This window comes from Vulpes vulpes, chromosome 9 (genome assembly GCF_048418805.1).
Source record: "Vulpes vulpes isolate BD-2025 chromosome 9, VulVul3, whole genome shotgun sequence".
Lineage (NCBI taxonomy): Eukaryota > Metazoa > Chordata > Mammalia > Carnivora > Canidae > Vulpes > Vulpes vulpes.
Window position 1 is genome coordinate 55,262,763 of NC_132788.1, and position 142,764 is coordinate 55,405,526.

Sequence of the window (142,764 nt, forward strand, 5' to 3'; positions counted from 1 at the left end):
TATCATCGCCCAGTGCAAGACAAATGCTGAACACGATTTTCACATTTCACCCTTTCTTGTAAAAGCGAAAATCCTCTTTGGGTTTTTTTTCAGTTAGCAAAAACAGATACTAATATCTAGTAGGTCTTTCAAAAAAGTGAAGTGGCACGACGGACACTTTCTAAAGTGGGGAACACCTGTGTTTGGGGTCCACAGCTGGTATTTTTGGTTCCCTTTGATTGTGACAAGTGGCACTGGTTTTCCATTTACTGTGATAACAATTTCCTCTGAAATAAATGTATTTATATAAAAATTATTTAAAGGCAAATATAAACCAAATATAATAATAAACCATTATTCAGATAGTGCAATGAATATGTAGAAATCACAGGAGGAAAACACAAATCAAGTTCTGGGGACTCGTGGGCTTCAGGAAGCTCTCTCCAAAGGGCCCAGGCAAAAGGACTTGAACAAATAGGAAGAGAGATGTGCATTTTGGATGAGGACGACAGGGCATTTTAATTGCATTTAAAACTGCAATCTTTGCCCGGAGGCCTGGACAGTAGGCTGCTAGAAACCACCTGGGGACGCTGTAACAGTGCAGAGTCCACGGCAGAAAGTCTAGGAAGAGGCCCGAGAGTATGCATATTCCTGTGCACCCTGCCTCCCTCCCCACCCAACCCTCTCCCCTCTGCCTGTCCCCACCCCTACCCAGACTCTCCTGTAGGTAGTACACGGTCCCTGCTTTGAGAAACACTCAGAGATTGGTCCCTGCGGCCACTCCCACTCCGGCCACAGGGCTGGAATCATCCGCGTATGGGCCTACCTGTCCCCACCAGATCAGGAGTTCCTTGAGGATGGAGCAGGCCTGGCCACCTCACACCCCTGGGGCCTGTTTCCGCTGGGATCCCCCTACAGGCCTGTGCCCTCTGCTGCTTTTGCTTTGCAGGCTCTTCCCCTACTGAGTCACAGCCATGGTATGACTACGACTACATGCTGAGCTGTGGGAGCCCTCCCCGAAAATCATGGAATCTGGGGATGGTCTTAAGCACCTTTTCTGACACAGGAGTGATGAGAGATGCTGGCAGCCTCCCCCGCCCAGGGAGAAACCATAACCTTGAACTGGTAGTTGGGAGGAACTGGGGCTCTGGCTGCCCCACCTGGAGCAGAGCTTCTGTCCTCAAAGCCAAGAGGATGGGGGAGGGGACAGGTCATGGTTCAAATGCAATGGACTCACTGTTCTTACCATGTCTCAGTAAGTTTTCTTTTTTTTTTTTTAAGACTTTATTTATTTATTCATGAGAGACACACACAGAGAGAGAGAGACACAGAGGAAGAAGTAGGCTCCATGCAGGAGCCTGATGCAGGACCTGATCCCGGGACTCCAGGATCACACCTTGGGCCGAAGGCAGGTGCTAAACCGCTGAGCCACCCAGTAAGTTTTCCTGAATAAACTTTCTCCCTTTGCCGTGTGCCCTTAGGACAATTTCCAGAGACTTTAAATGATCTCTTATATAATTTGCACCAGTTTTGCTTGTTTAGCGGGTCTCTGGCACTCCTGCAGCTTCCATTCCAGAAATGGAACTCCGAGCATTTTTTAAATAATTTAAAGTTTTTGAAATGGGGCTCATATATATAAAAATGCGGAGAATAGTGTAACAAATGCTTATCTTTGACAAGGTGAACAATTGGCCACATTAGCTTCATTCCTAGGCTTCCCCAAATCCATTTTTCTCTCTCCCTTCCCTTAGGTAGGCATTCCCCTAAAGTTGCGATGAATCCTTCTCTTCCATATTTTTATACATTTACTGCATCTATATTATAAATATCATATAATCCGTGTGTGTGTATATAACCATCAACAACACTGAGTATCATTTTGAGTTTTAAACTTCATACACATCTTATTAGACCTTACACACCTATCTGCAACCTGATTATTTTTACTCAGCATTGCATTTTTGAGATTTATCCACGTCAACCCATGTAGACCCACATAGGTCTAACTTAATCTATTTTAACCACTATAAAGTACTCCAGTCATACCAAATGTAGTCATCCATTTGGCTGCCAATGGTTTTTTAATTTATTTCCTATTTTCTGCCAGTACTGGCAAAACTACCTACTTGGTCATCCTCAAGCAGGCCTCCTGGTACACAGGTGCAGGTGTTTCTCCAGGACAAATACCCAGGTGGGGACCACTGACTTGTAGGGTCTCTGCATCTCAGGCTGCTCTATGTGTTTCCACATTGAGTCTAGAGTCACTATATCAAACTAGGACATGTAATGAGCTCCTTCCCGGTGGTTGGTGCCTTCTGAGGGTCCACACTAGTAGATACTTTCACCTGTGATTTCTTTAAATTCCTGGAAGCAAAACCAAGATCCCAAAACCGATCAATCATCCAAAACTATGAAGGGACCCAGACACTACAAGGGAGTGGCAGCAATTACTTCCACTATAGGTTTAGGACCAGACCTGAAGCCCTCTTACATAATCTTCCAACAATGGTCTGAATAGCATTTTCCACATTTTGTTGTAGACGAATCTGAGGACCAGGAGTTGCTGTTGGCTCCAGCGAGACCACTGTGAACAGAGCCCAGCCAATAACTGGACACATACCCCGTGAGTTATTTAAGTGGCACCCTGGGAAGAAGGAAAGAGAATGTGAATCCAAAGCGGGCCAAGTTCACCTGTCAAGTAATATCCCATTTGAATACAGCTGATCAAAAATAGTTACTTAGCCCTTCTACCAATAGTTCTACTCCTAGGAGTATAAGTTTTTTAAGGAAAATAGTGTCTCTACCAAGAAATGTGTACAAAAACTATTCATGTCACTCTTCATAATAGTCAAAAGCTGAAACTACCAAAATGCCCGCAAATGGTAAAAATGGATAAATATAATGTAATATGTTCACACAACAAAGTACTGTACAGTAAAAAGAATTAAGAAACTAGAGGTACCTGGCTGTCTCAGTTGGTAGAGCACATGACTCTTGATCTCAGATCTGTGAGTTCAAGCCCCATGTTGAGCATAGAGATTACTTAAAAAATAAAATATGATTAAGAAAAGAAAAAATAATTTAAAAAATTTTTTAAGATTTTATTTCTTTACTTGTGAGAGACACAGAGAGGCAGAGACATAGGCAAAAGGAGATGCAGGCTCCCTATGCAGGGAGCCCAATGCGGGACTGGATCCCGGGACCCCGGGATCATGCCCTGAGCCAAAGGCAGACCCTCAACCACTGAGCCACCCAGGTGTCCCACTAATAAAATCTTTTAAAAAATAATTAATAAACTATAACTACATGCAATAACATGTTTGAATCTCACAAACATGCTGAGTGAAAGAAGCCAGACATAAATGAGTATATACAGTATAATTCTGTTTCTGTAAAGTGTGACAATAGGTAAGGTCTCTATCTAGAACAGAGATTGCCAAACTACAGCCCAAAGACCAAACCCTGCCCAAGACTCTGTTATAAATAAAGTTTTATTGCCACCCAGCAAGTCCATTCATTTACTATTGTCCGTGGCTGCTTTCATGCTACAAGGACAGTGTTCAGTAGCTACAAGAGAGACCCTCTGGCTTGAAAAGCTTAAGATATTTACTATTTGTGCCTTGCAAATGTTTTCCAAGAGGCAGGGTAGTAGTTATCCTTAAGGAGGCGGTAGGGACTAGAATGGGTTTCAGGGGACCTTTAGGGTACTAATTTACCCTTTCTCTTGAGCTGTGTGCTTCTCACATGGTCATGTTCACTTTGTAAAACTTCATTTCACTCTGAGCCCATGATTTATACACTTTTCTGTATATCTTTTACCAAAAGGTCACCCAAAAAATTCTTTCTGCTCTCTCAGAACACTCCTCTGAAATAAGAATCCAAGAATAAAAAGGTAAAAACCTCATAGGCTAAAGAGAAAATGAAAGAGATGGTCACAGGCAAAAGATGTGAATGGAACTTAAGAATTTGGAAAATAGACAAGCACGGAGTGATTTCGTTTTCCTGTGTCTGCCCACTGCTTGCAAGGGTGGGGCATGCAGAGGGGGAAGCGTGAGAGCTGGGGTGCCAAGTCCTTCAGAAGGCAGGGCTGCCCTGGGAGAGGCTGAAGACAAGAAAGATTGGGCCCATTCGAGCTCCTGTGACTGAAATGTCTTCCATCTGGGGTCGTCTTTGTGTGAGTTTGACTCTTCTATAGGAATTTGGGTTGAAATCAAAGTCTGTATAGGTATGCCTCCTCTGGCTTTCTCAACTAGGTGACTGACCTTCTTTGGCAGGAGAAAAGAGGTTGCCTTGGGGTAGGGTTGCCCTAATTAGCAAATAAAAAAATAAGATAAACAACTAAATTTGAATTTCTGATAAACGCCTAATAATTTTTTTAGTATAAGTGTGTCCCAAATGTTGTATAGGACATTTACCCTAAAACATTCATCATTGCTTATCAGAAATTCAAATTGAACTAGAAATCCAGTGCTTTATCTGTAGGCCACCCAACATGTGGAGAAATGAACCAGGGGACCCTGGATGGGGCACTGATGACCAGCTGAAGTCAGGGGATTTTAAGAGAGCCTGAAGCCTCCAGCCTCTTCCCCCACTCAGCTTCCAGACCCCCAGCTGCCAGGCCTATACCCTACCCACCCCACTTCCACTAAAATATTTGGGAGGAAAAGAAGTAGACATGCATGAAGAATCAGCCATCAGAATGGCTTTAGACTTCTCAACAGCAGTGGTGACAGCTTTAAAATTTTGAAGAACAGGGGCATTTGGGTGGCTCAGTCGGTTAAATATCTGCCTTTGCTCAGGTCATGATCCTGGTCCTGGGATTGATCCCTGCCTCCAGCTCCTGCTCAGTGGGGAGCCTTTTTCTCCCTCTCCTCCCCCTGCTTGTGTTCCCTCTCTCTGTCTCTCAGATAAATAAATAAAATCTTTTTAAAAAATAAAATAAAACTTTGGAAAACAGTTATTTCTAACCTAGATTTCTATGTAGCAACCAAGCTCCCACACAAGAGTGAAAGTAAAACAAAGACATTTCAGTCACACAAGGGCCCACGTGGCATGCCTTAGGATGTGTAAGAGGAAGTGCTTCCCCTAAACCAGAAAGTTCATCCGGAAAGAGGAAGGTTTGGTGTCCAGGAAATGAGACCCAACACCGAGGGGGCATGAGGGATATCCTTATGAGGAGTAGTCCCAGGGCAACAGGCCTGCAGGTCAGGAGAGTAGCAGTCCAAATAGGAACCTAAGGAGCAAGAGGGAATCTAAGCAAAGACACTTATAGATCACCTGATTTCTTCCACTATGTTGAGAGGTGTCATAGAGTTTTTCCAAGAACATGAGGATAAGTGAAAGACTGTCACTTACAAAGTCAAATAAATGAAAAACAAAATAGTTAACTATAAGAGGAAAAACAGGGGATCCCTGGGTGGCTCAGCAGTTTGGCGTCTGCCTTCCGCTCAGGGCGTGATCCTGGAGTCCCGGGATCAAGTCCCACTTCGGGCTCCCTACATGGAGCCTGCTTCTCCCTCTGCCTGTGTCTCTGCCTCTCTCTCTGTGTCTTTCATGAATAAATAAATAAAATCTTATAAAAAAAATTTAAATGTAAGAGGAAAAACATGTGAGAAAGGAAATGGAATTATAATATGCTATTTTGCTATGAGCGATACATACATAGTCGTGATGACATTAGCACTGAATTCACCAAAATGGTGACATGACTACATTGGGAGCATGGTGGGCTTGGTGGGGGATGTGGAAGAAAGCAAACCTAATTTCCAATGGGAGCAAGTCAGTAGAAAGTGTTGAAAGTTGGGGTGCCTGGGTGGCTCAATCAGTTAAGTGTCTAACTCTTGATTTCAGGTGAGGTCATGATCTCAGGGTTATAAGATCAAGCCCCAAGTTGAGCTCTGCACTGGGCATAGAGTATGCTTAAGATTCTCTCCTTCTCCCTCTTCCCCTCCCCCACTCGTGCACTCTCTTTCTCTCCCTCTCTCTCTCTTTCTCAAAAAATAAAAAAAATAAAGTTAAAAATTTTTAAAAGAAAGTGTCTGAAGTTAAAACTCAAGAAGTAGTAGTATAAGCCTGTTCTGTAGAGATAAACATGGGAAGAAAAAAGTAAATGGGTTGAGAATAGTTGCCTTTGCAAAGTGGGGATTCAAGAGGAGTTAGGGCATGGAGGTTTTGCACCTCATTATAAGGTACGTAGTCTTTTCCAATGTGTATCTATAATACTTGCATAAAAATAAACTCAGTTAAAAATAAAGTCAGTGACCTAACACATAATCACAAACTAACTCAAGACAGATCATAGACCTAAATGTATACATTAAAACTATACAAGTTCTAGAACAAAATGTAGGACCCCAAATCTTTGGGACCTTTCATTAGAGATTTCTTAGATGTTACGGCAAAAGCACAATCCATAAAAGAAAAAATTGACAACAACCAAAATGAAGAATTTATGTTCTTCAAATAACATAAATAAATAAAGAAAGAATGAAAAGTCGAGGAGAAAATAATTGCATTATCATATATATGATAAAGGAGCTTTATAGATGTGGGGCTGGTGCTTGCGTAGTTGTACTGAACTGTGAGGCACCATATGTGGCATATGTCCTATGTCCTATGTCCTAAGATATAAGGAGCCTGAGTCTGTGAAACCACAGACCATGTCAGGGGCCCTGGAAAGACTACTTCCAGACTTCTCAAAAATGAAAGAAATTAACTTTATCGTGGCTAAGCTGCCATTATTTGGGGTTTCCTATAATAGCAAGCCAAACCTAACCATAACTGAACATAGATACCATCCAGGACCATTGAGCAGCAGACAGAAGAGCTTTAGAAGCCTGTGGAAGGTGGGCTGGATGGGCCATCTGGGAGGGAGAAGGGGCAATTAGAGAGGCAGACCACAATATGCCCAGACAAGGGCAGGATGGGGGAGAGAGACACAGAAACATTGAGAGGCTGGTGTAGGAGTGGAGGGGATGACAACGGAGAGGGATGGGTTCAAGTTTCCAAACCCAGGAATTATGAAAGTGATGACTGGGTTAAGCACAGTAGGAAACTGGAAAAGGAAATTTATGACAAGCAAGATAATGACCTTGGTTTCCCTTTCTTGCTCACGTCCTAATTTTCTGAGTTCTTAGACCCACGCTAATTTCCATGGGGCTTGTGTTAATAAAGAGGTGCTTTTAACAAAATTCCGGAGGCAGGGGGATAATTTGGGGGACCAAAGAGGGGAGCTATTAATTATGCATTTCCTTAGAAAGTTCCCATTGTGCCAAGTACTTTGCACACTTCCACTCACTGAGTTCTTACAGCCCTGTGGTAAGGAAGGTCCTGTTCCATTTTTCCTACTTCGTAGTTGGGGAGATCATGATTCCCAGCTTGAGCTGCTTGCCTGCAGAGCCAGAGATCATCAGAGACCTCTCCATTAGATTGTCTCTCTGGGCCTCATCTTTAAGGGGACAGCCATGGTGGCAACAAGAACTGTGACCTCTGATCCAGCAGGCCTGGGTCCCAGCTGCACTGTTAACTACCAAAATGGCTAGCTCTTCCTCTGATCCTATCAGCTGGGTACCCCGGGATTCCAGGAAGCAGACACAGAAGCAGAGTTGGGAGTGTGCTATCGAGGGGTAACTCTTGGGCTGGGGCGGGGAGCGCACCCAGACCTGGCAGAGGAGCCCCGAGTCAGGCAGAAATGGAAGGCCCTCAAAACTCAGCATCCCCGGTGAGTGACCGGAGCCCCCCTCACCCCCAAACCACAACTTGGCTCAGAAGCTGAGGCAGCCTCTGCAGGAGCTCAGGCTGGAGGCCATCACCCAGCCGCAGCTGGGCGGGCAGTGGCCTGAGCACACGTCTCTGCCATCTGTGCTCCTGGGCACAGTCCGGACCAGCTGGGAGTCCCCGCCCTTCTGCTACTGTGAGGAGGCCCAGACCTACTGACTCCCCAGTGCCAATGGGAGGCTGGAGGCTTAAAAGCTATTCGAGTAGCCAGAAGGTGGACACACCCCAGGTGTCCATTGACAGGTGAGGGGATAAACAAAATGGTTTATACACACAACGGAATAGGGTTCACCCTTGGGAGGGGAGGAAATTCTGACGCAGGTCACAGCAGGGATGAACCTCGAGGACATGATGCTCAGGGATAGGAGTCAGTCACCAGAGGACCAACACCTCATGATCCCACTCACAGGAGGTCCTGGAGCGGTCACATTCCTGGAGATGGAAAGAGGGAGGGTGGGCTGGGGTGAGCAGGGAGGGGAGTTAGGGTTCCACGGGGACAGGGTTTCAGTTCGGGAAGGTGAGAAAGCCCTGGAGATGGGTGGTGGTGACGGTCGCACGGCAGCGTGGATGTGCTTAATGGCACTGAGCTGGGCCCTAAGAATGGTTCAGACAGTAAGCTTCAGGCCGTGTGCCCTGTACCCTAATCTAAAATAAACTAAGACACCGTGTTGGCCGCCCTCAGGGTGCGCTACGGGCTACACTGAGAGGTAACAGTCGCGAGGATGAGGGTTTGGTGGGCCTCGCTCAGAGCCCCCCGCCCCCGGGTGACCTCTCCTGCCACCCACCGCGCCCGGCTGCATCGCCCCGCGCGGGACACTGAGGTCCCCTCGGCACCGCCTGGACCAGGGGTTCCGGGCGCAGCTCAGGAGAAACTGCAGGCAGCCGGCATTTCCGAGGCGTCAGCGCGGCAGGCTCCCCGGCCGAGCCCACCCACGGCCCGGCCCGGCCCCTGGTCCCCTCGTGCAAGGCTGCAAGGTGCGGGCCTCTGGGCTTCTCTCCTTGCCCTGGCGGGGTGGCCCAACCCGGGCGTCGGGGCGGGCAGGGGCAGGGCAGCGGGAAGGAAGGCGCAGGAGACAAGAGCAGGGAGTCAGACAAGCTGCCCGGGATCCCACGCGTGCCCCCACTGCCCCCAAGCCCACGGAGAAGCTGCTCTTGAGCTTCCTCTCTAGACCTGACCCCGCCCTGTCCTGCACAAGCCCGGCCCTCGGGGAGGAGGGGGCGCCGGGCAGGCGAGGCCTTGGGCACAGTCGGTGGTTTTCCTCTGAACCGCAAGTCGAAACAATTCCTCTGGGCCCTGGGCTCCTTGGCTAGACTCCCTGGGCCACCGGCTCCGGTTCTGTTTTCCCTGCTCCCGTGGGGCCCCGAGAGGGAAGGCGGCCTGGGGCTGTCCAGGTGAGGGATGCCTCCGGCTGGCTGACCCCTCCTTCCTCACCCCCTCTCTCGTGCTCTCCCCTGGCCCTCCCTGTGCCCCCCCCACCTCCTCCCATCCTCCTTGCTCAGGGCCCAGTAAGGCCCAGCTGCCTCACCCCCCTCACCTTGGCTCTCACCACCAGCAGGCCCTAGATCCTGTCTCTCCAGTCTCCTTCCACCAAGCTCCCACCCACACCGTCCATCCAGCTCTGCTCAGATGTGGGGTCACCTGGGTCCTGCCCAGGCTTGCTATCTTTCAACTCAGTGCCCACTCCCCTGTGAGCCAGGAGAAAAGGTCAAGAGCACGAAGAGGCCCTTGCACTGCCTGAGGTATGCTCCACCTTGGCACCAGACTGGGCACCCCACCTCCCACCCCCACTCCCACAGCAGGACAGCCCTGCACCCAGGTCCCCTGGATGTACCCCCTGGGGGGACATAGAACTGACTCATTGCCCACCCCTCCCTCCATCCCCCTCCTCTCCACCACGTTGCAGGCCTTGCAAAGCAGGAGGGCCCCTTTTAAATAAAATTAGACGGAGAGGCACCTGGGTGGCTCAGTTGGTTAAGCGTCTGCCTTCGGCTCAGGTCATGATCTCTGGGTCCTGGGATTGAGTCCCGCATCATCCATCATCCGGCTTCCTACTCAGCAGGGAGCTGGCTTCTCCCTCTGCATCTCCCTCTGCTCTCTCTCTCTCTCTCAAATGAATAAATAAAATATTTTTTAAAAATTAATTAAATTAAATTAAAAGACTAAGCATGAAGACTGGCCCAGCTTTGCAGGTGGAAGGTGTCCCCCAACACAGAGCAGGTTCTCAGCTGCCAGCCAGTCTGGATCAGTGACACAGGAGCAAATTGAAGCAGAAAATCCTTTCTCACTCCTGAGTGCTGGCTTTCAAGCCTATTTTCTCACGGCAAACATCTATTTTGCAGATCAGAGCAGAAGTATAACAGCCTTTTTCCTTTGGATACTTTCTGTAGGAATCCTACTGTCATACCAGATAGCCCCCCCCAGAGAGAAAGCTGTGGGCTCAGTAGAATGTCTACTGATTAACAAATGGAAGAGGATTATCTTAATCATTAGAATTAATCATTAGAATGTCTCTCAGGAGAGAGACAAACACATTAACAATGTTCCAGGGGAACCCTGGGTGGCGCAGCGGTTTAGCGCCTGCCTTTGGCCCAGGGCGCGATCCTGGAGACCCGGGATCGAATTCCACGTCGGGCTCCCGGTGCGTGGAGCCTGCTTCTCCCTCTGCCTGTGTCTCTGCCTCTCTCTCTCTCTCTCTCTCTCTCTCTTTCTCTGTGTGTGTGACTATCATAAATAAATAAAAATAAAAAAAAACAATGTTCCAAATATGACCTCTGTGCCACATTTCCCATTGTTCCCCAGACCCTTGTCACCTTTGGATGGGCAAGTGACAACGGACATTGAAAACCGAGAGCTGAGCCTGAGTGGGGTTGTGTCTCTGACCGTACAACTGATAGCAGCCTTGAATAAACATTCAGCCTTTCACTGGAGCAGTTGTTCCTTTGGCAAACATGGCCTGAGCAGCTACCTCACACCCTGCCCTTTGCCAGAAGCTAGTCAATGAAGGAAGGAGTGATGACTCTGGTTTCTCAGAGCTCATAGGGCAGAGCAAAGAGGTCCCACTCAGAGAGGCAAACAACGGACAGACAGACAGGAGACCTCACCCCCCCAGTGCCGAGGGCTCGTGTCCCCTGAGCATGTAACTCCTACCCACAGAGCCCAGTAGAATGCCAGCAAGCAGGGAACATTCACCATCCTGCAGAAAACCACAGGCCCCAAGCACCAGGAGAATGCCATGTGGTTGGGTAAGGGAACACTCTAGAAGGCCCAGGAGCCACCTCCACCAACAAAGCCAGTCAAATTTCAAGATGTATGTACCTGGCTCTCTCTTGACCTAGCTGAGAATTCTGGGGCCTTTTTTATTTAAAATATCACCTGGTTGGGGTGTCTGGCTCAGTTGGTGGAGCATACAACTCTTGATCTCAGGGTTATGAGTAGGAGCCCCATGCTGGGTGTAGAGATTACTTAAAAATAAAATCTTTAAAAAGTAAAATAAGATATCATCTGACTGATACTGTTTGTTAAGAGTCAAAATAAGTACAATTTGTCTTCAAGAAATGTGTTGCTATGGCTCAAGACCCTTAAAAGTGTTAATTGCTGAGGCATCTGAGTGGATCAGTCAGGTGAGTGTCCCACTCTTGATTTTGGCTCTCAGGGTCATGAGATGGAGCTCTGGGTTGGGCTCCCTTTCCCTCTACCCCTTCCCCCACTTGCACATGCATGCTCACTCCCTGTCTCTCTCTCTAAAATACAAAAAAAAAAAAAAAAAAGATGTTCATTGCTTTGAACTATCAGAAATTCTCATTTTGGGGATTCTATCCTAAGAAAACTAACAGGATATGTAAACATTTTAGTCATAAAGAAATCCATCCCAATGTGATTTGTAAGAGGGAAAAAATGTGAACAATCTAAATCTACAACTTTAGGGAAATCGTTATGTAAACCCTGAAGTCTCCCTGGATATACCTCCTATGGGCATAGTATTAATATGAAGTTAATGGAAAAACTGTTAGTGATAGGAGGGAAATAACACATGAATTATTGAAAATATTCAGAATACTTATTCAAATATTAAAATACTTTACAATTTAAAATGATTTAAGAGGAACACCTGGGTGGCTCAGTGGTTGAGTGTCTCTTTTGGCTCAGGTTGTGATCCCAGGGTCCTGGGATCGAATCCCACGTCAGGCTTCCTGTAGGGAACCTGCTTCTCCCTCTGCTATGTCTCTGCCTCTCTCCGTGTCTCTCATGAATAAATAAATAAAATCTTAAAAAAAAATAAATGGAAATCAAAACCTCAACAAGATATCACCTTATACTCATAAAGATGGTGATTTAAAAAAAACAACAACACTGTAACATGTGTTGGAGATGATGTGGAGAAACTGGACCCTTGCACCCAGCCGGCAAGAATGGAAAACTGGTGCAGCTGCTTTGGAACACAGCTCAGTAATTCCCCAAATAGTTCAACATAATGATACCATATGACCTAGCAATGTCACGCTCTATATACATAACCAAGAGAATTGAAAACAAATATCAACACAAAAGCCTATCCATGAATAATCGTAACAGCATTATTCATAGTAGTCACAAAGTAGAAGGAATTCAGTGTCCACCAACAATGAAAAGATAAGTAGGAGGTGCTATTAAATACCTCATACAATGGACTATTATTTAGCCATAGAAAGGAATGAAGTCCTGCTGAGTGTAATACTACGGATGAATCCTGAAAACATTATGCTAAGTTAAATAAGCCAGTTACAGAAGGCCACATATTATACAATTCTATTTAAGTGAAGCATCCAGAAAGTGTAAATCCATAAAGACAGAATAAGTGGTTGCCAGTAGGGGTCAAGGTGGTAGAATGGAGAATGACAACTAATGGGTATGGGGTTTCTTTTGGGGGTGATGAAAATGTTCTGAAGTTAGATAATTGTGATGGTTGTATGAACATGTAAATATATGAAAAGCCCTTGAATTGTACACCTTAAATGGGTGGATTTTATGGTCTTTGAATTATATCTCAGAAAACAAATACTACATACATACTACTGTACATCTCCAAGAGCAAATAGGTTCTGAGATGTTTCTTTCAAGAGTAAGGTGAGCCCTCGGACAGCTATCATGTCCATCTGGGGCTCACCTCTGACCTAGTCTCGGCTGTGCTCTTGAGAGCTGAGGTTGCCATTAAGTTAGCCAGACAAGTAAGGAGTCACACTGAGCATTTTATAATAATTTTGGGTACCATGCCAGCCTGCTGCCCCGGATCTGACATTGAGATGGTGCTTCCCCAAATCCAAATATTGAAGACCAGAGAAAATCACTGCAAGTTCTCACGAAACCTGTCATGAAAGGCTAGCAAATACAAAACTGGGATTCTTTGTGATTTATAAAATGTTTTCTTAAAAAGTATCTGGAATTCATTGTTTTGAAGTAAATATCATGAGGACTCTTGGCGCTCAATGAGGTGTTAATCAAAACATCCTGCAATAAGAGACAGCAGACAACTAACTCCCTTTGAGGCCAACATGGTTGGAACAAAAGTGCTTGAAGTCCTTTCCAAAATTATGAGAATTTATTTTCACAGGAAAAATCCAAGAAACACCACCCTCTGACCTTGACAGGATCCTCAAAGATACTTCTGCTGGCACACTCGGATTGAAACTACTGAGTAAACAAATAAACCACATCATTCCAAAGCTTGTCAAACAAATAAACCACATCGTTCCAAAGCTTGTCAACCTGACACACTTCATGATTGCTATATTTGCTTCAAATTATTTGGAAGAGGTGGAAGATGCTCCAGACTCCTTCTGCATCTGTCCCTTTCCTGGGGGCTAAGGATAGTAAATGAGACAGCTGGCGATATTCTCAGCTCCAGGGTTCTGGTGGGCATTTTCACTTGCGGGGTTTGGAGATGGTTTTTAAAAATGAAAGGGTCCCGTCCTCTTCCTCTGCCTACCCTCCTTTCACTGGAGGACTGTAGTAAGGGTAGGTCCTGAGATTATTTTTATTTTTTAATAATAAATTTATTTTTTATTGGTGTTCAATTTGCCAACATACAGAATAACACCCAGTGCTCATCCCGTCAAGTGCCCCCCTCAGTGCCCATCACCCATTCACCCCCACCCCCCGCCCTCCTCCCCTTCCACCACCCCTAGTTCGTTTCCCAGAGTTAGGAGTCTCTCATGTTCTGTCTCCCTTTCTGATATTTCCTACCCATTTCTTCTCCCTTCCCTTCTATTCCCTTTCACTATTATTTATATTCCCCAAATGAATGAGACCATATAATGTTTGTCCTTCTCCGATTGACTTATTTCACTCAGCATAATACCTTCCAGTTCCATCCATGTCGAAGCAAATGGTGGGTATTTGTCGTTTCTAATGGCTGAGTAATATTGCATTGTATGCATAGACCACATCTTCTTTATCCATTCATCTTTCGATGGACACCGAGGCTCCTTCCACAGTTTGGCTAGTGTGGCCATTGCTGCTAGAAACATCGGGGTGCAGGTGTCCCGGCGTTTCACTGCATCTGTATCTTTGGGGTGAATCCCCAGCAGTGCAATTGCTGGGTCATAGGGCAGGTCTATTTTTAACTCTTTGAGGAACCTCCACACAGTTTTCCAGAGTGGCTGGACCAGTTCACATTCCCACCAACAGTGTAAGAGGGTTCCCTTTTCTCCGTATCCTCTCCAACATTTGTGGTTTCCTGCCTTGTTAATTTTCCCCATTCTCACTGGTGTGAGGTGGGATCTCATTGTGGTTTTGATTTGTATTTCCCTGATGGCCAGTGATGCAGAGCATTTTCTCATGTGCTTGTTGGCCATGTCTATGTCTTCGTCTGTGAGATTTCTCTTCATGTCTTTTGCCCATTTCATGATTGGATTGTTTGCTTCTTTGGTGTTGAGTTGAATAAGTTCTTTATAGATCTTGGACACTAGCCCTTTATCTGACATGTCATTTGCAAATCTCTTCTCCCATTCTGTAGGTTGTCTTTTTGAGTTTTGTTGACTGTATCCTTTGCTGTGCAAAAGCTTCTTATCTTGATGAAGTCCCAATAGTTCATTTTTGCTTTTGTTTCTTTTGCCTTCGTGGATGTATCTTGCAAGAAGTTACTGTGGCCGAGTTCAAAAAGGGTGTTGCCTGTGTTCTCCACTAGGGTTTTGATGGACTCTTGTCTCACATTTATTTTTTTTTAATTTTTATTTATTTATGATAGTCACACACAGAGAGAGAGAGAGAGGCAGAGACACAGGCATAGGGAGAAGCAGGCTCCAAGCACGGGGAGCCCGACGTGGGATTCGATCCCGGGTCTCCAGGATCGTGCCCTGGGCCAAAGGCAGGCGCTAAACCTCTGCGCCACCCAGGGATCCCTTGTTTCACATTTAGATCTTTCGTCAATTTTGAGTTTATCTTTGTGTATGGTGAAAGAGAGTGGTCTAGTTTCATTTTTCTGCATGTGGATGTCCAACTGGAAGAAAGTCTCTTCAATAAATGGTGCTGGGAAAACTGAGATTATTTTTAATGCCCCAGCAAAGTATCTCCAAAGGGTATGGTTTCCATTGGTTTGTGTCATTAGTCATTAAATAACACTGGGCAAAATTCTTAACCTAAGTCACAAAGTTCTTTGAAAAATAGGTTAATAATACCTTCTTTACAGTGTCTGTGAGGACTGATCAGTGCATGTGAAGCAGGACTGCTGCACTGCCACCCCCGGGTGACACCACTCTCTTTGGAGTCCTTGATTGGCCGGATGGGGACTGGCAAGGCCCACTCTGCATGGCCCTGTGAGGCAGTCTTACCTAACAATGTATATGGTGCACAACAAACAGGAAGTGGTAGCCAGTGTACTAATTATTATTATAGTCACGTTTTCTTGCAAGAAAGGTGAACTTGCCTCTAGATGCCTCAAAGAGGCTTGGATTAATAGCAAAAAGGAAATTAGCAAATGTTAGGCTGCCCAGACCAGTTATTTTTGGGTGTTCTCACATGTGTTATTGCACTTAACCTTCACAACCACTCCATAAGAATTATTATCACCTGGGACACCTGGGTGGCTCAGCGGTTGAATGCCTGCTTTCAGCCCAGAGCATGATCCTGGAGACCCGGGATCAAGGCCTGCACTGGGCTCCCTGCAGGGAGCCTGCTTCTCCCTCTGCCTGTGTCTCTGCCTCTCTCTCTCTCTCTCTCTCTCTGTGTCTCCCATGAATAAATAAATAAAATCTTTTTTTAAAAAAAGAATATTATTACCCTCTTTGGCTGATCAAAAACTGAAACTCAGAGATTTCATATATGTGACTATCAGATAGATATCTGAACCAGAATGACACTGTGGGTCGGTCTGTTGGACTCTGTATCCCATGCTCTTTCCAGTGGCAAGCTATGAACAGGTGGGGATACGCATTCTTTTTTGCTCATCCAGGATCTATTCTTCCTTCTTCTGAAAGTGGCATCCATCCATATGATTTGGGTGAGATTAATCTCAGGCCTGGCCAATCAATTCATTTCATCCCATATGATTAAAGTGACAGCTCAGGAACAGACACTTGGCCCAAATCAATCCAATGAGGCTCAGTCTCAGGTCTTTTATAAGAACTGTGGGAAAAAGAGAATCTCTCCTGCAACTGAAGTAGGAAGCCCAGGGCTTTTGAGGGTCACTCTAAGGGGGAAGCCTGTGTACAAAAGACAGCAGAAAAGAGATGGACATAAATGGAGTCTGGTGATGTGTTTTGAGCCCTCAGGCCCACTTTTGCTTAGATCTACACCAGCCAAAAACTCCAGGACTTTTTCCTCCAATGTTTTCAAATGGGTTTTTGTTTTGTTTTGTTTTTGTCATATACAATTGAAGGAACCCTAACTGAGCTAGGAGAGTGAGAAAATTAATGCAGGGAATTTTTAAATCTACTTAGCACCAAGCCTTGTCTATGAACAATCTCTTGACAATGTTAATTGTGGGTGGTAGGAATACGGATGTTTGTTTTATTAAATTTTTATGTACCTTCTTTTAACTTGACAAAAAGATTAGAAGAGGTAACACAAATTGCATTTAAAAATAAAAATTTTAGGGGCATCTGGGTGGCTCAGTGGTTGAGTATCTGCCTTTGGCTTGGGTTGTGATCCTGGGTCCTGGGATTGAGCCTGTGTCTCTGCCTCTCTCTGTGTGACTCTCATGAATAATTAAATAAAAATATTTTAAAATAAATAAATAAAAATGAAAATGTTAAGGGTGCCTGTATGGCTCAGTAGGTTAAGGGTCTGCCTTTGGATCAGGTCATAATCCCAGGGTCCCAGGATCAAGTCCCACGTTGGGCTCCCTGCTCAGTGGGGAGCCTGTTTCTCCCTCTCCTTCTGTCTCTCTCCTCACTCCCTCTCACTCTATCTCACCAACTCTGTCTCTCAAATAAACAAATGTTAGAAATATAAGCAAAATTTTAAAACAAAAAATAATAAAAATATAAAGGAGAATTTCCCCCCTTAGAAAAGAGAAAAAGAACATTTGGTAGCTCTGCAATCCAAAACCTGATTCCTAGACTTGTATCTGATGGCAATTCCTATGTTAACATCCTACACCCAGCGTATCTCACAACATCCGTTCTCCCCCTGTTCCATGGTAGTCCTGAGTGTTAGCCAGCACATAACTTTCCAGGATAAAAGACTACATTTCCCCACCTCCTTTTCAGATAAGTGTGGTCACATGACCAGGTGATAGGCAATGGGATGTGAGCAGTAACAGGCTCAGCTTCCAGATTGTGTTAAAAGGAAGGGTATGCCAACTATCGCTGCAGTGATGTTCCATGATGGATTTTGTGGGCAAGGACACCACCCTAAAGAGAGGGGAGTGATAAGAGAGAGCTTGAGTTCTATACTGCTGCCCAGACTTTCTTTGGTTTATTGTACTGTTTTTTTGGAATCTCTGCAGCAATAGCCAAATTTACATCCTAAGTAGTACACCAACAAATTTGCCAAAAGAGCAAGCCCCCTCCATTCAACCTTTCTACTTCTTGAACAACTGTTCCTCTTTCTCCTCACCCTTAAATATGGGTGACATTCCCACTTAAGTTCTTTCCTTACATCTGGTTTCTCTCTATACCTTCTTCCTTGGAAATCTCATCTACTCTCAGAGAAGAGGTCCTCAAACCCTCCGTGCTCTAACCCATCTCTCAGCATCAGCTCTGCTTACCAATTTCTCCTCCCTGATGCATCGCCAGAGTATCAAACACTGTATGTTTAACATCAAGCCCACAGTTCTACACACACACACACACACACACACACACACACATACACTCACCACGGAGGTAAAGGTAGACAGTCTTCTTTTCCTGGTTCCTCTGATTTAGTAAATGGAGCAAACCACCATCCTGCCAGAGCCCAGGCTTAAAACTCTACAGGAACAGCCGCAATTCAAATGCTCCCTTGGAAGAGACCAGGGAAATAATGGGCAAAAGGGGAGTTGATGGGGAGTTGATGGGGAGCTGGAGAGCTCACAACCAACCCAAAGAGAGCAGCGACTATGTGGCTGACTTCTTACCCATAGGAATGTACATGCAATGTTGTAAGGTCTTCTGCTTTCAAAAGAAGTAAAAAACCTAGATTTTATGCTGTATGCTATCTCTCTAGATTTGTAAAAAGACAACAAGGGGATCCCTGGGTGGCTCAGCGGTTTAGCGCCTGCCTTCGGCCTGGAGCATGATCCTGGAGACCCGGGATCAAGTCCCATGTCAGGTTCCCTGCGTGGAGGCTGCTTCTCCCTCTGCCTGTGTCTCTGCCTCTCTCTCTCTCTGTGTCTCTCATGAATAAATAAATAAAATCTTTAAAAAAAAAAAAAAAGACAACAAAAGCTATCTTCCACAGAGATATTCAAAATATTGAACTAGTGGGCACCTAGTTCAGTGGCTAGGTGGCTCAATCGGTTAAGCATCTGCCTTTAGCTCAGGTCATGATATCAGGGTCCTGGGATAGAGCCCCCCTGTTGGGCTTCCTGCTTAGTGGGGAGTCTGCTTCTCCCTCTGCCCCTCCCCCTGCTCGTGCTCTCTCCCTCTGTTTCTCTCTCAAAATAAATAAATATTTTTTTAAAGTATTGAACTAGGGACACCTGGGTGGCTCAGCGGTTGAGCATCTGCCTTCGGCTCAGGGCATGATCCCAGGATCTGGGATCAAGTCCCATATCAGGCTCCCTACAGGGAGCCTGCTTCTCCCTCTGCCTGTATGTCTGGCTTTCTCTCTGTGTGGCTCATGAATAAATAAATCTTTTTTAAAAAGTATTGAACTAGTAATATTAATATATAGTTCAGTATGTAAATCAAAATTTCAAAACATGTCTTATGTCATTTTCTAAATAAACTGTATTATAAAATGATTTGTTAAATAATATAATTTCTGGCCAAAATAATTCATCTGATCATTCCAGTAAGTGTAAATCATTTGTTTATATTTGGAAATTATTCACCTTTTGATGCAGCTGTCACCAAATTTTGTCCCTATATGAGTCATGATTTGACATATGGAGCAACATCAACTTCTTCCAACATCTTCCTCATTAAATTGATAATCACTAGATGAGTTAAGTAGACAGTTTTTCTGAACATCAATGATAGTTTAGTGTTGAATCCTCAGCTTCTGAATAGCAATTACATTTAAACATTGTCCAGACTTATAGTCTGAGGCTTTTATATATTCAGTATTTCTCTAAATCACAAAAAAATCATTTGTTGAAATACCTTTTAACCAGTTGGCTTCATTGTTCACTCTCTTTTTTTTAAGATTTTTTATTTATTTACTCGTGAGAGACAGAGAGAGAGAGAGGCAGAAACACAGGCAGAAGGAGAAGCAGGCACCATGCAGAGAGCCTGACGTGGGACTCGATCCAGGGTCTCCAGGATCACGCCCTAGGCTGCAGGCGGCGCTAAACCGCTGTGCCACCAGGGCTGCCCCATTGTTCACTCTCATTTGTGGGACTGCACAAACCAGTTGGCCAAATTTCAGGACTCAGTAAATTCAAAGAATTGAAAGTTCATTACATTTTTCACTTTTGTCCTCAAATTTCTTTTCATATGATCTGTTGGGCAATCAGTTTTTCTATTGAAATACACTTCTAACCTTTGTCTAGGTTACGGAGAGAATGTTTCCCCAAAATTCATATTTAAGCCTTACTCCTCTTTCTAACATGATAATAGTATTAGATAAGGTCATAAGATAGAGGTTGTAAGGATTAATGCTCTTATAAGAGTCACTAGAGGGACACCCGGGTGCCTCAGTGGTTGAGCATCTGCCTTTGGTTCAGGTCCTGATCCCGGGGTCCTGGGATTGAGTCCCACATTGGGCTCCCTGCAAGGGAGCTTCTCCCTCTGCCTCTACCTCTCTCTGTGTGTATCTCATGAATAAATAAATAAAATCTTAAAAAAAAAAGAAGAGTCACTAGAGAGGGGCACCTGGATAGCTCAGTTAGTTAAGTATTCATCTCCTGATTGTGGCTCAGGTCATGATCTCACGGTCGTGATATCTCAGGGTTGTGACATTGAGCCCCCGGTTGAGCTCTGCACTGGGCATGAAGCCTGTCTCTCCCGCTGTCCCCTACCCCGCTTGTACTGTCTTCTCTCTCAAAAAGACAAACAAAAAAGTAGTCACTAGAGAGCTTGCTTCCTCTGCTCTGCTCTCCACCATGTGAGGACACAATGAGAAGTCTTCAGTCTACAACCTAGAGGAGGGCTCGCACCAGAACCCACCCCATGCCGACACCCTATCTGACTTCGAGCCTCCAGAACTGTGAGAAATAAGTTTCTGTTGTTTATAAATCACCCAGTCTGTGGTATTCTGTTATAGCAACCCAAACAGACTATGACAGTTTACATACATTCTGTTGTTTCGTCTATAGTTCATTAAATATCAGCTAAAATAATTAAATAATTTTTCTCATTAAGCTGAAAGAAATGTTGACGTTTTGTGAAAATATTCATTAAGGCCAAAATGCTTAAAACATGTTTTTGAAATGATTAACCACTCTGTTTGTTTCCATGACAGTGAACATACAGAATTTACTGATTTCCAAACTGCTTTTGAAGCTCTAGCAGCACTTCAAGCTGTCCATCAAGGTTTGAATTTCTTCATGTAATTTGCAGTTCTTTCCGATCTTTGATGTGTGATAGTAAATACAGCATATTGAGAAAAATATGAGACTTGCTTGACTTATATCTCGTATTGCTTTATCCAAAATTAATTAAACTTGATAATTTAGTGCCAAGTAAATACATCCAAATTTTTTTCTAAACTTTTGGCTGAAACCCCAGACTCTAATATTACACTGGTACTTTTTGTACAAAATCCAATGGCTTTTTTTTAATTGTTGTAAAATACTCCAATGACATCTTTATGGAAGTATTTTTCAGTGAATGTAATTTTTCTTGCCCACAAGAGTTTCAATACATTGTATAAAATATGGCTCTCAATGCCTTAAGATCAACAAAAACCATTATCTTCAAAATCTTGACATATGTATTTTAAGCAAATTATTAAAACATCTTTAAGTAAAACAAATGAAGTTTCTCTGATGGTAATTTAAAAGTATCTGCCTTGAGAGAGGGGCTAAGGGTTGAAACAGTTGCCAGTGGCCAATGATTTAATCAATTATGCCAATAGTAATGAAGTCTCTGTAAAAACCCAAAAGGACAGGGTTTGGAGAGCCTCCCTGTTGGTGAAGCATAGATTTGGGGACAGTGGCCCACCTGGAGACTTCTGTGCCCTTTCCCACATATCTTGCCCTACGCATGTTCCAATCTGGCTGGTCCTAAGTATGCCTTTCTAATCTAGAAGTAAAAAATTAAATGAACTGCTTTATGTTTTCCAAAAAGTTGTTTTCTCAACTATGAGTGGGTTCATAGTACCCATATCCCTATCAATAGAATTATTTAGAAATTCTATTAAATACTTTGATTAAAATGGCCAAAGTATATAATGCCAAAGATTTCACTTGGAAAAGTGGGTTTTGTTTTGTTTTTAGATTTTATTTATTCATGAGAGACACAGAGGCAGAGACACAGGCAGAGGGAGAAGCAGGCTCCCTGCAGGGAGCCCAATGTGAGACTCAATCCCAGGACCCCAGGATCACACCCTGAGCCGAAGGCAGACTCTCAACCGCTGAGCCACCCAGGCGTCCCGCACTTGGACAAGTTTTAACACCATCCTGATGAAATACACACTTAGTACTCTAATCTTTTAACACATACATTTTGAGCACTATTTGCATCCAACATTTCTGTCACTAGCAATAAATCAAATTATTGGTTGGAAAAAAATCAAGTTATTTTTCACTCCAGAACTATAGATTTTATATAATAAAGTTTATTTTTATTTTTTTAAAGATTTTATTTATTTATTCAGGAGAGAGAAGCACAGAGAGAGAATCAGAAATATAGGCAAAGGGAGAAGCAGGCTCTGCACAGGGAGCCCGATGCAGGACTCGATCCCAGAACCCCCTCAGATCATGACCTGAGCCGAAGGCGAATGCTCAACCACTGAGCCACCCAGACGTCCCAACAGAGTTTATTTAATACAAGTTTCATTTTGTGCAGATTCTTGCACAGCATCAAAAACAGAAAACAGGTCCAGGTTGGGACACACTACTATTATAATTCCTTTGTTCTGCAGATTAACAGGATTCTTGTTTATTATATTTAAAGTCTTAAAAAATTTTATCAAGATTTTCTCTCTTCATTCTAGGTATTTGTTTTTAAAATTTTATAATAAAATCTTAAGCAAATACATATTCAACTACTTTCAAAAATATTACAAAGTGCCGAGAATAAAATTATTTTAAGCCAGTGATTCTCCTAAAGTAATTAGTATTTTGTTAACATGAGCAACTTAGCCAGTCCTATCAGTGACACTGGTCAAACTATGTCATGAATATTTCTTGGATACAGCTATATTATATATTGAATACAGCTACATCGTAATTTACAGCTATATTAGGAGGCCCATTTTCAATCTCACTAGTAATCCTAAAACTATCACCAGTAAGTTTACATTAAAATTTATATAAACTGATTGTAACATTTACCACAGTTACTATAATACTATTTACCATTAAGTGTTTTAATAGTTTGATCATCAGTATGGTGCAGGATGTGTACTGCACATCCAGGTGAAATCAGCTCTGGTCTACCTGCTGGATTCAGTCCAGGGGCTGCCAGTTTTAGCCTCTGACCAAAACTCCAGAAGAAATTATCAGTGGGTCCTGGATCGGAAGATGGGGCTGCATTTCAGAAGCAGCTCTACAAGAATAGTCCATGGTCACTTTTTTGTGTGCGGGATGGATATCAAGAGATGTCACACCTGGACCACTTCACTAACTGAAGCTACCTGCCTGCCTCTGGTAGTCATCGTAATTTCCCACCCCCGGGTTTGGTTCTCAGAAAAGGACTTCCTGTCCTATCAAACTTCCTAAGGCAAAGATCTGCAAACCCGGCTACATCCTAGAAATGGGAGAAGGGGGGGGGGGGTGCAAATAGACATAGCAATCCCTAAATTAATATTACAAAAAAGCATCTTGCCACACCTGCACCTCCAACTTGCATCAGTTCAGGTCATGATTTAGCTCCCTGAAACCTTCTCTCATCCCCAGCCAGCGTCGCCCACCTCCTCTCCCTCTAAATGACCACAATATAAAGTGTCTCGTTCCTCTTGTACTTCTCACATGCTACCCTGTAATTACACATGGCTCGAAAATAAACTCCAAACTTCCCGTCTAGCGTACCTTGCCCCAATCATTATCCCCCACGAACATTAAATCGTAGTTTCCCCTTCACAGGGGCTATGCCCCAGCCAAATAGGGCACCTTCCAGCACAGATCCTGGGCGGTCATAACGCCATGCCTTGCTCAAAAAGTCTTAACTGGGAGCACCCTCCTCCCTCTTTTCTTGTCGCCGGAATCCGTCAAGGTCTGACACAAAAGCAACTCTCCCGGGAGGCCCCCCGGGGCTCCCCAGCGCGCCTGCTTCCGAGCTGCCCCAGTTCTCCGACCGGCGTCTCGGCTGCCTCGCCGGGAACTCATCCCAGTGGTCCTCAGAGGGCAGAGGGCAGGGACCCGGGACCCGGGACCCGGGACCCGGCAGGAGTCATCTCCGACACCCCGTGCCCGGACAGGCCTCCGGGTTTGCTGAACGGCTCAGCCAGCGGGGGTGTTCCGTTGGCCTCACCAGCCGGGCACCTGCCAGCCGCTGGCCACTTCGGTTTTCCCCGGGACACTGGCTCCCGATCAAAGGAGCTCACGCTCTGCCCACTGATTCAGAGTTCTAGTACTAGGAAGGGCACAGAGTGACCGGGGACACCGCCTTGCTCCGGGGCTGCAGGCTTCCGCCCTTTGCCTCAGTTTCTCCACCGGCCGCACGCGCCCAACCTCCAGAGCCGTGACGCACTGGCACCCGCGATCCGGCTCGGGCAGGTCGGCTCAGCCGCACACTTCCGATCCCGGCGTGCCCCGCCCGGCGTCTCGCACCCTCTTCCCGCGAGGCCCCAGGCGCCCAGGGGCATGCCGGGAGTTGTGGTCTCGGCGGCGGCGGCGGCGGCGGCGGTGGCGCCGCGCCACGGCCCGCAGCGCGTGGCAGGAAGCGGAAGCAGCTTGCGGCCCGCCCCCGGCTCCGCCCCGCGCCGCGCCGCGCCGCTCGCCGCGGTGCTAGCACTGACGTGTCTCTCGGCGGAGGTGAAGCTCTCCGGCGCGGGCTGGGCCGCGGGCAGCGTCGCCTCACTTGGGACGGAGTGGAGCAGGAGCGGGACCCGGAGTCCTAGCAGCCGCCGCCATGGCGAGTGAGTTCCCCAGGCAGCCCCGGCAACGCCGGGAAGGCCCAGATCCCCCTTCCCCTCACCGGTCCGGGCGAGTGGCCAGCCCTGGGCCCGCCCAGGTCCCAGCGGACTGAGGCGCCCCCCTCCTCGGGGGGTCCCCGCGCGCCCCGGCCCTCCCTCCTCGGGGGGGTCCCCGCGCGCCCCGGCCCTCCCTCCTCGGGGGGTCCCCGCGCGCCCCGGCCCTCCCTCCGCGGTGAGGGGGTCCCCGCGCGCCCCGGCCCTCCCTCCTCCAGGGGGGGGTCCCCGCGCGCCCCGGCCCTCCCTCCTGGGGGGGATCCCCGCGCGCCCCGGCCCTCCCTCCTCGGGGGGGTCCCTGCGCGCCCCGGCCCTCCCTCCTGGGGGGGATCCCCGCGCGCCCCGGCCCTCCCTCCGGGGGGTCCCCGCGCGCCCCGGCCCTCCGTCCTGGGGGGGATCCCCGCGCGCCCCGGCCCTCCGTCCTGGGGGGGATCCCCGCGCGCCCCGGCCCTCCCTCCTGGGGGGGATCCCCGCGCGCCCCGGCCCTCCCTCCTCGGGGGGGTCCCTGCGCGCCCCGGCCCTCCCTCCTGGGGGGGATCCCCGCGCGCCCCGGCCCTCCCTCCGGGGGGTCCCCGCGCGCCCCGGCCCTCCGTCCTGGGGGGGATCCCCGCGCGCCCCGGCCCTCCCTCCGCGGTGGGGGGGTCCCCGCGCGCCCCGGCCCTCCCTCCCATGGGGGGTCCCCGCGCGCCCCGGCCCTCCCTCCGCGGTGAGGGGGTCCCCGCGCGCCCCGGCCCTCCCTCCTCCAGGGGGGGTCCCCGCGCGCCCCGGCCATCCCTCCCCTGGGGGGGTCTCCGCGCGCCCCGGCCCTCCCTCCTGGGGGGGGGTCCCACGCGACCCCGTGCGCGGTCGGCTCCCCGAGTCGTCCTCACCCTGGGCCGAAGGCTTCCCCAGGGACGGGGCCGGGGAGAGTTCCTGCGTGCCCTAACTCTGCTTTTGTCTCTCCCATCAAAGTCAAATTTCTGGAAGTTATCAAGCCCTTCTGTGTCATCCTGCCAGAGATTCAGAAGCCGGAGAGGAAGGTAAGTTCCCCAAATCGCTGTCCCAGAAGGTTTGGTGAACTGTCAGGGCGCTGGAAGTTTACAGTACAATTAAAAATGGCTTCCACAGGCCAGATGGAAACTTGTCTCCCATCCCTCCCTCCTGGAGTGTAGTTGTGTATACTCCTGGGCTTGTTGGAAGGTGACCTGGTTGTGTGGGAATTTCCACGAAAACCATGGTGCTTTATTTGGAGCATCTTTTGTGGCTGTTACTCCAGCAAACAAAGCCTCCAGTTCGCCCTGTCCCAGAAGTGGATCTCTGCGGTGAATGAATGAGGCCTCACAGCTTCAGGGCACCCGGATTGAGTTACCTTTACTTCTTCACCTCCAACAAGCAGTGCTTCGTGGTTGGTTTTGTTTTGTTTTGTTTTTTCCAGGGGAAGCTCTTAGTATGCATGTGCTAAAGCTACGTCACTTCATCCTGCACAAATGAATTAGGACTGTGACAGTCTCCATAAATGGTACAGAGAAAAAAGGCATTTTGTGAATGCTGCTTTTTACAGCACACACATTAAAACATGAGAAGATAAAAATGTAGAACCTTTATCATAATTTCTGCACCTACACTGCTACAGCCCAGGATAGTGAGTGTTGCCAATGTTAGTGAAGCTGTTAAACAACGAGGAAGTTTTATTTAGATTCTTGCATTCAAGAGAATGAATAGTAAAATATTTTTGTCTTTAGGTTTTCTTTCAGGCTATTCATGCATTCACATATACATACCTTACTTGACATCAATATGGACATTTATGTTCTTGAAGTCTACTTTTTTTTTTTAATTTATAATCATGTTATATAAGTGCTGCACATACATGCTACCCTTGATGGGCAAAATACAAAGTTGTTCCCTCCAGCCCTACCCCCAGCATAGTAGAAAGGGTACAGCTCTGTAGGTAGACGAGCCTAGGACCTAGTCATCACAAACCTCTTAATAGCTGTCTGACCTTGCCCTTGTAAGTGAGTGTGATAGATGGAGCAATGGAAGTAAGTTTAGCAGTGGCTCAGGAAGGGATTAACTCTGGAAGATATGGTTGCTGATGGTTTTAGTGGAAGAGTAGAAGTTTTTTGAGGAGAGGGAAAGGAACTTGAGGTATAAGGAATATACAGTGCACAAAGCAGACGAGCAGCTGGGAGGGTGTTAGCTGTAGTTCTGTATTGTTAGAACCTGAAGGGTCATGGGGAGCAGGGGAAGGGCCAGCTGATTAGAAAATGTTTTGGAAGTTGGTAAAATTTAGAGGCTTTTGCAACAGAGGGTGTCTGGGTGGGCTAGGAGATAAGGATGGAATCAGAAGCTATTTCAAAGGTAATGTAGACAAGCCTGACATAAAGAACTTTGAAGTTTTGCTGTGAATTTGGCTGCATCCAGGAGAGGAGACTTGGTCATTAAGAAATGAGAAGTCTTATGAAAATTGGCTGCTTTTTTTCCCTATAACGAATCCTTCCAGCACAGGCATTTGTGTTCTGGTTAGCCTGAGGTGGTGTTGCCTTCCCTTGGCCTCCTAATTATTGGTGCCATGAGATGACAGGTGGGAAGGGGAGCATTCTCCAGAGGAAGAGGGGTTCTGTGAGCTCACTCCAGCTTCATGTGGAGCATCTGACCCTGGGTGCCCACCGCCTCTGTGTAGCAGTCTCGCTGGGGCCTGCCTAAAGTGGCAGTCACGGAAGACCTCAACTTCTGACCAGAAAGCCAGACTGACTCAGAGCCCACGTAGACTTCAGAGTTGTCTTCCCCTCCAGTTAAAAAGTACTTTTCCAGAGCACAATTCTGTTCACTTAACACTGTTGCTCAGAAGTATTTCTGGTATCAAAAATCCTCAGTCCGCACAATAATTATGTTGTTTTTAAGCTCTTTCAAGCCCTTCTTGTAAGATAGGCAGCAAGTAGTAGGGAAGGCAGTCAGTTGTAGAGGCAGAACACCCAGAAAAGCTGCCAATGCTACGTGGTACCAGAAGGCTCTTGGGCGAGCATTCTAGATTTTTCTGATGGCACTTGCTAGCCATCTATAAAATGATGCCCAGTAGTCACCTGGCTTACCTATATACCCAAGAGATGTGAAAAGCCTTAAGTATCAGTGCTATTAGTAGGCAGTGAGTACATTAAAGGTGCAGCTCTCCTTGCCTCCCCCCCCCCCCAGTATTTTTTATTACGTTGTTTTACTCTTAATTCATAGCAAGTACACTGTCAATCCTATCACACGTTGCAAATTAGTCAACTACAGAATTGCAAGGTTTTATCAACTTCAAAACCTTTTTGAATGAGAAGTGATCATTTCCTGATTGTAAGGACTGGTCTGGGTTAGGAATTCCTTGCTGTTGCAACATTGTTTGATCTGGGGTCTGATCCCAAACTGTTAATGCTGGTGGTTAAGAGCACAGGGCTTGCTCTCAAAATTCATTTCAGCTGTGGGATTTGGGAAACATTAGCTTTCCTAAGACTCTCTCTTATTGTAAAGATAACACTGTGTGACACAAGGATCCAGTGAAATGGTACATGTGAAGGTCTCTGCTTAACTGCCTTGTGTGTAGAAAGCATGCAATACATGGATTTAGGTTTCAGTGTTTGTTTTTGGTGCATGGTTTGGCGTGTTCAAGGCTCACTTCTCTGGTGAACAGAGAAAGGGGTCCGATTCATCATTTCTTTTAATTTGCTAATGTAAATAACTGCCTTAATGTATTCTCTTCCACTATAGATTCAGTTTAAGGAGAAAGTGCTATGGACTGCAATTACCCTCTTTATATTCTTAGTATGCTGCCAGGTAAGTGCAGTTCCCCTTCCAGAATTGGGGTGGGGATGAGAGCAGGCTGGAGGTAAATATGCTGACTCTTTTTCTCTGCTTGTTTCTAGATCCCCCTGTTTGGTATCATGTCTTCAGATTCAGCTGACCCTTTCTACTGGATGAGAGTGATTCTGGCCTCTAACAGAGGTAGGACTCTGGCCATCCGCACCTCTCTGCAATGTGGATTTGACTGGCCTCCTTCAGTTAAATTACAGGCTTTGGCTTTATGTGGAATTCAGAGAGTCTTAGGGAAGAAAGTTCGTGTACTGTGCTGAATAGCCTGAGCAGATGCCCAATTCATATCATCACATTCAGAATTGCATTTATTGCAACACAAAACCTGTAAAAACAAGATAAGTCTAGGTTGTAGAGGATAAAAAGAACATGGAAAAACTAGAATGTTTTTTAAACAACTGAAATGATGACATTTGTACGGATCTTTCTCCTGTTTGGATAACATTCTTTAGAATGTGTGATTTATTTCCAAACCACATCTTTTTCATATCTATAGGTTATGTATACATGTCAAAAAAAATACATAACGATGTTTTGTATACTCTAACCCATTACCTATGAGGGGAGGATTTTGAATGTTTATGTTGATACTGCTTTTGATTAACTCGCTTTTTAAACATAGTTCAAATTAAGTTCTAAATCAGTTGGAAGTATAGCTCATTTTAGCATAAAGGAAATACAGGTTTATTCACAACTAGATATAATGGTAGAGACCTTCTTTCCAAACTTTGGAAATTATTTGAATGTTATCCTTTCTTATTAAGTGATGAAGAGACGAACCTTTCTTATCTCTGTAAAACCAGAATGAATATGTTTGTACTGAATTTAAATGCAGTCATCTGTTTAAATGCCACATGACTTCCTAAACAGAGTAAGATGTTGCCTAGCAGACTGAACAGAATGAATTGAATTATACTCTAATTGTTGATATTTTGGGATTATTCTTGAAATTAAATGCTGCTGGCAAACTGAAACTAGAGTTGTATACATGGTACACTGTCAAATTTTGCTCATTCATTTTCTTAATAATGTGTTGCTTTTCCAAGCTCATACTGGCTGTGTTTTGCCTTCACCTTTCTTCAAGGCACATTGATGGAGCTGGGTATCTCTCCCATTGTCACCTCTGGCCTCATCATGCAGCTCTTGGCTGGTGCCAAAATAATTGAAGTTGGTGACACCCCAAAAGACCGAGCCCTCTTCAATGGAGCCCAGAAGTGTAAGTGAGATTTTGAATAATGTTCACATGTCTGTAGGTGAGAATTCAAATTTGCTGTCAGGTTGAGGGCATCAAAACAGGTTTTTTTGTACATGGTAACCTCCTTGGCCCACCAACCCTGTAGGTGTACTGTGGGCTGTGTTAGTGAGGGAGCACTTGGACAGGCTGGACAAGGCAGGGAGGAGGGTGTCATGGGCCTGAGATGCCGTGTGATCAAGGGGAAGGAGCAAGGCTTCGAGATCTCCCCCTCCACTAGCCACAATTTCCTTAACCACTTGAAGGACAACTTCAGAGTTGTTGTGAGAATTCTATTGAACAGTGTGTGTAAAATTTCTGTCAGTGCCTAGCATACAGTAGTTATGCAACAAGTGGTGTTTTCTCTCTTCTGGGAGTTTGAAAGGCTTCAGCTCAGGAGAAAGGGATCCTCTTGTACAGCTCTGCTCTTCCCTGGCTCTGTCATTGGACAGAGTTTGATGACTGCTCTGAAGTTTCAGCCTCTTCATCTGTAAAAATGAGGTTAATAATGGCATTTCCTTTATAGCAAATAACGTGTTACTGGTAATAGTAACCAGTCCTCAGAATTAACCATGTGCGGCCTCTGGCTGTGAAGTGAAATGTATTAATTAGGAAATGACACTTAGAGTTGCCTACGCAGCCACGTTTTCCTCCACACCAGCATGTTTTACAGATCTTCTGAAGTTGGTCAGTAAGTGACCGAGTTAGAAAGACTAACTCAATTCAGACTTGTCCATTTCAGGCACAAATCAGGATTTAAAAATAGATACATGTTACTTTTCAAAAGCACAGATCAGCTATTTTCTTTTCTCTTTGGTCTTGGACAGTTTGTTGAAATTTTTGTTTTAAGACATCAGTTTTATTAGGTACTTTTTTAAAAACTCAAATGGAAACTATCTGATAGACACTTTGAAGTAAAATTGTATGTTATGTGCAAAATAAGCAGAAAAGGTGAAATTGAATCCTAAATCCATCTAGTATTGTGGAACCAGTAAAAACCTGTGGATTCCATTATGCCAAACAACAGAGTCTAATGAGCTACAAGAAACAAAGACACATGCAGAAGGGAAACTGTCTCTTCAGCCAGAAGAGCTTTGTGGCTGAGGAAATGGGACTAGTAACTAAATTGACTGCATTGTGAGGCTTTTCCTTTAAAAGCACATTAACTTACAAGCTGGGAAGGGATCACTTCATCTCAGAGTTAATGTTCAGTGTTCTGGACCCAGACCCGGGTGATGGGTCTGAAGAAGGCCCAGCCAAGGAGCTCTCCAGAGCCCAAGTGATCTGACCAGAGTTTGGGTGCTACAGATCGGCACTCACCAGATCACATACGTCTGGATGTCGTCTTCCCTTGTGCCCAGACTCACCTCTCATAAGAACCAAATTGGTATGTTTCTGGGTTTTTTTTTAAGATTTTATTTATTTATTGAACACAAGCAGGGAGGAGAAGCAGAGGGAGAGGCAGGCTGCTCGCTGAGCAGGGGGCCCAAAGCAGAGCTTGATCCTAGGACCCTGGGATCATGACCTGAGCCAAAGGCAGACACTTAACCGACTGAGCCACCCACGCATCCCAGTTAGTACATTTCAGCTCTTTCTCCTGCTGCCAGTGAAAGGAAGGTGAATTTAGGAGACGCTGAAAATGAAGAGCTTGTAGGCTAATGTTAGAAGGCATATGAGTTCTCTTGTACTTTGGCTACGGGGCTGCTGAGTGTTCCCTGACCCAGCTCCTTGTGGGCAGTGTCCATATTCATCCCCGTCATCCTCCTTTGTGCCTGGCCGCAGTAGGTGTTCCATAACTGTTCTCTCCAGAACCGTGTGGCATCCCACTTGAGAACACCATTTTCTTGTGATTTCCAGTATTCGGCATGATCATTACCATCGGCCAGTCCATCGTATATGTGATGACGGGAATGTACGGAGACCCTTCTGAAATGGGTGCTGGAATCTGCCTGTTAATCACCATCCAGGTAATTGCTGCTCTGATGTATCCCCCTCACACTCAGACTTCCCCAATAACAAATCTGAGGCATGCATAAAAGAAGCATGAGAAGAAACCAGAGTACCTATGGTTGCCTTTCTGAGTTCACCAGAGGAAGGCTCTACTCTCTGAGGTCTGCTCTGCTTCTAGCATTTAGATCGGAGAAGCTCGTTAATGCAGAAGGAAGGACCCAGGCCCTTGAAGAATAGTAATACATAGTCTGTTTGGATTTCTTTTTTTTTTTCCCCTTTTCATTTTAAATTTTTACAGCTCTTTGTTGCTGGCTTAATTGTCTTGCTTTTGGATGAACTTCTGCAAAAAGGGTACGGCCTGGGCTCTGGAATCTCCCTCTTCATTGCCACTAACATCTGCGAGACCATTGTTTGGAAGGCGTTCAGCCCCACCACTGTCAACACCGGCAGAGGTAAGGGCCCTGGCCTTCCCTGGGGACAGGGTTTAGTAAAAAGTACCAACAAAGCAGGAAACAAGTTCTTTTGTTCCAAGGAAGGATTATGTTAGTTTTAGGTACATCTCTTCTGATTTTTTTTTTTTTAATTGATGATAACGTTTCTTTTTTTTTTTTAAATAAATTTTTTATTGGTGTTCAATTTGCCAACATATAGAATAACACCCAGTGTTCATCCCATCAAGAGCCCCCCTCAGTGCCCATCACCCAGTCACCCCCACCCCCTACCCACCTCCCTTTCTATCACCCCTAGTTCGTTTCCCAGAGTTAGGAGTCTCTCATGTTCTGTCTCCCTTTCTGATACTTGTCTCCATTTCTGATAAAAATGAGTGGGAACACTCATTTTTTCTCCTTTCACCTTTATTCCCTTTCACTATTATTTATATTCCCCAAATGAATGAGACCATATAATGTTTGTCCTTCTCCGATTGACTTATTTCCCTCAGCATAATACCCTCCAGTTCCATCCACGTCAAAGCAAATGGTGGGTATTTGTCGTTTCTAATGGCTAATATTCCACTCTCTATATAGACCACATCTTCTTTATCCATTCATCTTTCAATGGACACCGAGGCTCCTTCCATAGTTTGGCTATTGTGGACATTGCTGTCTTCTGATTTTCCTGTGTGTATCTGCAGTTTTTGTTTTTTAAAGTAACCTCTACAGAATTTTTTAAACATAGATAGGTTCGTGCTCATAAAGGTGTATAACTTGAATTTTTCATGTGAATATTTCATGGACATTTGCCATGCTGGAATACATAATTATGCCTCCCTTTTCTTCAGCACAGCATGGACTTCCATTGCACAGATGAAGCAGCATTTATTATAACCAGTCTTCTTGTGATGGACATTGAGGTTGATTTCACTGTTGTTGCAACAGTGAAATAGTGCACATCCTCACACGTTCATCTTTGTTGCAACAGTGAAATAGTGCACATCCTCATACGTTCATCTTTATATATCCTGGTGGTCGCTCATAGTGAATAGTTTTCTAAAAATGAAATTCTGGAACCAGTGCACTTGGCCATGCAAGGGACAGTTTTGGGAAAGAGGCCTGAGCTTGGAACTCACTGGGTTTAAGTCCTGAATGTTGCTGATGATAGTTTTGTGGCCTTGGGCCCATTCCTCTGACTGTGAGCCGTGGGTGCCATGATCAATGAGAAATAACATAAAATTCTATGATGCCTGGCTCGAAGTAGACGCATGTTGTATGTAAGTGTTCTATGTTATATGCCTACAAAGAAGGGGAATCTTGTTACAGGGAGTGTTTTTAATAAAACTTTCTAAGCACTTAGGGAAGTGTGATGTATTAGGAAAATCAAGTTTTTTTCACCATGAAATATGTTATTTACTCCAAAGAGCCCCATGAGAAACAAAGGTTCATGCATATTTGAGTATTTTTATTTGAATTGAATGTTGCTGGAAACAGTCCCTAGCCCTCCAGAGACTACTTGATCTCATTAGTGAGACTCAAAGTAGGTCCCTGGACAAATGAAGGCCACATGCACCCAATAGATCACAAGGAAAAGTGTAGCTTGACATAGGAAATGTCAGAAGAGCCTCAGAGAAGAGGGGACAGGAGCAAACTTGGTTCCTCCCTGGGCACTTCCTGGAATTTTAGGAAATCCAGCACAAATTGGGAGAACCTAGAGGTTGGAAGGCAGGGTGTTTTTAGGGGTGAGTGTGAAAAGGCAGGAGGGGTCGTAGGGGTTCAGGTGTGTGAAGACAGTCACTATAACTGGCCTGGGGGCACCCTGAAGAATGAGGGATACTGGAGTGGGGGCTGGGGGACCAGGAGAGGAGGAGTCAGTAAAGGCCAAGGCACCACCTTCTTTCAGGAGCAGGCCAGTGAGGCAGTGGGGCTTAGAGCATGGAAGGAATGATTCATCCTGGATTGAAGGGGAGTATGGGCAGACAACACAGCCCAGTAGCTGTTCCGTCGTTCAACTTTGACAAACCAGCCTTTCATGGGAAGCACAGGGCGAGGGCATGAGGAGAAAAGAATATATAAGAGACAAGACAAAGGAGGTGGTTTTTTTCAAGGGTGATGGAAAATCAAAGAGCAAAGTTGTTTGTGGCTTTGAAATAAAAGTGTGACACTGTCAACGGGGAGTGTTTGGGACTGAGCGGGAGAGAAGGCATGGCCAAGAAGGCTCACGCCAAGCCATGTGTGTGGGCAGCAAGTGATGTCATGAGAGCTGTGGGGTGAAGGAGTAGGGAAGACTGGGGTCACGATTGCTGAACCCTGGAGGAGGGCAGAGGTCCTGAAGATCACAGGGCTGAGAAGTCAGCATGGCAGCACACCTGGAACCCTGCTGTGGTGTGGCTTTATGCACATGGAAACATGTTCGTGACCCTGACCCTCTCAGGCCTGGAGAACAGCCTGCCATTCGTTGGGCAAATGGAAGTAGCAGGGACCGTACAGGTACAGATGTGCCTCTGCTCCTGAAGTACCTCTAAGCACTCAGAAGCTCTGTCTTGTTCCCAGAGATGCAGCAGGGGTGAATTTTGAGAAACGATTATGTTAAAAATTAAGAGGAGAATTAGAGCTTAACCCTGGCATTGCCCTTCTTTTAGCAAACCCATACCCAGCACCTCTGAAGGGCCAGGGGCCATACTCAGCACTGGGAGTACGAAGTAAGCTGGATGCTCCCCATGTCAGGTGATACAGCAGGCACCACAGGGGACAGCAAGGCAGAGAGAGATGGGAATGCCGGGACGGTTGACATGGGCTTAGTCTGGGGGTTCAGGGAGACCGCCTCTCAGCCTCCACCGCTGCTCCCTGTTGGAACAAAGTCCTGCAGAGGGGAGAGAGCCTTGCAACTGGAGGTGGGGGGGGGGGGGGCTGTCCCATGTGGAGGGAAGAGGCAGGTGCAGAGGCCCTGAGGTGGGAATATAGCTGGTGTTCAAGGCCGGTGTGGAATTAAAGGGGAGAAGAGTCAGAGCTGAGATTGGGGGCCTAGGGGTAGGTAGGGATGGTGCTGACAGAGGGCATGAGGGACAAATTCATCCTTCCCCAGCATCATCCTCTGTAAAGTCAGCTCTTGTTGTGGCTCCAGCTCTAAGATCCCTGAACCCTGTACACTGGGAAGGCAGGATACTACTTTCACGAGCCTGGGAGGAGGGATGAGAGGAGACTGAGGACAGCATCGGGGTGAGGTGAGGAATTACAGATGGGACAGCATGTCTCTTTCGGAGAACCCACATTCCAGAAGAGGTTGGTGGTGGTGCCCATTAGATGGCTTAAAGTGTCGTCTTGAGATAGTCCAGGAAAAGCAGCAGGTGTCATATGGTAGAAACTTGAGCCAATGCCATAGCGGGACAGCCTCAAGGCAGAACTCCCACTGCTGTTACCAGTACCCCTGTACCTGCCCTTGGAGACCTTGGCTCTAGACACGGCATTAGCCTCATGGGTGTGTGCCAGACTTCTGTCGAGATAGAATGTCCTGGGTTAGCAAAGATGATGCAGTAATGCAGCGCTCTTGTTTTTTGCTTTAGCTTTTGTTTGTTTAACTCAGGTGAATTTCTCCTAAATTGAGACACCTCAGGGCACCTGGGCAGCTCATTCGGTTATGCGTCTGCCTTTGTCTCAGGTCATGATCTCAGCGTCCTGGGATTGGGCCTGTGTCAGGCTCCCTGCTCAGCAGGGAGGCTACTTCTCGTTCTGCTTCTTTTGCTCTCTGTATCAAATAAATAAATCTTTAAAAAAAAAAAATGGGGAAGAAGGAAATAAGGAAAGAACGAAAAAGAAAAAAATTCTAGGCCTTCCTCATGCCCTGTGCTCCCCAGGGTCCTCTCACTTGTCAGCTCTGCTGCTTGCGCCTCAGGTCAAATTCCTATTCTCACTCTCTTCCTTCAGCCTCTGGTAAGCTCAGTCGGCTTCACGGCCATGGTTTTCTGGCTCTATTACTAGCCTGCCTCCTTCTACACCCTCTCGGGGAAGGGAGTAAACTCAATTTGGATCTGCCATATGGTGGGCACACATGTGGTCCATTCTACTTGGCCATCGGTGTAGGGAGCAGAGCCCGAGCCCCGCCTTGTAAGGGGTGGCCTGCACCTTGGAGCTGCTGATGCTCGGACTGCCGGAGTGTTTCCAGGAAGAGGATGTGGCAGCGTGGAGTCCCCTCCTGGGTGGAGGCCCCCTTCAGCTGGAGTTCAGCAGACCCTGCCTTTATGATTTTGTAATTGCGTGTCATGCCGCATAGCTGATAGCCATTGACTCAAAGAATTGAGATCAATTAATCCAAAAGGTAGAGGAGCCCATTTCTGCAAGTTGCAATCTTTACAAAAGAAATAGAAGGGAGGAGAGAACTCTCTCCCTGTGGTTCTGGTTCATTTCTGGGAATGGTAGGACTTACTATTTTTGGCCACTAAGATCTTTAGAGCTAAATTTAGTTGGTGGTTTGTTTCTTTGCCTCATGTCTTCCTTCGCCAACAGGAATGGAATTCGAAGGCGCCATCATTGCACTGTTCCATCTCCTGGCCACACGCACAGACAAGGTCCGAGCCCTTCGAGAGGCCTTCTACCGCCAGAATCTTCCCAACCTCATGAATCTGATCGCCACCATCTTTGTCTTTGCAGTGGTGATCTATTTTCAGGTGCGCCCAGATCTCAGCATGGCAACTTTTGACTGTCTGCATTGAAGTGTCATAGTGCCTTGGTGTACAGGTCCCACACCCACACCACATCTCGTACTGAAATGAGATGGCGTTTGAAGGATGCAGGTCCTGTGCGAGCGGGACAGGTGCCTCCCACTGAGTCGGGACTTGCTAGAACTAAGCGCAGTTGAGGCAGAGCTAACATTTCTGGAATTGTATTTCTTTGGGTTGAGCCTGTCAGCAGATAGAGAAACTATATTTTTAAGTTCTTAGTTCAAGAGAAGTGAAAAGTAAGCAAACTGTAACACCTCGTCTCTGTCTTCCCCAAAATTTGTATCCTCATTGCAGGCAGGAACCTCATCTTGGGAAAGGCCTTCCTTTTACCTTTCAAATCATTAGTCTGTGTGTCATTTGTTTCTGAACAAGAGACCTGAACCTCTGGTTGCTTTTCTGTTGTCGAATTAATCTTTGTATTTTTTGATCAGCTACTTTGTATTCTAATATTTATTGACAAGAAGAGACAGCAGTTGAGAGAAGCTTGTTAAATGCTTGTTGGAAAGGTATTTAAACCAGGCAAATGGTTTGTCTGAGGAGCAAACGGTTCCATTCCTTTGGCTACGACTGAGATGCCTCATTACTAACAAGCAGACTCTTTAGGGGCTTGGCACGTATTTGCATTTGAAGCATGAAGATTTTATTTTAAATCTTAGATATTCTGAGCCCTGTTCTACACATTGGGAGTTTGTGAAAAAGACACTCTTCCTCCAGAGGTTTCAGATGGGGAGGTTGTATTCTTAAAAAGCTTGGCTTTTCTGCTTTTGATTAGAAACCTCCTGAACAGCTATTCTGGAGTGTGAGGCAGGTGCTGTAGTGGCATCGTCTTGGGGCCACTGAAAGCATAGGCGGGGAAGCACTGCTAGGTTGGGCATGTGTCCTTCAGGCTTTTCTGTATATTCTACGCAGACGTGGCTATAACATGCTGGACTTTGGGTTTTGACAAAAATGGGATGATCTCTGCTGGGCTTTGGTGCATTTTTAAGCCAGTATTTCTGGGAGCCTTCTGTTCATAGGCTCCCAGATGCAGAGATGGGTGAGGCAGACGATCAAGAGCCCTGGAACCGATGCTTGGAGCTAGCTCCCTGGCACTGTCCCCTGCTGGGCTGGGCTTCTAGGCCTTGGGCCGGATGAGGCAGTGAAAGGCATTCTCTTTTTGGCTTCTCAGGGCTTCCGTGTGGACCTGCCCATCAAGTCAGCCCGTTACCGAGGCCAGTACAACACCTACCCTATCAAGCTCTTCTACACTTCCAACATCCCCATCATCCTGCAGTCCGCCCTGGTGTCCAACCTGTACGTCATCTCCCAGATGCTGTCCGCCCGTTTCAGTGGCAACCTGCTGGTCAGCCTGCTGGGTACCTGGTCTGTAAGTATGGCTGCTTGAGGCCATCAGTTTTAGCACCTGAGCAGCTTGCATGATGTGCCTCCATGCATTTTGCTCATGACCCAGTATTTCACCCATAGATATTTTCCAGTCATACCTAGTACAAATCCAGCACGTTCAGTTCCCTTCTCGGTGAGGAACTGTACTACGGGCACTTGAGCAAAATCGTCATCTTTGTTATCTGCTCAGAGCTACTTTTGTCCTGATGCTGAGATGTTAAGAAGTGGCCCTCACAGTCTTTCTGCATGTCCTTTCCAGGATACTTCTTCCGGGGGCCCAGCACGGGCATACCCAGTGGGTGGCCTTTGCTACTACCTGTCCCCTCCAGAATCTTTTGGCTCCGTGTTAGAAGACCCTGTCCATGCTGTGGTGTACATAGTGTTCATGCTCGGCTCGTGTGCGTTCTTCTCCAAAACCTGGATTGAGGTCTCGGGCTCCTCTGCCAAAGATGTAAGTATAGGTAACAGGAAGTTTCTAGAGGTGGTTAAACCAGGAAGGAATAGTCCTGACCCATGATTGGTCTGAGGGGTGTCATTCTAACTAACCCTCTTGCTAAGAAAGCAGGCTGTGAACACCGCAGAGGTTTCATCCTCATCACTGAACCATCAGTGGCCAAAGATAAAGCCCCGTGGTAAATTGGCGCTCGGTTCAGGAAGCTGGGGCCGCCATGTGTGGTTAGGCTTTGTCACGTGCCTGCGGCACAGAGTTCCTATGTAAGCATTGAGGGTGCGGAAGAGGAAAAGCTGGGAGTGTTGAGTCCCACCAGGAGCCCTCTGCCTCCTCTTGGAGTTCAGGTTTCAGATCTAACATCATCTCCTTGGTGGGCGTCATGCAGGTTGCAAAGCAGCTGAAGGAACAGCAGATGGTGATGAGGGGCCATCGAGAGACTTCCATGGTCCATGAACTCAATCGGTGAGTGCTGGCCTCCCAGTTCCCAGACTCTGCTCTGTGGTTTCCTTCCACACCAGGCCTCTGGATCTGGCTTGGGGATTTCTGTCATTAACTCCTACCCTCAGGTAACAGGATAGAAAAGACTCCCATGTCTCTAATTCTTGATGAGCTTGCTAGATGCTGGAGATAGGCTAGAAGGATAAATGCATAGTCTCTCTCCTTGAAGAGGCAGCCGCCAGGGAGCGAGAAGCAGCACACGACCGGAGAGCACAAGAGGGTGTGGGAAAAGTGTGGGCTGTGAGCCAGCCCCTGGGGCACAGGCCTCACTGCCCCCAACGCCTGTGTCCAGGGGGCTGGTGCCTGAGTGCAGAGGAGCACCGAGGCAAGGTGAGCCTAGTGAGAAGGGGCAGCACCCAGGATCCCTTGAGGAGCTCATTGCTACAGGCAGACCCATCAGAAGGAGAGAAGGCTGACCGCCGAGAGGCTGCTGTGGGAGTTGGGGATGGGGGGTGTCCCCAGTGCCACAGGAACTTGGGACGCAGAGAAGAGGCTGGCCAAAGCACTTGGTGAACAGCTGGGTGTCAGGGTATGGGGGAGGAGAAAGCTCCAGGCTGGGCCTTGGGGTGTTCATGTAGCACTTGGCCGTCTGCACCTCCTTTTCGCTTATCGTGGAGCTGCCTCTTGGGCAACAGGGGTGCCAGTACTAAGTATCTCAAGCTTTTCAAGCCATCAGCCCCTGTCGTGACTATTTGTTTCCTCCACTGCCACTGGGAAGCAGCCACAGACAGTACATACACGAATGAAGGAGGCTGTGTTCCCATAAAACTGTTGACCAGGTCAGATGGCAGACCAGGCTTGTCTGCCTCACCTAAAGGAAGCAGCCAAGGGAAAAGCCAGTGTTGGAAGTTTCAGGTGGTTTTCAGATCTCTAGCAGGAGCATTAGGCAATTTCATTCAGTTTCTTCATAAGATTCTTCTGAGGCCTCTAGATTTATACCACCTCCAGTTGTAATAGATTGCAAACCACTTGGAAAATTTTAAATTTTCTACTAGCCACAGAAAAAAGGTAGAGATCTAAAACTAACTTTGTATGTAGGTTATATCTTAAAAAGAAAGTAATAAGAAACTGATTGAATTAAATGTAATGATCATATTTTATTTAAATCAACATGTTTAGAATGTCATTTTAACTTGCAGATAACATAAGCTAAAACATAATGAGGTATTTTACATTCTTGTCTTCAAAACCTCATGTGATGTGTTCAGCATCTTGGTCTGGACTAGTCCCATTCGATTAGCCACATGTAGCTCACGTGGCACTTACTGGACAGCACAGCCCTATTCTAGGCCATCGAAGCGTAGGTGCAGGGGTAGGGAGGTAGCAGAGTGACTTTGGAGTCAGGTTTCTAATAAGCGGTGGGCATATCGGATGGCCCATCCCCTTCCCATGGCCAGGCCGGGGGACGGGTCTGCATGGTGGCCCGTGGCTGATGGGTCCCCTGCTCCCCAGGTACATCCCCACAGCTGCAGCCTTCGGTGGGCTGTGCATCGGGGCCCTCTCCGTCCTGGCCGACTTCCTGGGCGCCATTGGGTCTGGAACCGGGATCCTGCTGGCAGTCACAATCATCTACCAGTACTTTGAAATCTTCGTAAAGGAGCAGAGCGAGGTCGGCAGCATGGGCGCCCTTCTGTTCTGAGCCAAGTCTCCCTGGACCAAGGAGAGGGGCCCTGCATGGAATTGCAAGGGAGGGGAACAACGACACCTCACTGTGGGGTGCTCATCGCAGGGAGTGCTGCCATGGCACCGGGACTTTTAATAATGTTTTTGAATTTCATATTCTTTCATTCCACTTTGTAAAGTGCTAGAATTTTTCAAGTTTGAAATTTTGCTTTTTATTCTGGCATTGGCAAAAAAGAACAGTAGAAGAGAGATTTTCTTGAGCTGACTGCCAGAGGTGGGGATGGTAAATGTCCCCAAGTGTCCATGTAACTTTTGTTTTAACCTTTGCACCTGCTCAGTGCCGGAGGCGGCCGCAGTGGTCTGAGCTGTTCCCCCACCAAGGGGATGTCTTTTTGGTTAAAAGCACAAACCTCGTGGCAGTGTTTCTGTCGTTGCCATAGGGCACGAGGCTAAGAGTAAATCATGTTTTCTGGTGGACGTGGGGGACTCGGTCATGAGTCCCTGTCACAATCAGGGCTAAGAATATCTGGCTTCAAACTGTTTCTCTGGAAGACACCATTGTTTTCCCTTTTATAAGTAGTTTTTTTAGGAGCAAGCCTCTTCCAAGAGAAAGGGATGAGTTTTCCAGAAGACCCTACTGGGCCATCTGTTGATTTTTCTGCATGTGCCTGTTGGCTGTTGTCGTTGATTATTCTGGTCGGGCTTTGAGGCTGAAAAGCATGGACTTTGCTTGGCTCCCTCATGTCTGTCTGTAATCGGTTTGCGTCCTCTGAGCAAGTGAGCGAGGCCAGGATTTGCCAGCCTAATAGAGGTGCGCTCGGCCAAGCCCAGTGGACGTTGTATGGAGGAGCCTTGAAGTGATGTGTGTCTGTCCAGTCCTTCTGGTTGTCGCTGGACGGGCCTCCCACTAGCCCCTGGAGGGAAAGACGGCAGCCCAGCTTTCACAGGTCACCGCTACCTCCCAGGCTGAGAACTTCCCATCGTGTTTTTAGCACTTTTAATATCGTGCCTACAACCCAAATGCATGTAAAGTAAATGACCAGATGCCACCCGTCTCCTCTCAACTTCCATCAGAACCGCCCCGCAGAGAGGAGGGTGCAGGCCCCAGATCCGTAGTGAAATCTGGGTCAGAAAGCTTAGGTTTTTGTTTTGTTTTTAGTAAGTTGCTCCAGTGTTTGATATGAAAAGATTCATGATTGTGTCTAAAATGAACTGTGTTTGTAGTATCGAGACCTAGGTTGTAGGCATCAGAACCTTTTCTGAGGCCTGTCGGGAGGCTCCTTGGGGGACAGGCAGTGCTGGGCGGCAGGGACAGCAGTCGGGCGTTGTGAGCCTGAGGAGTTCTCCTTGGAGGATGCCCCAGTTCTAAGCAGGGAGCACCTGAGACCCCACCAGCAGCAGGCACACAGTGGCCTTTGAAGCACAGAGCCACAGTCACCACTCCATAGCAGCAGCAAAGCTGGCACCACCTAAGTCCGACTTCCTAGGACACCTCACTAGCAGCGCTAACCAGGAAACAGACCCACCAAGGGCAAGAAGCGACCCGCCTACAGCCCCCCCAGCAAGTCAGCAGCAGAAGCAGGCTGGGCCCGACAGGTCTGTCGACCCCCCTCCAGTCCAGGGCACTCCACCAGCTAGCTCACACGTGGCCTTGTCAGACCCAGTCCTGAGCGAGACTCACTGCCTCCCTGCAGCACCGGCGGTGGGGCTCCACGTGGTCCGTGGTCCGTGACTGCGGTGGGGGGGCCAACCCCAGCTTCCAGGGGACTGTCACTGTGGATGCCAAAACGGCATAACTGAGTGAAGGTGAATAAGTGACAAATAAAGGCAACTGTTTACGAGCCATTTGGTTATGTTCTCTTGGGTCTCGGCTCCCAGGAAGGCTGGCGAGAGAAGAGCTGGGTGTCCTTCGGGCTTGTGTGGGGCGTGATCAAGCCCTGGCCTCACCTGGGTGCAAGGTCCTCCTTACAAAGGCATTTTGTCCTGGTGGTGGGGTCAGCTGCGTGCCCAGAGTCTTAGTGAAGGGAAACTTGGGGGCCAGGCTGGGCTGGGCTGGCGTGCAGGCCGCCCTGAGGCCTTGCCAAGAACGGGGGAGAGGACCAGGGTAGCATTGCCCTTGGCTGTGACCTCTGGCATCCCCGTACATCCAGTCACCGGTCAGCCAGACCCATGGCTAAGCCAGGAGTGTTTCCAGCCTGCCCCAGACCCCAGCATCCTGTGGGTGGTGGCAGCAGACGGGATGGTGCTCCCCTGGAATGGGCTGTGCAGAAGGCTCCCCGAGGGTCTCCACTCCAAGGGCAACAGCAGACTACGTTTCCAGGGTAACAGGAGACAAAACCCCCCTCTCACCTGAGTTTTGGAGCCAACAGGCTTGTCCCAGACAGCCTCGCCCAAACGCTCTGTCACGGCCCCAGCCAGGTGCTTCCCGTGACTCCCAGGGACAGGTGGGCCTTCCCTAGCTGGGTGGGCCAGGGGACAGCCTTAGGCTTCGTCTTAAAGAACTTCAGATTTCTGAGGTGGCCTTGGGCCGGGGCAGGACGTACCTCGGGGCCCACCAGAGGAACAGGTGTCCGAGCACTGTCGTCACCACCAAGCCTGCACCCCCACGAGGTGTGCGGCAGGCGGCCCCGTGCCCCCTCTGGCCTGCTGGCCACCGGGACAGCTCAGACCCAGGGCAGGAGCCAGGCAAGTAGACTGCGGAATGCCCGGGCCAGCAGGAGACCCGGCCGTGACGCCCAGAAACTCAAGTCGGGAGCTCCCCGCCCAGAGAAGCACCTCATGCTCTCGCGGCCATGGCCATGGCCGTGGCTCACCTGAGGCAACGTGGGGCCGCCTCCTACCAGGTGGGAAGGCCTGTTCTTTCCCCTTGGGGCTGGCCCTGTGCTGGCCACTTGCCACAGTGACCTCTGTGTTCCCCCACCCCCAAGCCACGGGAGGCCTGGGAAGAAACCACTTTCTCCCCATTTGGTGCAGAAAGAGGCGCGGGGAGATGCAGTGTGACTAGATGTCCCACAGCCACCTAGTGGCAGTCGAGATGAACGAAGCCCAGGACACTGTTCCTGCCCCAAGCTCCCGCGTGGCTGCTGGGCCTGCCTAGGGTACCTGTGCAGGTACCTGTGCGAGGGGCGTCACTGGGGCCGGGATGAGGGCTTCGGAACCCGCCCCCTCCCAACAGCTTCCTCTTGCTGAAGTCAGCCAGGAGCCTGCCCTTGTCTGGCCCCGCAGCCCACGCCCGCCAGGCTAGAAGTCCTCAGGAGCTCAGGTTCAGGGGGGAGGAGGTGCTCGAGCCTCCCGTCTCTGCCCGAGAGATGGGCCGAGCCCTAGGGGGGTGGGCATGCGACCACTGTCCAAGCCAACACTCGCTGTGAACTCCTTCCCCCCCCCCCCCCCCCGTGCCTGGCTCTGGAGAGTCCCAGGAGTGCCCGTTATAGGCAGTGCCTACTTCACTCCCCTGCCCCAAACATTCTGGGGCTTTCCATCACCCTGCCCCAGAGCCTTTGGCCAGCACCCCTCCACATCACCACTCTCTGCATCCAGCATCGGGCCCCTGGGGGTAAAGGGGTCAGGAGCGGATCCTACCCTTAGCAGGCTCGTGCCCTAGCACTGGTTCTGCTGTGTCTGCCAAGCCTCTGGGCTCTCCCCGGGTTCCCCTCAGTGCTTGGGGTGCCTGACAAATTCCTGTTCATCCTCCAAAGACCAGCTCAGCAAAGCTAGAAACGTCTAAATGCCCATCAGAAGATAAATTGCAGCAGCTCCTCCCATGGAAGGGACTTGGGACGATGTTCCTTATATGCTGTTAGAAGAACCTCCAAGAAAACTGCCAAGCAGCAGGAAGAGCCTGTGCTACTTTCTGTGTTTAAGAAGTTGGGGGGTGGAGGGATCCCTGGGTGGCGCAGCGGATTGGCGCCTGCCTCTGGCCCAGGGCGCGATCCTGGAGACCCGGGATCGAATCCCACATCGGGCTCCCGGGGCATGGAGCCTGCTTCTCCCTCTGCCTGTGTCTCTGCCTCTCTCTCTATCTCTCTGTGACTATCATAAATAAATAAAAATTAAAAAAAAAATTAAGAAGTTGGGGTGGAGGGTGGGGCTAAAGAACACTGTGCCCCGGGAACAGGTCTCATGAATTTGAACATAAGCCCATGCTACACCCAGCCCTTCCACTCCTGGGTATTTACACAAGAGAAATCCAAATCTGTGCCTCTACAAAGACCTACACAAGAATGTGGGGCGCCTGGCTGGCTGTTGGGGGAGCATGCAACTTGATCTCTGGGTTGTAAGTTCAAGCCCCACATTGGGTGTAGAGATCACATTAAAAAAAAAAAAAAGACTGTACATCACACACATTCTGTAACAACATCCACTATTTTATAAGAATGTATTTGCTCAGGGGTTAACCATCTGCCTTCGGCTCAGGTCATGGTCCTGGGATCCTGGGACCAAGCCACACATCAGGCTCCTTGCTCAACGGGGAGCCTGCTTCTCCCCCTGCCTCTGCCTGCTTCTCCCCCTGCTTGTGCTGTCTCACTCTCTCTCTCAAAATCTGGGACACCAGGGTGGTTCAGCAGTTGAGCATCTGCCTTCCGCTAAGGGTGTAATCCCGGGATCGAGTCCCGCATCGGGCTCCCTGCATGGAGCCTGCTTCTCCCTCTGCCTGTGTCTCTGCCTCTCTCTCTCTGTCTCTCATGAATAAATAAAATCTTTTAAAATAATGATAAATAAATTTTAAATATATTTGCTAAATATCGGAAAAGAATTAAAAATCCGACTGGCATCTTTAACATTTTTTTCTTTAAAAAAAAGAAACTAGCTTATTCACAAAAGCTGGAAAGGGAGGATGGGCCAAACAGCCAGTAGGAGGTGAAGGGAGGGGTGCGCGCGGAACCGCACAGCAGTTCCCCGGGAACCAGGACAGGACAGGGCGCAGCAGCCTGACTCTCAGGAGCATGGGTCTGCCTGAAAGAAACTGGCCCCAAGAGAGTGCAGACACAGCCGCCATCCGGAGCAGGCCCGGTGGATCCACGGTGAGAGTCCAGAACAGTATTTTTTCCTCCGGTATGTCGGAGACCAACCGGGAAGAGGCACAAGGGAACTTTCCGGGGTGACAGAACCATCTTTGATAACGTTTGGGTTTCATTCGTCAAAAACTCATGAATTGGCCCATTTGGGATTAGTGCATTTCCTTGCGGACAAGTGTGACCTGAAAAGAAAAGCACAAATACTGAACTCTACGTGGCTGGAGATGCGCGGCGGAGTTCAGGGCTGAAGTGCGCTGTTGGCTGCAACTTTGGAGGGACGGAGGCGAGGAAGGGCACGCAGAGGACACGGGCGCTCCCTGCACAGTGCCTGCAACCGCTGGGGCTCGACGTTGTTCGTACCCGTGGGCAGCAACCGCGTGGGCTGCGCGCTGGCTGGGACACACGCAGGCCGTCGCGGAGGTTCGTGGAGCGAGGACAGGACCGCGGGGACGCGGCGGACGCGCAGGGAGACCAACGTGCCTCACCGTGCAGCTCCTCTGCTTTGTACATTTTGAGCCACGAGCTAAATTATCCGTTTAAACATACACGTATATTTATGTATTTCTCTGCATCTCGCAGGGAGGCGGGCCGGGCAGCGGGGGGGCCGCGGGGACCTCCTCCCCCTCCCCCGGTTGGCGGGCGGGCGGGCGCCGGGCGCTGTGCGCGTCTGGCCGCGCGGGGGCGCTGCGGCTCCGCAGTCCGGGCGCCGCGCCGCGCCGCGGAGGGGAGGCCCCGCGGACCCCGGGGAACCCACAGGGACCAGGGCTGGCGCTGGCCCCGCTGCCGCCCACCGGCTAGGCCGCGGCTGGCCCGTCGCCCGCGCTGCCCTCGGCCGCTCCGGCCCCTCGGGCTCCCCGCCGACTGGGCGCCCCCGCCCGCTCTCCCGCCCTGCTGGGCGCTGGCCTCGCCCTGCGCGCCCGTCACCTCCTCCGGGCAGCCCCCCGGCGCCTCCCGTCAGCGTGTCCACGGAGGCCGAGCGTCCGGGCGGCCGCCCCTTCCCGCCGCTCCCCTCCGCAGGCACGTCCCGGGGCGCCGCGGCCCAGGCGGGTGTCGCGCAGTGGGGCGCCGGGGTGGCGGGAGGGCAGGGCAGTCGCAGGATGCGTCCCCTGGGCCGTGGGGACCCAGGGCAGGGCTCTGCGTGGGGGCCGTGGCTGGGACGGTGCGGGGAGGCCGGGCCGGGCCGGGGCCGGGGCGGGGGAGCCGGGGTCTCAGCAGCGGCCGCCGCCCCCCCCTCCGCCCCGGGGTCCCCGCAAACGCGTGCTCGCGGCGAGGGCCCGGGGCGGGAGCGAGGCGCGCTGGGCCCGCGGCAGGTGGCCCCTCCCCGCCCTCCCCTCCCCTCCCCTCCCCGCCCCTCCGTGCCCGCCCCGCCCCGCCCCGCCCCGCCCCGCCGCGCCGCTGCCCGCGTCCCCATTAATCACGCGGCGCTGACGGCGCCGCTGTGCGCGCGGGCGGCGGACGGGGCCGGGGCCGGGCCGGGGACGGCGGGTGACGGAGCGGGCAATCGGCGGGCGCCCATCGGCCCATCTTATCGCGCCGGCCCAGCCGCCGCCCGCCGCGCGCCGCCCATTGATCGCGCGGGCCGGGGCCGGGGGTCAGCGCGGGCCGGGCCGGCCTGACAGCCGCATCCATCGCCGCCCAGACGCGCTGATGGCGGCACGGGCGGCGCGGCCGGGCCATTAATCACCGCGCCTGCCGCCAGTGACGGGGATGGCGACGGGGCCGGCCGGCCGCCAGCCGGCACCCCCACCCCCACCCCCACCCCGGGCGCCCGCCCTTCCCCAGCACCGGGCCCGCTGCGCGGCTCTGCACACCCTGGGCAGGCACCGGGGGAGAGGGGAGCGCCCAGCAGGCGGGCCCCGGCGGACACTGTCCCAGGACACCGAAAGGGAGGCTTGGCCTGGCCAGGCCCTGGCTACTGCTTGGCCGGAACCGGGGCGCTGCTACGTGTCCCCTCGAGCCACTCCAGCCCGGGCTGGGCCTCGGGGATGTGAGGGGCAGCACATTGGTTCTGCAAGTTGTGGACACAGAGGGAAAAGCTCAGGTCTTGGCCAGTTCTCTCCTCTGCTCTAGACCTTGTGTGGCCCTGAGCAGGAGCTGGTCCCTCTGGGCCTCAGAGAAGGATCCAGAAACCTGGGATTTCTAGGCCTTTCCAAGGGCCCACTGCCTGAGGTAGGGAGGGCTGGGGCCCAGCCAGCTTCTGCCTCCTGTTGGACAAACTGTATCGTCTCTTCTCCCAAGCGGGGTAAGGCTTGGGAACTCTGCCAAATTTTAGTATTTGTCATGCATGATGCAGCCACATAAGCACCTCACCATGTACCCACATCCATCTAATGGGATACAACTGTCCCCCCTTGTAGATGAGGAAACCTAAGCTCAAAGGATCAGAAGGGAGGAGACCTCATCAGGACCAAGGAAGGGCTAACCCCAATCAAAACCACATCCCCGTGGGCCATGTGCCCAGAACCTGGCTGCTCCTGTCCCCCACCTGTCACCAGTCTGGGACCCCTTTAAGAGCAGGAGGGACCAGCTGCGCATCTCCAGGACTGGCCCTGGAGGTGCACAGAGAACTGCGGCAGGGTGGCCAGTTACTGCTTTCCTGGCCAAAAGCCCACGGACCCTGGGGTCAGATATGGAGACCAGCAGGGTGCACACCACCACTGGGCAGCTCGGTTATATTAGAAAAACGTTGAGGAAGGTTTGCTCACCAAGAAGTCCTTTTCTGGTGTGACACTTCCATCTATCTGTTTAGTCCTAAAAAACACAACATCGTTTTAAGCAGTCCAGGGAGAACACCCTAAGAGGTGTGGTGGTGAGCAAATGCCTAAGAGGCATTTGGGCTGCAAAGCAAGGGCTGGGGGCAGGACTGGGGGCACGGGTCTTTCAGGAGCCCTTCCACATTCCTAGGCGTCTCTGCAGCTTCAGGGCCGTTAGCCCAAGAAGCGAGCTGGGATTTACACGCAAACACTCCTTTCCCTCGGAGCCCAGTGGGCTTGCCGGGGGAGGCCAGAAAGCCAGGGCCCAGAGCCTGGAATGGCAGCAGCCTCTTCTATGACCAGCCCCCACCCTGACTCACTTTAATATTACAACAATTTTTCACGCCAGAGCTGAAATAGTGCAAAAAATGGGGCTGCTGTAATTGTTGTTAGATTGTGTGTCAGCCTGATAAGATGTAACAAATATTTTCCTCCCCACCAGGGTCTGTTTCCCTCTTGGTAATGGATGGAGAAACTTCTCATAGTCGGCGAGGGATTGGTTGTAAAAACTTCGCCTGGAAGATTAATGTAATAATCACAGGACTTACTGGAAAAAATAGGAGGAAAATTAAAATAACCCAACCTTCCTACCTATCCAGAACCATCTCCCTCACTGGAGCACAGATGAGCGAGGCGGGCCAGCTCCCTGAGCACCGCCAAGGCCAGGATCCCTAAGGAGCAGGACCAAGGGGCTATGACCACACACCCCCTCCTCACCAAGACTGCTCTGGCCATCAGGGATCCCTGAGCAGCTGCAAGGACTGTCCTAACCTGTGCCTTTGACGCTTGCCAGCATCACTGCCGCTAGCCTGCTCCTCAAATGCTGTGGAAGGTTTGGGGGCTGCGGGGAGAGATCCCTCTGGGGCAGAGCCACTATCCTCACACCTGACCCTGCTCACCTCACCTGTCTGCTACAGGGCTCAGACTGCGAAGGCCTTGCCGACCACTCACACACTGAGGCAGGTGGTATGGCCAGGGGGTGATGAGCCCGGAGTCTAGCCAGTCTAACTAAATCCTGGTTCCACCTCTTACTAGCTAGGCAGGTAACTAAACCTGCACCACTCTCTTAGGGCCACAGGGCCACCATGAGAACACGGAAGGAAATGGAAAGCAGTGACACAGGCTCTAGTACTTAATAGCTCTTGCCACACCTTAGATGTGTGATTTTTTTTTTTTTTTAAGATTTTATTTATTCATGAGAGAGGGAGAAAGAGAGGGGCAGAGACACAGGTAGAGGGAGAAGCAGGCTCCATTCAGGGAGCCCAACGTGGGACTCGATCCCTGGCCTCCAGGATCAGGCCCTGGGCTGAAGGCAGTGCTAAACCACTGAGCCACCGGGGTGCCCGTGATTCTTCTTTACTCATGTGCCTTGAGGTGGGAGGAACCAGACCCAGGCACCAGCAGAAAGGACATGGGCAGCCGGGCAGGCTGCAGTGCTCAGCCGGGACTTCAGGAAGCGTCCCACCATCCCCCAGCAAACTTGGGTCTCCTCACCGCCCCCCAAGACCCCATGGGGGCACTTCCCTCAAGGGCCAGGCCACAGAAGATCCAACAGGGACTGGCAGGGGCTTCCTGAGGGTGGAAGTGTGGCCAGGGAACTCTTGGAGGCCCTAGATGGACGCCCACAGCATGACCTCAGCCCTCTTGCCTGCCGCGTCCCATACATGCTCAGGTGGGCTATCACTCCTGGGACACCAGTAGCGCCTGCCCCACAAAGGCCCTCATGGCTAACTGGGATGCAAGCCCTGACTGGATCAAGATCCCTGTCTTGGTTGGTTCCCTCTCCTGCACATTAAGAGCACAGAAACCCTGCCCATGTGGGCAGAGAACCAAATGATGAGCCTTTACTGAGGCTTGGTGGCTATGCCAGATGACAAGGACCAGACGGGCAGAGGGAGGGAGCTGTGGCTCATCCTAGCAGACGGAATGTTCCACTGCGGTGTCTGTCAGGGCTGCCATTTCCCTTCCTCTCCAGGGGCTGAAAGCCCCACTCGGTGGACAAATGTGTCAGAGGGACACAGGAGCCAACCAAAAGAGCGCTCAATGGCCAAAGACAGAAAATAACAGTATTGGATTATAACCCCAAGTATATACGTATCCCTGATCCATACTGATATGCACGATGGAGTAAATACACAAATGGGAGAGAATGGGGAGAACAGATCCCTCCTGTACAGAATCCCGGAGAATTTATGTAGGTACCCTGGCTTTGGGGAGAGGGAGCAGGGGGGCGCCTGGGCGGCTCAGTCCGTTACGCATCTGCCTTGGGCTCAGGTCATGATCCTAGGTCCTGAGATTGAGTCCCGTGTCAGGCTCCCTGCTCAGCAGGCAACCTGCTCTCCCTCTGCCCCTCTCCCCCATTCACCCTCGTGCACTCTCTTTCTTTCTCTCAAGTAAATAAATACAATCTTAAAATAAAAAAGAGAGATGGAGCGGAACTCCCCAGCCTTACACGGGGGCTGTACTTAGGACTCCTTCCAAAGAGGAAAATACGTTGGGGGACAAGAAAAACCTGACGCCCAGTACCACAGCCAGGTGACTGCGGCCCACTGTCAACAGCGTGAGGCCATGCTGACACACACACACCCTCGATGCGGTGTGACAGCAATGGCACCACACCTCCGTGGTCTGCCAAGAACCCACAACCCCAGGTAATTGTGAGAAAGACATCACCAAACTCCGCTGAGGACCTCGACAGCGCTCCTCCACCAGCAGGTCAGCAGAAACCACGATTGGGGAGGGCCCCACAGATTAACACCGCCTCATCAGATGGACAGTACAGTAGGACGTTAACCAGGCAAAGCGGGGCCTCCCTGTATGGTCTTCACAACAATCCTAGAAATCTATATCTGTTTTAAAATACAAAGTTTATTTTTAAAAAATTAAGAGAAACAGGTAATCAAAATAACCTACAAGATTTTATTAGAAAACATGCCAGGTGAGGCAGGGTTCCTTCAAAGCCACTGCAGAAGTTACGATAATTTAAAAAGACCCTTTCCCCACTGGTGGTGCCGCCAGCCACCGCCGCAGGGGGACAGAGCTGAGCGCAATGCGAGCCCCCCACCCACAGGCTGCACCCAGCCAAGCCCTCTAGGTGTCTCTCGAAGGGAACCTTGGCCGTCTCACTTCATGTACTTATCCTGCTGGTCAGCCAGGATCTTGGCCGAGGACTTGGCATCGTAGAAGAGCTCACTGATCTCCTCGACGTGCTCTTTCTCGATGCTGTCCTTACCATTGATCTTAGCCAGCAAGTTGGCGGGGGTGAGCAGCTGCACGGAGTACCTGGAGTGACAGCGGCCAGGGCAGGAGTGAGATGGGACGAAGGGGAAGCCCCCTTGCCACACCAGCAAGACCTGTTGTCGCGACCCCATCAGGAGGGCCACAGGTCACCAGCATGACACATCATAGCCCCAAATCTCAGTCAGTGTACAAGTTCTCTGACAGGCTGTAACTGCACTGCTACGTGAAAGAGGCCACAGGGGCGTCTGGCTGGCTTAGTCGGTAGAGCATGCAACTCATGATCTTGGAGCTGTTAGAGCCCCGTATAGGGGGTAGAGGTTACTTAACAATAAAATCTTTCTGGGGCACCCGAGTGACTCAATCAGTTAAACATCCAACTCTTGATCTCAGCTCAGGTTTTGATCTCAGAGTCATGAGTTCAAGCCCTATGTTAGGCTCCATACCCAATGTGGAGCCCCCTTAGATAGTAAGTAAAATATTTTAAAAGGGGGTGGGGGGACACAAACTGTGGTACACACAGGTGCAAGTCAAGTGAACATGGCAGGCAGATGAACACACAGTCAAAAAAGGCACCTTCTCCCTGCAAAGGCATGAAACTCAGAGGAGTTTTTAAAGCCCTGTTCCCCCAAATAAAACAGCTTGCAATTCTGCTTCAACCTGGAGCAAGGAACAGACTCAAAGGAAAACAGGGAACTAGGGACTGGTTAGGGGCTATGAGATCAGTCAGGACACTGAGAGGGGCATCGTCTGCATAGGCAGTTGGCTTTGGGCCACTGGTGAAGAGTCAGGAGAGCAATCTGTGTCCACATTCCTCCTTCCCCCTCCCCTAAACCCATTCCCACCCTCTGCACCATGAAGAGCCCCTGGCCAGTGAACCGTCTGCTTTCGACCCTGATCTCCGGATTGTCCATCTCCTCCACCACAGAGGCTGGTAAGCTCTCCACACAGGGGACCATCTGCTCCGGGACAGGGGACCTAACCTGTCACTCTAGCTCTATAAGCACCATCACCTAAATATTCTGCATTCTAAATCACAGTGCCTAGGACAACCTCCGTCAAAGCAGTGAGAGCAGACGTGGTCCTGTGCCTTGTGAGAGGCACCTGCCTTTATGCCCCAGAATGGGCCTGACGGTGGCCCCAGAGGGCTGCTGGGCAGGCACCAGCAGGTGGGGAGCAGCTCTAGGCAGATGTGCTTACCTCAGAGTCGTCTTGGTACCAATCTCCCCCAGGTGGTTCAGTGCCTCCTCACTGATGTTGATTCCTTCTGTCTGGGCTCGGATTTTAATGATCTTTTGGAGGAAAATGACCATGATCAACAGTGACCAACCAAGTGTCCCCTTTAACATGTGCTTTAAAAACAACTTTGTCCCATGTGTCTTGTCCTGTATCATCGGTGCCAAAGAGGCCCAAATCCAGGCTGGAAGGGCAGAGAGCTGGCCTCCGCCCAGGACTGCTGGCCTTACACACATCCGGGCACTAGCCACACGACATTCTGTGTGAATGGCTTACAGCCAGAGTTCACAGTGACTAGAAGGTGGCTGGTACCCCTCAAAGCATGTGCCAGGGTGGCTCAGTGCCTACCTCCTCAGCCTCCCTAATGCAGTCCCTAGATCTAGAGAACACAGGCCCCTCCGAAACCTGCCATGGGCTCCCTCAAGGGCTCTAACCTTCCTCCCCAGCATGGCACCACCACCTACAAGCACTCAGGGAAGAGACATCTTTTATTTGCTTGATAAATACGATGGTTAAATAAATCAAAAAAGTTACTTTTAAAGATTTACCAGCCCTCATAACATCACTCGGAGGTATCTAATCTATCACGAAGAAGCTGATGCTTGTTGCAGTTTGAAGATCCTGGTGAAGTTGGAGGGGAGGCAAGCTGGCGGCGGGGCTGCTATAACACAAGTGGCACCGGGATCCTGCAGGCACACCAGCACTGAGTGATAAGGGGCAGCTGGGATAATGATGTTGTGTGTTGGGGAGCCGAGATAACTCGAGGACTTCGAGCCTCATATAATACAGGAATTTTTCACTTTGGCAGCTTCGTAAACAAGATATCATGAAGCCCTTGTTTAAATTAAAGCCATAAAAACACCCGAGGTAGAGGCATAGGAAATGGGAAAGACTGAGCCCCTAGCAAAAGCCTTGTAAGGGGAAGACAGGGACCAGAGGCTTAGGAGCCGGACTCTTTGCACTAGCCCTGCGGCTCTCAGGCAGACACCTGTGGGGGCAGGCAGCTCAGTGTCTGGGAACTCTGGCGAGGGCACTTGGCATATCAGCTGCTGTGAATGGGAAAGTCCTGCTCCAGAGGAAAGCCAGGATTCGCACAACTGGACCAGGGCAGGGACCAAGATAGATGAGGCCACATGAGCCAGGGCAGTTGGCCCCTCTGCTGCAGGCCACTGGTGCCACCAGGGCAGAGGGCAGGTGTCCACAGGGAAGTTTCATTTGGTCAAAAGAGACTCAGAACTTAGACTTCTGTGTGAAATGTCCCCAATTTCTAAATGTTGGCAAATTGTTCAAGTAATTCATAGAACTTTTCTGTTCAGCCAGTGGGCTGCGGGTACGACCTCTGTCAAGACTCTTAGCTTGTGCATGAGGAGTTCCACCGTCTACGGTTGGAAGCTAAATGTAGCCGAGAAGAGAGAAGTTGCTGGATAGGCATAAGGATGGCACAAAAAGGAGCTGAGAGAGAGATCCCTGCTCCTGGCTCCAATCACGGGACTCCTCTCTGACCACAACAGCCAGAGCCAGGTAGGTTTGTGCTCCAACATTAAAGGGCTTTTCACTGACAGCTGGGGATTAAGGAAACCTCCAGGTCCTGCCAAGAAAAATGTCCTCCAGGGGCCATCAGAAACTCTGAGATGCAAATACTAAATCTGGGAGCCTGGTCAAGGGGAGAACTTCAGCCCAGAGCAACTGGCCTTCAGCGAGTTGCACAGCATTTGAAAGCTGGGCTTCAGGAATGTCAGGGCCACTCCACGCTCGCTCTCTCTCTCTCTCTCTCTCGGGAGGTCAGAGCAATCCCAAAAGCTCCAGTTTCAGACTGCTCAGAAATGGACAGTTCATAAATTAGATCTTTAATCATTTAATAACCTGCAAGGATAGTTTATGAGGGTGTTGGCACTGATGGCAGAGTACACAAGTTACATTTACTTTGTTTTTTAAAAAATCTACCTCAGGCTCCAGTAAAAATGCTGAGGTTATCCCTTGAACCCACCAGAACAAAGCAATGCACATCCTGGCAGCTGGTCTGACCTCTGCTCACACAAGAGAAAGCCTGAAAAGAGGCCCTCCTGATTGAGCAAAGATGGGAACCAGCCCAGGAGCCAGAGGCATACTACAGAACAGTCCAGGAGAGCTCAGACCAAGCGCTCAACAAAGGTGAGGCAACAAAGGTGAACTGGAGGCAACCAAAGTGAACTGGCTCTGAGTAGGGTCCTAGCTCAGCAGCTTATCTCTGTGACCACAGGACCCTCGTTGTTCAGGAGCCTCAAAGCCGGGTTACTGGGAGCTGCTGTAAGGCTCCCAGCAGGTGCCAGTGAGCACCTATAAGTAATTAGTAGCAGTAATAATAGCTGCGCTGGGACAAAGGATGGCCAGCCTAGTCCCCTCCCTCCTGTTAGTCACTTAGTCCTCAAAACAACCTGGAAAAGAGAGAGCAGACCTTCCGGAGGACGAAGGCAGCCAAGGACCACACAGGTATGCCAATAGCTCAAGTCACTAGGCCATGAAGCACCGTGAGGCTGCCCTCCACGGTAAGGATGGGGATGTGACCAACCTCACCTTTGCTTCTGCCTATGCTTCTGTTCAGTGAATGCCTTGGCTTCAACCTAGCATTCATCTAGGAGCCAGAGACCATGATCTGGTGACAAGGCTCCGGCCATGGACACTGCGTCCTAAACAATGTGCCACAGCCACCCTGTACTGTCACCACTCTGGTGTTCTGTTGGTCTCCAGCTCCCTGCATCACCACAGTACTGGTGAGTGCTGGTTAAGAATAAACGGCAGCAGGGTCGGGCTAGGGGGCCACGGGGAGCAGTGGAGCTGCCAGGGAGTGCCCTGGACAGGCCCTCTGAGCTCCCAAAAGAAAGCCCTGCTAACAAACTGCCACTGAGAATCCTCCTCTAACTGAGCTACTTCTAGCAAGTGGGAGCTGGTGGCCCCAGTGATAAAGAACATGGGCTTCTAGACCAGGCAGCCTGGACTCCAGTTTGTCAGTCCTGTCACCTACTGGCTTTATGAACTTGGGCAGATAAGTGGGCATGGGTCTCCGCATCCTCATCTTTAAGAATACAGTGATAATAGCTCTCCCACCTCACAGGTACTGGGGATCAAATGGAATTATGCTGGCTAAGCACGCCCATGGTTTCAGCATGACATCCAATAAAGAAGACCTGCACTATGTGAGAGGAGAGGGTCAAGGCACAGCCTGTCGACACATCAGTGCGCCCCTGGTCCACCTGCCCCGTGGCCACCCAGACCCACAGTGAGAGATCTAAGTTGGCAGCAAGACCCTCTGGGGCAAGGGTGGGCAGGGCAGGAGCACAGCAGTGCTGCTCAGCGGGACACCTACCTATGGCATAACCTATCACTATTATTTCTGCATCCTGGACTTGCCACTCAGGGACTGAGCCATCCACAGGAAGAAGGATGTTCAAAGACTACCTGGCAGTACCAGTAAGGGGACTAAAAATTCTAAGTGTAAAGTGCCTGCGCATGTGGTGTTTCAACTCCAGATCAAGCAAAAGACAGTCCCATAGGGAGAGCTGGGACAGGGCCCCTTGGGGTAAGACCTGACCTCAGACACTCGTATCATCTCCCACCCTCAAGCTTTTTTTTTGTCTGTTTGTTTTTTGTTTTTCACCCTCAAGCTTAATGCAAATTCAGCTTGCATGGAATTTGAGCATATACTCTGTGTCAGATACACCTCCTTCAGCCTCTTACAGGCTGGTTTTAGGACCTCCACTTCCCGGTGCCCCTCTAAGCTGTATGACCCTGCTTCACCATCATTTCTATGGCCTCCACAGTCCCCAGAAAACCTACCACTAGTCACACTGGTCGCAGCAGATAGGCCCTCGCTCCCCTCCAGCTTTTGTGCCCTGTTGGAGCCAGCCTACTATGGGTTCTGGTGGGACAGAGCACTTGGCTTCACCTACTCAGAAGAGGCCTCAGACAGGGCCTGGCCTGGACAGCAAGAGCTACCACTAAATCCTATCTTACTGGCTCTGTCCTACATCATGGGTGCCCTCCATGATGGCTGTCCTCAAGTTGATTTTTTCACTATGCCTTTCCTAAAATTTAAAGAATGGATATAGTAGTGGAGACAACAGCCAAGACCACAAGCAGCTAAGGTTTGGAAACACCTCAGGCAATGTCTCATCAGCCCACCCGTCTTTCAGATGGGGAGACTGAAGCTCTGGAGGACTGTGACTTGCCCAAGGCCAGCAGGTGAAGTGCTGGGATGTGGTGAGAGCCAGGCCTGTGCTGTAGATACTGGCACAGCACCAGGGAATGCTGGGAGCAAATGAGGGGAGAAGAGGGAAGGGTGAGGGAAGAGAGACTCACCTGTTTCATTTCCTGTGGGGTGTACAGCATGGTCCGGATGATCATCACACGGTCCAGAAGGTCAAGAGGAATGCCATGAGGAGAAGTGATGTCCTCAGTGCCCCTGCAAGGATCCAAATGATCACATCACCCAGGCCTCTCTGAGATCGATCAGAAACTGGACACTGGAAACATAGCTGAGGTACTCACAATGACAAAGCAGCCAATTCACATCCTGAGTTAAGCCATGACCACAAAGTAAACAAACTAACATTCAGGTGGTATAAAAAACAACTTCATTATTTTAGCAAATATCAATATAAGAGGGAAAAAAAAAACACCTAAAATCCTATTAAAAATATTCATATAGATATTTACCAAATTTTCATAAAGATGTCTTTCTAAGTCACATTAAGTGTGTAGATTTTTTGCTTTTGTCCATGTTTTTTCAGTCTTAATAATCCATCAAGGGGGCACCTGGGTGGCTCAGTTGGTACAGAATTTGCCTTTGACTTGGGTCATTATCTTGGGGTCCTGGGATAGAGCCCTGTGTCAGGCTTCCTGTGCAGCGGGGAGTCTGTTTCTCCCTTTGCCCTTCCCCACCCCCCAGCTCATGCGTGTGCTCTCTCACTCACTATCATTCATTCATACATACATAATTAAATATCTTAAAAATAATAATAACCCATCAAGTATTTTCCTTAACAAAACTGTTGGACATTTAGGTAGTTTCCAATTGTTGCTATTATTAATGATGTTTGATAAGCAATTTCATGGCATGAACATTTCTTCAGCAAATTTCAGACTGCCTGACACAATCTGGAATATCTATTTGAATAAATGAATGAGTGAACTAATTTACAAGCTACATGAGTGATCTGATCTCACTGCATTGTAACCAGCACAGGGTATTCTAATTCTTAAATATTTTGCTGCTTTAATGGTTTAGAAAAAGAAAGGGTGACACTCTGAATTCACATTTCCTTGATTACTAATGAATCATTTGAATGTTTCCCTTCTATCCATTAATCATTTTCTTTCTTTTGGGAATTAATCGTGTCCTTTGTGTCTCCGTTTCTCTCAAATCCATAGCTAAGCCATATGAAGAGTGGCCCCAGAGAGGAGCCCTGCCAATCCATGAGGCCAACAAGACACCAGCTGTCCCACAGGATGTGCGCCGAGCAAACCTCGTAGCACACGAGGTCAGCTTCAACACAGTGTCTGGAAGCCCAATGTGCTCTGGGCTCCTGCTCCAGAGTCCGGAAGTCATAGCAGCAGATCCACATCAGGACTATCTCTGACATTCCTACACTTAGGCCAGACTGCAGAGCCTAGGGCCCTAACTTATCAATAGAACAGCAAATAAGGCAGGTCATTTGGATTTAGTTGTTAATATTATCAGAATATTCAGTTTCAATTATAAGTGAGCATTCAAGAAATACAGCTTCAGTAAAGAAATCTAGCTGTTAAAATCCTATCCAGTCAGTTGAAGTATAAATTTCTCTTGGAAATTCTTTTTTTTTTTTTTTTTTTAATTCATTTATTCGGGAGAGAGAGACAGATAGCAAGAGAGAACATGAGCTGGGAGGAGGAGAAGCAGCCTCCCCGCTGAGCAGGGAGCCCGATGTGGGGCTCCATCCCAGGACCCTGAGATCATGACCTGAGCCGAAGGCAGATGCTTAACCAACTGAGCCACTCAGGCGCCCCTCTCTTGGGAATTCTTTAAAAGATCTTAACATTGCCATGTTAAAATATCCCAAACTCTGTAACACTCATGGTAAATTATCTTCGATTCAGATGTAAAACGTTAGAAGAAAAATGAAGCACTCCCTAATCAAACTTCAAAATTTCCCATGAACCATGGCAGACGAGTGGAGCAGCAGCAAGCCACCGGCACTGCAGAAGAGCCACCAGGTCCCTGCAGGCTCAGCCTGGACGTGTGAACTTAATGTGAAGATGAGAAATGACAGAGCTTTGAGGCAGATTACATGCTTATGAGCAACACTGAAATATGCTATTAGGAGATGTGGGAGAGACTGTGACCATTATAGAATTTAACAAGGACACATGCGAAGAGACATGTAAATCAACAAAACGGAATATTACAAAGCCCTTTGTCCAGGGAGATGGTGTTGTACTAGTTGCCCCTCCATGGAGAGGTGGCTGAAACGAAGAATTTATTGTGTATGGAACTCAGGAGAGTTTCTGTATGATCGCCTCCTTACACATAGAAGACACTCAGATGAGAAACCTGTGTACATTCTGATATTAAGAACCAAGGATTCTTGCACTCCTGAAAGGAGCTGATTTGCAGATAACCTACAAATTCTTCAGCTAAAGGGCATTTTTGTTTTTCTCCAACCTTTCCAATAAAGGTGCTCACCAAAAACCAAAGAACTCTTTTTCAGGCCATCTGCTCTATTATTTTTTTTTCCAGATAATTTCTGATTTTTTTCTTTTAATTGAATTTGATGTTTCCTTTTTTAATGCAAAAAAAAAAAAAAAGGAAAAAAAATTCTTATAGTTTTGAATCTACAAAACTAAAAATTTAAACAAAAAAGTCTGCTCAAATGTTGTTAAGCATTTTTTTAGGAATTAAAGCCAAAACATATGTCTAAGCTATGAATCTCAGGTATAACGTTTCTTTTAGAAAACATGCTAGTAGCAAATGGTTTCTGGGATTCTACTCTGCAAGAGTCCCACAAAAGGGTCTGTCACATGGCTTGTGAAATGAGCCAGGGAACGGAAGCCCTACTTAGCAGTGCTCCTTGTGGGTGGTGAGTCCAGAAGGAGCTCTCTGTGCAGAGCAATCACTATTTGACAAGGCCGCAGTAACTATCATATTAGATTATAAAATTGCTAATAATAAACTAATAATTACATTTTGGCTAAAATTGCAGGTTTGTTCTTGTACCCAGAGATTTCTTTCTGGCTCTGGTGTCAGCCCAATATTGATTTCACCATTAGGCCATTATGACAATTGTTCAAACTGTGTTAATGCTGTGCCTCTTCCAGATATACAGTTTTGGGCTATGATGCCACAGGCCTAATTCTTTGGGGATCCAATATGGTATATCTGCAAGAACATAGTCATTGCACTTCTTGAAATTTATCATACAGCTACACTTACAAGTGCAAATGGTTGACTCATTTGTGAATGCTTCCATCTTACAACTCAGGGTTCCTCCACTGAGACACTTTGACATTATGGACCAAGTTTTTTGGAGGGGATTTTCCTGTGCATGTAGGATGTTCAGTAGCATCTCTGGCCTCTACCCATTAGATGCCAGTAGCACCCAAAGTCATAACAAGTATAAATGTCCCCAGCTGAGAATCATTGTCTGACTGCTTCTTTATATAACCCGTGACTGCAGGGACACAGATAAAGCTTTTCTGATGACAGGAAGCGTAGTGGATAACACCTCTCTGGGTAATATGAAGGGTAACTCCCCTAAATCTACTGCCCCCTGGCTCTGTGGACACAAGACCAAGAGTACTAAGAAATCCATTTGCTTTTTTGATGAGGCTGCCCAGACGATGAAAACCCAACAGTCGATGAAGAACAAACGGTCCTGGGACAGCTGGACATCCACATGTAAAAGAGTGAAGCTAGACATACTTCTTTCTTATACTATATACAAACCAATTTTTTTTAAAGATTTTATTTATTTGAGAGAGAGAAAGAGGGATGGAGGAGTAGAAGGAGGGAGAGAGTGAGTGATCACAGGTGAGCACAGAGGGAGAGGGAAAAGCAGACTCCCTGTTGAGCAGCGTCCGATGTGGGACTTGATCCCAGGACCCAGAGATCATGACCTGAGCCAAAGGCAGAGACACTTAACCAACTGAGCCACCCAGCGCCCCTATACTATATACAAAATTAACCACAAATGATCATAAACCTTAGTATAAGAGCTAAAACTATAGAACGCTTAGAAGAGCTCACAGGTGTAAATCTTTGTGACTTAAATTAGTCATGGTATCTCAGCTCAGTGGTTGAGCGTCTGCCTTTGGCTCAGGGCATGATCATGGAGTCCTAGGATGGAGCCCCAGATCGGGCTCCCTTCATGGAGCCTGCTTCTCCCTCTGCCTGTGTCTCTGCCTCTCTCTGTCTCTCTCATGAATAAATAAATAAAATCTTTAAAAAAAAATTGGCAAATGACAGTAACAGAAAAATCTCCCAAGAAGATGAACAAATGGCTGATAAACCATGAAAGGATGCTCAAATTCAGTAGCCAAATGCAAATCAAAACCACAGTGAGCTACCTATAAAAGACAGACAGGAACAAGTGTCATCGAGGATAAGGAGAACCTGGACTCCTCAGACACTGCTGGTGAGAATGGTGTAGTCACTGTGGAAAGCAGTTTGGCAGGTCCTTGAAAGGTTAAAAAGATTTCCCATCTGACTCACCAATTCCACTAATAGGTATGTCCCCAAGAGAAATAAAAACCAAAGTCTACATAAAAAGTTGTACACAGGGCAGCCCCAGTGTCTCGGCGGTTTAGCGCCGCCTTCGGCCCTGGGTGTGATCCTGGAGACCCAGGATCGAGTCCCACGTCGGGCTCCCTGCGTAAAGCCTGCTTCTCCCTCTGCCTGTGTCTCTGCCTCTCTCTGTCTCTGTGTGCCTCTCATGAATAAATGAATAAAATCTTAGAAAAAAAAAAAGTTGTACACAAATGTTCATTGCAGCCTTATTTATAACAGTCACAGAGTAATAACAATCTGACAACCCAAAGTCCATCAACTAATGAATGGGTAAATGTCCTGTTAAATATTCCACATTCTGGAATACTATTCAGCCTTAAAAATCAATAAACAGTGAGGCAGGTTTATGACATGGATGGACCCTGAAAACATGATGCTCTGTGAAAGAAGCCAGGCACAGGAGACCACAGGTGTGTGGTGCCATATCTATGAACTGTCCAGAGAAGGCAAATGCATAGAGAAGGTAGACCAGTGGTTGCCACGGGCTATAGGGAGGAGGAAGGGGGGAAAATAGTTGGGGAGTGAGGCATGGCAGAGTAACAACTATTGACAGGTATAGGATTTATTTCTGGATTGATGAAAATGTTCTAGAATGGACAGTCGTGATGGTTGCACAACTTTGTGACCATACTAAAAACCACTAAATTGTACACTTTAGATGGGGAACTGTATGTGAATTCTAGCTCTATAAAGCTGTTTCCTTAAAATGTACCATCTTCTGCCATAGGAATACACTGAATGGAGACCACACTGTTTAAGTCTTGCTCTTTGGTACAACAAAGTGACTTGTGGAGAAGGACTCTCCTACAAAGACTCCTTAATCCCAGGGGGCTATTCCCCACAGGAAAAGAAGACCTCCCAAGTTTGGCGAGCTGGGTTCAAGGCCAGGCTCTGCTCTATTGGCTGAGGGTCCTGGCACAGAAGGGACTTCTCAGGGTAGTAAGGGAGGGCAGAGCCAGTGTAGCTGCACCTCCCATAGTGCCCAGCGGTGTTCTCTCCTCCCAGGAAGAGGAGCCCAAGGCCTCAAGGGGCTCCTGCAGGAATGGTTCCTGCTCCCCTGTGCACAAGGGGGCAGTGTGCACTTTCACAGCCACTCACTGACAGTGGTAGCAGCTCCCTACACCAGCTCAGACACCTTCCTCCCTGTACACTGACCAGAAACAGTTCAGGAGAACAGGGGTGGCAGGAGCTCTACAGTCAGCCAACCCTCAGGCTGGTGGCCTATTCAAATCACCTCTGTGTTAATCTGGAAATAATGTCACCTGCCCACAGAATCGTCAGGGTGCTTGAGATTACATGGGGTGAAGTATGTAGAGTACTCAGTTACTGCAAACTCCCTCTTCTCTCTCCTTTCAAGCTCTGGAGGTCAGAGGAAGCTCAACAGCTCCCTCCAGGAGTAAAGTCAGCTGGGAAGCAAGACAGATATTGCCAAAACTGTGCCAATGTTCCAGAAATTTCATCATTTCACATCTAAACCAAAACTTGTTGGGAGCATGGCCTCTTAAATCCAACACCCCAGATTCAAATCCCAGCCTGACTTCTGAGCTGTATGACCTCACTACTACAACGAAATTCCTACTAGGGCTTAGTCCCAAAAACCTCTTCTAGAGCAAATGTCTCAATTTTGGCTGCTTCAGCAGAACTGCAGAAAGTGTCACATTCCCAGCATCTTCTTCCCACTTGGGTGATTGCAGTCTGGCAGCAGCGGGCAGCCACAGCCTCTAGCAGCCCGATGAAATCAGTCTGGGGAGGGAGATGGGGCCAAGCTTGTACTTTTTTCCTAGGTGGGATCGGTCTGAGAGAAGTACTCTGAGTCCTAAGTGATTCAGCTCTTAAAGAAGAGCTGCCAGGCTCCACTGGGAGCCAGGCTGGATTATCTGCTGTGAGGGAGAGGAGCCTGTTAGCATGGCTTCCCAGAAGGGGGCGCCAGCAGTCTAGGCTGAGCCTTTCACCAACTTTCAGATGGAAACCAAGCCCGACCAAACCAAGCCTAAATCCAGTAAACCTACAGGGTCTGTGCATTAGGGATGCCAGGCTCACCAGGCACCAGGCCACATGGCTGGTTTCCAGATGCTGCCCAGGTAGCCAGATCCTCTCACCAACGGCTGACCTGGCCCTGAAACAAGCTGCTTTTTCCCCAAAAATGCAGAAAAGACCTGTGTTGATGACTTGCCAAGACACCATCACAGGGTTTCAAAGATCGACTACAAGCTGCTGCCACATGAACTTGAATCATGCAAGCAAATCCTAATTCTGAGCCAGCACGATCACCTGAGAGGGGAGCTGTCCCAGCACCAGCAGCACCGCTTCTGAACAATCTCAATGGAGACAAAGCTCCGTCAAGAACCAGCTAAACTCCTGGATATTACCTGCCATCATTCAGACGCAAGTCTAGGTGAATCATCAATTTGGGTTCCCAAATTGGTTTGGCTCCAGCTCTGTGCTGATACTCATGGGCCTTAGGGTCATTTTCCAGATTCCTACCACCCCTTGCTGCCAGGAGCACACAGCCTCCAGTGCTGTTTACCTGCACTACTCTCCGGCAGGCTTGAAAAGGGCTCCTCACCACCCCACTTCATGCCCAGCCATGCTGGGACCAGGCCCCAACATTCAAACAGAACACAGAAAACCAAAAGAGCCAGAAAACTACAAAGTACAGGGCCCATAAGACAGCTGGGAAGACAGTGTATTATCTGGGGCTCAGAAGTTTGCAGAGTACTCAGGAGAAAAAAAACCTCAAGAAAGTCCCCTAACCCAGCCCTGGGCCCATCCTTGCAGGATGAGAGCATCACACAGGCATGTGCCTCCCAGGCCTCAGCCTCTACCTTTCCCAAAGGCAGGCCTACGGAGGCGGGCACCAGTGTGGCTCCAAAAAGGTCTGGGATAGAAAGAAAGTACTGGTTTTGTCATTGATTTTATTATCAGAAAGATCTGGGTTCTCATCCTGTCTTTATAACGAAGGACAAGTTATTCTGCCATTCTGTATCTTCATCTAAAACATGAAGCCAAGAATATTTACTGCCCACAGCTAGCATGAGAATAGAAATTAACCTATGTAAGGTCACCCAAGGCCAGCCTATCTGCCCTTACATTTGCCCTCTCCCAACTGAATGACCAAATCACACCACACTGTAACCCTAGAGCCCACATGGGAGGCCCTCAGATTCCATAATGTGGTTGCTGTTGCCTCTGGTGCCATGATGGAATGAGGCTGATGCATGAACTACCTACCTGTGAAGACAAGCTACTTTGGCAGGTTTCTCTCAAAATGAACATGATCTCCCTTCATCTCCATCTTGACTTATTACATTATGGGTTTAAAGTGATCCCAGAGGCAGGATCCCTGGGTGGCGCAGGGGTTTGGTGCCTGCCTTTGGCCCAGGGCGCGATCCTGGAGACCCGGGATCGAATCCCACGTCAGGCTCCCGGTGCATGGAGCCTGCTTCTCCCTCTGCCTGTGTCTCTGCCTCTCTCTCTCTCTCTCTGTGTGACTATCATAAATAAATAAAAATTAAAAAAAAAAAAAAGTGATCCCAGAGGAAAACATGAACCCAGATGGAAGGTGGAAAGGCCTTAAGGCTGGCAAAGAGCCACCCTACCTGATGACACAGTTGCCTCGGTTGGATGCAAAGATGACGATGGGGGCGATGGAAGATTCCAGGGCCCGGTGCAGGTAGGTGAAGCACTCTATGTCCAGCATGTGGACCTCATCAACAAAGAGTACACCTGGAACCAGCTCAGCAATGCCTTGATCAATGTACTTATTCACCACCTTGTTAATCTCCCCTCGAAGTTTGTCTAGGATATGGTGAGAGGAGACAAGTATAGTCAGGTGGGGAAGTGGTCCCCTTTTCTTCTCTCCCCCAACCGAATATGATCCTAACTCAAGTGTGGAGCCCACTTGTACTGCTAACTATACGACCCAGGCAGGTTATGTCCCCACTTCAGTGTTATCATCCGGAAATAGGAATATAATCACCACATAGAAGTCACACAACCGGCAGCTTTCCCTGCTGATATGTTAAGTTTGTAAGTGGCTTTTATAGTTTTGCATGTCTTCACAAGGGCACACACCCCAGCTGCCTTATTACTCACACCAACCCACTTAGTGCCCTGTGACACCGCAGAGACACAGAAGTTGAGGAGCCCTGTGTGAAATGAGTTTTCATATGCAAATTTTCCTGTTCTGCGCTAAGTGACTCTTTCTTTTGGCCCTATGTGACAAAGCTTAGGTTAATTAACTTTCAATCAAGTGCCTAGATGAAGAACAGGGTGTGTGCAGAATCCTCTCTAGAAGGAAATCTGTGAGGAATGCAGGTTCTGAGGAAAGGTCCAACCTCAGAGTTCTAGAGGGACGGGTCTCACAAGAGTTACATAAGACCATCTAAGGTCACAGTTCTCATTTTCCAAACCAGCTCCTGATTAGCATCAGGAGGGAGCTGCTCGCAAACACAGAACACGAAGATCTGATGCTGCATTGTCCACCAAAGTCATGAGGCAGGGATGGTCAAAAGAGAAGTCATCGTTAAAACTGTGAAAACACAGAAACTGCTCTTGGAGACTCTACTAGACAGGTCTCAGATCACTCCACTGGCTAACATGAAACAAAAAACAGAGGCTTTAATGTTTAACATTAAATATATTACCTATATATTTACCTATAATTCTGTTTATAGGTAATACTTATAGAATTATAGAATTATAGGTATTACTTAGAAAAAAAGAGGGATGTACCAGTTGGGAAGAGAAGCAGGGTAAACTAAAGGTCCACAAGGGAACAGCGACATTCCTGCCAAGCTCTGGGACATGCCCAGGAAGCTGAGCTGGGTAGGCTGGGAGCTGCTTTGCGGCTGTAGGGCAAGAAGGCCAAGTACCAAGGTGGTGGAATTTGCTGTGCTCAGGAGCAGTCTGGCGGGAGCTCTCCTGCACAGCTAGGGCAATACCATCCACGTTTCTTGGACCTCGAAAGGACCAGAGGTTGTGATAGCCTCCATCTTCAAAGATGAGTGCAAGGATACTGAATGCATTCAAGAGGATGCACTGGCACTCTGGGCTGGAAGCACACAGTATGCTTTATTTACAGCTGTCTAAAACAGCCACCGACTGCCAGGATAAAGCCAGGCTCTGAAGAGGAAGAACAAACCTGTCCTAAGGCATTTCCTCAGGTCTGGGGATTCACTCAAAAAGCCTCACACAGGGCAGCCTGGGTGGCTCAGCAGTTTAGCACTGCCTTCAGCCCAGGTGTGATCCTGGAGACCCGGGATAGGGTCCCACATCAGGCTCCCAGCATGAGGCCTGCTTCTCCCTCTGCCTGTGTCTCTGCCCCCTCCTCTCTCTGTGTGTGTCATCTCATGAATAAATAAAATCTTAAAAAAAAAAAAAAAAAAAAAAAGCCTCACATAGTACATCAGAATCCAGGGCTCTATGGTTCTGGTTCTTGCTCACAGGCCTATTTCTCTTACCTGTGATTTCTGTCTTCTTTGGCTTCATTAACTGGCCCATCATGGACAGGATGTCTTGCCCCCCCTGCAAAACAAAAGATTCCCAGAGTCAGTCCAACTTTCTAAGGCAGCTGCAAAAGTCTCACTACCACCACCCCCATCACACTGTTCTTACTATCAGCTGGACACGGGGTCCTAGGTGTGGAGAACCCAGGAACCCTCACTGGAAAACGTGAGGAACTCTCAACACAGAGGAAGTTTTAAGAGGTTCCACTTGGACTGCAAGAATGAGCACAATCCCTTCGTTGGAAGTACCAGTTCTGTGGGGCCTACCCCAATCTCCTTCTTCAGCCATATCCTTTGCCGATCCTGTATTCCCTGAGTAGCTACATAGGACCATACTCTTCTCTGAACACCCATGTTCTTTTATGATTCAATGTTTTTGCATATTCTAGTCCACCTGCCAGGAAGCACGGTGTCTTTTCCGGGAAGCACGGTGTCTTTTCCGGGAATCTCCAGTTATCCATCCAAGTTCAAGTCAAACACCCTCATGGGGCATCTGGCCCTTCACTCTGCTGATGCTCCAGTTCCCTTGGGGACGAATGGACTGTTGAGGGAAGTGTAAGGACGTACTTATCTCTGTTCCTGCATCTCCTCTCTCCAGACTCGACTGCACAGTCACATTAATCCCATCCTGGTCTAGAGCTGCTTGGTCGGGGAAGCCAATCCTACAGAACAGCCGGCTGCTAACAGGTTCACCACCTGCCGCACCCTCCTGCCAGCCCTTCCCAGTGCAGTCAGCAAGAAGAGGTGCTCTTTTGTCACCTGCCTAGCATTTTGTGATCCTGTTTTGCCAGGTGCTGGGTCACAGAGGTGCTCACTAAATGTTTAGTTGTAAAATGTAGTGGATGTTTCCTGAGAAACTACATCTGATCCTACAGGGTAGGCACTATTTGCCCTCTTCACAGAGGAGGAAACTTGAAGCCAAAGAGCCCTAAATCACAGAAAACTCAGGGAGGCAAAGCAACTAATGGACCAAGCTCATCAGTGTCGGAATGATACAATCCCCAACTTCCAACTCTCAGCCAAACACTCCAACCAAGGTGAAAGCTCCCAGGAGGCTGCTTTGGAGACAGCTGTTCCACACAGAGGGACCTGCTGGTCCAAGACAGTTCTTCAGCAATGTCTTGGCCAATGCTCGAAGGGGCAAAACACCCAAGGATCAAATTTCAAGTAAGAAAGCCTATTCCCTGCTAGTGAAGAGAAGGACTCTTCTAGGATGAAGAGGAAATCAAACTGAAAGACTACCAGCAGGGAAGACTAGGGTTTTAAAATCACACATTTTGCAGAGGTGTCACATAGTCATACTGTTCTTCTCCCACATTTTACTAGTCAAGGTGTAAGTTTTCATCTTGCCAGCATGAGGAACAGACACAAATCCTGCTCAAAGCTAAAACACTAAAGATTTTGCTAGAACAGGGGGAAAGGCACAGCTTTGTCGGGCTTTCTGAAATCCTGCAAAGGGCTCAAAGAATACTCCTGCCCTACACCATTAACACCCAGAGAATCCCAGGCTTGAGCCCGCTGCTTGGAGGGAAGCCACAGAAGAAGCTGGCTAACTCACGGCCAAAGGCTTGGCTGGGATAAGAAACAATACACATGAAATCATCTGTGACTAGAGCATTTGAATTGGAACAAAGGAGTCCCTCAGTAGCTCATGTCGATGTTAATTGCTGAACATTACAGATAGAAAAGGACCGTCTGCCCTAAGAAACGGCAGCAAGACTCTGACAATTCATTCCCAAAGCTTCTGTGAACACACAAAAGGGCTTGTGTGCCAGGTCATGCCGGCATCGAGGCAGTACCTGGGGCCGTGCGTTGGCCACGTCCAAATCATGCAAGGTCACATCCTGGATGATTTCTTTCTTCTTATGCACATCGCCCTTTGGCAAGGGGACATATTCTTCAGCTTCAAGGTCGAATTCTGTGGCGTAGGTATCACACCTGCCCTGCCTCTGCAGAAAGAGAAACCTGAGTGCCGGGTGAGTGTTCGCTGCCAAGTCTCCAAATGGCACAGTGCTAAGTGAGATAAAAGCCTCAGTTCCCAACTGCGGGCCTGACAGCCTACTTGACAAACTCCAAACACACCCCACACCCCCGCTGCCAAGAGAAGGAAGCTATCTGCTCATCACTGGGCTCCAAAAACCCAGTTGAAAAACACCTGATACTTTCTCCAAGAATCTCTTCCCCCCTCTTTCTTTTAACTGTATGCAATTCCTGATAAAGGGCAAATCCAGTAGATTAACTGGAGACGGAGGGAGCCGTTCAGACTCTTTTGTAGGTAGGTGATTTATCGTATGATATGAAGTATTATGCTCATCCATTAAACAGTGAGGAACACTGTACAGGACACTGAAAATCAGATATAAAAAGAATGCCAACTAATGCAGCATTCCTTCCACATGCATATATCTTGGGAAGAAAATACCAAAGAGATAAAAGGAAGATTAAACGCACTGCACACTTCAATTTGAAAATGACTACAGTTGTTCTGCTTTCTCACGCAGTACTCCCCCTCTAAACAAGCTTTACTGTTTTTCGAACAGACTGTCTGTTTTAATCATGAGAAGGTTAAAGAATGAAGATAAAGGGAAAGCAAACTTTATTCAACATAAAGGAGCAACTGCTGACCTTCCCTCAGCATTGCACCAGACACCAGCCTCTCCTCGCATCCCATACTCCCTGAAGAAAGCACCCTCCCCTTGTCACTTAGGCCTCCTCATGCAAACCAGGCATGGTGTTACCTTCACAGCCCCACTGTTGGCTTCAATGTAGATCACATCTCCAGCTTCTACTCGCTCTTTCTGCAAACTTTCAAAAATGCTGGGGTCCAGCTTAAAAGAAAAAACAAACCCAAAAACATTTGACCCAGAGAACTGTAAAATACATATAATATTTATTTCCGACATACTGTAAAGTACCTTTCCACAAGAGACTTGAGGTAGCTAATGACTGTATGGAGAAAGTGTATTTGTGTGGGAGTGGGTGGAGCAGGAGTGGGTGTATAGGTATGTGTGTGTGTCTGTGGATGTGTGTGTGTGGATGCAGGAGATGAATAGCTTTGGGGATGTGTCCTAGAGACAGCAGGAGAGTGAGTGCACCCAGGGTGAGTGTGAGGGGAGACCTACTATCCTCTTTCCTTTCACTCCTGAGGTCGCAAACTGGCAAATATGGCTCTGACTGCTTTTAGGTGAGGTCCACGCGCTGTCCGTGAGACCACAGGCCCTAATAACCCCTTTTGAGATTCCTCTCTGCTTCAATTCTTCTCCTCCACTCCTCCTCAGGTAGGGGTAGAACTTCCTGCATGTGAGGCACCCAATGGAACCTGCTTGCTCTTCGTGGTTGAAACTTGGTGGTCCTATGATTTTGGACAAGGCTCTCTGAGCCTCTGTTTCCTCATCTGTACAACAGCACCCAAGTGTAAATATCCAGAAGGAAACACAAACCAGGCCTTTTGATTCAAATCCTTATCTGCTCTCTGGGGCCTGCCTGCCTATACCTTCAGGAAAGGAGAGGAGCATGTTTTGGGGACCGTTTCTTTTCCCCTATTTAAATTCAGCTACCCTTGATGTTCAGTATTCAAGGACAGCCATCTTTGGTCAGGAGTCAAGATTTAAACATAAGTTTCTCTCCATAAAACTTCATGGAGAGCTATTTCCCTTAGTTAACTTTATATTTTATAATGTGAAAAAAAACGGGCTTTGTCTCAAACAAAATTAAAGAGTAAAAACTAAGAACTCCGTGAAAGAAGCCAGACACACAAAACCACATGCTGTATGACTCCATTTACATGAAATGTTCCGAAAAGACAAATATATAGAAACAGAAAGTGGATTAGTGGTTGCCAGAGGGTGTGGGTTGGAATGGGCACTACTGTCAATGGGCATGAGGTTTCTTTTGGGGTGATGAAAAATGTTCTAAAATTGGACAGTGGTGCTAGCCATACCATTCCGTAAACAGATTAAAATTCCTTCCTAAAATGGGTGAATTTTATTTAAAATTAAATTTCAATAAAGCTGTTAGAGACAGTAACCACAGGAATAAACCCAGAGCTCTGTGTCACTGGCAGGGTAGGGTCTGGCAGCCTCCCAGAGCACAAGGAACAGTGTTTGGTAAGCCCCTGATGCAGGGCCTAGAACAAGGAAGGCACCCAATAATGATGGCAAGTACGATATTCTCTTCATAAATCAGTATCTACACCAAGTATCTGAGCTCCATTTGTCCAAATATCTTGTGTGTGTGTGTGTGTGTGTATATATATACTCAAAGTAGCTAGAAGTACTCATTTGGGAAGGAAAAAAAATTCATCTTCTCCCTTATGTTATTTTCTTGAAGAAACTGCAAAGCAGCCTGATGGAGAGCTGAAATGTAAATGTAAACTGCATGCCTTACTTCAGCTAACATACACTGGGGAGTATTCTTTTTTTTTTTTTTTTTTTTGGCCTCAAGCATTTTAATATTGGTTAATTTCCCAAATGAATTGACTGAAGATGTAATTACTGGAAAGGTGGCAGATCCTACCAAGAAATCTAATTAATACAGAATGGGAAAAATGAAGGGGAGGTTTAAAAGAGGTATTTGCAGAGGCAAGCTCCTGAGATGGAAACCCTGGTAGGAAAAAGAAAAATGACCCTCTGAAGAAGTGACATTTTTATGATCTCCATAAAGCAGTGACCAAGAAACCACCTTACAGGATCAAAGAACCATAAAATCATGGAGGAGAGCAAAGATGGAGAAATTATATAGTCAATCTACCACAGTTCACAGATGGGGAAACGGTGGCCCAGAGAGCTCAACTGACTCCCAAAGATCACACAGCAAGTGGGAGGGTGAACAGCATAATGGCTGGGACTCAGAGAATCCTGTCTGCCACTTAACCAGCTGTGTGATCCTAGGATAAGCTCCTGATGAAACCTCAGTTCCTTTATCTGTTACATGAGGGAAATTACACAAATGGCACACATACATGTGGAAAGCTATAAATGATAACAAATGAAATATTTAAGTATTTGCCCAGGCCTAGCACATCCAATAAATTAAGAGCTATGATGCTATTATAATTATTACATTATTTATTATAAATAATAAAGCAAAGCCTACAATCCCAATTACCCCATTTCTCTAACTGAAGGCTCTCACAATAACACAACAGCTATCACTTCTTAGGTAACTAGGAGCTACCCCCAATGCTACAACTTTTATATCCTTCCAAGAACTCTATAGATAGAGATAGGCAATCATTATCCCTATTTAACAGATAAAGAAACTACTGCTCTGAGATTAAGTCACTTGCCAAAGGCCACCTGTCAGCCACGGAGCCTGGTCTCTCTTTCAGACTTTGCCTAACTCCAAACCATACTCTTCCCCCAGGCACCCTGGCTACCCCACATCCTTAGGTTTGACAGGACAAGAATCTGAGGAGGGTATCAAGGGCTTCCCACACTGCCACCACAAAGCCTTAGCCAGAGCAGAATCAACTATCAACCTATAGTGAAGCCACTATAGGTTTCTAGGCCCTGACACATAAAAGAACTGCAGTCAGGAGTCTGTATTCGGCCCTTTGGGATGTCCATCCATCATCTGTTATACAACTCTTACCAGATTACTCCATGCTGCTTCTTTCTGTGAGCATGAACACTCATATCTGAAAAACTAATCCACTTCAGAGACACCTTTGACACATGGTCATAATATGGGATACAGGATGGCAAAAGGTAGATAGGACTAACCACACAACTCACATTTTAACATACAGTTTCCTGGGAGTCAATGAGAAAAGGAAGAGCTACCTTTATTGGGTCTTCTTGTGTACTTACACCCTATTCTAGGTACTGCTTAATACACATACCATCCTCAGATGGCCCTGTGATGTATCATCACCCAAAGCACACAGAGAAAAATGAGACACAGAGAGGTTATACCACTTGCCCAAGGCCACACAGTGCTGAGAGATTCTGAGGAAAGAGAAAAGGTACTCACTTTCAACTGTTTGGTTCCTTTGGCTGTTTTAAGTCCTATGATCACATGGCTAATGGTTTTGCCATACCCTCCCATGGGGTTCTCTGTCTCACATGGAGTCAGCTCTGTGACTTCACCTTCATAAACCTCCTTGGTCTCCTTTATCCGCAACCCTGAAAGAGATAGCAGGTGATAAAAAAAAAAAAAGAGAGAGAGAGAGAGAGAGAGAGAGAGAGCAGGTGAGCCCTGGTGAGAAGCAGAATTCTCTCTCACATATTACCATATTCTTACTCCTTGATAGCCTTTTTAGCCACAAAATTTCCGTGTCACAAAGAATGACAAGTCATTTACTAATGTACATTCAAGGTTATCACTCTGGGTAAAAAAGTATTACACACATAAATGTAACCTGGAAGAAGTATTCAGAATGTGGAAAAACAATTTTATTTCAACTTTTCAAAGGGACTTTCTAGGTTCAAATCTAGAACTAGATAGACAAGCTATAATTCCCAAAACTGTTTCTGACATATGCTATACCTCCAAGGGGGTGAAATTTAACTTTATAGTCTCTGAACCCAAACCATTCTACTCCACTGGAGCAGCAACTACATATGCCCTCATTTCCTGCATTTTTGACTCTCAAAAAATGTTTTAAATCGATGGAATAACTCCCTATATCCCTTGTGACACCATCAGGCCTAAGCTAGGTATAATTAAAGGTCCATGCCAACAGTGAGTGATACCTGACCTGCCGGTGTTCAGGACCTCTGGCTATCAGTGCACACCCGATGAAGAAATACCCAGTGGTCATTCAGTACTTGCAGTGGGTTGTTCATAAATTTTCCAAGGCCACAACAATTTCCAAAGCAATCCCCCAATAATAAAGCACAATTTTCAGATCAGAATATTATAAGTGAAGGCAAATATCTCTCCTCATTCTAAACATCAACCGCATTAGCTGTTCAATAAATGTTGTCAGACAAACTAAGAATTTTTGGCAAATTAATTTTTAGAACATGATCTCAGTGCCTTTTTATGCAGTGTTTTTGCTGCCTAAAGTACTTTCCTCCTTTTGGCTTCACTAAATACCTATGATTATGTTTTTTTTTTTCCCTGTGTGTATATGTGTGTATAGTCATATATATACATATATATTATGCTTTAATAACACATTAAAATAATAAAAAGAAAACTGGGTTTGTCTAACAAAGCAATGATAATTTCTAGTAAGTAAAGGTTTTCTTGCAACAGGAAAACAGAGGCATACCACTGAACACAGCTCTTCTGAAAACACATGCACCCACACAAGGTCTCCCAAATTCCCAAAGCCTGGGTTAAGAGACACAAATGCTTTTCTCCAAAAAGTCTACCTCAACAAGAAAATCATTTCCAGTCACTGTACCTGCCATCAGTCCAGAGGTAAGGAGAGAAACATTCTTAGGTCATCCTAGCTGAAGATGTGTACAAGTCCCTACACTTAGGAAAGTGCAGGCCACACCAGGAGGAACAAACTATAAACCTGTAACTGCGGCGGCCTCTTCACCAGTATAAGCAGCCTCCCACCCAATCTACAGAGGGCATGCATATAACCACCTCATCTGATCCAGCACTGGAGTTGCAAGGACAAGAGGAGAAGCCAGTACATCCCAACCTAGCCCTGCAAAACAGCCAAAGTGAGTACTCTTTATGTCATTTTACAGAGGAGAGGTCAGCTCCAAGAGGTGGAACAAAGGGTCCTTTCCTCTTTCATGGTAGACTCCAGATTAGAATCCAAGTCTTCTGGCTCTGACACCAGCTTCTTCCCACCACACCATACCACACCACACCACAGGGCCCTAGCTCGCTGACAAGCCTTTCCCACGCTTGGCTCTGTTCTAGTCTCTAATTATGTTTTGCCCAAAGGAAAAAACAGAAATGTAAGGGAAACCTGTAAGTTAAAAAGATATAAGACATGTATCAACCAAGCTATCATGCAGACCCTTATTTGTATCCTAATTCAAATAATAATTCAAAAAAAATTTTTAAAAAGAAAAAATACACTAACATGAAACAACTGGAAATTTGAACACTAATTAGATATTTGATGGTATCAAGGAGTATATTGTTTGCTTTTTTCTAGGCATGATAGCAGTACAGTGGGGTTTTCTTTAAGTCCTTATTTTGCAGAGATACATACTGAAATATTCAGGGATAAAAAAGTAGGTCTGCAATTAACTTCAAAGGATCTGGGAGGGGAATGACGGGGGCTACAGATCAATCAAGATTAACGATGAAAAACAAAAAAAGGATAAAGAAAAAAATGCAATGAAATACTATTCTACAACCTCTAGGATCACTACAGTTAAAAGCTGACCATATCAAGAGTTGGTGAGGACACAGAACAGCAGGAAGGTTTGCACTGCTAGTGGGGGTATATAATTGGTACAAATACTTTACAAACAACATGATATTGTCTCCTAAAGTTGAACATGTGAATATCCTGTATTCCTGTAGTTGAGCTCCTAGGTATATACCCACTAGGTGTGGGTGTGCTACATGCACCAATAATGATGAAATCTCACAAACATAACTGTGGAAAAGAAGCCAAGCACGGAAGAATATATACTTACATACTGCCTGATTGCATATATGAGGTTCAGAAACAGGTATAACTACTACAATGTTAGAAGCAAGACAGTCATTAATTTGGGGAAGGAAGGAAGGATAGAGATTGGGGATGGACATGAAGGGTACTTTGGGGTATTGGGAATACTCTCCTGACTGGGTGTGCTGACTGCACAGGTTTTCAGTTTATGATAATTCACTGAGCTATATACACTTACGTTCCATGTGCTTCTTTTATTATGTGCACACAAAATTACCAAGTCACTTTAAAAAGAAAAATTTAAGTAAATAATAGTGAGACCTGGCAAAAGAGGGACACTGATGGCTTACGTTTAGGAAACAATATTCTAAACCTTAACTGAAGTCTATGTCGTGGTTCTCCTTTAGCATCTCCTTTAGCATCATGACAGGCATTTACAATTCTTCAGGCCCTGGTTGGACTCAAACCATCTGCCTCTGAATCTCAGGGGTTGGGACTGCCATCATCATTAGCTTAAAGCTACCCCCTGAAATCCCAAAGTGCAACCACAGCTGAGAACAACTCATTTAAGAAGGAATGAAGAACTCCGTCCTACTCACAATGTAGAGCCATAAACTACCTCTGATGACAGGTAGCCCAGATAGGGTTTGGGTGTCCTCACCATCAAGCCACCTCTGTTCTGATATGGAAATAGCCCAATGGCATAAAGAAACACTGCCAATGGTGTCAGACACTTTCAATCACTTACCACTTTTAAACGTGGTCATTATCTTATCACTGGGTCAGTTGCCTTCTTTCCCCAGAAACCCAACCAGGACAAAGACTCTCAGATACTAAAGTTAAGGAGTTCTACTCTACCTTTATTCAATCTGATAGCCTACAAATGGAAGTTTTGGAATGGCCCCAAAAGAGAGGTTGTGTTTCATTTTTGCCTTTCCAAATTCTTAGTTCCTAAACTTCAAGACAAAAACTTTCCAAACCTACACAAATGTATCAGAAGACTGTGACATACTTGGAAAATTCTGTACTTTTAAAATGAACTTCGATTTTTTTTTAATCAAAACTTTTATATCTCACAGGGATAAATTCCTTCCAATGGAATGCTCCCTCTATTTCCTGTTAATGACCATGACATGAAATTCCTTGAGCGGGGAAGAAAGGCATTCCCGTCTCTCAGTCTCTCACTAGTCCCCGTATTTGTTTAGAAGTCGCTCTGTGCTGACAAGCAGGCAGGGGATGTGGTTGACGGACAATGAAAGCGGCTGTTAGCCAGGGAAGGGGCCGAGCTGGCGCTATCTCTGGCAACGGTAACACAAATGACACAGGTTTCATCTGTTGGCTCAGGTTTCTAAATCCCTGACAGGGACCTTCATCACGTCAAGGAAACAGCACAGACTCCTTGCTTTTTATTTCTGGTCAGCTTACCGCTTCCTCCCCACCCCTCTGCCAACTTCACAGGAATTCAAAGGCAGAGGAAGATGGGCAGGGTTCCTTTTTGAAGATAGTCAATGGCCTGCCTTTTTATTCTGTGGCAGGATCAAGAAATTCTCTTTACCTCACTGCCATCAAAAGAACTGCACTGCCCTCTCCCCTCAAAAATGGCAAATCACAAAGCAGATGCCTAGGAAATTTACCTCTATTTTTTCCAACTTTAAAGCATTACCTTTATGCAACCTAAACACAGACGCTTATGTAAAAGTTCTGTCAGATTTTAGCAGTCAAAAAAATATTTTTTTAATAAATAAAAATACATTTTAGATGTATTCAGATATTTGAGCCAATTGTAATATCTTACAGTTTATCTCACTAATTAGTTGAGTCAAATAAAATCTCTGGCGCATAATCATTAAGTTTTTTAAAGACTCAAATATCTTAAACCCTGAAGAGGGTCTTGCGAGCCATTTGTACTGTTATTCCAGGTACGATTCAAAAGTCAAAAGACTGCAAAACACATAAGAACACCGGCAGCTGAACCTCACAATGCTACTAGAAAAGCAACACCTAAAGTAGGTTCTATTTAGATAAAGCTTAAAAGGCAAAATTCTGCCATACTGCTGTACCTGCTCTGAAGCACATAAGTCATGGCCACACAGCTCTTGCGCTCTGTGGATGGGTGTGGGAGAGGGGAGGGGCTGTAGCCGGCCAGGGCATGGTGACAGCTGCGGTGCTAGCCCTGCTCTGTACTTGGAGCTGAGCGGTGACTACAGAAGTATGTACCTCATCATTAACTGTTAAACTACAGGATGCTGTACCTACTTTTCTATACGTAGATTTTATTTCAGTTTAAAACAGCCACCAACGCAGCGGTTTGGCGCCTGCCTTTGGCCCAGGGCGCGATCCTGGAGACCCGGGATCGAATCCCACGTCGGGCTCCCGGTGCATGGAGCCTGCTTCTCCCTCTGCCTGTGTCTCTGCCTCTCTCTCTCTCTCTCTCTCTCTCTCTCTGTGACTATCATAAATAAATTAAAAAAAAAAAAAAAAAGGAAAAAAAAAATAAAACAGCCACCAAAATAACCCAGTGTTTCCAGTAACAAAGATTTCCAGTAAGAAGTATTTTGCAGGGGATCCCTGGGTGGCTCAGTGGTTTGGCGCCTGCCTTTGGCCCAGGGCGCGATCCTGGAGTCCCGGGATCAAGTCCCACGTCAGGCTCCCGGCATGGAGCCTGCTTCTCCCTCTGCCTGTGTCTCTGCCTCTCTCTCTCTCTCTCTCTCTATGTCTATCATAAATAAATAAATCTTAAAAAAAAAAAAAAAGAAATATTTTGCAGTTTAAAGAAAGGCCCTATCTATATAATATAAAGCTTAGCCTACACACATGGCTCACAATCCCTCTGGCTTAGAACAAGAGTCCCACGCTCCAGTGCCTGCAGGACCCAGTGCAGGCAAGCACTTGATGGGGCACATCAAGCAGCCTAGCAGGTCCCCCCCAGAGCTGCGGCACACTGCATGGCAAGCCTGCTCTGCAGAACAGCGCTGCTCACCCCCAACCTGGCTGTTGCTGGTGGAAATGAAAGCTTCTCTCCAGAAGCCAGAAAGAAGTATCTTAAAAGGATATTTCCCAATTTCTAAACACTGGCAACTGATTCAAAATTTTAAAAACCCTGTGTAAACCAAAGTTTATCTATCACCAGATGCAGACTGAGGGCTACCTTTCTTTAGCCAAGGTCTTCCTTCTACCTGCTTTAAAGTAGGTACTCCCTTCTCTCATTCAGAAGTGCATTCCTGAACTGGGGCTGCAGTGGCCACTCTATCCACAGTAGATATTTAAAACACCCAGTCTGCTCCTCTCCATTCTTTCCCATCTGTCAGAACGCCCACCTCTTTCTTGCAGCCCCATATCTAATCCTTCAAGCAGTTCCGTCAGCCCTACGACCCAACTATACCCAGAATCTGGACAGTTCTTAACACTTCTGCCTTCACCACGCTGGCCCAAGCCAACATTTCCTGCTCAGACTCCTCACAGTCTCCCTGCTGTCCTCTCACTCTCCTTACCTTCCACCTTCCATCCCCAGCCAGAGGGATTCTTGGGCAACTGAAACTACTCTCCAATTGCTTCTCCTCACTTTCAGCGAAAAATGCAAAGCCCTAATCATAGCCTGAGGCCCTACATGATAAAGCCCTGACCTAGACTTTAGCAGTCTTAAGGCAAGGATTCCGGGCTAGACAAATGCACTCTTTCTTAAACTTTCCTCATTTCCTCCAAGTTTTCTAGGAAATTTCCTTAAGAATATTTACCTTGTTTTGACAACTAAAGGGCCTAGAAAACCATACAGGCACTCTGAAAAGTGATCATAACCCATGACTCCACAACTGTATCCTAGAGATAGACTCCCACATGTGCAGACACACATTACATAGTTTTTAATATCTTAAAAGGAATAAGCTATTTATACCTATAGACGTGAGGGAAGCTGGGATTTTCCCAGAGCAAGGCAACAAAAATTGGGCAAGGAGACTGGCCCAGACATCCTGGCTGACAAGAGATAAGTATCTGAGAAAGGCCATTTTCTTTTCATAGCAAATCTTCAGAGCATAGGCTCTAGAATCAGACAGACATAGGTTCAGACTGTAGCCCTGCTACTTACTAGATAGGTTACTGTAGGCAAGTCATTTAACTTCCTGAGACTGTGTTTCATTAGATGCAAAAAGAAGTCAGAGAACTTTCTCTTAGGGAAACTAAAGGTTGTAATCAACATTGGGTGGGAAGGGGCAGGGAGGGAAGCTGGCATATAACAACTACTTGATATGGTAGCTCCAAGCCCCATGAGAATGGCACCATAAGCCTCAAATCTCTGCCAATGCTCACATGGTTTCCTCACTCCCTGAAAGACCACAATTCTTCTGGCTCGATATCCAGGACCAGGGGCATTCCCGCATCATGACACACAAAGCTTTTGGCTTAAGTCCAAACCTTTTCAGTGGACAGTCATCTCTAAAAACATAATAAAGCTGCCAGGAAAATCTGCTTTAAAAAAAAAAAAAAACTCACTTCACAGCCACATTTATTTTGTCAAGTGAGAAAACCCCAGCCCCATAGCTAGGGACCATATTTGCCGACTGTTAAAGCACTTCAATTAGAAAAGCTGGGTTCTTGTTTGGCTTGCAAAGATAACACTAATGGTGCCAAAAGAAAAACGGTAGTACAACAAATATAAGTCATAAAGGCATTTGCACAACCAAACAGCTTCAGTGCTCTGGGCAAGTGAGAACCAACTCTTGCCACAGAAGTGATACTCACCAATGGCCCTGCGGAAGTTCTCCATCAGCACCTCTGTCTTCTTGATCTCCGTGGAGTAAACTTCACTCCCCACCATTGGGCAGAAAGGGACCTTACTACCCAGCTCCTGAGCGATAGCCAGAGCTAGGGCTGTCTACAGAAAACAGTGGAAATCACTTGTTTTACATTCTTGAAAATGCAGTAATTCAGAAACAGATGCTATTTAAAAATACATGAACCAGGAATAACTGAAAATCTAGTCCTTTTATTTGTAACATCATTTGGCATGCTTCATATAGTAGATGCTGAATGACTTTTGTGTACAGGCAATTTATAACCCAAATGGCATCTTTAATCATCCCTGTATAATTACAACAGCTGTCACTTACTGACACTTACCAGTGTGGGCCCGACTGTAAGTGCTTCATGTGACCCTCCACTCCCCCTAGGAGGTAGACTCTAAATTCTCCCCACTTTACAAATGAGGAAACTGAGGCACAGGAGAGCTTAAATAACACGTCCTGGGAACAATAATCTCAAAAATGGCAGAGTGGGAACTTTAAGTCGGGTGGCAGAGCTTCAGAGATCATGTTCCCATTATAATCAGTAGTCTCCTAAAATACTTCCTTCACTATTAAAACAGGGCCCTGGGGATCCCTGGGTGGCTCATCGGTTTGGCGCCTGCCTTTGGCCCAGGGCAAGATCCTGGAGTCCCAGGATCGAGTCCCACGTCAGGCTCCCGGCATGGAGCCTGCTTCTCCCTCTGCCTGTGTCTCTGCCTCTCTATCATGAATGAATAAATAAATAAATCTTTAAAAAATTAAAAAAAAATAAAACAGGGCCCTGACCTAATTGCCCAGAACACTACTCCAGGGTGGTTTTTACAGGCACAGGAGAACAGCAACCTCCAGCCCTTCAAAAACCACTAATCAAAGAACGAATCACAGGACATTTGCTTTGTATTGAGTGGCCTGCCCACAGTGAGGAATGATGCAGGAGCTAGGTTCTAAAGCTATGAGCTGGTCCTAAGTTACAATTGAACATGCTCTCATAAACTACTAACTGATTTTTAGTAAGACAGCTATTGCTGGCAAATGCTAAACACAAGCAGATTTAAAAGCTGCATGGTCACATAACAAGTATAAAAAGCCAATGTGTTAGGGCTGGTACAGGACAGGGAAATGCCATGGTGTCTGAATACATACATCTTTGCTCAACTTTGAAACAAGAGCCTGAGTAAGGTCAGTTCCCAAGGCATATATATGGGCTAAGCAAGAAAGCAAGCTTGTTCTACACAAAGTGGATCTCTGAGACAGTCTTTTACAACCAGCCTAGTAAGGTTCCTCTTAGAAGGAACCTCTTCAGTGCCATTTTGGTGATGGTTTTAAGATGGTAGAATGTGTTAGAGAATCAGCATGAAGCATAGCACAAAAAGCACTGGTGGATGGGCAAAAACTGGGTTGCAGTCCTGGTTCTACAACTGATTTTCACTGTGACCCTGGGCATGTGGCAAATCTCTGGTGCCAGATTTCCTGACCTGTCAAATCAAAATCCTAGGTTAAATCACAAGTCCAACTTGGCGCCCACAGCCTGGTTCCATTTCACCCTGCTGAGTCTTGTGTGTTTTTAAACTCAATTTATTGCCCATTTTTTAATGTTGGGAAATTTCACATAAAAATTCATGTATTTAGCTTCTTTTGAGGAACCAGAAGGTTTGGCCACAAAGGGCCCTCATTACCACTTGGTGGCATCTGGTATGTACCTCCAGAACAGCTGCCACCTTCAGTGAGGGCACGCCCCTCTGGCCACCACAGCCATCCCACACCCTCAGGCTTGTATCCAGGCACTTCTCTCATCCCCATGGCCTGTGTGAGTGGGCAGCTAAGTTTGTGACCTCAAGGCTGATGCCTCTAAAACTGTTATTGGTACTCTAAACGGGAAGGGAAAATCTCTGAAGCATGACAGGGTACAGTGTGAGGGGCAGACCCTAGCACCATGCCCACCTTTTTAGGTTTTATTTATTTATTCATGAGAAAGAGAGAGAGAGAGATGCAGAGACACAGGCAGAGGGAGAAGCAGGCTCTATGCTGGGAGCCCGATGAGGGACTCGATCCTGGGAATCCAGGACCATACCCCAAGCAAAAGGCAGACACTCAACCACTGAGCCACCCAGGCGTCCCCATGTCCACCTTTTTTTTTTTTAAGATTTTATTCATTTATGCATGAGAGACACAGAGAGAGATAGAGGCACAGAGACACAGGCAGAGGGAGAAGCAGGCTCCATGCAGGGAGCCCGCCATGGGACTTGATCCCAGGTCCCCAGGGTCCCACCCTGGGCCAAAGGCTGCGCTAAACCGCTGAGCCACTGGGGCTGCCCCCATGTCCACCTTCTATCCAAACCCACCACCTACTCAGCCATTCCTTTCTCACCCAGCTATCTCCACAGGCCCTGACTCCACACATTCAGCTGTGAACTTCAAAGACAGAAACTATATATGGTTCAATGGCACACCCCCACCTCTACCTAAGACAGAAGAGATGATCAATATCTCTCCAATAAAATATGATAATTATTTGGTTAAGAAATGCTTCAGGTGTGCCTAGTTTCTTCCATTTAAAGGCTCCCAGGAGGCAGGTATACAGTATAGCTAATACACCCATATTTGTTACACAGTTCTAAATTGCTTGTATGAGGGGATCCCTGGGTGGCTCAGTGGTTTGGAGTCTGCCTTCGGCCCAGGGCGTGATCCTGGAGTCCGGGGGCTGAGTCCCACATCGGGCTCCCTGCATGGAGCCTGCTTCTCCCTCTGCCTGTATCTCTGCCTCTCTCTCTCTCTCTCTGTGTCTCTCATGAATGAATGGATGGAATCTTTAAAAAATAAAATAAAAATAAATTGCTTGTATGAGGTCTCTGAATCCTCCCAACTAGCATATGAACTTGATGATCTAGTATTTGATGCTGTATTTGATAATTGTATTTGATAGACTTAGAAAATGAAACACACAAGTTACTAACTCACCCAAGGTCAATTACCAAGCAGCAAAGCATGCAACCCCCAACCCCCAAGACATTATTTCTTTGTGAGCAGCCTCCATGTAAGCGGCAAGTGGCACACAAAAAAGAGGTTGCAAAGAAAAGACTGAAGAAATCTATTTTCAATCTCATCTGAACATCTCCTTTCTCTAAAGGCTAAATATAAAACCCCATTATTAATAGAGTGAGATCCTCAAGAGTGGATTAGCCATATGAACCACATGTTTGCATCTCTAAAATAAGCACCATATTCCTGCCTGCCACTTAGTCAAGTCACGTAAACCATAGATCCCGTCAGCACACCATAAAGCAGGAGAGTTACCACAAGCCTTCATACACATGGAAACGGACTGAACAAACCCATAGTGCTGAGAACTTCTATTTCCTAGGAGGAAAATGGTACAATATTACAAAAGGAATGAAGGGAGTACCTATGGCTCAGGCGGTTAAGCGTCTGACTCTTGATTTTGGCTCAGGTCATGATCTCAGGGGCACGAGACTGAGCCCCATGTCTGCTTGTCCTTCTCCCTCTGCTCCTTCCTGTGGCCTGCACTAGTACATGCATGTACATGCTCTCTCTCAGAAAGAAAGAAAGAAAGAAAGAAAGAAAGAAAGAAAGAAAGAAAGAAAGAAAGAAAGAAGAAAGAAAGAAAGAAAGAAAGAAAGAAAGAAAGAAAGAAAGAAAGAAAGAAAGAAAAAAGAAAAACTACCATCACCTTTAAAGTCCAGAGGGTTTGGACAGATAGCAGGAACCTCAGCAAGGTACAGTGGTAAGAGAAAACTCCCTGAATAAAAAGGAGCCCCGAAGGGCCATGCATGAGTAGAAAAGGCGAGCCATAACCAAAAAAATCCTGAAATACAAGGTATAAACTTATCCATCCTGCCATGGCTCTGGGTAAGGAGAAAAGTCTCCACAGCATGCTCACAAACAACTTGAGGATTAGTCTTTATACTGAGGACTAGAAAACCCACTCCACAAAATTCATAGTAAGTGCCCTGGGCAGGAGGGCAGGAGGGCAGGAGGGCAGGAGGGCATTTCACAAGCACTTTCAAGAGAAGCCTCACAGAGTTGATGAGCCAAACACAAGTTCACAAGCAGACAGAATACAGAAAAAATGAAAATACTGAGTCATGAACAAGGAACAAGAGGCTACGAAAAATAGCCAGATTTTTTTTTTAAAGCCACATTTTGAAGGGAAAAAAACTGAACTTAAGTGGGGGATGTTCCTTCTTTACTAAAAACAAAACCAAAAGCAAGCTAATTCATGTAGAATGACAGATGTAGAAAATCACCATTTTGCAACCACCAATGTATTTACTGAGAGAGCAATAACCATCAGGGAATGCTATACCATCAAGGTGAAAGGATACTCACAACATCTCAGCACGCCACTTACGATGAGTAATCAATTACAAAGGGAACCAGAGGGATCCCTGGGTGGCACAGCAGTTTGGCGCCTGCCTTTGGCCCGGGGCGCGATCCTGGAGTCCTGGGATCGAATCCACGTCAGGCTCCCAGTGCATGGAGCCTGCTTCTCCCTCTGCCTATGTCTCTGCCTCTCTCTCTCTCTCTCTCTCTGTGACTATCATAAATAAAAAAATTTAAAAAAATAAAAAAAATAAAAAAACCAAAGGGAACCAGGACCTTCAAAGCAGAGCTTGGCCTCTGGCCCATTGTGTTGGCCTCCTGCTGGGATGCAATGGGAGACAACATACCTGTGCAGGGTTCCACCAAGTGTTTATCATTTCCCACAGATAGAACAATCAGACAATTGTTGTAGGGCAGCTGTAGGATCTTCTTACAAACAACTGTCCTGGACTCTTCAAAAAAGTCAATGTCAAAAAAGAAAACAAAACCAAAAAAGGCTGGAGAGGGCAACTGTTTAGATAAAAAGAGACTAAAGACATAGCAATGACCGTAGTATGTGATCTTTGTATTCTGAATTTAACAATATAAAAAATGAAACAGTCTCAAACCGGAATGACTTGGAGAAATTTTAATATATACTAGACATCAAAAAAAAAAAAAAATATATATATATATACTAGACATCAGCTAATACTGTTAAGCAACATTAAATTTTCTTGGGTGGATGCTGGTACCTTGGTGTCCTTAGGAGAATGTCCTTGCACTGACTTTCAGATGGTTCGGAAATAGAGAAAATGCAAATGTCACAAAATATTTACAATAACTTATTTACATGTGGGGTATAGAGGGGATCACCATACCATTCTTCCAACTCTTCTTAGGTTTCAAATTTTTCAAAATGAAAAAAAGAAAAATATTCTTGGGTTGGATTAAACAGCAGCTTAGTCGTAGCCTATAAAACAAATAGACTGGAACAGAAGTCTAAAGAAATCACTCAGAATGCAGCAGAGCCAAAGAGAGAGAAAATATGAAAAAGAGGTTGAAAGACAATACAAAATGAGAAGCTCTGGCCCAGGGTTTCCCAATGTTGGCACTACTAATATTTTATACTGGATAATTCCTTCTTGTAAGGTCCGTGTGCTATAGGATGTTTGGCAGCACCCGTGGCCTCCACCCAACAAAATGCCAGTAGCAGTCCCTGCTCAAACAAATTGTGACAACCAAGAATGTCTCTAGATATAGCCAATGTCACTTGGGGGGCAAAAACTGCCCCAGGCTAAGAACCTCTGCAATTAAACATCATCTGACTGGAGTTCCAGAAGAGTATAAAGAGAATAAGAGTATAAAGAGAATAAGGAAATGCAACATCTGAAGAGGTAAAATTGTAGTGATACATATCACAGTGAAGAGGTATCAAGAAACACATAGTGAAATAGCAAAAACATCCAGAAAGACAAAATTCTCAAAATTAGACTTTTCAAAAGGAACAGATATCAATAGAAATAGCACCAAGAGAAAACAGTTATCAACAGAATTATATATCAGACATAAATATCTTTCAAAACAAGAGCAACAAAATAAATGAAAACCTGAATTGACCACCAATAAACTTCTAGAAGCAACTTTTATTTTTTATTTTTTTAAGATTTTATTTATTTATTTATTTATTTATTTATTTATTTATTTATTTATTTATTCATGAGACACACACACACAGAGAGGCAGAGGCAGAGACACAGGCAGAGGGAGAAGCAGGCTCCACGCAGGGAGCCCAATGTGGGAGGGACTCAATCCCAGGTCTCCAGGATCACACCCTGAGCTGAAGGCGGTGCTAAACTGCTGAGCCCCTCGGGCTGCCCTAGAAGCAACTTTTATATGATGTACTTTAGAAAGAAGAAAAATGGAAGGAGAGGGAAGGTAACAGTAAATACATTGGACAATCTGATGTTGCCTCCAGAGAGATAATTAAAGCTCACATTTACATGGCACTTTAAAAGTTCTTCATGAATACACCACATCATCCTCTGTTGTAAGACACTAACATAAAATATGCCATCAATTCAACTAAATGATTAAAAAATGGTAAGTCATTATCTTACAACTGACTGGTTTAAAAACTGTCTGAAATGAGGCATGTGCTACTTCAGAAAAGGTGAAAATGGGCAGCCCGGGTGGCTCAGCAGTTTAGCGCCACCTTCAGCCCAGGGCCTGATCCTGGAGACCCAGGATTGAGTCCCACGTCAGGCTCCCTGCACGGAGAGCTTGCTTCTCCCTCTGCCTGTGTCTCTGCCACCCCCACACCCCCTGTGTCTCTCATGAAAAAATAAAAATCTTTAAAAAAAAAAGAAAAGGTGAAGATACTTCCATCAGGTACCCATGGTGGGGTCGACACCAAAGCTGAAATGTAAAGCCTATTTCTTTACACACACAATCCCAAGCTCTTACATTCCCATACCAAGTGGCCCTTCCGAGGACCTTGCAAGGCTCAGAATGGGGGCTCTGATCTATTTTGTGTACCTCAACAGTCCTCTCACAGATCCCAACAAGCCATACTGCCTCCTCTGCCTGAAAGCCCTTTTCTCCCCCAAAAACCAAACTCACCCCCAACTCTGCAGGGCAAATGTCAAGTCTCGACCCTTCCAGCTTTACCAGGCCTTGGCGCCACATCCGGCTCAAATCCCAGCTGCATTTAAGACCAGTCAGTACCTCAAAGCTTAGTGGCCCACTGAAGTATGTTGTGCTGTCATGGTTTCCTCTCTCTGCCCTGGAGAGACTGGAAGCCCCTTAAAGATAAAAACCACCTAATTCCTTCCTTCTTCCTTTCTTTCCCCATCTCTTACACAGCCAGAAGAGTGCTAGGTAAAGTTAGCCTTCAGGAAAATGGTCGCTGACTGATTTTCTTTCCCCCTCAAAAAAGATGTCATCCCCAAGATTTAATGAAGCCCTAGGCCAACAGAAATGTGTTTCCAAGGTAAAGGAGACTGGAAAGAGATAAAGGACAAATTCTAGACACAATGGAGACCCCTCCAAGGAGTTCATCCTCTCTTCTTTGGAGGTCAGCCAGGATAATTTGAATTTTAGGAGCATGGATTTTAGACACTCGATTGTTTTATTGCACATTAGTTTTTCAAACATACGTATAACCAATTTAGCTAAACAAAGACTAGTTAAGACACGAATTCAATTTGGCTTAAACATTAAGATCATTCTCTTGGGTAAATTTAAAAAATGAGAGAAAATGAGTACCTTGCCAGTTCCAGGAGGTCCTGCCAACAAGACAGCTCTTCCAGCCATTTTCTTGCTTTTGATTAATTCTACTATCACACCACATGCCTAGACACCACAATGGAAAGAAATAATAAATCAGTGTTAAAATGTTTCACATGGGGAAAAAGTCCAGTCTTTAGTCCAAACAACTCACATACTCATTTAGCCAGCATGAGTGCCTCTATGCTGCAGGCACTGTTCTAGGTGCAGATGGGCAGTGGGTGACAAAAAGAAAGTCTTGTGGTCTGGTGGAAGGGGCACACACAAAAATACTGTAGAACTACTGTAAAGAAAAAAGGGTAATGATCTGGGGAAGCCTCTCTGAGGAAACTACATTTGGTATGTGAAGCTCTGGACAAGGGGAAGAAGTGTTGTAGACAAAGGAAACAGCAAATTCAAAATGCAGGAATGAGCTTGGCAAATCCAAGGGACAAAAAGGTTGCAGTGACCAAAGCATAGACAAAAGGAGAATGGGAACATGAGCTTCAAGAGGCAGGCAGGGGCTAGGACTCAGAATAGTATTTTATTTAGTCCATAGTAAAGTTTGGATTTTAATCTACATGTAATGGGAAGCCACTGAAAAGGTCTTCGGCTTTGTGTTCCATGATGATTTCTTTTTAAAAACCTCGATGAGGGGATCCCTGGGTGGCTCAGCAGTTTAGCGCCTGCCTTCGGCCCAGGGCGTCATTCTTGGAGACCCAGGATCGAGTCCCACATTTGGCTCCCTGCATGGAGTCTGCTTCTCCCTCTGCCTGTGTCTCTGCCTCTGTCTCTCTCATGAATAAACAAATAAATAAATCTTTAAAAAAAAACTTCGATGGCACTGTGTGGAGAATGGTTGGTAGGGTTACAAATGGGAGCAGTGATTTCTAGCTTGGGGACAAGGGGTAGGCTCCAGGTGCCTACACACCTCCCAAGTCTGGGAATGAAATTGAAAACAAAATTGTGTATATAGGTGCCTATAGGCATTTTTCCAGGGAGGAGTCACAGTTTTCATCAGATTCCCAAGTTAACTTATTAAGGGTTAAGAACTAAGGCATACACCACTAGTTGGCCATGGCACACGTGAGGTTAAACTTAGTGCACCAGTAAGATTAATTGAATGCCTTTTCGAATCCTCAAGAGTAAATTACTTGATGATTTGTTGTTATACCTTAAGTTCACGCTAACTCTCCAAATACTACTAAGCCATTTACAGTACATACACACACACATATATATATATATATCTATAAATGTGTGTATATGCAAATTCCATAAATGGGTTACTAATTTTTATATATTTTAGGATATTTAACTATAAAGAGTCACATTTAGTCAACACTTATATCTCAGGACTTCATGGTTTCTTACATTGATTTAATAACCTAATATTGATCTTAGGGGAGGCCATAGCTCTTCTCTCTAGGTGGTGACAGGGTGTTGTGAACATATCCTATCTCCACTACCACTACTTTCTTTGGACTGTGGAGAAGTACCCTGGTCACACACTTAGCCACTCCAAAAATGTGAGTTCAAAGAATGCGTGTAGATAGGCTACATTCCATTTTTGGCTCAGTTGGAAAAGTACAGTGCCCTGAAGACAGCCCAGAAGCTATTCAGATGCCGCATTTCTAAGAAAATAGAACCACCCACTATGGTCTTCCCATAGAACCTTGTGATGTCATAATCCTCAGCACTCTGGGAAGAAACTTTCCAAACCATGGTTATGTACTAGAACCTCTTCCATTTACTCTCCCTCAGTTTAAGCTCCAAATTCTCCTCAGTGATTTATGTTCGGTTGAATTCTAAAATTTAAAATGAACTAGAAAGGCCTTTAAAAGATCACCTAGTCTAATTCTCTCATTTTTCAGGTAAGAGGATATTAAGCACCAGGGAGACAGACGGCTGATGTGATCAGTCATGCAAGGACCTGGAAGCTGCAGTAGGATGCCTATTAATTCAATAAATGAACAAATACTGAGCCCTGATAATGAGTGAAGTTTGGTGTATATAATCATATTTAATCACCTCTATTGTCAGGAAGCTCATATTCATAAGGAGGCATAAAGCATCAGTTAAAAACATGCATTCTGGAATCAGACAGGCTGGGGTTTAAATCCTGTCTCTATCACTATCCTGAGAGACCTTGACCTACTCACTTAACCTCTGTGAATCAAATCACCTCCTCTGAAAACACTGTTCATAATAGTGGCACGCATGCTAAAAGAGTTTAAGGTGAAGTGTACTACTGTCTGCAACTTACTTTGTTTTTTTTGTTTTGTTTTGTTTTTAAAGATTTTATTTATTTATTCATGAGAGACCCAGAGAGAGGCAGAGACACAGGCAGAGGGAGAAGCAGGCTCCATGCAGGAAGCCCAATGTGGGTTCCAGGATCACGTCCTGGCCTGAAGGCAGGTGCTAAACCGCTGAGCCAACCAGGCTGCCCTGGAACTTACTCTGAAAGTCTGAAGTGCATTGGTGGATGGATAAATGAGATGTAGGACAAACCAACAGGGATGTTCATTGTAGAATTCAGGCACACAGGTACTGGCTATACAAGTCTTTTAACTTTTTTGTACATCTGAAGAGGCAGAGTAAATAAAGTAGGCGACAATTACTAGTGTGGAAGTGAAAACAAGGAAACCGAGATAAAGCTGCCTGGCACATAGCAAGCACTCAGCCAGTGTCCGCTATTTTCAGTAACAGGTTCTTGGTAAACAGAAGGTGGATGAAAAGAAATTTCAAAGTCCCCTGAGCCTGCCAATAGTTTCCATTTTGGGAAAATGATACTCAAAATAGAAACCAGAGGCTTTTCTTTGGCCCTTTCATTTAGCACAATCAAGCTAGGAGGCAACAGACTTAACCTGGTATTATGTGCAGGTCTCTGTAGCTAACGAGCCAGGGCAAGGCCAAGGGCAGGGATCTGACATTAGAGCACAGCAGGCTGAAAAGTGGCCATACTATCAGAGAGAGAGCACTGATTTGAGAGTCAGGAATACATGTGGGTACAAATCCCAGCACGATCATTACTAAACTGAGTGGCAAGTAGTAGGTAAGTGATCTCTCCCACCCTCAATTTTTTTCATCTGCAAAATAGCATACAAAGAGCTTGAATAGCTTCGTGATTATAATGTAGGTGAAATGACTTGCATCACTGCCACTTAAGTGGACCTAAAAAAAAAAATTTTTTTTTAAGTTAAAAAAAAAATCAAAGAAAAGTGGACCTGCAGGCTCCTGGGTGGCTCAGGGGTTGAGCGTCTGCCTTTGGCTCAGGGCGTGATCCCGGGGTCCTGGGATCGAGACCTGCGCATCGGGCTGCCCCGCAGGGAGCCTGCTTCTCCCTCTGCCTGTGTCTCTGCTTGCCTGTCTCTCGTGAATAAATGAGTAAAATATTTTAAAATAATAATATTTTTTAAGGAAAGAAAAGACAAGTGGATCCGACTGGAATGGTCAGAAAGGATGCCGCGAGTGTGGTCTTCATGACTCCCTCTTCCCTCCTTCAGCCCCAAGCCCTGGGAACCACACAGCCACTCACTGCCTTCACTGAAATCCAGATTCCTTCCCGCGTCCGACAAAGCCCTGCAGGAACGATCTCCACCAAAACGCAGTAATTATTTTATTTACTGGTTAAACGTTTGAGGTCTGACCAGTCCAACATGCAAGCTCCACGAGAGCAGGGGCCTGACTGGCTTCTCCCCAGCTTCTCCCGGCGCCGCGAGGAGGGGGGCAGGCGGCGACCGCCCGCGGCCGGCAACACCCGTTCCCCCGAGCGGCCGCCCTCGCCGCCCCCAGCGCGGGCCCCACCGCCCCACGGAAACGTCCGCGGACGTCCACGCGCGCCTCCCCTCCCTGAACTCCCCACTCCCCGCCGGCCCGCCACACCTCTCGCGCGTTCTCCTGGCCCACGAGCCCCGAGGCCGCCTGCTTGGCCAGGCCGCTCTCGTCCAGCCCCAGCCCCTTCACGTGGCTGTGGGAGGCGATGCGCTGCGTCTTCGTGGTGCTCTTCACCTCCTCAATCTTCATCCTGCGGCCGCCGGGAGCCCAGACCAGCGTGGAAAACCGAGAGCCCGCGCCACACGCCCCGCACCTGGGTTACCATGCGGCTGTTACTAGGGCTCTTCGTCAAGGCCCGCCCTCCTCGGCGTCCCATTGGCGAGGGCGGGAACGCCTCCGCCCTCCATTGGCCTTTGGCTGCGCCCATCGAGGCTGCCGGCAGGGCTCCGCCTACTCACTTCCGGCTGTGTAGCGGGCTCGGCTTCCCCCGCAGCCGGCGCTTCCTGCTCCGGTCTAGGAGCGAGAACGCCGGGCGCTTCCCTTGGGGCTGGGACGCTGCGCTGAAGGGGGGTCCCGGAGTCCGGCTCCTAATCGTTGCCGTCCTATCTGTTATCGCACTGGGACGCCATACTCTCCCGAGGAGCTCAGATTTTGACCTCCGATTTGGAGATGGGGAGAAAAACAGGTCTAGAGCTTAAGCTTTGATTTTTGCGCGCAAAGCAGTTTTCTGACTCCCAAGCCTAGAGAGGCTGAGCTCGGCCAACCACTCCCACTCTGGCTCCCCGGGATGCTCCCTCGAACTGTTTTCTTCCCTTCTCCTGGCCTCCCCACCCCCTCTTTATTTAAATAAAGTTGACAGGGAATAGCAGTTCATGTTTCCGAAATTCTACCTCCCTGTAAGGTGGTACAAGTCCTAATACAGATGAAGATGCAGGCCAAAGCCCAGTAACTTGCCCAAGAATAATGACATTACTGCACGTGGGATAATCAGCCTAACCGGAGAGCGTGGCGGAGGACTTAGGGTTTCACAGCCTGTGTGATCCTCATCCCATCCCACACATCAGATGATGTGGCCAGCGAATATGCCTTGTCAGATTCCATAATGATATTCACACTCCTTGTAACACAATGTACTCCCATCCACTCACTCAATAAACATTTGTTAGTACCTGCTAGGAGCCAGACACCCCAAGGCACTACCTATGGCAAAATCTGCAGAGTTGACAGGCGCTTAGTTAGGAAACTTGTAACATGCGATGCTCAGGAACAGGTGTACCTACCCAGTGTGCAAGCCCAGAGCAGGGCCACCAAAAACAGCCTGGAGAGCCACAGAAGACATCATGAGGAGATAACGCCAGTGCCGACTTCCTCAGGGGCAGTTGGTATGTTACTAGTTTATGGACGAATCTAGAGAAAAGGAGGCGCTTGTCTAAAGCTTAAGAGAACTTGAATCAGGTTTGAAACAGCCTCAAGTCAAATCCTACTGTAGTGCTTTCTGACTCTCACATCTTGTACTTCTCCATTATTTTTGAATCTAGCTTTCTATTTGCAGGATTATTGGCTCAATGTTTGTCTCTCCTACAAAACCGCAGGCATTATGAGAGTGTAGACAACATTTGTGTTCACCATTTTAACCCAAGTGCCTGGCACATAGCCTGGTTCACAATGAAGTCTTCTTATGAATTCAAATAAGATTCTATACCACCACATACACACTTCAGTCATGAAGTTTTGCTGCATGTATCTTAAACACTGGGTTTTATGGGACTTGGTAATGATTTCTGTCCGTGATTAGAAGGTTTTGGCATTTTCAGAGCATGAAAGAGCAGAGGCAAAGCCTTGGAAGGCTGACTTGGTTACTACTGGTGGCCTATGAATCATCAACCCAGGACACCAAGAAGATTGCCTAGCACCTCATTGACTTTTTCCCTGATTATTACCCATAGGTAAGGAGCAATGCCTTTCACCCTGTAGAGGAAAAATCCTTTCCCCCATTAGGTGTCAAAGTGAGGCATTTTATTGGACTAATTGCTTTGTGTATTGTCCAGTTAGGAGAGAAGACCTTTTCTACATTTAGTATTTTAAGCCCCAGGCTTTGGCACAAAAAGGATTTCCTTCCAGAGGAAATGGGGGGTGAAGGCTGGGGAATAAGGATTTTGAGGCCCTCAGAGAGGACGGAGTTTGTCCAAGATCAGAAATTGAGCAAATGCCTGACAAAGCCTAGACCCCACATCCAGTGGAGAAAGACAGGTGTGGTTGCAGAGCCGGACAGTTCCCTTAATTTCAACAGAAAACTATGCAGGAGGCTGGTGTCCAAGAAACACAAGGTGAGTAAAGGGTAGGTGAGGCCCACAGTAGTGGCCATATTTTGGCTACCCAGCATCCATCCTGCTGCTTCTAGCTACCATCAGTCTAATTTTCTTTAGAGAACCACCGTTCCCTGACTTTGAGTCTGAATCTATAGTCTAAGACTTTGAGTCTGGGTCTCTAAATTTCTTTAGAGAACTTTCCCTGACTTTGAGTCTGAGTGGATTGGATGGGTTGACCCTAACCCATAACTTTGTTTCAGGAATGGACATGGGCCTGACCTGGCCTATCAAAGTATCCCATGCCCACCCCCCTCCCCGAAAAAATGATGATTGGTTCAGAAATGTAAGCAGACAGACCAATGACACTGTGTCCTGGTACTTTTTTTGGAAACGCCAAGAAAAAGACTTGAGTCATGGGTTTCCAAGTCATCTTTGCCAGGTCATAGGAAGACTCTGCCTAGGAGTGAAGCCAACACAAAGGAAAAGAAAGCTGGCAGACATTTCTTTTTTTTTTTTTTTTAAGATTTTATTTATTTATTCATGAGAGACATACAGAGAGACAGAGACACAGGCAGAGGGAGAAGCAGGCTCCATGCAAGGGGCTGGATGTGGGACTCGATCCTGGATCTCCAGGATCACACCCCAGGCTGCAGGCAGCGCTAAACTGCTGCGCCACTGGGGCTGCCCATGGCAGACATTTCTAATGAAATCCTTTACATTCACAGATACAGCCTGGCCCTACTTGCATTGTAAATGACACTGATATTGGGGCTTAAAATAGTGTAAGTTAGGTTTCTATCCATGGGTACTAAAAATCCTTACCAATGCAATGACATATATACAAGTAATTGTGTGGACTGCCACATTCCAGCAGTGTGCTGTGCAACACTCCCCGACCTGCTATCTCTCTCATTCTCTCACTCCTATGACCCTTGCTCTTTCATCTCCAGTTCCGTGACTCCACGTTTCTCCAGTCCAAACTTGGTCATTTCAGCCACTTGTTTCTCAACCCCTTCTGCTGCTTCTTTGCTTTGGCTCCTGTCACACCTGACCTTTGAACTCACAAGCCCAGGTCAAGCCTACCTCTGCCTTCACCACTGCCTCATGTAGGCAGAATAAAGAGCCTAGCAATGAAGCCTCATTTATGTGATCAGGGGTGCCAAGACCATTCAATGGGCCAATGGGAAGGAGCAGTCTCTTCTACAAATTGTGCTGAGAAAACTGGATATTCTTGTGCAAAAGAAAGAAGTTGGTTCCATATCGTATACAATATACAAAAGTTAACTCAAAATGGATCAAAAATTTCCACTGAGGAACTTAACCTAGAAATCTCTTAGAAGAGGGGCACCTGGGTGTCTCAGTCAGTTAAGTGTCTACCTATGGCTCAGGTCATGATCCTCCCAGGTCTTGGAATCAAGTCCCATGTCAGGCTCCCTGCTTAGTGGGGAGCCTGCTTCTTCCTCTCCCTCTGTCCCTTCCCACTCCCTTCCCCTACTTGAGCACTTGCTGTCTTTCAAATTAATAAATAAAACTGTAATAAAAAAAAAACCTCTTAGGGACGCCTGGGTGGCTCAGCGGTTGGGCATCTGTCTTCAGCCCAGGGCATGATCCTGAAATCCTGGGATCGAGTCCCACATCGGGCTCCCTCCATGGAGCTTGCTTCTCTCTCTGCCTATGTCTCTGCCTTCTCTCTGTGCCTCTTGTAAATAAGTAAATAAAATCTTAAAAAAATAAATAAAACTCTTAGAAGAAAACATAAGGGTAAATCTTCATAAACTTGAATCTGGCAATAGTTTCTCTTTTTTATTATTAGAATTATTTATTTATTTTATACATAGAAAGCAGGGGGAGGGGCAGAGGGAGAGAGAAACTCTAAGCAGACTCTACACTGAGTGCAGAGCCTGACTTGGGGTTTGATTTCACGACCCTGAGATCATGACCTGAGCTGAAGCCAAGAATTGGATGCTCAACTGATTGTGCATCCAGGCACCCCATATTTGGCAATGCTTTCTTAAATTTGGCACCAAAGGCATACGCAACTAATGAAAAATTAGAGAAGTTGGACTCGATAAGAATTTAAAACTTTTGGGCATCAAGGATTCTATCTCTCAACAAAGTGAAACAATAACCCACAAAATGGGAGAAAATATTTACAAATCGTATATTGGGAGAGAGTTTAATATCTAGGAAATATAAAAAGCTCCTACATCTCAACACAAAAAAATGAGCAACCCATTAAAAAATGAGCAAAATACTTGATAGACATGTCTCCAAAGAAGATATACAGATGGCCAATAAGCACATGAAAAGATGCTCAACATCGTTGGTCATCAGGAAAATACAAATCAAAACAGCACTGAAATACTACTTCACACCCATTAGGGTGGCTATAAGGAAGAAGGAAGAGGAGTGAGGTGCTTGGGTGGCTCAGTCAGTTAAGCAACTGCCTTTGGCTCAGTTCCATATTGAACCCCACATCGGACTTCCTGCTCCAAGAGGAGCCTTCTTCTCCCTCTCCCTCTGCCTGCAACTTCCCTGGCTTGTGTTCTCTCTCTCTCTCTCTCTCTCTCTCTCTCTCTCTCTCTCTGTCTCTGTCTCTCTGTCAAATAAATAAAAATCTTTTTTAAAAATAGAAGGAGAAGAAGAAGAAGAAAAAGGAGGAGGGGGAGAGAGGAGGAGGAGGAGGGAGGGGAGGAAGAAAGAAAGGAAAGAAGGGAAGGAAAAGAAAGAAACAAAATAACAAGCATTGGCAAGGATGTGGAGATTTGAAACCCTGTGCATTGTGGATGGAAGTGTAAAAAATGTCGCTGCTATGGAAAACAGTTTGTTGCTCCTCAAAAAGTCAAACACAAATTTATCCTATAACCAAGTAATTCCACTCCTAGACATATACTCCAAAGAACTGGAAACAGGAACTCAGCAGATAGCTGTAGACCAATGTTCATAACAGTATTGTTCACAGGAGCTGTGATATTGTGATTCATAATAAAAATACATATTTGGTCTGTTAAAAAAGAAACAGATTCAAAATGGAGTCACTTGTGCTAAGTCTTGTGGCAGCAAACCAAGACTAGTACCTAACCTAATTGCAGTTTCAACCCCTTCTAGAAATATGACTTTAACCAGTCAGTCTGGAATTATCTGGTCAGCACTAGGGAGGTAGTCTGCCTTCCTTTGGGGACAGATTACCAAAAGAAGGAGACCAGACTAAAACAATCCACTCTTTGCTAGAAACTTCCTTTTTCTCCCTATAAAAGCGCTCCATTTCGTACAACTCCCTGGAGGTTCCTTCTATCTGCCAAGATGAGATGCTGCCCAACTCATGAATCATCAAATGAAATCAATTAGATCTTCATGAGTTTTGTTTTTTAATAGGTCTTTGCGCTGTTTCTGGCATCAAACTCGTAAAGCCCTTGGTATTTCCTAAGGCATGAGAGCGCTAAAGGTCTATTATGTTAATACGGGGACTTTTGGACTGCCCCTCGGATGGGGACTGGTTACCAAGAGAACCAAACAAGTGATTAAAGGGTTGGCACTTGCAGTCCCTCCTCCCTGGCCTCCAGGGAGATTAGAGGGGCTGGAGATTGGATCAGTAGCCAATGGCTAATGATTTCATCAATCATGCCTATTAATGAAGACTCCGTAGAAACCCAAAAGGACAGGGTTCAGAGAGGTTAAGGAACACATGGAGATTTGAGGAGAGAAATGTGGTTAGAGAGAGCATGGGAGCTTCAGACTCTTTCCCCATACCTTGCCCTATATATCTCTCTTCATCAGGTAGTATGGAGGATATCATATCCTTTGATATCTTTGCAATGTTAAAAAAAGTAAAATTTAACTGAATAAATTTTAAAGATGTTTTGGCTGGTTTCAACAATTCATGAACTGGGCAGCATCCAATTAGCAGAAAGGATAGGCGAGGAGCCTCACAAAATGAAAGACTTTTATAGATAGAAGAGAGCAGGAATAAGTAAGTTCCAGTAGACCAAAAGAATTGGGTTGGTTATCGCAAAGTTACTTTATTTAGGGGATGCAGGGTCTATCAGGCAGATTACCTAGCACTGCCAATCAGGTGATTCCTGATAACAGATTTAAGATCCTATTTCTTGAAGAACCAACATTAATTAAGTCTTGGTTTGGTGGGGATGCCTGGGTGGCTCAGTGGTTGAGTGTCTGCCTTTGGCTTAGGTCATGATCCCAGGATCCTGGGATCGAGTCCCACATCGGGGTCCCCACAGGGAGCCTGCTTCTCCCTCTGCCTATGTCTCTGCCTCTCTCTCTGTGTCTCTCATGAATAAATAAATAAAATCTTTAAAAAAAAAAAAAGGCTTGGTTTGGTGATGTGGGGCTTAGCATAAGTGAGTCCACTAGGGTCTTATTGTTATGTTTTTAACAATTCCCCCCTTTTTGATCAGATGCTCAGCATAACCAAAGGATGTAATCACAATGTAGGGGCACCTGGGTGGCTCAGTGGACTAAGCATCTGTCATCAGCTCAGGTCATGATCTCAGGGTCCTGGGATCGAGCCCTGTGCATTGGCTCCTTGTTCAGTGGGGAGTCTGCCTCTGCTGCTCTCTCCCTCTCTCTCTCTCTCTCTCTCTCTCTCTTTCTCAAATACATAAATGAAATCTTAAAAAAGAAAAAAGAAAGAGAAAGAAAGAAAGAAAGAAAGAAAGAAAGAAAGAAAGAAAGAAAGAAAAGGAAAGCATTAGCCCTACTTCCAGCTACTGCTCTAGAATCCTGTTTTTTTTTTTTTTTGCTGAATCTGTATGGTATTCACAGGGCAAAATGTCAGGTTAACATTCTTTAAGTCAGTTGTTCTCTCTGTCCCTTTTCTGAAATTCTAGTCGTAGGGAGATTCATTTGCTTGGTCCCAGTGGCTGGGCATGTGTACTTAACACTTTTGAGAGAATATGGCACACCAAGGAGACTATCATGCTTATTATAAACAGTACAATTCCCAATGTGTGGAGTGCAGTTCAGAGCCATGGTCCCAAGATCCCAGCCAATCAAAATCAAATAAGTCAAAGAAATACCCAGGTGAAGGAATCACTTTTTAAAAACTGATTGGCTTACTAACTGATCTTGCGTTTCCACATCCTCACCAGCATTTGGAATTATACACCTCTCCGATTATTGGCAACATATTTGGCATGCTTGTTATTTCAGCCCCAGGCTGATTTCTGTGGACAGAGCAGAAATAATTTTGCTAGCAACTTAAAGGTGGTACAAAGACATAACATTAAATAATATTGATTTTTATAGTAAGAGTATTATTGTCTTTCTAATTCTCTTTCAATAAAGTCTTAGGGGGCAGGGTGTCACTTTAACGCCTTCCTGGCACTTGCTAATCTCCCTAAGGACTCTGAAACCAAGGTTTTTGAGGCCTATTTATTGCAGGTGATGGTTTTCCTATGCATAGGAAAATACTTTTATTTAAGTTGAAAAGCCGGTTACCTTAAAGAAACATATTCGTGGTAGGTGGTACTTGAATGGGACATAATCTATGAAGATGCTTCTCATCATTGGGGCTGAAGGAAATTAACAGAACATGGATCAGCTGTCCGGGAACAGAAGGGTCCCGAGTTCCTGGCAGCATGGAAGCCTCCTACTCCAGCACAGATGGCCTAGATTCAAATGCTGATGTTTTCTGAGCAAGGTCTGTCTTCAGGTCCATTTCCCTGTCCTGTGAAACAGCAGTAACAACACTCACGTGCAGGATTACTAAGAATATTAAATGAGAACTTTCACAAGGGGCTCCAGCATCAGAAAGGGCACAGGAAGTGGTATCAGAGCCTTGGAATATGAAGACATGGACTTTCTCCTCCCCTTAATATTTGCCTTCTTTCTGTGTGTGTCCTCGCCTTAGTGAGTCATTTTATCATGCTTTTTTCAGCTGAAACAGTACCCCAGGGAACCCACAGAACTGCTGTGGAGAGCAGAGATAAACATCAGGGTCAGGCTAGCAAGGGCTAGTCCTATGTCTCCTACCATAACCTCCTCTGCTGGGAAACAATATTTCCATTTCAGCAGGCATGTCCCACTGCAGCAGGGAAATATGGTGGCATCTGCTGAGTCCTGGTGTCAGCCTAGGAAAGCAGCCAGAGCCTGCAGCTCCTGAGGGCTCCAAGGGTTCTGTCCTACTGATGTGGTGTGGCAGTGCAGTCAGAGGTCAGGGTAGCCTGGATGGAGGCAGTAAGTCTGACCAGAAGACAGGCACTGCAGTTGTTTATAGTGTAAGTCTTAGTGATCCTCGGGTCTAAGACGTAGAGCAGGCCTGGCAAAAGCCCCCTATACCTCTGATCAGGTGGGAGGGAATTAGGGCATATTCATTTATGTAATACATTTGAAAATAGACTCAGTACTTCAATTAAATGCTCCCATTCATTTCCTAGTGCTGTGGTAATGAATTGGCACAAACTTTGTGGCTTAAAGCAACATTTATTCTTTTACAGTTCTGGAGGTCAGTGCCCAAAATGGGTCTCAGTGGGCTAAAATCAAGGTGTTGGCAGGATTTCATTCCTTTCTGGAGGATCTAGGGGAGAATCCACAGCCCTGCCTTTTCCAGCTTCTATAGGCTGCCCACATTCCTGGGCCTCAAGTCCATCTTCCATATTCAAAGACAGTTATGGTCAGTGGAGCCTTCTGCCTGAGGTCATCTTTCTGATTCTGACCCTCCTGCCTCCTTAGATAAGGACGCTTGTGATTTCATCAGGCCCACAGGACAATCCAGGATAACCTCTCCATCTCAGGATCCTTAACTCAACCATACCCACAAAGTCCCCTTTTACCATGTGGGGTAACACACTCACAGATTCCAGGAGGGGGCATCTTTGGAAGCTCATTATTCTGTCATGACCAGGCTCCCCTCCCAGGATCCCAACAGCCCAGAGTGATTTCTATAGTGTCAGAGAGCACACTTTTGTATTGTTTTCCCTGGAAACAATTTCAGGGTCTCCTTCAATTGTGCTTACTGGATCACACGCTCACTACCCAAACAGTTGCTGTGGCTGGTGGACTGGACCTGAGTCTCAGGCTCACTCTGGAACTAGAGGGGAGTCAGTCCCCATAGTGACCTGGATGAGAGGCAGTGTGATGCCTCCAAGGAGAATCAAGCAGCCTTTCAGAAAAAGGAAGTGGATGCTGACCAATATAGACTATAAGGATCTTGCAAAACATGATTATGTCCATATGCAGGCAGAAGACATGGTGAGTCACATAGCCAGCACGAGGTAGGGCTATGATTTGATACTATGTGGGACCAGTTCTTGCCAGAACACCCTCTTCTTCACCCTGTGGCTACTATGGCATTAGCAGATCTGTTTAGTGCTGGGAATGCCATGTAGCACAGCTGGTGGCCTGAGTGACAGCCTCATCTGAGGTTAGTATGAGACATATTGAGGAAGGTACATGGTTAACATAATCACCGGCAAGGTAGTTACACTCAGAGAAAAGGGAAATTTCCATTTCACTCCTAAAAGAATCTTCAGAAGCCAAAACCCAAATCAAAGAGCAAAGTATAATAACTTCCTCTGGGCAAATTTATAATTAATCCTGGATTAATTGGCCTTAATGAAGTTGAATTAATTACTAGCTGCTTGTAAAGAACTTTGAACTACCTTAGTACAAAATGGCATTAAAGAAACAGAAAGGAACCAGGATTGCATTAACATTAAGAACAAATCCCAAATAATCACAATTCTGCAGGCTGTTTCCTGTCAATCATTTCCCAAGGACTGCGCCCAGCCTGTGGAACTGTATGAGATCAGCAGTCTGCAGCAGAGAAGGATGTATTTGTGGGCTAGAGATTTGGGGGTGAGTCCACTCCAGAAACAGTTATGGAGCATTTGCCTGGGTCAGGCCCTGGACAATCAAAGATGTGTAAGGGGTCCTCAGCCTACTAAGATTGGGAGAGGAGCTTTGGAGCACCAGCCTGGCCTAAAGCAAACTCAACTCAGTGGGATAGATGTCAGGTTAGAGACAAAATTCACAAGGTTGAGGCATAATGTTATCTGTATTTTGATGGCAACAGCACCCGCACTTCCCTCCTGGCCCTTGGGGTGAGCGAATAACTTACACCTGGAGAGACAGAGCATTTTCTATCTCTGCTTGATGCATGACTTCATCAGACAAGGTGACTTGGTGTGGGGATGTGGAGTTGCTGAGATCGTAAGCTTGGAGGTGCTGGCAGCTATTTTGTCACCATGAGGAGAGAGCCTGCTTGGAAGTAGAAGCAACCCAGAGGGGAGAGGAACAAAGCCGGTGGCTTTATGTCATCATCTGAGCCCCTGGATGAAGCCAACATGAAAAGGGGCGCTTCCTCTTGATCTTTTAGGCACATTTATTTATCTAACCTAACAAACACTAATACAGCACTTACTATACACCCAGCCTTGTCCTAGATGCCAAATACAAACAAAAACAAATACAAAACAATACAAATACAAACAAAATAATAATAAATAAAAACAAACAAAAATACAAATACAAAAACAAATAATTCTTGCAACCCCATGAGTTAGGAACTATTGTGTCCCCTTCCTTCACAAATGGAAAAACAGAGGCATGAAGAGGTTTTGTAACTTGCCCAAGACACACAGCTTTCAGATGGCGGAGGTAGGATACAAGCACAAGCAGAGAGCCACAAGAGCCTGTGCTTTTTTTTTTTTTTTAAAAGATCTTATTTATTCATGAGAGACACAGAGTGAGAGAGAGGCAGAGACACAGGCAGGGGGTAAAAGCAGCTCCATGCAGGGAGCCCAACCTGGGACTCGATCCTGGGGTCCCAGGATCACACCCTGGGCTAAAGGCGGCGTTAAACCCTCTGAGCCATCAGGGCTGCCATAGCCTGTGCTTTTAACTATACCATAAGCCAGTGAATTTCCTTTTTTTTTTTCTTCAGTCAGTTTCATGGAGGGTTTCTTTCTTTCTTTTTTTCTTTTTCATCCAACAAGAAGCCATAACTTTATTAATGATAAAAACAGTACAAATTTCAAACCAAGCTGCAGTTATTCTTTTGAAACACCAAAAAAAGTCCTCATTTTCATACGGTTACATTGTTAATTCCATAATAGCATTTACAATATCATTACTGTTGTTTTCCAGGGCTCAGTCTGCCTTTGCTTTTTTTTTTTTTTTTTTTGCCTTTGCTTTTGACACATTTGCTTGTGACATGACCAATTCTATGTCCTTAACCTCTACACCTCTTTTTCTTCACTCTCCTCTTGTACAGTTGGAGTCTGTGTGTTTTCTTGAATGTTTGAGACAGCTTCACCTCGAACTTTGAATTTATCAGCAGTTGCTAGTTGTGCTTGTTGAGATAAGTCCTCAATCTTGGCTTCCCCAAAAACTATGTAGGTATCTGAAGCTGGGCTCTTGTAGACATCTGGTTTTGTGATGACAAACAGGGTATTCTTAGATTTCCGGATAGTGACTCTTGTAACCCCTGTAACCTGTTGAAGACCCAGTTTGGACATAGCCTTTCGTGCCTTTTCACTCCGGCTCTGTTTTGCTCTACTGACTAGTTCTTCATTGATTTCAGCTACTGCTGCCAGCTGGGCTTGTTGTGTGGTTGCTTGTGTGGAATCCTGTTCCTCAAGCTCTGGTTCTGATTCATCACTGTCAGATTCTGTTCCAGACCTTGTCTCAGCCTGAGGCTGTGGCAACTCCTGCTCTGTAGCAGGGATGGTTTCTGTGGCTTCACCAGGCATTTCTGAAGGGAATAAAAGGAGGCCTGAATTGACTGGGATCCATTCTGCTACCCAACCCAGAGTCAAATATTCTTTAAAAACTCTGTGAAGGGTGTGCAGGGAACGTGGAACCAAAATCTCATGGAGGGTTTCTGTCATTTATTTTCTAAAGCTGTGACTAGTGCAGGACATGATATGGAGGAAGTTTCCAGAAAGTGTGCCCTGCAAAGGGCATAGCTGGTGGGTGAGTGTAGGGCAAAGTGGATCCATTTGCAGGATTGCACAGGTTCATGATGGCCAGAGCAGCAAGTGGTGGGCATGGGGTGGGGTGAGAAGTCTATCCACAGGCAACAGCGAGAAAGTATTTATGACTTTCCCACTGAGGACTAAAAACAAAAGGATCTTAGTCCCACTGGTACCTTTAGAACATTATTTTACATTTATTTATTTATTTTTAAATATTTCATTTATTTATTCATGAGAGACACACAGAGAAAGAGAGAGGCAGAGACATAGGCAGAGGGAGAAGCAGGCTCCCCATGGGGAGCCCCTTGCGAAACTTGATCCTGGGACCTGGGGATCATGACCTGAGCCAAAGGCAGATGCATACACACACACACAAAAAAACCAACAACAACAAAAAAACCAACAACAAAAAAACAAAGGCAGATGCCCAACCACTGAGCAACCCAGTGCCCTTATTTTACATTTAAAAACATATTTACTTATTTATTAATACTTTGAAATAATTTAAAAGTCAAAAGTATCAATGCATTTCTAGTTAAATGCTTCCTGTCCTTCAGCAGATGAATGGGCAAACAAATCATGGTCCGTCTACTCAGGGGAATATTACACAGTAATAAAAAGGAACTCACAATGTGTTTACATGCAAAAACATGGATGAATTTCAAATGCATTGTACTAAATGAAAGAAGCTAGGCTTAGAGACTATTCACAGTCTGCTTCTATTTATATAATGTTCTGAGAAAAGTAAGTCTTGTAGGGATAGGAGCACAGATCAGTGGCTTCCAGGGTTTGAAATTATGGGAGGGTTTGATCACAAAGGGGCAGCACAAAGGGGTTTCTTGGAGGGCAGTGGAACCGTTCTGTATTTATTTATTTATTTATTTATTTATTTATTTTTTCCGTTCTGTATTTAGATTGTAGTGTTGGTTACATGACTGTGCATTTGCTGAAGCTGATACGACCATATGCCAAAAAGAGTGATTTTCCTGTCGCAGTAATCCAGGTAAGAGATGATGGCTTTAGGCAAATTCTAACAGGTGGTTGGAATCTAGTCACAAAACTTCGGGATGTTTTCATGAATTGGACGGAGAGTATGAAAGAGAGGGAGGACTCATGGGTTGAGCTGCGGTTTGCTGCCCAAGCAACTGGGAGGATGTAGTTCTCATTAACTGAGATAGGGCTGCTGGTGGGGTAGGAGAGGGGAGGATAAGACATTCCATTCCCTACATTCAGTTTGAGGTACCTGGTAGGCATTCAAGTTGCATATATAAGCTGCAGTTAGGAAATGTTCATTTGAGAGCTGATGGCTCCTAAAGCCATGACTCAAGGGAGATCACCAGGAAGTGAGTGTAGAGAGAGGAAATAAGAGGACTGAACTATGGGGCCTTCCTGGGTCCATCTTCTGGGACACACTTGTGAGTAACCCTTGTAGGGCTATTCCACACTGTTCAAGCAAATATAGAGAGGGAGTGCTTTTCTCATACATGTAAACATGTTACACATATGGGAGTGTGCCTTGCTTTTTAAAAATTACCAACATATCTTAGAAGTTGTTCCCAAGTGGTGTACAAACATTGTCTTTGTTATTTTTGAGGGCTGTATAATATTCTACTCTATGGAGATACCATATCTCTTCCCTGCGGCCCCCCCCCATTTAAATTTTTTACTGTGGGGTAGCCAGGTGGCTCAGCGGTTTAGTGCCGCCTTCAGCCCAGGGCCTGATCCTGGAGACCCAGGATCAAGTCCCATGTCAGGCTCCCTGCATGGAGCCTGCTTCTCCCTCTACCTGTGTCTCTGCCTCTCTCTCTGTGTGTCTCTCATGAATAAATAAATAAAATCTTTAAAAAAAATTTTTTTTTTACTATGGAAAATTACAAACATATACAGAAAGTAGATAGAAGAGCACCTGGATGGCTCTGTCAGTTAAGTGGGCAACTCTGGATTTCTGCTTGGGTCCTGATCTTGGGGTGGTGAGATCGAGCCCCACATCAGGCTCTGCCCTGTTCAGCAGGGAATCAGAGTCTGCTTGAGATTCTCCTCTCCTTCCTCTCCCCCTGCTTGTGTGCACTCTCTTTCTAAAATAAATAAATATTTTTTAAAAAATAAAGTAGAAAAATATAATGGACCCTCTCCCCACCCTGACCCATTACCCAACTTCAACAGTGATCAACTCATGGCCAGTTTTATTTCATCTAGACCACCACACACTCTCTTTCCTTCAAATTATTGTTTCTTGGTAACTTGTTATTTTGATGTAATTGCGAACTTACCATAACATCTATTTTAAGGATATTTCAGTTATGCATAATATTTTACTGCTGTAAACAATATAGTAAAGAAATACTATAACGTACCTTTTCACAAAGACCACATTCCTTGGTGCCCAAGAGAACAAGGGGCTGGGAACTGAAATACTATCAAAGAATCTCTCTTGAGGAATGGGTCCTGAACATTGAACACAAATCTCAGCACTGCCAGATCCTTTCTCTGGGATCAAACCAAGAGTCAGATGCTATGCCACCCAGGCACCCACGCCTTTACATTTCTGGCCCCAATTCCAGTGCATGGGTTTTCCCATTCTGCCAAGCAATTGTCTAACACCAGGTGGGTGTTGCTAAAAGACAAACCGAAGTGTATTAGCAATTTTAAGAGTTTGAGCAAAAATTGATCAGAAGCAAGCAGCATCCGATCTAGCAGACAGAAAGAAAAAAGTACTGAGGAGCTGTATGAAAGACATATTTGGCAGAAGGGAACAGGAACGAGGAAGCGATACTAGGCAAAAAAGTGGATTGGTTATGGCAAGATTACTTTCCTTTAAAGGATAAGAATCTGTCAAGCAGATTACCTTATTAGTGCTGATCAGGTGATTCCTGATTGACTGGTTGAAGATTCCATTTCTGGGAGAGCCAGAATTGTAATTAAGTTAATTCTCAGTTTGTTGACATAGGGCTTTGCCTAAGTGACTCCATTTTGATCCAGTTGTCTTGCTTTTAATAGTGTTGTTGGGGTTCAGGGCAGGTTGCCCCCAAACATGTCACTTTGGCATATGGATTATTTCGAATTAAAGTTACCTAAGAAACAGCCAGTGCAATAAGGACATTGTGACCCTCTTTTATCTCCTTGAAAGCAGGAAATAAATTTTCCATGTGAAGGGTACCTGGGTAGAAAACAGCCTTATCACCAGATAGGGAATTCAGGCCCAGAATTCTGTATAAATAAACCTTGCTTACTTATTCACTAATTTGCTACCCCAAGCCCAAACTTATTTCTCTTGTCAATTCTTCACAGATTTATTATTTCTTTATCTAAAAGGTAAAAAACAAACAAACAAAAAAACAAACAAACAACAAACAAACAAACAAACAAAAAAAACCCTGCCTGCTTTGGTTGCTTCTTTGTATCTCATATTTTTATGCATTCTCATATGTACAAAACTAAATTTGCTTAGTTAGGCTGTGACTCTGTCTTATGTCAATTTAATTATTAGGTCAGGCACAGAACCTAGGAAGGAGGAAGGGAAAAGTTCTTCCTCCCCCACAGTGTCCTACAATTCAACTCAATTCTGTCACTATTTACCTGGAGATAGCCTCAGCTTCTACATGTTAAGGGTTCAATCCTTAACATGAGACTGCCCTCAACTCCTACAGAAGCCAAATGCAAGTCCAGGTTGTCACCTGTGCTTCTGAGGACCAGCTAGCTGTACACTGGAAGTTCCAATGACCCACTCCTCAGGTTCAATGAATTTGCTATAGCAGCTCACAGAACTCAGAGAGACAACGTACTGGATTACAAGTTTACTACAAAAGGATGTAACTCAGGAACAGCAAAATGGAAGAGAGAGGCATGGGTCAAGGTATGTGGGAGGGACATGGAGCTTCCATGCCTTATCTGAGCTGGCCACTTTCCTTGAATGTGGGAGTTCTCTGAACTCTGTCCTTCTGAGTTTTCAGGGAGGCTACATGACACAAGCATCAGTGAATCAATCTTTGGCCATTGGTGATTGATTCAATCTCTAGCTCCTCTCTTCTCCCCTCCAGAGGTCAGGGGCTGGCACTGAGAGTTGCAACTCCAATCACTTGGTTGACTCCCGTGGCAGCCAGCCCCCAAGACACCTTTCTCACTGTCATCACAGGAAATTCCAAGGGTTTTTGGAGCTCTGTGCCTGGAGCAGGAGGAAGGCCAAATAAATATTTCTTACTATAAATCACAATATCACAGCCTATAGCTGACTCTCCAGAGCTTTTGCCTGTGACATTTTAGAAGGCCACATGTTCAGACAAGACCCATAGTTCAGACTAGAATCATACTTGGAAAGACATTTTCAGAGGAAGCTTACCATGCAGCTTTTTTTTTTTTTTTTAAGATTTTATTTATTTATTCATGAGAGGCACAGAGAGAGAGGCAGAGACATAGACAGAGGCAGAAGCAGGCTCCATGCAGGGAGCCCAATGTAGGACTTGATCCTGGGACTCTGGGATCACGTCCTGGGCTGAAGGCAGATGCTCAACTGCTGAGCCACCCAGGCATCCCATCCCATGCAGGGTCTTTTCTCTCTCTCTCGCTCGCTCTCTTTTTCAAAGATTTTATTAATTCATTTGAGACACACAGAGAGAGAGAGAGAAAGAGAGCAAGCATGAGCAGGGCAAAAGGCAGAGGCAGGGGAAGAAGCAGATTCCCCATTAAGCAGGAAGCCCAATGTGGGGCTCTATCCCAGGACCGGGAGATCATGACCTGAGCTGAAGGCAGATGCCCAACTGACTGAGCCACCCAGGTGCCCCAACTTCTTTTCTTCTGTATGGGTATTTTGTGCGCAAACACCTAGCAGTAACTTTTCCACAGGTGAGTGCCATGTGCCCAACAAAGCAGAAGTGTCCTATCTGGTCCTTCTCTAAACCCCTTACCTAAGTCTTCATCCTATGTTGCACATGGGTCTTCTCGAGCGGCAGTTGCTTGGTGTTAGCTATCCCAACATGTGTCCTCCTCTCTCCTCTTTCCTGTGCTGCAAGAGGGGCTGAAAAAACCATTACCTGATTATCTCGGAGACTCTGTTGCTAGTGCAGAGCCTGGACCACAGGAGGAGTCAGGGAACAGTCACTGCCGCGTGTGACCACATCAGAACATGGCCTGGCTCATCATAGACAGCAAACTGGCTGCCAGGCAGAATTGAGTGGATTTTTTCCTTGGCTAATTCAGTGTTTAAATTAAATGCTAAAGGGATCCCTGGGTGGCGCAGCCGTTTAGCACCTGCCTTTGGCCCAGGGCGTGATCCTGGAGACCCGGGATCGAATCCCACGTCGGGCTCCTGGTGCATGGAGCCTGCTTCTCCCTCTGCCTGTGTCTCTGCCTCTCTCTCTCTCTGTGACTATCATACATAAATAAATTTAAAAAAATAAAATAAATAAATTAAATGCTAAACTGGTTGCTGACATGTACAGGATTTCATACAGAAATTTCATATAAGGGATGCCTGGGTGGCTCAGTCAGTGAAGCATCTGCCTTCAGCTCAGGTCATGGTCCCAGGGTCGTGGTATCAAGCCCCGCTTTGGAGCTCCCTGCTCCGTGGGAAGCCTGCTTCTCTCTCTCTCTCTGCTCCTCCCTCAACTTGCGTTCTCTAACTCTATCTCTCCGTCAAATAAATAAAGTCTTTTTTTTTTTTTTAAAGAAATTTCATATAGAAACACTCTGTTCTCTTGAAAAATGGGTAGATGGGCAATTTTGGGCTAGCGTTCCTGCCCGGTATCAATTGTTGGGAACTGAGCAGTGGCTTCCTCCTCGCAGGATGCTCTTCAGGCCTCCAGTGTCCACACCGGCAGGCATCTTCAGCCCGGCCAATCTCTCTCCTTGAGTCATCTGCCCAGCCAGTGAGGACGGCTGTTTGGGACTCCTGGTTGTTGGCTATGGTTGACAACCTTTTCAGTGGCTCCAGATGCTTCAAGAATCTCCCAGTCACGGACCGTATGTACTCTCTCTCCGCTACAATACACACAACCTTCTACATACAATCTGGAGCTCTGCTGCCCCTCCTGAGGCCAGGCTACAAACTCGAAGGGCGAGAATTCCGAGTCAGAGGTGACATCTTTCCGGGCCTTCTCCAACAGTCTTTCCCAGCTGGCCCCTGCTCCACATTCCAGCCTCAGCCCAATCAGCAACTGGCCGAGGCGAGGCCTTACCTGACCACTCCTTGTAAACTAGCTGTCCTCCCTTCTCCGGTGCTCTAGCCCTTTTATTTTTAAAGATTTTGTTTCCTGGGGAGAAGGGCAGAGAGAGAGAGGGAGAAGCAGACTCCCCGCTGAGCAGGGAGCCCAAACGCACTCTAGGCCTTTTAATCTCCGCTTTTATTTTTCCTGCAAGGTCCCTCCCTCTCTGAAATGGTCTGGTTCACACATTCGTTCACCTGCTCATTAACTGACCCGCACCCCAGCCCAGGACAGTATAAGGGCGGGGAATAAGCCGTGCCTGGTACCCAGGGGGCACATGACACGAGCTCGTTGCATGGATCTCCTCGAGGCACCGGGTGGCAGGAGCCACGTGAGAGCACCGCCCTGCACAGCGACCTTGGTCCAGTCCCGACCTCGGGGACCCTCCTCCGGCGCGGTGAACGGCAGCGCCCGCGGGCGCCCAGAGGGCGGAAGCTTCGGCGCCGGAACGCGCGTGCCGGGCGCGCGGGTTGCGGGGGGGGCGGCTTAACCCGCCGGACCGCGGCGGCGGCGGCGGCGGCGGCGGCGGCGGGAGGGGAGGGCGGCGGCGGCGGCGGCATGGCTGGCCGGCGGGTGAACGTGAACGTGGGCGTGCTGGGCCACATCGACAGCGGCAAGACGGCTCTGGCGCGGGCGCTGAGCACCACGGCCTCCACCGCCGCCTTCGACAAGCAGCCGCAGAGCCGCGAGCGCGGCATCACGCTCGACCTGGGCTTCTCGTGCTTCTCGGTGCCGCTGCCCGCGCGCCTGCGGCCGGCGCTGCCCGCGCCCCCGGCGGCGTCCGGGGCCGAGCCCGAGCCCGAGCCCGGCGAGCCGCAGCTGCAGGTCACGCTGGTCGACTGCCCCGGGCACGCCTCCCTCATCCGGACCATCATTGGCGGTGAGCGGGCCGGGGCGGGAGCCGGGCTCGGGCTCGCGGGCGGGGGGCGGCCGCCCCTCCGACCCGGGGACGGCCCCCGCCCTGCCGTGAGGTCCCGGATCGGAGGGGCGGCGGGGGCCCGGGGCTCGGGGCCCTCCCCGGGTCGGAGGGGCGGCCCGCGAGCGGAGCGCTGGCCACCGGCGCAACCGCGCGGAAGGCGCTGCCGTAAAGTTGTTTGTTGTTTTCGTTTCCAAGGTGAGGTTGAGATACACGGACGAGAAAGAAAACTCAGACTACCTAAAGGGCATGTGTAAAAAGTGCCAAAAAACATAAGTCTCACTCATCCTTTCTTTGGTCTCCTGGTTCCCGTTTCCAGAGTCACCAGCTGTTCCCAGTTCCTTGTGTCCTGTCAGAAAAACCCCACGTGAAGACAAGCACACTCGCGTGTATGTAAACCCCCTTCCGCGTCTTCATGACATGGGAACGTGCACCCTATACACTGTGGTAGTCGCCACCAGGGCTCCATATCCCTACACACATTCCAGTTATTTAGAGAAGGTGAGAGGGGTTGCAGGGACAGAGGGAGAGGGAGTCCTAAGCAGGCTCCACGCCCAGCGCAGAGCCCTGGGGGCTCCACCTCAGGACCTGAGACCCTGAGCTGAGCAGAAATCAAGAGTCTTCGGACTGAGCCACCCAGGCCTCCCAAAGGCCGTATTATCTTTAAGTCATGTAGAACTCCATGGTACAGCTGTACCAACGTTTTCTTAACTTACTTAAAAAAAAAAAAAAAGATTTTATTTATTTATTCATGAGACATAGGCACAGGGAGAAGCAGGCTCCTTGCAATCTCAGAACCCCAGGATCACAACCTGAGCCAGAGGCAGATGCTCAATCGCCGAGCCACCCAGGTGCCCTTCTTAATTAACTCTTAATGATGGACATTTATGTTGCTTGCAGTTTTTGCTAAGGATGCTTCAGTGAATTTTCTAGAACAAGTCTGGTGGGGGTGCTAATATATATGTAGGGTAAGCTCCTAGAACTAAACTGGCGTGGGGCAAAGAGCACATGGATTTTCAGTCATGATGGGTACAGCCAAAATGCCCTCCAAAGATAAACCATTTAATTAATTTTTAATCATACAGGTAATACGTGAATACATTCTGCTTGTGAAGAAATGGAATGTTCCAAATTAGGCTAACGTCCCCTAATTGCCACTCCTGTTTCTTCAGAGGAAGCCACTATTACACCTTTATGGATTACTTTTCTGGATGCATTTTACCACAGTTAAATCTATGGACAGAGCTTTAAAACTTGCTCTGTTTTCAGAGGAAAATGATAACTAAGAGAAGCACCTCACACAAAAGGGTGTATAGCTAAAAAAAAGTCTCTTCACTGCTGACCCAAGTATTTGGTTACTTCCCTGTTTTCCATCGCCTTCTCTTTCCTTCCAATTATATGATAATTCTGTACACTTACAAGCACATTATAGGAATATATATTGGGCAGATGGTTTTATTGGCTTGGTGGCGGATGGCTTCATTGGTCACTGGGCATACTAGGTCCCAGCTGTAGTGATGAGTGTGTTAAGTACTTTTACCTTCGTTACCTCCTAGCTGTTCCATGCTGCAGGCAGTCTGAGGTCATTTCCCCATTTTACAGTAGAAGTAGAGGCTCAAAGAGAAGAGACCTGTTCAAGGTCACACTGCCTAAAGTCCTCCACTCAAGTCGTGTTTCAGTCATCAGATGAACGTTAAGGGGCATGTGATCCTCTCTGCCCCTTTCCTGTCCCTAACCCTTCCCTTAACTGAATTCTGTTTAGTCACATCCAAGTACATTTAAGACATGTACTCTGAGCCAGTCTAGGTTGGAGATGGAAGCAATAGGTTAAAGTAAAACAAGAAGGCACTTTTAGGTGTTTTGTTTTTTTAGTAAATAATGTAGGTAAGTAACAAAGGATATGCTTTTGGAGTCAGAACTGGGCTTGAGGTCTAGGCTTTTCCTTTACCAACTGTATGACCTTTGAACCTAATTTTGGACCTTACACACACTGGCAGATAGTGACCACACAGCTCTTCATTGACTTTGCTTTTCTCACATGCTTGCCACATCCCAGGCAGACCCTACAAGGAACATGGTGGTTACTATTTAATAGTTGAAGCAATTGGGATGTAGGGAGGCTGCTGGTAAGTAGCACAGCCCAGGTCCCTCTGATCCCAAAGCTAGAGCTCTTTCCCATGTTCCCTGAGTCACTTTATACTACCCCTGGCCCCCTTCTAACCTGTCCATCTACAGAGACACTCTTTGTAGGAGAAAATATATCAGGCACGAGCCTTATTCTATCTAACCAAATATAATGCCTCCAAGAATTTGGCAAGTCCTTAGTTTAGACTGTAAAACTCTAGAAGACAAGAGGAGTTTTTTCTCTTCTTGTACATACATTGTGGTTCTGCTTACTTTTCTCACCTCCTGAGTGAGAAGACTTTCCTTACTTTCTTACAAGCATTAAAATGTGACATGAACACAGTGGAATGGTGAGACTAAGGGCTGCCACTCTCCTTCCCTGCGTAGATCAGATTCCCACCCTTTTCAGAAAAATGAGGAACGATGAGGGAAGGGCACTCACATTTGAGTACCTGCTCTGGCCCACACCAGTTGCTAAGAACTCGCATCTGTGCAACAACCCCTAGTGGCAGGAGTGTGAGCCCTATTTTTCAGAAAAAGAAGCTGAAGCTTGGAAAGTAAAGTACCCTGAGGTGGTATCTGCCAAACTCTGCTGCCCCTAACCTGGATCTGGTTAATATCTTTAATTACCCTCATGAGTCATAAATCTCTAGCTATCTTTGCCTTCTTGAGATTGCTCCAGAGGCCAAATCCCTGCCTCTGCTGGTCTCCTACAGTGCTGGACCTTCTTCCCTCCTGATGGCTAGCCCTCCTCTCCCTGCTACTCCATTCCCACACAGTAGGCAGTGAACTCCTTTTACAGGATTTGTCAGGTCATGATTCGTTGGGTCACGTTGGCCCTCAGCCTCAACACTTTCCAGTGGCTTCTCGTTGTGCTTAGAGTAAAATCCAGCCTCTTTGGGCAGCCCGGGTGGCTCAGCGGCTTAGCGCCGCCTTCAGCCCAGGGTGTGATCCTGCAGACCTGGGATTGAGTCCCATGTCAGGCTCCCTGCATGGAGCCTGCCTCTGTCTCTGCCTGTGTGTCTGTCTGTCTGTCTCTCTCTGTCTCTCTCTCTGTCTCTCTCTCTCTGTCTCTCTGTCTCATGAATAAATAAATAAAATCTTAAAAAAAAAATCCACTCTCTTTGTGGGCTGCAGAACCCATGGTCTGGCCTCCGTCTTCCTCTGAGCCTCCTCCCTTGCTCCTGACCTTCAGTCTCACTGGCCTCATTTCTGCTTATTGAATGGGCTAGTCTTTGCATCTACTGTTCCCTCTTTTTGATACGTCTGGCTCCTCATTTATATCTCAGCTTGAGTGTTCCTTCAAAGAGGACTCCTCTGAGCTGTCTAGCTAAAGTATCCTCAGCTCTCTCCCCCATGTACTTTCTCATGTCCCTGTTTTACTTCTGTACAGCCCTTTTCATTATCTGATACTCTATGTATTTGCTGGTTGATTGTCTTTGTCCTTCTACAAGACCAGAGTAGGAATCATTTGTGTCTTATTTACCAGTGTATTCTCAGGGTTTGGGCCAGAGCCAAGTGTGTGGTAGGCATTCGGTAAGTTTGAATGGATGAAGCTGTGTACTACTTCCTGGGCTGGCTGGTAATAGTGAGCAGAGAATTTTCTTTCTGGGTTAGTGGATAGAAAACAATCAGCATGGGGCCTGGCCTAGAGTAGGTACATTATGCATGTTGATTATTTCCCCTCCCTCTAGGAGCTAACAGCAGAGCTAGGGAGAGGGCACTGTCTGATGCGTAGAGTGACCTATCAGAGCTTTTTTTGCATACAGGACAAAAACAGGAATAACTCACTTTGCTGGGAGGTGGGGTATAGGGTACATGGGGGAAAGAAGAGCTTTCCTAGTAGAGGAATTGCCTGGGCAGGGCACTGTGGCTTAAATCTGCCTTTTTTGTCTGTTTAGAGTCAGAGGTAACAGCTAGCATTTAGTTGTGGCTGGAAATCAGCTTGGGTGTGTGGGGAGGTGTGACAAAGATGAAGGTAGAAGGAAGGGTTGGTGGGCCAGATCCTATAGAGTGGTGAGTGTTGAACTTAGGTTAGGCCCTTTGTGTAGATTTCTCTTAAGAGCCTTGGAAGGCTATTAAACAGGGTTGTGACAAGATCAGGCCCAAGCTTTAGGACGATGCAAGATTGCCGAACAGGGACTTGTACTGGCAGCAGGCAATGTACCTATACCTGGGATTGCTGGAGGGTTGGGCTCTTGTTAGAGTTCCTGGCTTGCTGTGAATAATTTAGACCTCTTGCTGAATATAATACATTATCCCCAGTAGAAGAAAATTAGAATGATTGTCTGAGTTCCATGATGATATCTCTGAAGTTTAATATATCTTATATTAAAGCCAGTTCTTTTTAATTCTATTGCTCCCCCCACCCCCGCCAAGTATTTTCACTACCCAAAAGAATCCTTCTTAACATAGAGAAAATTGGGCTTTATATCCTTGATCCATGTGGCCATAGGTAAAACTCCTGTGGCACTGGATGGGGTGGGGGAGGTTAATAGTGGCAATAGTACTTAGCTTTTATTTAATACTGCCCTTATGCTTTTTTTTTTTTTTTTTTCCCCCTTTAACACTCAAAGCAGTCTTGTGAGGTATGAGGTTGATACTCCCATTTTATGGACAAAAAAAGGCTCAGAGAGGTCAGTCAGGGAGCACAGCACAGTTTGTAAGTGTGAGGGCTAGGTTTGAACCTGTGTTGATCTGACCACACAGCTCCTATTCTGGCATTCTCAATGGGAATGAAAAAGTGTATCCTGCCACTCCAGCCCCCTATAGTAGTGTTTCAGGGCAGTATTTTTCTCTAATCCATTTTAGAGTATAAATCTTTAAGGGTTAGAACTTCAAAAAGATTCAGTAATGTATGTTTTAAAGACTTGGGTGGGGGTGAGGGACTTGGACCCATCCTCAATCTAACTCTGGCAGGAAAGAGGAGAGCTGAAAAATGCTGGTATCTTGGCTTGGCAATTTATAGTCCTCTTGTGGCTGCTAGGATTAACAGTGTATTGTCTCCTGGTCTTTTGTTCCAGTTGTTAATGAATAGCAGCTCTTCTGCTATGACTTGTCGCCCTGATCCCTTGCCTCCTCTGCCCACCACTTAAGTGGTGCTTCCAGCATGGCTTGGACTCTCTCTGGGTCCTCTCTGGCTGGAGCTGATGAAAGCTGCCAAAGCCTTGTAAGTCTGACTTGGTTACTCTCTTTGGAGGGAAAACAGCAGCCTCTGGGATCTTTGTCCCTGCTGTCTGGGAGAAAACATTCTTTGTAAAACTTAAGCTACTTTAACTTTTCTGTTTTTCCAACTTTCTGTGCTCTTGGCACACTTTCTCTGTGGAGAAAGTGCTTGTTCCTTTGGCTTGTTTATTGAGGAGTGTGCCCTGCAGTTTTTCTGCAGTCTGTCTGAGATACTCTCTTTGGACCCATGAAACAAGGCATGTGAGTGAAATGTGTGTTTTCCCATTGAGCATCTACACAATGCCCAGAAAGCTTCGTGGTAGCCGTATAAGCAGAGACAACAAAGGGGATCTGCTGTGCAAGGAATTTGGGCATTACTCTAATGTAAAACCAGCCAGCCAAAGAAAAAAACCCAATTTTGGTTTTCTTTGCCTCTGGTCTTTCTATGAATCTGTGCAGCAATACATTGTTATATTATGGTATTCATATATGTGTGTCCTAAAATATTGAGACATACTTAAAGGAGTTGATATAAGTGGAAATACTTCTTTAACCTTAACTTATTTAGCTCCTGGAATCTGTCAGGCTTTGGTTCCCTGCACCTTCATGCTCACTCAAGGAGAGCTGCCTTTTATTTTCTCTTCTTTGTTAAACGGTGTGTACCAGCACGCCTGGGTGGCTCAGCGGTTGAGCATCTGCCTTCCTCTTAGGGTGTGATCCTGGTCCAGGATTGAGTACTTCATTGGGCTCCTTGTGGAGAGAGCCTGCTTCTCCCTCTGCCTGTGTCTCTGCCTCTCTCTGTGTCTCTCTTGAGTAAATAAAAATCTTAAAAAAAAAAAAAAGTGTGTACCATAGCAGAAGATTCTCCTCTGCAGTGCCAATTCTGGGATGCTCTGTACCATCAAGTAAAGCTGAGGCCAGTATTGGTGTCTCTTGTGTTAATGTGCTTAAAGCCTCTTTTTGTCCAATAGGAAGTTGGCTGCACTCAGTGCCTGTGTTCAAACACGTTTTTCCGTCTTGCCTGCTACCTTATCACTCTCTGACCCCTCCTGATCTCCTTCCAAGTGGGAGTGCCTTTAGCGGTCTCTAGGAGACTCTCAAGTTGAGCTTTGTAGCACATTCTCCTGGCGCTAGACAGCGGGTGACTTTGCTTTGGTTTGGGTGACAGTGTGGAAGTAGCACAACATCAGAGACGCAGCCTTGAGTTTAAATTAATGCAGAATATTTGAGCAGGAACCAACAGGAAAGAAAAATGGAAGCAGGTAGTCATATTTCATTCTGTTGGGGTACATTTTTCTTCTCATGGGGCTTGCCCTTGAGAACAAAACATATCAAATGTTAAATCAAAGAATATTTTTGTAGTCATGCTAGGAATAGAAATAATGCAAAGACTTTGCCTTCTGGAGGCAAATATTTTGCTGGAAGGTTATAATCAAAGTCAGAAGGAAATCATAGGCACAGCTTTTGGTAAAGCTGTAATCATTTAAAATTAATCGCTTTTAAACTTTTTACTTAGCATCTCTTTTGTTTTCTATCTTCTCTGTCTCCTGGGTTTTTCTTCAAAATCACTTCATCCAGGTTGGAACAAGATTTGGGCAGGCATCCCAGGAAACAACTCGTAAATTAAGCCCTGAGACACATTCCCTGTTCAGTCATTCTTTTGTTGGCTGGAGCCTCTAACAGCCTAGGGATGAGGCACCCTCGTCTTAGAGCTTGAGTCTGTTCCCTTTGACCAGCAGGCCTTTGAGACAGTGCCCAGGGTGACAGTGTCTGTAGCTCTGGTGCTCCGACTAATCCCGAGGCCTGTGACCTCATGAGGCGGAGCCTGGCATTTCTGAGATGGCCTTAGGGTGGGGCGAGGAGCAGATATGAGCTCTGTTAGGGTCCGGCTCAGACGGCACCTCCTGTCTCTCCTGCTCTGTTGTAATGGCTGGCTTCTGCTTATTCTAGTGTTCCCATTGGCCTGGAGGCTTCTCAGGGACAGAGACAGCATCTGAATTGTCCCAGTAGCTCTAGGGCCAGTCCAGGGCCTTGCACATAGTCGATATTCAGTAGTATTTATAAACATTTTTATTGAGATATTCACGTACCATAAAGTGCACCCATTTCAAATGTACACTTCGGTGGTTTTCAGTACATTCCCAGAATTGTGTAGAGTCGTTGCCACAATCTGAGTTGAGAATATTTCCATCGCTACAAAAGAAAACCCAGACTCATTAGCAGTCACTCTCCATTCTCCCCTCCCCGAGACCTAGGCAACAACTGATCTACTTAATGTCCACAGATTTGCCTTTACTGGACATTTCATAAAAATGGAATCATCCAGTATGTGGCCTTTTGCATCTATCTTCTTTTAATCAGTGTGATACTTTCAGGGTTCATCATGCTGTAGCATGGAATATATATACTTAACTCTTTTTTAGAAAACAATTTTTAAAATGTTAATTATGGAAAATATTATATAAAACTTACCATCTAACCATTTTTTAAAGAGGTAGAGGGAGAGAGAAAGAGGAAGGGGCGAGGAGGAGCAGAGGGAGAGAGAGACTCTCAACCAGACTCCACACTTAACACGGAGCCTGATTTGCAGCTGGATCTCATCACCCTGAGATCATAACCTGAGCCAAAATCAAGTCAGATGCTTAACTGACTGAGTTAGTCAGTCACTGCAACTGTCTCACCATTTTATTTTATTTTATTTTATTTTATTTTGTTTTGTTTTGTTTTGTTTTATTTTTTAAGATTTATTTATTTATTTATTTATTTATTTATTTATTTATTTATTTATGATAGACATAGAGAGAGAGAGGCAGAGACACAGGAGGAGAGAGAAGCAGACTCCATGCCTGGAGCCCGATGTGGGACTCGATCCCGGGACTCCAGGATTGCGCCCTGGGCCAAAGGCAGGCGCCAAACTACTGAACCACCCAGGGATCCCCTGTCTCACCATTTTATTTTATTTATTTTATTTTTTTTTTTTTATAAGATTTTTTTTTTAATTTTTTTTTTAATTTTTATTTATCCATGATAGTCACAGAGAGATTGAGAGAGAGAGAGGCAGAGACACAGGCAGAGGGAGAAGCAGGCTCCATGCACCGGAAGCCCGACGTGGGATTCGATCCCGGGTCTCCAGGATCGCGCCCTGGGCCAAAGGCAGGCGCCAAACCGCTGCGCCACCCAGGGATCCCTGTCTCACCATTTTAAAGTTATAGTCCAGTGGCATCCATCTTCAGAACTCTTTATCTTAAAAAACTGAAACTCCATATCCATTAAACAGTAATTCTCCCTTCTGCCTCCCCGAGCTGTACTTCATTCCTTTTTATGGCTGAATAGTATTCCAGTGTATGGATATACTGCTTCTTAATCCGTTTATCAGCTGAAGGACGTTTGTATTGTTTCTGCTTTTTGGCGATTATGGATAAACTTGCTCTGAACATTTGTGCACAAGTCTTTGTGTAGACATGTGTTTTTATTCCCTTAGGTATATACTTAGGAATGGAATTATTGGGTCATAGAGTAACTTTCTATTTTTTGAGGAGCTGCCAGACTGTTTTCCATAGCAGCTGTACCATGTTACATTCCCACCAGTTGCATACGCTGATCCAATTTCTCTACATCCTTACCAATTCTTTTTTTTTTTTTTTAAAGATTTTATTTATTTATTCATAGAGACACACACAGAGAGAGAGAGGCAGAGACACAGGCTCCATGCAGAGAGCCCGACGCGGGACTTGATCCTGGGTCCCCAGGATCATGCCCTGGGCTGCAGGCGGCGCTAAACCGCTGCCCCATACTTACCAATCCTTGTTATTGTCTGTCTTTTGGATTATAGCCATCATGGTGGGTGTGAGGTGCTATCTCATTGTGGCTTTAATTTGCATTTCCCTGATGGCTAGTGATGTTGAACATCTTTTCATTGCTTGTTGGCCATTTGTATACCTTCTTTGGACAACTGTGTATTCAGATCCTTTGTGATCATTTAAAAAATTATATTTGGTTTTTATTGATTCCTTTATGTATTCTGGATACCACCCCCTTATTAATGGATGATTTGCAAATATTTTCTCTTATTCCACGGGTTATCTTGACTCAGTAATACTTGAGTTAAACAATTGAGTTGAATTTAATTAAATAAATGAATATATATCGAGAGGATTAAATGTGCCCAACACATTATCCGGGCTGTAGTAAGCATGTAGTAAGTGCCATTTGCTTGTGTATGGAAGACCTGTTAGGCTCCTTCCTGTCCTGTTCCTGGATCTGCCCATTTCTGTCCTTAGTGCCTGGTAGGAGATGGGTTGTCCTGTCTGTTCATCCCGTAGTAGGATCTCATTCCATATTAGAGTCTTGTCCAGAGTCTGGCCAGCAGATTATTTTGGTGGACCACATAATATTTAGAATTAAAAAAAAAATTCATTGAAATCAGGAGATCTAGAGGCACCTGGGTGGCCGTCAGTTAAATGTCTGACTCTTGATTTTGGCTCAGTTCATGATCTCAAGGTTGTAAGATTGAGCCCTGCATTGGGCTCCGTGCTGGGCATGGAGCCTGCTTAAAATTCTCTCTCCTTCTCCCTCTGCACTCCCACTCCCACTCTCAATCAATCAATCAATCAATCAATCAGGAGATCTCATTTAGCAACCCAGATTCCTGGCTTCTTTAGAAACATAAGACTTTCATATCCACAGAGCCATGCTCCAGTGTGGTGGCACTGGCCTGGAGCTGAGTAGAAGAGGCATGTGCTCTTTAGATTGCTTGGGCCCTGTAGACACTGGGCTCGTAGCTCCCATTTTGAGGTCTTTTGTCAGCCTCTCTGATGGGAGAGGATCAGATGGCTTTGTTAGTGTTTTCATCTATTTATTCAGAGACTCCACATATATTGTACACTGTTTGGCTGTGAGGGCAGATACAGACGTGCCTATCTTCAGGGAGCTAATGGTCTGGAGGAGCAGGGAAGAACAGGAGGCAGTGCCAACAGCAGGTTAAGATAAGATGCAGAGTCCTAAGGGCTTTATAAAGAGGAGCTTAAGATATGATTTCCTCTGCCTGGGACAGGCAGGAAGGGCATCCCTCAGGAGAGGACCTGGGCTGGGCCTAGAAGGGTAACCTGGAGATTTCCAGGCAGAGAGGATGAAAAAAACCAGGAACAGAAGCTGGTGTTTGCCAGTACAGACATTGTTACCATTAGCAATCAGCATGGGCGAGAGAGGGCTGACAGACACTTTGGCTATGAGTGACAGTTTTTTGGAAATCTGTGAAGGGCCTAGATTAGTACTTTCCAACAGATGAATGTGATGATGGGAAAGCAGAGCAGACCAAGGGAGCAGCCTGAGCAGTCAGAGGTGTGTGAGCAGATCTGGTCGAAGAAGCGGGAAGTGGTAGGAGGCAAGGCCAGGGCGACTGAGGAGGAGTGACTGTCCTGTCAGCTTTGAAGGATGGCTAAGATTTTCCTAGTGGTGAAAATGAGATGAGAGGCTTTCCCGCCAGAGGACTCAGAGTGGACAGGGACACAGGGGTGAAGGGAGGGCTGGAGTGTAGAGCTCACAGGGAAGTAACAGGGTATGAGGCTGAGCTCCTTGGGTCCCAGAGCTCGGGAGCTTGGACAGCTGTAGTTGGAGGCAGGTGGATGGTTTTTAAGCTGGGAGATCCTGCTGGCTTTATTATTATTATTATTATTTTTAAAGATTTTATTTATTCATTCATGAGAGACAGAGAGAGAGAGAGGCAGAGACACAGGCAGAGGGAGAAGCAGGCTCCACGCACCGGGAGCACTGGGAGCCCGACGTGGGATTCGATCCTGGGTCTCCAGGTTCGCGCCCTGGGCCAAAGGCAGGCGCCAAACCGCTGCGCCACCCAGGGATCCCCCTGCCGGCTTTAAAAGAGTCTTAGGAGAGGGCCTGTGACGAGTGGTCTGGGGCCATACATCCCTCTCCTCATTCTGATGGGAAGAGGGAGAGAGAGCAACCATAGGCAGAATGGACCGCTTTAGCAGGGAGAGTGTGGCTCTGGGGGTGCAGAGGTGGAGTGCAGAGCAGAGGCTGAGGAAGGTCTGCCTCTCAGAAGGGAAGAGTGGGAATGGATGCTTTGGGAACATCTGTTGTTTGTTGATCACTGTTTTAGACGCGTGATGATCTCATTGCACCCTGCCAGCCAGAGGTGGGAGATTTCCCTCTACATTGTGCAGCCACAGAAATCAGACTGCAGAGGTCAGTAGAGGGGATTAAGTCCCCAGGGAGCCAGCTACTGAGGGTTTAGAGACCCTGGTGTGCCAGGAAGCTGCCCTCAGACCTTAGCCCATGACTACTTTGGTAGGAGTTGTGGCTTGTGAGAAGCAGTTATGTATATAAGTCATTTTGTCAAAAACAGAGATTTCAGCTTCCATTTTCCCCTGGATTATTTGAGTTTTGTTTTTTGTTAATTGAGTCTTTTATTTTCTTGTGCTATGTGATTAGGCTCCTACTGCTTTGAAGTGGCCTTAGTTGGGTGGGGAGAGAGTGGGGAGGACTTAGTTAATCTGGTGATCCTCTCTTGGCAGGAGAAGAAACAAGTTTTGCTATTAAGAGAGAAGTTGACTTTCCCTCTTTCCATATCTCTTGTGTTGTGATGATGCCTCTCTTGTCTTGGGGCCTTCAGGAAGACTAAAATAATTTCCTTTGTCTCTAACCTACTTCCTGAGGATATTTATTTGGTGGCATACACAGGTGCTACCTAAAGATAAACCTGATTTTTTTCTTTTAAAATTAGTGCTTGGAATTGCTAGCATTGACCTGCTTGGCCTCAGGAACCTGTCCTATCTGGCCTTGTGGCTTTGTTCTTCATCATAGATTTATTTGGGTTGCTTAAAGCTCAGGCAGGGTCAGTGGCTTGTCCTTGGTCATCTGACATTGGGACTAGAGCTCTACCTTCCCAAGTTATATTGCAGTGTGGCACTTAAAAAAAAAAAAAAAAGCTCTGCTTGTGGTCATTTCTAGGTGATTTTCAGGGTCTTTTGCCTTAAGCACCAAAGGCCCTTGTGCGTGTGCGCATGTGTGCGTACTCGGTGTACTCGATTCTCTGAAATGATGAGCCAGGGCACATTCAGAGATAGTCTTCAGAACTTGCGCTCTAGAGAAAAAATACTACATAAGACCTTTATTTCTTGAGCATTTGCACAGACAAGTAGGATGAAAAAAACCAGGAACAGAAGCTGGTGTTTGCCAGTACAGACATTGTTACCATTAGCAATCAGCATGGGCGAGAGAGGGCTGACAGACACTTTGGCTATGAGTGACAGTTTTTTGGAAATCTGTGAAGGGCCTAGATTAGTACTTTCCAACAGATGAATGTGATGATGGGAATGTTCTCTGGTGGCACAGTTCAGCATGGTAGCTGTGAGCTGCATGTGGCTAATGAGTACTCGCACTGTGGCTAGTGCAACTGAGGAGCGGGATGTTTCATTGTACTTAATTTTAATTAAATTTCAGTAGGAAAAAAAAAATTTCAGTAGGAAATTTTTGACAAGCACATTGTCAAACAGTAGGAAGTTCTAGACCTGTATATCCAACCGCCTATAAGGCTGGTTTCCTCATCAGTGAACATCATAGGCCCTCAGATTCCACATCCTCAAGACCACTCTCTCCACTTCTCTTTCCCAGGGAATGATACCTCCGTTCTCCTAAGTCATGACCTTTTTTTTTTTTTTTAATGTTTATTTATTTTAGAGAGACAGTGTGCCAATCAGGGGAGGGAGGGAGAGAGAATCCCAAGTACACTCCCTGCTGAGCATGGAGCCCGATGGGGGGCTTCTATCCAATGACCCTGAGATCGTGACCTAAGTCAAGACCAAGAGTGGGATGCTTGACCAACTGAGCCATCCAGGTGCCCCAGGGCATGACCTTTGCAATGATCCTCAGTGTGTCTTCCTTCATGTGAATCAGTGACCAAGTCTTGTCCCTCCTGCACGTCCTCCAACCTGTGCAGTCTTCCCCATCACTATAGCTGCTCCCTTAGGACAGGCCTCCATTAGTGCCCAAGTGGATGAGTACAGTGTTCCTTCATGGTCTCTCTGACTCCAGCCCCCACCCTTGAAACTATCCTCCCCTCTAGCCAAGAACACTTTCTAAATTGCTAATATTTACCTCCTTGGTTTAAAAGTCTCGAGTTGCTCTCCATTGGCATAAAGGCCAAATTCCTCAGCATGGCTGATGTCAGGCCTTCCTGATGGTTCTGTCTCTCTCAGGACTTTTGGCTTGATGAACTACTTGCAGGTCTCTGGACAGACAGACCATGCTCTCTTGATGCTGAATCATCTGGCTACATGTACGTTTCTGGGAAGCCTCAGTGTTGGCTTTCCCCAGCCTAAAATAAGGTGACCCTTGTTTGAGGGCCTGTGACATCCTGTCTGTCCTCTAGGATCTCATTTTCTCCCCAGCTGTTGTCATTTTCTGTTTATCAGGTTCTGTTTTTCACTGGACTTGATCTCTTTGAGGTCAGGAACCTGTTCTCATTCAACTCCGTCTGCAGGAGACTGAGACCCAGGTTGGCCCCGAGTCATTGTTTGGTGCAAGCAGACATGAGTGAGTGAAGGGAGGGATGGATAAGGAGGTCATTTCCCACTGCCTGCAGCAATTACCCACCCTCCTGGGGTGCTTGAAACCAGTGGCCACACAGAGTTCACAGTGGAGGAAGCCTGCCTTGAGGTTAGACAAGTTCATCTTTCAGTGGAAATTCAGTCCTCATATTTCATTTTCAGGCCACTTTGCGTAGCAAAGTAGTTTAACTCAGAGCAGATTTCTGCCGTGCTGATGGTTAATTTCATGGCCCACAGAGGGTCAGCACACTAATGCCGGGAACACGGCGACCTCAGTGCTGCTCACCGCACACGGTGAGGGCCCGGCAGCCCTGTTGTTTTAGAGAAGCAGTTTTCAAACATCCTTCAACGGGCTGATTTTGAGTTAACAGGGGTGACCTTTTCAAGAACATTTTTAAAAGATATAACATAGATCCCTCCCAGACCGTATATTTTCCTTTCTCCACGCAGTTCAAAGGAGCTGGGTTGTCTCATAGGTTTTTGCCAGCAATCTTCAGCTTGACCCTGGTTGTTTAAATCTGCCGGAGGAAATTTGAACAAACTTGTACTTTGGTAATTCTTCTGCCTCTGTGAACCTTTAACCTTAAGGTTTCTTTCAGAGCCAGGGGCTGCATTGTCACCAGTCTTCCCTGCTGGGGCTTTCAAAGGGCATTGTCTAGTGCGTCTGTTTTCACTTTGCTACTGGAGTTCTTTTGAGGAAGGGTATTAATTCAGACCTGATTCTGAGACAGGACGAGGACTTTTAAACTTGCCCCAGAGCTTGGGGATGGGGAAATGAGCATAATGCAAGCCTGTGGCCGTTGCCAGTGATTGTTCTGCAAATAGGCTTCGAAGGTGAAGGGAGAGGAGGCCCTCCAGAGGTAGCCTGGGTGTGCTGCCTGTCCAGCGGGTGACCCTGGCTCTGCCCAGGGCTGGTTTGACAATGTGACAAGCAGAGGTTCCTGTCTCTGATGGCCACGCTTTGGGTCTGGAGTTCCTCCTGAATGGAAACTTCCTGGAGCACTAGGTCCTTACAAACCTGGGAGGACAGATGGGAACCGTTATAACATGCTTGCATGGTATGAAACTTGCTGGGGAAAGAGAAAACGGCTCCCTGAGGGAAAAGGGTAGGGATGTGGTGCTGCTCCTGCTGTCCTACCCCCAAGACTCCGAGTCGCCCTCATCAGCTCGCAGATTCACCCTTTAGTTCTTCATGTGTTCTCTTGAGGAAAAGCCCAAGGAGACCTAAAAATGTGTGACATCACAGTCTAGGCCCCTGTGGTCTTCGGGCGCTGGTGTCTTGGGTGTTGGAGTGTCAGGTCCTGACTTGCCCAGTCCCTGCCTGGGTAGCTCCTTGTTTGTTCTGTCACCTTCTTGTGCAGTAGGTTGGGGCCTGGCCCCTTGGCTTTCTTTGATTTCTTTCCCCAAGATTCTAGTGTCCTAGGGGACCTTACTCCTTGAGATCAGACATTGTAGAAGGAAAGGTGTGTCAATACCTCAGTTAATTCATTCAACAAATCCGGAGCAACCTCCAGCTAGGAATTGGGTTTCTATGCAAGGCAGAAGTGGCTTCTGCTTTCAGGTGGCTCACCACCTGGTAGTGGGGGTGGCAGATGTTACAGAAGTAAGTAGAAACACATGGCATTGAAAATTGTGATAGTGCTTGAAGGATGACACAGGATGCCCAGAGAGGGACACAGGGATGTGGGGAGTCTCTTTTATTTGGGGGCTTGGGAAGGCCTTTCTGAGGAGAGTAGCACATGGGAGGGTTTGGAGGCAGGGAAAAGTTGGGACTGTGGTATAAATGAGAAGGGACTCTAGCTGACTGTGCCAGAGCCGTTTTCCACAACAGACACCTGGTGTGGGGCTGGCATATTGGACAAATATGTATACTTGAGTTGCACGTCAGTCTCAATTGGGCTGCATGTCTTGTCATTCTGATATAAGGACAGGGAGCAAGGAGGAGGGAGACTGCCAGCCTTCTGGAGGTAAATGGTCTCGGTGTAGCCATCCTTTGGTCTTTACCCACCCTTAGTCCTGTCCACTTCTGGTACTGATCCCTCCTTTTCTTCCCATGGTAGAGGGCAGGGCTGAAGTGGAAACAGCAGTTGGCAGATGATCCTGGCATACAGAGAACCAGACAGATTTCACTGCTCTGTGCTTCTGTTTGGCCATTTAACATTGACTACTCACGATTTATAAGCCAGGTGAAGGTTAAGGATATATTCCTAAGGCACTGAACCAAGCACCGGATATCATAGATGGTAAGTGAAGTAGCTTGAAGTCACTGGTACCCAGCCCACCTTTGACATCTGGTCACTGCCCATGGAGCACACTCCCCTAAATATTATCTCCATCCTTTTCTTCTAGGTTGCTCCCTGGGTTGAAGGCAATGTATTGGGAGCAGATTCTGCTTTCTCTTTCTCCCCCAGAAGTGAGTTTAGCAGAAGATCTGGCCCATCCTGGATTGTGCCTGGAAGGGTACAGGGGTGGGTGCAACATTTTGATGGTTTGTGGTTCAGAACTGGAACTGGAGATCCACTTAGAGAAGACTAGGAACTTACCCTGGAGATTCCTGCCAAGCCGACTTGGCCTGGCCCCAGACTTGAGTGGGTATTTTTCTGCCTTTGATTTTTCTTAAGTTATTTAATAAGGGACAGTAGTTCATATCCTTTAAAGCTCTCTTGGGATGCCAGTTTGGTCTTCTGGGAACAGCTGTGTCTCCAGGTTGGAGGAGAGAATGTTTGCAGATAACTACAGCAGATTGGGACTCTTCAGGAAGAAGCAGACCATATCACTGAACCTTGGGGGATTCCTTTGAGAAAGAGCAACCTCTGGGTTCCCTGCCTTTTTTTTTTTTTTTTTTTTTTTTGCTTCCTCTGGAAGCAAATGGAATCTCTGCCTGGCACATATTTCCTAGATGAGAAAAAAAAAAGTACTGTATACTTGTTATTGTACTTCATTAGCTTTTTCTAAAAGCTTTTAAAAGTACATAATGAGGGGATCCCTGGGTGGCTCAGTGGTTGAGTGCCTGCCTGCGGCCCAGGGCATGATCCTGGAGACCTGGGATCAAGTGCCATGTCGGGCTCCCTGCATGGAGCCTGCTTCTCCCTCTGCCCGTGTCTCTGACTCTCTCTCTCTCTCTCTCTGTGTGTGTGTCTCATGAATAAATAAAATGATTTTATTTATTCATTTTTCTTTAAAAAGAAAAAAGTAGATAAAAGTACATAATGAGAAAACTTGCCATGGTAACCAATAAAGTTTCTTTTCGAGGAATGAATATTTTCTAGGAAAGATAAGAGTCAGTTATTTTTGGTTTGATTTCTTCAGCTGAATCTTCCTTTTATCTCAAAATCTGTCTCGGAAGGCAATCTGGGGACATTTTAGCAAGCGCCCTGGTAACAGATGTGTGTCATCATCCTTTTCCTGACACATCTCCAGGCCCCGAGAGGCAGCTGTACAATTGCAAGCCGTCCACAGAGCAGTAGGTGGAACCCATCTCCATGCCGACTCTGGGACTGTTCAGTGCACAAGAGGGCAGTGTTTGCTAACGGTCCTGGATGGAGATGATCAGTGGGTAGGTTAACAGGTCAGCATAGTTAGAATGACCTCGGACTTTTTTAAGACAAAATAAACTGTAGGCCAGAGGCACGATGGCTTCCCATATATGCCTTTAAGCGCCTGACCCTTCCGAAAAATAGCTGCTTGCTATCTTTTCCTTCCTAAAAAGAAAAATATTTTTTCTTTCAGCGTTTATTTTTTATTTTTTTTTAATCAAACGAAAGTACAGTTTGCGGCCTTGTACCTACAATGGCAGAGGTTAGAAAGTGTTGCGAAAGCAAAACAACTGCTTTCTAATTAAAAACCATATGGAAAGATTTTTGTTTGAAGCAAGGGGTCAAATGTATATTCTTCCCCTTTCACATCAATGTAAAGATTATCTGACTTAACTTTTAAAACATTCGAAGATGTGGGCTTCAGTTATCAACCTTTCTCTGCAAGTTCATGGTATCAACCAGAGAAAGGAATTTCCAGGAGAGAAAAAAGGTGATCTCCCTGCCTCCCGGGGGCAAAATCTACTATCTTAAATAAGCCATGTCTGCTTTTTTATAAGGATCGACTTGTTTTCAACTCTCTGGTGCTCTTTGTAAGTTTTCAGGCCAGAGAGACGCATATTAATGTGTGCCACACCTCACCCCTAGTCCCACTAGACTGCAGCCTATGCCAGGACTGGGCCCTCACATCTATTTCCCCCCAACCTGAAACTGTGGTGCCAGGTACCTGCAGCACATTAATACCCCAAAGAGCTTAATGTATAGCAACAGCTGCAGCCAGGACCAGAGCCCCAAGGAAATGCCAGAGATGATGGAGGGTGGGATGGTGAGGTAGAAGAAACCATACATGCAGTGGCAGTGCCCCTTTCCCTTTCTGAGCCTATTGCACACCTGGAATGCAGGTGGTTATCTTGCTTGGAGTGTTTGTATCAGAGAAATGGAACATGTAGTAGGAGCGGTTATTGTGATGTTGATCCCTGGGCTGTGGGGGGTTGTTGGACGTCAGGCTAGAGACACAGGCATGGATGGTTGTGCTTTTATTTGATTCACTAAGCATGTCTATCGCTCGGCCCCTCTGAGCATCTGCAACAAGACAAAATGAAATCTGGCGGGGGATTGGGGGGTGCTACGCTGCCGCCCTGATCCTCTGATAGCCATCAGGAAAAGCTGGGTTCCCAGGCTTAGCCTATATGAAATCAGATGTCTTCTTCTAATCTTTTCTAATCGCAACATAAATCTTCCAAAGTGAGTGTGTCTATAAGATAGATGCTGCATACTGTGGAATATATTAGTATGTGTGACATCCTCACAGTCTTTAATTGATCAGTAGGATTTCATACAGAATTTGAATTTGACAGCACCGAGTGATGAGAACCATGGGTGGCCTTCTCTTTTGCTTCCCCCATGAAACTCCTGTCCTGGCTTTTATTAGAAGGGCCTGGGTAGGAAAGGAAGGTTTTGGAGCTGCAGGCTTTCGAAAGAGGCTCACGCCATGTTTTTCCAGGAACATAATTTCTGAAAAATGCCGGAGCCCTCAATTTCCAAAGCAGCCTAGTTTGTAAGGGGAATGAAAAGTTGTTTCTGTGTGTGGATTCTGGGTTGTTTTTCATCTTCACTCCCTAAGGCAGGGCTGGCAAGCGGGGAATGGGACAGATGTTCCTTGGTAGTAATTTCCAGTCAGATTCTTGAATGCCTTGTATACTCTGGGTCACCGTCAGCTCATAATGGAGCAAAATTGAGTGAGAATTCCTGCAATGAAAGACGTGAACGGCACACCGGCGAGATATGATGGTAGAGATAGAGTGCATTCTGTGAGAAAATATTTCCAGTGCTATCTGTAAAATTCAGATTGAATAACCATTCTGAAGTGCTCCCTTTTAAAAGAGTTTCCTTCCACAAGCATTGCAGGCTGAGTAAATACCAATAATTTTTATTTCCCTTCTCCTTATCATTCCCCCTACTGAAATGTTCCTGCATAGCCTATCTGGTCTTTTCAAGTGAGCATCAAATGATTAGTGTCAGCTTCCAATTTGAATTATGATCCTCATTTCAAAACACAAACTGCTTCGCATTTGCATTTGGAGGTAATTATCAATATTTACCAATACTGTAGAAGAGTTAGAAGTAGAGGAAGTGCTGCTAAGAACAGAGTCCCTAGATAAAGATAGCACCAGGGCTGGTTCGTGCCCACAAGTGGATGATAGCAGACAGGCTCAGAGGTCTTTCTGGCTCCAGCCTGGTCCACAGCCTCTCAGGTGGATGAGGGGGACTGCGTGCACCCAATTGCACAGCAGTCTTTTGGGAAGGAGAACTCTGAAGAGTCTGGGATAGCTGTTCCTGCCGCCTGCTTACCCTGGTCTCTGCTCTCAGACACCATCCCCTCTCTGTTTCCTCAGGGTCTGCACATGGGCCTGGTGGGAGTACCCTCTGGTGAAAAGGGCTGGAGAAACTAAGGGCTGCTCTGAGACCTTTGTGGCCTCAGCCCCCATCCCCTAGCAGCCTGGAAAACAGACGAACATAAAGAAAATGTGCTGACATCTCACATGAAGTAGAGTTTGTACATACTTCTGTCTGCATTGAATCCTCAGTGTACTGGTGGCATCTTCTATCTTAGCAGACATTTAGTTCAACTTTGAGTAATAACAGTTTTTGCCTTTTTCTTTTTGTATTTTGGAGCCAGTAAACATTTTTAAGTTTGCAGACACTGTAAACTTTGGTACTTTGCTTGTCATGCCTAATTAATAGCTGCCTTTGGGAAATCCAGAAGGAGGCTTCAGACTTTGTCTCACGGAACTTCCCAGAGAGTGAAGAGGCTGCAGTGCAGGGGCCTGGGCTCCAGAGTCAGAGAGGCAAGATTTAAATTGGAATTTTGGCCGTTCTAACTAGCTTATTGTAGGATTGTGGACATTTTGCTTTTCTGAATCTTAGTTTCTTTGCCCATTTGAAAAGGATAATGCCTGTCTTCGGGGTTTGCTGTTGGGCTTAGCAGTAGTAACTGTGATGCAGTGAGCCTCCCTCTGGGTGTGTGGTAGAGGCGCAGTGAATGGAAGCTGCACTCCCGCCATTGTGGCCTGTGGACCAGCATTACGAGGTTTGGTGCAGGACTGCCTCCACTTCTGAGGTTGTTGGGGAGAGTCAAACGCCCTCTTCCCTCAGCATTGCAGACAGCAGGAAAGAGCGCTGGAATTATGCAAGAGCTGTGTTTCAAAGAAGGAAATGAAATTCTTGAATTTTTTAAGGCAAAGAAGAGGAGGGAAAAAAAATAGATTCATTGTTTTACTTGGCTGTTCAACAGGATGCAGGACAAAGCTAGCCTCTCTCCTGTCTAATGTATGTCATCATCGGCATTCTTTCTTTCTCTTTTTCTTTTTCTTCCCCTCCTCCTCTTCTTTCCCCTCCTCCTCCCTCTTTCTCCCCTCTCCTTTCTCCTCCCCTCTCCTCCCCTTCTTCCTCCATTCCTCCTCCCCCGCCTCCTCCTCCCCTTCTTCTTCCAACTTGTACTGCAACAAAACCCCCCTTTTCTCCCAAGTCATTCTGAGGTTCGGAGCCTGGGATTAAATCTCATGCTGTGGAGATGCTCTATTGCTAGGAATTATTTCCTCCTTTGTGGTCTTTGGTCTCAAATTCTTCAACATTTCCTGTTGCTTTCAAAGAAAGGTTCCAGGTGTGGGCCCCATGGATAGTTTTGGGGTTCGTGAGGAGTGCTGTAAATAGGGGCAAGCAGGAGCTCTCGTGCTCTCACAGCCCCACTGTTGCACAGCCAGGACAGTAGGTGATGGGGCGACAGGGTGAGCAAGGTTTGAAGGAGGATGGGCATGGATGGAAAGCGCATTGACCTCTGGGTGAAGTTGGTCTGGTGTCAGGCCAGGTGGAGGCTGGCAGATGCCGCGGGAAGCTCTTTGGGAGTGTTGATAAAATTCAACAGCTGCTCACCATTTAATGAGTACCAGCAGTTGGCCTCTGCCAGCCCAGCACAGTATAGGCTTCCAAAAGCCCAAGAAAAAGACATGGTTTCTGCTTATGGGGACCTCAGTGCTGGGAGAAGCTTGCTCAGCTTCTCTTCACGACTTGGGAGGACGCGGGTTCAGTGGTGAGCCCCTGATGAGGCACTCAGTTAACTCCTCTGGCATGGGTGATGTGCTCACCCCCAGGGTCTGGATTTGCACCCTGGCCTTCTGACCCTAACAGTGGCTTGTGACACCTCTAGCTATGCTGATTTAGAAGGAGTGGTAGAAGCAGCCAGTTCTGTGTGCTGGTCTGCGTTTAAACCCCAGCTCTATGGGTGGCTTGTGATGATCCATTGCTCTGAACCTCCGTTTTCTTGTCTTTAAAATGGGGAGAATCACCTTGCAGGTTCTTGATGAGAATCCAGTGAGATCAGCTATGTATAGTGCTTACCTCCATGCCTGCAGCCTAGAAAGTACTCAACAAATGGTGTTAGCTATATGATCATAACTAAGTATGATTTGATTTAATCTTTAAAAGACTGTTCATGTAAAAATAAATTGATTTATTTTTGAGTCAGAAGTCTCACTTATTTTTGGTTGGGAAGGTAGGCTGGCTGGATGGCATCTGATACCATAGATAATATATGATTTTTGCCTTATTTTTAAATTGGTGAGGATGTAATTGGGGAGAAACTAAATTAACACACTTGAAGTAATCAGAGTATCAGTACTTACCTACGTTGATGGGGCTATAACATTGTGGGTGCAGTTGGAGTTGAGAGGAGGAAGGCCCTCGATGGGGGAACACGGGACAGAAACAGAAGAGAAATGTAGCTGGTTTATTAGAAAGCAACATGTTTTGTCTACCAGGAGAGATCAGTCTTCAGGAAGCCTTGGCTTGTTTTGTGTTCAGAAGCGGATAGGTGCCAATCACTGCTGAATGTAGATGTGCCCCCAAATTTGTGATTTAGCTTTCCTTGAAATAATTTATGTGTCAGTATTAAAAGGAAAAAAAAAAAAAAACAACCACTACAAAATAGCACAAAACAGCATGAGTGCAAACATGATATAATTTTAAAGCTTGAGGTTTAGAGGCTGAGAAACTGAATTTGAATTCTGACCTCCGCATTTGTTAGGTGTATAATCTTGGGCAGTTTACTTCACTTCTCTGGGCCCTGACTTCCTGGTCTGCAGAATAGGAAAACCATTTTAAGGATTAGAAGAAATATATCTGGTACCTGATAAGCTTTTAATAAACATGGCTATTGTTATCACTTTTCCTACTGATATAATAAAGGCTCCCAGTCCCTTGTGACTCTATGTTGCCAACTATAAATGTGGGCTTCCCTGAAATGCTGTAGTTTTTTCTGTAGTATAATGAACATACTGGAGTGTTGATTAAGTGCTCGGTTGCAGAGAGGTTTATAAAGGAATTTACATGACCAAGTTTGGGAAGGCTCTTTTTTGTTAACTCCTTATTTAAAAACCAGGACCAAAAAAAATCCTTAATAGCTTAATATTTTTAGAACCTGAGCTAGACCAATTCAGAAAACCTTAGTTTTTCTAAAGACTTGTTGAGGGTGCCCTACATTCAATTGAGGAAACAATTTTTCCTTCTGGATTTACTGTTTATTTTTTGGGCATGCACATTTCCGAATATATCAAAAATAAGTGATACATTTTTAAGTTTTTAAACTAACAGTAAAACATTAGACCTTTGTGGGGAATTTAAAAAGATCTTGTTGACTTTCAGTTTCCCTCTGATTTGCATGACTCTGAAATTTCTGTAGGTTTCCTATTGTTTAGCTAAGCCAGAAAACACTCTGTTTAGGGTGGTAAAGAACTCCTATCAAGCCAAATCTTACTACATCAAACTTGAAAGAACCTCCCAAATTCTTTCATTTTATGTTTTGCTGTAACACAGATTGCTTAAACTAAGTGGGAAATTGGCTGTGAATTTTTGAAAATATGGAGATACTCATTTTTGTCAAATTTGTCTTAGAGGAGCAGGCTCAAGTTTCTTTTTATAAATGGGAAAATTGATTTGTAAAGAGATGAATGAAGAGTAACAGGAGATGACATGTGGCGCGTTTAGAATTTGATTGGAGAAATCACAGTGGTAAAAAAACTGGTTGACTTTCTTTATGTAAATAATAGGCCATCCGGTTTTCAAAAACAAGCTTATTGACAAAAACACACTGGACTTCAAGGTGTATTTCAGACTGTTGGATTAGTTTATCTGTGCAGTGGTACGTGTGTACAACTCATGGCAAGATAACTTATACCATAATAAATGCATGTACAGCAAATAAAATGGGGGTTCAGAATCACGAATTATATAGTTAAAATGTGTGGACTAAGTCATGTTCAATGAAAGTTTTATTATTTTGGAATGAGGTCCTTTCAGTTGTCTTAAAGAAATGTCTCTTTGGGGCAGATTTGAAAACCATCTTATTTTCTTGTAAGTGAAACATTCAAATACCATGTTTTTCCACGAACCTTTTCAGAATGTAAAGTGAAAATGGAAGTAGTTTTGATGGGTAGCTTGATTTTTGGGGGCTGAGGAGAAGCACTAGAAAATTTATCTCCTGAAGATCAGTTCTTTATAAGAAGGTAGTAGCATCCAGACAAACGATCATGTGAATATTTGCTAAACCATAACCAGATTTTGCTGCTGTTGTATTCAGACTGAAACTTAGTTTAAAAGTGAAATTTCTAAATGAAACTTTAAAAAAGGTAGGTTCATTTTAGGGTAAGCAAATTGGTAGAAATAGTACATAAACTCCAAGGACAAAATGGCACTTTGTTTTTTCATGTTAAACTCCTTTACTTGTTGACATTGCAAAATTCATAGTGGATCTTTACAATGGGACATTTGTGATTCCAGGAGCCCAGAACCCTAAATGAATTCAGATGGACTTACTATTCTTTTCCTGTAACATCTCTCAGAACCTTTTTGCTTTACCATAGACCAAAAACTGTCTTCACTGTTCGTACTTCTTATTCAGTTAAATCTCCAAATCCCTGTTATTACTATTGTAATTGTTATTTTATTGTAATAATTATTGTTACTATTATTGAACAAGCTTTGGATGTTTGGTTTGAAAAGATTCCACCAAGCATTTTGATTATGGTGATTAGAGTGTGGCGGGAAGCTGAGTAGGGAAGTGATGCAGGGATTTTATGTATATTTCTGGGGCATTTTCACTGTGATACCGGGAGTAAGATTTTGTTTTTACAAGCTAGAAGGGTTGCTGTGAATTCTAACATTTGGGAATCACAGCCTTAATTCCAACTTACTCTAGTGAAATGAAAACAAGCCCTTGATAGTGTTTTAATCTCTTGAATGAATGAGACCTATTTCTGATTCCAAGTTTACTGAAGCAGCCTCTCCGTTTCCCCAAGTGCCACTTCCCAAGGTGGACAAAACATGTTCTGTGCAAGAGAAATGTGAGATGCTGGCTGCATGGGGGAGGAAGGGGGAGAGGAAGCTGTTTGCAAAACTACTTAAAATAAATTTGAGGGGTCAAACATGGAACACAGTTGCAAAAGAGAAAGGAAAAAAATGCCTTAGGTCAGTTCAGTTAAAATAGCATAGGCATTCACATTGGCTGGAGGGTTGTGTATTTCTTGCTAATCAGATACAATCGGAACAGATAATATTTGAGTATCAGAGGCTAGATCTCATAGCCCCTATATCAGGGAAATTAACCTAAAGGTGCATGTTTTAAAGGGTTGATTTTGGGGGAACAAATACCATTTGGAAGAGAGATGCAAGCTGTGTTTACCTTGTCCGAAGAGCGTGCAGATGTGTCTGGCTTCCCGTCTTGGAGCTTGTCTGTCAGAGGCAGCCCTGGCTTGGGCCGAGGTAGACAGGCTTGCGTTAGCACTTCATTTAAAAGCGATCGGTACTTTTAAATTAAACATGCAAAGTTATCTTGGTGAGGCATTGAATGGGAGGTTGCTGGATTATTGAATTTGGCCCACAATTTAGCCAGTTCAGCAGGGATTTTGGGGTCTGAAGCAATTAATATGCAAGTACGTTTGAGTCAGCAAGGTAGGAGATTACTGTCTTATCAGGGTAAGAAAAATTTCTCTTCCCAAGATCCATACTTTTTAGGCAGTAGATAAAACCCATTGTTTGAGGTTCATGTTTAAGAGTGACCACCTCAAATTGCCAGATTTTAACCACCAAACCACACAAGAGGGAATAATTGCATTATGCTTAGCATAGGGGAGACCCTAGTTTCCTTTCTCATGTTTTCATGTTCTTTCTCTTTTGTTCCCCCCTCCTATAGATTGGAAGAAAACTTAATTTTCTTTGTTGAAAAAAATCATTCATTGAACTGATCAAAGCACATGAAATTGTTTTTGTCCTGTCAGGTTGAATACCTAAAAAGATAAAACTGAAAAGGATTTCAATATGTGGCTAAACCCTTGACTGTTCTATGAATCCAGACGTGCTCCAGCCAAATTGCTGTGTGCTTTCCTAACCGTAAGGACCTGACTGAGGGTAGTGGCTATTTCTCTGATGAACCCTTTCTCCTTCTACGGAGCTAGAGCCCTTATACCTGTTCTTTTCCACCTGGCAGCAGCGTTCAGGCATGACATTCATTTTTGTTGTGTGACACTCAGCTTTGCAAACAGTGCCTGTGCCATCTTGGGGTGGGAGTGGGGTGATTAATAGAATTTGCTTGTCTTTAAGATGGGAAAAGTAAGACCTTAAAGGATTGTGAGGCTGGCATGAAAAGATGCATGTGACACAGCAAGTGGCAAGCCTACAGTGCCAACTCTGGGGATGCCTCTTCTTCATCTACTCTACTTGGTGGGAGATACCAAGTCCTGTGGGAAGGGAGCATGGCAGGCTATAATAGAAGCAGGAGCCGGCAGGCACTGGGAGCTGTGGATAACTGAGGCGTAGAAATTGTTGCTTTATTCCAGAAGACAGGGACACCTGGGTGGAGCAGGAAAGCACATGTGACATAAAAATGAAAAATACCAAAAGAGTAGCTCATGGAATGGTAAAGTCCTTTATTTCCATATTTTCTATGGAGACCTTTTCCTTCTGGAAGCTTTGATTTGACTCTCTGCCTTATTTCAGGAATTTGGGGACCTCAGTAATTTGAGGGAAGAGCATTAATTCCTGGGTAGCAGGCTGTCCTGCCAGGGCCAGAGTTTGCCTTCAGAGGGTGCAGCCTTGGGTGCCTGAGGGGCACATCAGGACATGGCCCTGGAATGCATGGCTGACTGGCCACGTCCTTTGGGCAGGTGACGTGGGAACTCAGCCTGGGCATGAGTGGGTGTGTGGCCTGGCTCCCTGGTAAAGGGCCTTCAGGGTTTCCTAGGGGGCCCTACCCCTTCTATCCAATGTAACTGCCTTTCTATTTCAGATGAAGGATAAAATACTTGGGAGAATAACTTTCATTGTTTCCATTCCCAAATCCTTTTCTGTGTGTGGAGAGCATTCTGAGTTTGTCTGTTTGTTTACTGTCCTCCCATCAAGACTCATAGCCTGTGCCGACATTCTTCTGAGCAGATCACATGTGCTTGGCAAACGGGTGGGTCTTCTGAGCACATTTTTTGTGTTTTCGGCCATGGTCCTTAGTTCTCAAGGGATATTGCCAGCCTCCATCCTGATTCCAGATTTAGAAGGAAAAAAAAAAAAGGACACAAAACAAAAAAGAAGCCTTGATATAAAATGGAAGTGGAACTTGGCAGCGGCTAGTAGAGATTGCGATAAGGAGTTTTGAAGTGTCTCTCCTTTGAACAGTCTTTCTTGTTGGAGAGGTACTTCTCTCCCAGCTCGTCTGACCCTTGCAAATGCCCCAGCTGGGCGGATAAGGGTGGGCTCCTCATCACTCCGGGACTGGGTGTCTGTAATTTCAGAAAAGTCCTGAGGAGTAAGAAATGAAACAGGAACAATGCAGGGTTAATATTGTTAAATCCTTTTTGTTTGTTTGTTTTTCTTAATGGGAGAAAGTGCCCAGACTAAGTTTATGGATGGCAGCTAAGGATAATAAAGCTCTGTGCTTGAGTCCCTGTTATTCTACATTATCTCATTTAATCCCCACAATAATTCGGGGAGGAAAGTTGGTTTGTTTGCTTTTTAAATAAATGAAGACCAGGTGAGTCAGAGACATAAAGTAACTAACCCAAACTGTATAGTAGGAAAGTGACTAATTCAGGATTTTAGTTTTTTAAGATTTAATTTATTTGTTTGACAATACAATCAGGGAAGAGAGAGAGAAGCAGGCTGCCCACTGAGCAGGAAGCCTGCGCAAGGCTCAATCCCAGGACCTAGGGATCATGACCTGAGCCAAAGGCAGATGTTTAACCTACTGAGCCACCCAGGGGCCCCTAGAATTTTTTTTTAAAAGTATTTATTATATTTTTGATTCGGTAATACATGCACATGGTAGAAAATAAATAGTACTAAAATACATACAGTGAAAAACTGTCTCTTTCTCCTGTCTCTGTGCCCAGTCTAATTCTCCCCCACAACATATCAATTTTCATTTATGAATATATTCTGGAGATGGGTTTGTATCAGTGTAAAATAGCTTTACTTGATTCTTTTTGATGGCAGCATACTACCTCACTCCCTCAGGGTGAGCCTGGGCTATTTTAAGCAATGCTGAATGGACGTGGCTATTTAACTTTTACATTTGTATGCACGGACTATGGGATGGATTCCCAGCAACAGAGCCCTGCCTGGAACCTGGGTTTCCTGACTCCCAGGCCTGTGCAGATGCCGTTGACTGCTCTCTTCTCAGCTGGGTTTAGTGTTGTTCTTGACTAGAGAGGGCAGAGGGCTCCCACCAGTCCTGCTGCCATCAGAGATGTGGCGACAGCCTCTGCTTTGGCTCTTGGTCTGCCTTTAGCCAGCCACTGAGAGGGCGGTGATCTTGAGGAGGTACCATTACTAGAGAGAAGGAGCAGCAAGAGGACTTTAAAAAAATTTATCCTCTATTTTGTGCTCTGTAATCTCGTCTTTCGGAATCTGACTGGCCCTGGTTTGAATTCTAGTTGTATTTTATTAGCTGAGTGACCTTTGGCAACTTATTTAACATTTCAGGTTTGTAATAAGTAAAATTGGTGCTCCCAGTACCTATCTGGGAGTTGCTATGAGAAAATAAATACTCCTGCTATTAGATAGTAGTTAATATTACTGAGTTCAGGGACTGTTGTTATAAATCCTTTCAGCTGTGTTGTCTCATCTAATCCTGTGAAGCCCTCGGTGAGTTAGACACAGTTCCAATCCTTCTGTTCTAAAGTGACTCAGGTAGGTCCTTTCTGAGAGCCATTCCTGTAACAGTGGCAGAGTAGACATTTAATGCCCAGTTGTGGCTCTGAGTCCACGATTCCAATCACTAGACGATGTGGGCCTTCCATAAACGTGGCCAGCGTTGGTTCAGATTATGGTTCTCTACTCACTGCAATGTGCTTCTAGTGAAGTGGAATGTACTTCATGCTAGAGACATCATTTCTTATACTCTCATGCTAGAGACGTCATTTACTCTCAAAACTCTTGGAGTTTTGCTTCTTACCATGCTTATTAGGAATGTGACCTGGAATAAGATACATCATCTCTTTGCACCTCATTTTCCTTGTCTATAAAATGGAGATAGCAGTACTTTATCTTCTCATGTCATGGTGAGAATGGATGCATGCATAGCACCTGGGTCGGTGCTTGGCACATAGTAGATCTTGGGTTAATAATGTGTTGGTTCCTTTTTTGTCTTCATTTGGCCGATTTATAGACTACTGGAGACTATGTGAGGGTTCCTGAGAATGATGTGCCATCAGGTTGCTTTCTGTTCATTGTCCCTGTGGGAAGTGATTGTATGGAGTATTAACTTACAGGAGTAGAGGCACTGTTGGGACCCTGTGAAGACATGCCTTCCAGAGTGCGCAAGAGGGTGCTGTGGGCTGCCGGCAGTAGCAGCTGTGCAGAGCAGCAGGCCTGTTCCTGTAGCTCAGCATGCGTTTATAGTTCCCTAGGAGATGTAGGGCAACACAGCATGGAAAGGGTGTATTTGATTGGTCTGGCCTTCCAAACACCCTCAGGTATTACCAATAACTATCTTAACATTTTCTTCCAAGCTTTTTTTTTTTTTTTTTTGAATGGTGATAAACTATACATAACATAACATTTACTTTTTAAACCATTTCTAAAAAAAAAAAGATTATTTATTTATTTATTCATGAGAGACACAGAAAGAGAGAGAGAGAGAGAGAGGCAGAGACACAGGCAGAGGGAGAAGCAGGCTCTATGCAGGGAGCCTGATGTGAGACTGGATCCTAGGTCTCCAGGATCATGCACTGGGCTGAAGGTGGCGATAAACCGTTAAGCCACTGGGGCTGCCCTCTAAACCATTTTTAAGTGTGCAGTTCGTTGGCATTAAATATGCTCACATTGGGATGCCTGGGTGGTTCAGCGGTTTGGCGCCTGCCTTCGGCCCAGGGCGTGATCCTGGAGTCCCAGGATTGAGTCCCACGTTGGGCTCCCCGCAGGGAGCCTGCTTCTCTGTCTCTGCCTCTCTCTCTGTATCTCTCATTAATAAATAAATAAAATCTTAAAAAAAAAAATGCTCACATTGTTGTGCGACCATTGCCACCACCTGTCTCCAGAACTTTTTCATCTTCCCAAACTGAGACTCTGTTCCTGTTAAGCCCTGACTTCCCATCTTCCCCTCCCCCAGCCCCTGGCACCCACCACCCTACTTGCTGTCTCTGTAAATTTGCCTGCTCTAGAGACCTCATGTAGGGGGGAATCATATGGTATTGGTTCTTTTGTGACTGGCTTCTTCCACTGAGCACAGTGTCCTTAGGGTTCGTCCATGTCGTAGCCTGTGTCAGAATTTTATCCCTTTTTAAGGCTGGATAATATTCCGTTGTATGAATGTTCTTCCAAGTTTTTAAAGCATAGATTATAAATACATATACATATATACTTACCAGTAAATTTATTTATAACAGTTGCGTTTTGCATTTTGCTTTGACTTACAGCATTTTAATTTCTATATTATTACTTCATTTTTGTGAAATAATATTATCATTAGTGACAACAGGCTGTTTTGATTCTCCTTGAAATGAAGGGCATCTGCTTCTTTTCCTTATCTCTTACATAATTAGTTATGTTAAATTCTGTATTTCTAAAATTAACATTTCTCACGGATACCAAGAATTTTGTGGTCTACTTTGTCTTATTTTCCTTTTGAGATTCCTGGTGTGTTATAAACTCTTTGGAAAAGGTTAGCAGTAATAGCTGTGTTTTTGCTTTACCTAGTCCTGGTAAGAAATACAGGTCTATTTTACTTTATTTGTAACTCCAAAATTCAAAAGACTCTAAACATTGAAAGTATTTTGGGGGGGGGGGAGTTTGGATGCATGCCTCATCTGACCTGAGGCTATTTATGGCTATTGTTTTTTCCCATTGCATGTAAATATTAAAATGTTTGATTATAGAGAATGGCCCCATCCCTGTTAGGATATCACAGAATGTATGGTTTATTCTTGTCTGCACTGAATTATCTTTTTTTAGGAGTAATATATTTAAATTTATTCATAATTTCATAATTTAAAGTCATATGTAAATTTTTAGTTAATGGTATTACATGGACATCTTTCTATGACGTTAACGTATAAGTGCATTCTTCTGTGTGATAACCATATCGTGTTTTTAAAGAACTTTTTATAACAGCTTTATTGAAATATAGTTCACATATTATACAATTCAGCCATTTAAAGTGTCAGTTTAGGGACGCCTGGATGGCTCAAGGGCTGAGCATCTGCCTTTTGCTCAGTTCGTGATCCCAGGGTTCTGGGATCAAGTCCTGCATCAGGCTCCCTGCAGGGAGCCTGCTTCTCTCTCTGCCTATGTCTCTGCCTCTCTCTGTGTCTCTCATGAATGAATAAATAAAATCTTTAAAAAAAAAAAAAAGTGTCAGTTCAATGGCTGTTAGTAGTTACAGAGTTGAGTAACCATCAGCACAATCAATTTTAGAGTATTTTCATCACCTTCAGAAGAAGCAGCATATACCCACAAGCAGTCACTGTCCATTTCCCTCTTCTCCTTGCCTTAGGCAACCACGAATCTACTTCCTGTGTCTATATTCCTGTGAC

The 142,764-nt window shown here is 46.3% G+C and overlaps 3 protein-coding genes, 1 long non-coding RNA gene and 2 pseudogenes across 7 annotated transcripts in view; 3 read left to right on the forward strand and 3 right to left on the reverse strand.

Annotated features, from left to right (window-relative positions):
• The first annotated feature begins 24,296 nt into the window (after positions 1-24,296).
• Positions 24,297-42,566, forward strand: SEC61A1 (SEC61 translocon subunit alpha 1). Of its 2 annotated transcripts, none has more exons than XM_072720146.1 (12): positions 24,297-24,559; positions 25,562-25,629; positions 28,337-28,402; positions 28,492-28,570; positions 29,523-29,654; positions 31,527-31,636; positions 31,918-32,071; positions 36,554-36,714; positions 37,937-38,134; positions 38,411-38,602; positions 38,988-39,064; positions 40,553-42,566. In XM_072720146.1, exons 1-12 carry the CDS (start codon positions 24,553-24,555, stop codon positions 40,737-40,739), a joined length of 1,431 nt encoding a protein of 476 aa, XP_072576247.1. In that variant the 5' UTR covers positions 24,297-24,552; the 3' UTR covers positions 40,740-42,566. The 2 variants fall into 2 exon arrangements, with proteins under 2 accessions (XP_072576247.1, XP_025847376.1); XM_025991591.2 differs by lacking the exon at positions 24,297-24,559 and adding an exon at positions 25,866-25,994.
• Positions 42,567-45,066: 2,500 nt separating this feature from the next.
• Positions 45,067-47,104, reverse strand: LOC140593895 (uncharacterized). Its single transcript, XR_011994292.1, has 2 exons — positions 46,099-47,104; positions 45,067-45,920 (listed from the first exon to the last, which is right to left on the reverse strand). It is a non-coding gene; the product is annotated as an uncharacterized lncRNA (long non-coding RNA).
• Positions 47,105-51,390: 4,286 nt separating this feature from the next.
• RUVBL1 (RuvB like AAA ATPase 1) lies at positions 51,391-92,307 on the reverse strand. Its single transcript, XM_025991589.2, has 11 exons — positions 92,055-92,307; positions 88,170-88,256; positions 80,542-80,674; positions 73,242-73,393; positions 70,007-70,096; positions 69,068-69,217; positions 67,224-67,287; positions 65,361-65,559; positions 57,300-57,402; positions 52,929-53,020; positions 51,391-51,773 (listed from the first exon to the last, which is right to left on the reverse strand). Exons 1-11 carry the CDS (start codon positions 92,193-92,195, stop codon positions 51,614-51,616), a joined length of 1,371 nt encoding a protein of 456 aa, XP_025847374.1. The 5' UTR covers positions 92,196-92,307; the 3' UTR covers positions 51,391-51,613.
• LOC112914479 (U6 snRNA-associated Sm-like protein LSm3 pseudogene) lies at positions 58,839-59,445 on the forward strand (annotated as a pseudogene).
• Positions 92,308-103,452: 11,145 nt separating the features above from the next.
• On the reverse strand, positions 103,453-103,980 carry LOC112925940 (nascent polypeptide-associated complex subunit alpha pseudogene; annotated as a pseudogene).
• Positions 103,981-110,894: 6,914 nt separating this feature from the next.
• EEFSEC (eukaryotic elongation factor, selenocysteine-tRNA specific) overlaps positions 110,895-142,764 on the forward strand; it is a 247,598-nt gene continuing 215,728 nt past the window's right edge. Inside the window, exon 1 of one of the 3 annotated variants that reach the window (XM_072720150.1) lies at positions 110,895-111,267. In XM_072720150.1, the coding sequence (XP_072576251.1) occupies positions 110,946-111,267 (322 nt within the window). In that variant the 5' untranslated portion in view covers positions 110,895-110,945. The remainder of the gene's footprint in view (positions 111,268-142,764) is intronic. The other 2 variants (XM_072720149.1, XM_072720148.1) reach the window with 2 other exon arrangements.

What these genes read in the sequence shown, in the direction of transcription:
- SEC61A1 (XM_072720146.1), top strand. An exon ending in TTCAGAAGCCGGAGAGGAAG is followed by an intron (nt 25,630 to 28,336) that starts GTAAGTTCCCCA and finishes CTTCCACTATAG; the next exon opens with ATTCAGTTTAAGGAGAAAGT. An exon ending in GCCTGCTGGGTACCTGGTCT is followed by an intron (nt 38,135 to 38,410) that starts GTAAGTATGGCT and finishes TGTCCTTTCCAG; the next exon opens with GATACTTCTTCCGGGGGCCC.
- RUVBL1 (XM_025991589.2), bottom strand. Translation starts at nt 92,195, where the DNA reads ATGAAGATTGAGGAGGTGAAGAGCACCACGAAGACGCAGCGCATCGCC. An exon ending in CCCCACAGGAAATGAAACAG is followed by an intron (nt 53,021 to 57,299) that starts GTGAGTCTCTCT and finishes TTCCTCCAAAAG; the next exon opens with ATCATTAAAATCCGAGCCCA. An exon ending in GGTACCAAGACGACTCTGAG is followed by an intron (nt 51,774 to 52,928) that starts GTAAGCACATCT and finishes CTGTCACTCCAG; the next exon opens with GTACTCCGTGCAGCTGCTCA.